We start from the raw sequence: 102,389 nt of genomic DNA on the forward strand, positions 1-102,389 counted from the left end.
GGGTTGCCATGCCCTCCTCCAGGGGATCTTCCCAACCCAGGGATCGATCCCGGGTCTCCTGCATCTTCTGCATTGCCAGCAGATACTTTACTGCCGAGCCACCATTCAAGAGATGTGCCCCATGTCAATTAGTCAGTGGCTCTTATTCACAAAACAGAAGTTGGAAAAGGTGCAAGTCGCTCTATGGAGGGGCTGAAGGATGAGTGCGGACGCTGAAGTGGAGTCAGGGCAGGGTCAGGGACCACCGCCCCAGGGGGGCTGGGTGAGACTCCCTCCTCGCACACCGGCAGCCAACTGGCCTCCAAGGCAAGCAGGTCCCCAGGCCAGGTCAAGGCGGCAGTGTGACCAGTGTCCAGGGTGACTTACAGAGGCCCCCGCAAACAACAAGCCAGCTGACTCAAAGCACACGTTTATGCAGAAATCGCCACAGCATCTTTCTGAGTCTTCTGACTTTTAAGTCCCAGACAGGTTCATCAAAGTGGGAACATTTCCATCTGTGTGTGCTCTGGCCCAGTCCCCAACAGCTCCCATTTCCTTTCTCAGAACCATTCCGCGCTCCCAAGGATGGATTTCACATTGTCACCACGTAACCCCACGGCACGCACACCCAACAGTCAGTCTCTGCCTCAGAAATTTGGAACTGGATTTCTACTGGAGGCCAGAAGTGAGCACTTTTAACTCACATGCTGCAGGGCGGCCACCCTCTGCCACGCACCCAGTGACGCTGAGAAACCCAGCCCCAGACGCAGTGGGGAGCAGAGACGAGACCACGCTCTGGGTGTTATTCTCAACAGCCAAAAAGCCAAGACCACCAGACTCCACAGACGGATGGATGAATAAACACAATGTGGCCGTCCATCGAATGGCGTGTTATTCAGCCTTAAAAAAATGAAATTCCGCCGCACTCTACAAAGTAGATGAGCTTCAGTAACGCTGTGCTAAGTGGGATAAGCAGACCCAAAGGGTCATGTTATTATGGGGCCACTTCCATGAAGGACTGGGAACAGGCAGATTCACAGAGGGTAGAATGGCGGTCACCGGGGGATGGGGAGGGCGGAGAGCTGCTCTTCATGGGTGCCGAGCTCGCATCAAGGGTGATAAAAGTCATGGATGGTGGCAATGGCCACACAACGTTGAAAGCGCACCTGAGGCCATTAAATCGTGCACTTCAGAATGTTACAAAAACAGGGTTGATGTTCCCCGAGCTCGCGTGCACGCTCAGTTGCTCAGTTGTGTCCATCACTTTATGAGCCCATGGCCTCCACCAGGCCCCTCTGTCCATGGGATTATCCCAGGAAGAACACTGGAGTGAATTGCCATTTTCTTCTCCAGGGGATCTTCCCGACCCAGGGATTGAATCCACGTCTTCTGCAGCTCCTGCATCAGCAGGTGAATTCTTTACCCCTGAGCCTCCCGGGAGATTCTTCACCCCTGAGCCTCCCGGGAGATTCTTCACCCCTGAGCCTCCTGGGAGATTCTTCACCCCTGAGCCTCCCGGGAAGCCACATGTTACACATATTTCACCTCAGTCTCAAAACAGAGCGAGACCGTGGGAGTAGAGACGGGCGATGCTGCCTGGGTTCCCAGCCGCTGTCCACTTCCTGGTCTCAGCTCCCTTAAGGCCAGGCTCTCTGGATTTCTAAGACACCCCTGAATTCTCAGAATATATGTCCCTTTTTTGCTTAAGCACACTCTCGCAGGGCTCTGTACCTGCCAACAAAAGGGTCTTAGTCAAATATCAGGGGACAGTTACTTCTGGGGGGCATCAGCCTCTGCTCAAGGTCAGCCCCCCAAAAGGCCTGTGTAACCCAAGCATCTCTTCCTGACCCAACAGAGAACCATCCTCCACACATTTATTTTAAAACTGCTTAAATTAGATCCACAGCCCTCCCTGATAGAAATTCTTTCTCCACCCTCCACCCTCCCCCCACCCCCTGCATTTTAATTCTAGTTTTCCCTTGTCAGCATTTCCCAGTTCAAATCTCCACCCAAAGTCAGCAGTCTTGGGTCCAAAAGATTCCTCGCTAATTCCAAACACCAGACCCACCCTCAGAGGATGAATGTGCCTCCGCTGAGCAGGTCCAAAGTGGTGTCGCAGGTTCTGGGACGTCTCCAACAGCCGAGTTCCCTGAAGAGCCTCTTGACCCGCGACCGCTTTGAAGACACAGTAGTCTCTTATCTCCTACAAGGGTAAGCACTCATGTGCGTGCTAAGTCACTCAGTCGTGTCTGACTCTTTGCGACCCTATGGACTGTAGCCCACCAGGCTCCTCTGTCCATGGGATTCTCCAGGCAAGAATACTGGAGCAGGTTGCCATTTCCTCCTCCAGTAGATCTTCCCAATCCAGGGGTCAAACTCCAGTCTCTTACATCTCCTGCGTTGGCAGGCGCGTTCTTTACCACTAGAGCTGCCTGAGAAGCACTCACGAGTTAAAATCACAGAAAGAACATTTGTGGATCACGCTCTGTTCTGCAGATGGTTTGCATCAGTTGGGGACATGCCAGCACCCCATGTTCCCAGAGGAATAGGATTCAGTTTCACGCTCCTTGTTTAAGACTACATAGCCAACCAGGAACTGGGCGAAATACTCTTGCATAAACCATCTTATTCAATCTCTCAAACAGCTTGAAAGGCAGATCTTATTATGCCCATTTGAAAGATGAGGAAACGGAGGCTCAGAGAAGTGAAGCAACTTGCCGAAAGTCACACACATAGAAAGGCGGGGTGCTGGAACTTCAATCTAGGCTTATTTTCATTTCCACGGCCCAGGCTCTCACCCATGAGGAGAACAGGACTGGTGCTGTGGAGGGCAGAGCAGACTAGAAGCGGGGAGTCCAGGTTCTGAGCCTGGGTTCCTCCATACTGGCTCCCCGTCCTCCTAAACCACCTGCCCACAGCCTTGAAAGGGTGGAAGGTCGAGGCCACGAGACAGGCTGGCCATTGGGGCTGCGTGGATGCCACGCCGGGGCTCCCTCTCCCAACCCCATCGTCTCCACCCAGGTTTTGAGAGCAGATTTGAGGCCAGGTGGGCTTTTCCAGGTCAGGCAGGGCGGGGGGGGGGTGGCGATGTGTCTTGAAAATGGACGTCATTTGCTCCCATTGGTTGAGAAACAAGCCTCTGGGACTCCCTGGTGATCCAGGGGTTAAGACTGCACTTCTGGGCTTCCCTAGCGGTCTCATGGTTAAGAACACACCTGGTAATGCGAGCACGGTTTGATCCCTGGTCTAGGAAGACCGCACGTGCCACGGAGCAGCCAAGCCCGTGGGCCACAACTGTGGCGCCTGTGGGCCCTAGACCCCTGAGCTCTGCGACTAGAGACACCACTGCAGTGAGAAGCCTGTGCTCTGCAGCTGGAGAGCAGCCTCTGCCCACAGCTAGAGGACGCCCGCGCCCAGCAGCAAAGACCAGTGCAGTTCAAATTAAAATTAAAAAACAAAACTCTGCACTTCCAATGCAGGCGGTATGTGTTCGGTCCCTGGTCGGGGAACTGAGATTGCACAAGCCACATAGTGGGGCCAAGAACCAGAGAGAGACAGGCCTCAACCGAGCCTGGACATTAGCGACCGCAGGTTTCACTGCCTGCCGTCCCCGTCCCAGCTTGTCCCGAGGGAGGGGACAGGGTCAGTCCTCGCCTGTCGCTCTCCCAGCCCTCCGGCCACACAGCGTTAGAGCTCCCTGCGCAGGCTCACCAACAAGACTGCCAGTGTGCACGAGGCCCGGCAGCCTGCACGGTGGAGTCTGCAATTACAGCAGCGATGGATCAAACAAGCCCAAGTTGGAATCCAGCTTCCTCAGCAAGCCGTGTGGCCCTGGGCAAGTCACCTGGCCCCTCGACTTCTGCGTGCTCGTCTGTAAAACGGCATAGTGACACTCACCCAGGAGGGCCGTCACAGGGAGTGAGTGATCTCCATTACGTAAAGCGCTCCCCGACGCGCTTAACCTCGGCCAGCCACTGATGTCTATGGACGCTGCCGTGCTCATCACCATTTTTATTGTAATGCTCCAGGAAAACCTTCCGTGGGCTAGGCTGAAACTCACCTTTGGATTATTTAAGCTTTAGTAAGCAAAGGAGTTTGTTCTGTCCAGGCGCTTGTGCAATTTGTAACTAGTAGCGTGTAAAGTGTCTGCGTTTGCTCTGATTTTATCTGCGCGCTCCACTCTGCTAGAAACTCCATGAACATAGGAGCCCGCCTGTCTGGTTTACCAGTGCCCTCAGCTGCCAGCCTAGAGCCCAGCACATCCCAGGGGTTTAAGTAACACTGAGTGAGTGAAAAATAAATGTAAGAAAACTGAGAAAGTGACCTGGAGATTATCATACTCAGTGAAGCAAGCCAGACTGAAAAAGACAAATATCGTATGACGTCACTCATATGTCGGATCTAAAAGTCGTGTCCGACTCTTTGTGACCCCATGAATCGCAGGACGCCAGGCCTCCCTGTCCATCACCAACTCCCGGAGTTCACTCAGACTCACGTCCATCGAGTCGGTGATGCCATCCAGCCATCTCATCCTCTGTCGTCCCCTTCTCCTCCTGCCCCCAATCCCTCCCAGCATCAGAGTCTTTTCCAATGAGTCAACTCTTCGCATGAGGTGGCCAAAGTGCTGGAGTTTCAGCTTCAACATCAGTCCTTCCAAAGAAATGCCAGGGCTGATCTCCTTCAGAATGGACTGGTTGGATCTCCTTGCAGTCCAAGGGACTCTCAAGAGTCTTCTCCAACACCACAGTTCAAAAGCATCAATTTTTCGGCGCTCAGCTTTCTTCACAGTCCAACTCTCACATCCATACATGACCACAGGAAAAACCATAGCCTTGACTGAGCGACTGAACTGAACTGAAAATAAAGAAAGATACACAGGAACTTGCAAAGAAGTGGACTCGCAGAAACAGAAAACGAGCTTAGAGTTACCAGAGGGGAAGAAGGGAGGGATACGTTAGGAATTTGAGGTTAATATATACACACTACTGTATATAAACTATTTAAACAAAAAGCAAGGGAGACTGTACTCAATATTTTGTAATAGCCTATAAGAGAAAAGAATATGAAAAAGAGGATGCATAAATGTGTGTGTGTGTGTGCGTATGTTAGCCGCTCAGTCGTATCTGATTTTGTACAACCCCGTGGACTGTAGCCCACCAGGCTCCTCTGTCCATGGGATTCTCCAGGCAAGAACACTGGAGTGGGTGCCATTCCCTCCTCCCTGGGATCTTCCCGACCCAGGGACCGAACCCGCGTTTCTTCCAGCCCCTGCACTGGCAGGCGGGCTCTCGTCACTGCTGCCACCTGGGAAGCCCCAGATGAGTCTTATGCGTCAGTTAAACAGACTCACTGAAAACCTCAGGTCAGTCCATTAAAGATGCACATAACAGATTGAACTTCTCCCCCTGGAGTTCAGGCTTTCAGCTGCCCCATCGACACCGACCGTCCTGAACTGACAAGAAGGCGGGAGGCTCCAGGCAGGACACAAGTGGGGAAACGTTACCTTAAGGCAGCGCTGCAAGCGTCAGAACTTAGCAGCTGGATTTGCCAAACGCCTGCCCCGCCCCCAGCACTGTGCCACAGGATTCACCCCCACAACTTATTACAGCTTTATTAGTGTATTTTCCATTTTGCAGATGAGAACATTGAGGTTCAGAAAGATCTGTGTCTCGCCCGTCGTCACACAGAGAGAAAGGCAGAGTTGGCATTGAAGCTTCTGTTTTGTTCAGTCTGGGCCTGACTTGGCAAATGTCAGCCCATCAGAGGTCCATCCCAGGCTGGGGCCTGGACAGTGGCATCCAGGTGGTGGCAGTCTGCCAGGTCAGAAAGCTGGTGGCACTGCCATTTGGGGCCATCTCTTCAACTGTCTGGGCCCAGAAAGGAGGATTCAGGAGACAGGCAAGGTAAGAGGTCCAGAGCAGGGAAACTGAAGCGGTGCCCAGGTACAGAGGGCGGGTAAGGCAAGGGGGCCACGGAAGGGCTGAGCCGCCAGGGTGCCCCCCCGGTGCCATTACAGCCTGCTTAGTGCCCACAGTGTCACACAGCGCTCAGCCCACGGGCCTGTGCCATCAGGTCACCAGGCTGCACCCAAGGCCAGGCTCCCCCGAGTCCTGAGAAGTTTAATGGCCGATTCCCTGAAAAGTGGTCCCTCCCGGCAACTCCATGCCCCAAGGCCTCGCTCTCCCCTCTGCCTCTGAAGGCCCTGGTTCTGGATGGCTGCCACAGGCTGTGTTTTCTTTCTTTCTGTCTTTCTTGCTGATGCCGCAGGACTTCTCTGGTGGCCCAGGGGCGACAAGTCTGTGCTCCCGGCGTCGGGGGCTGGGTGCGACCCCCGGTCGGGGAACCAGACCCTGCGTGCTGCAGCTGAGAGCTGGGACAGCCAGAGAGAACGATCTGATGCTGTGTCTTCAAACACCTGCACACAGGCCTCGGGATCACAGCCCACACCTGGGAGGAAGGGACGGCCAGCACAGATTAGTGACCTCTGCTGCCGAGAGAGGCTCTCAGCTGGAGCCTCGTGACACTTAGCTCCACTCTGCAGGCAAACGTCAGCCGCCGATGAAGAGAAGCTGAGACCCTTGGGGCTGCCCCGGCCCTGCCTGGGGACGTGGAGAGGCTGGGGGGCAGGAAGGAGAGACGGAGGACCAGCAAGGCCCAGCCTCCAGGGGTGAGGGGAGGGCAGGCAGGAATTTCCAGGACCCCAGTGACTCGGGGCTCCCATCTGGCAGAGCCGTGAAGGCAGGGAGGGCTTCCTCAGCCCCCACGAACGGCGATGCCCTTCGCAGCTGGAGGATGGGCTTCTCGGTATATCGTAGGTGCCCATTCCCAGGAAGGCTGGCTGTTACTGCTCCTAGCAAAGTCCCCAGTCTTTTCTCTGGACCTCAGTGTCTCCTCTGGGCCTCAGGCCTGATGCCCACCTGCAGTCCAAGATGACGCCCACACAGGGGGCCTCGGGCTAGGCCTGGGAGGGCAAGTCATTTTGTAAAAACAAGAGGTATTCTCAGCAACCTCACTCAGATCACTGGAGCCACTGGAAGGCGGTCCCAGGAGGCCTGCTCCTGGAACTCTGGGTCCAGCCACTGTGACAGCCGGCACTCAACCATCTGCACTCTCCCCGAGCCCCCAGGAGACCCGAGGGGACTCGTGACTCATGAATCTGCCTCCTTGGGCTCTTCTTGCAGGAAGCTGTCAGCGGCCACCTACTAAGGTTGGGGCTTCTCTTAACGCGTCCACCTCCCAGTGACTCTCTGAGGCAGGCGTCGTCGACATCCCCATTTTCCAGATGAGAAGACTGAAGCCCTGGGTAGTGCCTTGCCCGGAGTCAAGACAACACAATCTGTCCCCAAGGAGCTTGCAGGGGTCTTGGGAGGGGAGCGTTCCCCTAAGAAATGCAGGTGCTCCTTGGAGTCCGAGAAACCAGAGGGGGACGGAGCCCAGCCCCCTCAGTCTCACCTCTGGGGAAGCCCAAAGTCCAGACCAGGGGTGTGGTTTGTCCCAGCTCGCGACCCGCCAGGTTGCAAAGCCAGTGCCAGAGCCCCGCCTGGGGTGTGGCCCCAGGGGGCTCGTGGAGCTGGCGCAGCTGGTGAGAAGCAAGGAAAACCAGCAACAGCCTATTTGGAGTCCGTAGGGAGGGGTGTGGACACAGCTGGGGCCCCCTCGAGGGCTCCTTGCTGGGCAGTGGAGGCAGATGGTGTCCAGAGAGGCACCCTCTCCTGCCCGCTGCTAACCTGGGGATGCCAAGGGCTGCTGGGCGCCCCCTGCTGACCACCAGGAGCGTGTCCTCCCGGACCAGCACCCCAGACCCCGCCAACGGGCTTCCCCTGCTGACCAGTGACTGAGACGCTGCTCTGCCAGTGGAGGGGCCAGGGTCCAAGCCCTGTTCAGGGAATGAAGGCCTCACATACTGCGACTAAGTACTCATGCCACAGCTGGAAAAGCCCGTGTGTGGCAACTGAGATCCAGCACAGCCTAAATAAATAAATAGGGGGAAAGTTTTTTCTTTTGGCCAAGAGGCAGTGATGGGCTGCTGAGGTCAGCGCTAACCTGAGTCTGAGTTGTCCCGTTAGCGTTCCACACTCACTGTCCCAGCTTCCCATGGCCCGGGGGGATGGGGGGGTGCGGCAGGCATGGCCAGGTATCGATGCCCTCCCTGTGGAGTTGTAAACATGCCCACAAGTGCTCTGACTCCCCTCTCGTGGAGAGAGAGGGTCTGTGCCTGAATCTGGGCAGCTTTGTGCCGCCAGCAGAATGCAGCAGCAGTGACTCTGCCCCTCAGACGAGGGTGTGTGACTCAGTCCTGTTAGCTCCCACTCAGCCCTGAAGCCACCCCGTGAGACACCGGTGACCAGAGGTCTGCCACGACGTGAGGAAGCCCCAGCTGCACAACGAGGTCTGGAGTCAACAACCCAGGTCTCAGCCGGGATCAGCTGCCAGCAGACGATTCCAGCACCCTGACCTCGAGTCAGCTCAGCCTTTAGGCCCTTCAGCCGAGGCCCCAGACAGCACAGAGCAGAGACGTGCTCTCCCTGATGTACTTGTCCAAGTCCCTGAGCCTGTAAGCATCACAAAACGGTTGCATTATACCATGAAGTTTTGGGGTCTGTGTGTGTTTGGGGAAGATGAGTTCAGGGATGTTAAAGCCCTCTTAGTGGTTAAAAGTGAGGATGTCGGGAGGCTTCCCTGGGGTCCAGTGGTTAAGAATCTGCCTGCCAATGCAGGAGATGTGGGTGCGATCCCCAGTCAGGAAACAGATCCCACGTGCCTTGGAGCCCACTAAGCCAGGACACCACAGCTACCGAGCCCAAAGCTCTAGAGCCCGCGCACCCAACTGGAGGAGCCCACACACCGCAGCAAGACCCCAGCGCAGTCACAAAAACAGAATAATGAGGGTGTGCAGCCAGGCCGCCTGACATGCAGCTCCTCACCAGCTGTGCGACCTCGGACGGGACCCTTAACCTCTCTGAGCTTCTGTTCCCACTTGTGTAAAACGGAGCTGATAACAGAGGGCTGCAGAGAGGTTTCCAAAAGAAAACGCTCATGAAGCAGCTGACACCATGGGCGAACAGCACAAGTGTGGTAACGGGGACGGTTGTTACAAACGGCTCTGCAAACGGGAGGAGCCTGCCTCCAGTCTGATGGGGTAAGAAAATCCTGAGCGGGCTCATCTGGAATTCCTCAGAGAGACAATGTGTCGTGAAACCGGAAGGGGCAAGGGGATACAAGTGCACAGACAGACGGCCTTCTGATGGTAACCGGTAGGAGCCCAGGGACAGCCTTGCCTGGCCGGCCCTGTTTATGGAAGCCTGGTCTGGCCCTTGCCTTACCTCTGGGCATTCTTTCAAATGCCCCTTGGTCAACCTCTGGGGACTGTGAAAAGGGGCACACAGTCTGCTAGAAAGACAGTGAGCTTTAGAGTCCAGGGTCTGGACTCAGGCTCCGCCACCAGCCTGGAGCCCCAGGCCGGCCGTGTGGCTCCTGGAGCCGCATGCTCCATCGTGGAAATGAGGATTTGATGACACGCATTAGCAGCCTCTCACAGTGCCCGGCCTGAAGCGGGCTCTCAGTAAACAGAGCTGACTTTTCCACTCCCTGGCCTTGAAGAGCAGGAAACAATAGCTACCATTGACGACCTCGGTCCAGCCAATATTTCCGGCTCTCTCCTGCTAAGAAGAATCACTTCCTGACCCCTGGGTGCATGGGGCCCGTGAGCTGTGAGCGCCCCACGCAGTCACTTCCGGGCTGAGCGCTCCGTCACCAGCTGAGACTCCAAGTCCTGGCACCGTGCCCGGCTCAGCACCACTCAGGACGGGGACCTCAGCAGCCCAGGTCTCTGCACGGACAAGATGCGCCAAGCCCCAGCCCACGGGCCATCAACAAGTAGTGAAAAGCCGAGCTTTCTTGTTTTCAGTTGCTAGGATTTGGAGGTTGCTTGTTTTGTCTGGACCTTTTTGGCCACACTGCACAGCATGTGGGATACTGGTTCCTTTGACCAGAGATCGAACCTGTGTCCCCCGCTTTGGAAGAGCAGAGTCTTAACCACTGGGCCGCAGGAAAGTAAGTCCCCAAAGGTTGTTTCTTTACGGCAGCGCAGTTGAGCTTGTTCCAGGATCCTTGCCACGCCCGGCACTGTGCTGAGTATTTTGTGTGCATTTTATATCCACCCCCATCACCCCATCATTCCTCTGGAACACAGAAGCTTATTGTTCCCATCTCACAAAGTCAGAAACCGAGGCTCAGAGAGAGCAAGCGATTTGATCATGACAGGAACCTGTCACCGCATCACAAACCAACCCCCACTCAGCGGCTTGTAACGACAAGCCCCCGTCGTGGTCAGCTGTGGCTCTCCCAGCCGGGACCAAGCTTGATCTCAGCTAGACTCGACTTGCTCCTGCATCTGCTGTCTTCCGGTCTAGGGCAGCCTTTCTCGGGCCGCTCTCCACGGCCCGGCCTCCAGAGCACGCTGGTCTCAGGTGGGGGTTACAGAGGTCAGAGAGAGAGGACATGCAGGGGGCAAGGCCTCTTGAGACCCTGGCTCGGCAACCACGCGCCCTCACTCTGCATAGGTTAAGACAAGGAGTGTAAACCAGATCCACACCATAGGGAATCAAAGCATGGCGGCCCTCCTGGGCCAGGAATTGAATGCAGGCCTGGTACTTCAACTTTATGCCAAGCCGTCTCTAAACAGTGAAGCTGAACGCTGCTCGGCTGTGTCTGACTCTTAGCAGCCCGCCGGGCTCCTCCGTCCGTGGGATTCTCCCGGCAAGAACACTGGAGTGGGTTGCCATTCCCTTCTCCGGGGGACCTTCCGGACCCAGTGATCGAACCCAGGTCTCCTGCATTGCAGGCAGATTCTTCACCCTCTGAGCCACCAGGGCAGCCCATCTTGGCTCTAATCTCGGCTCAAGTCAAGTGCTGAACTTGAGCCTTCTCCCTTTCCAGCTCAGGCCCTCGAACAGTATTCTAAGGATCTTACCCCCTCCTAAGAGGTTGAGTGGCACAACTCAATCACACCTGTTTGCCTGGCCACCTGTGCATTTATTAGATCCCTATTGTGCCTCTCTTCTATCAAGCTCAAGGCCATTCTGGGAATTAAATTCACAGCACAAACAGCTGGGGCACACTCAAGACGTTGCAGAAATGGAAAGCAAGTCAGAGGGCGACCAAAGCCAAAGGCTTGAGGGAACCAGTTCCCAAGAGGCCAGGGATGGGCATTTATGGATCATTACCAGCTACAGAGCTTTTCTCCAAGAAGTCAGTGGTCGGCCGCTGCTGTGGCCCAGAGGGACAGCCCTGGGCGCCAGGCTTCACCAGAGGGGTCTACCCGGTGGACGGCGCCCCTGGGTGCTGAGCACTGCACTGAGCAGCAGGCACGATGGGGCTGTGTCCAGGGCTGGACGAGTCCCGGGGAGGCACTGTGCTCGCGCCTCAGGCCCTCTGCCCCATCCCTGGGTCAGCTGGTCCTGCACATGTGGATCTTCAGCAAGTGACTCCACCTCCTGGAGCCTCAGTCTTCTCATCCATAAACCGGGACGATGATGTTGCGATGAGGACTCGGTGAAATCATGTAAACCAAGGGCAGTGGAGACCACCAGCGGCCCAGGCGCTGGCCTGGGGAACGTTACCCGTGCTCTTTAACTGAAGGCTGCACAGGAGTCCGCGTGGCTTCTAACATAATAACACAGCAAGAGCAACACACACACACACACGGACACACACGGACACACACACGGACACACACGGACACACACACACACACGGACACACACACACGGACACACACACACACACGGACACACACACACACACGGACACACACACACACACACACACACACACACACACACACACACACACACACGGCATTTTCAGTCTCCCAGCTTCACTCTGAGAAACAGACCCAGAGAGTAAAGCCGCGTGCTCAGCATCACACAGCTCACTGGCGCCAGGGTGCAAAGCCAGGTCATCTGCTCCAGAATGTGGGCTTTTCCCCCACATCTGGATAAGGATGCTGCTCCGCCAGCCTGCCCTGGAAGGGAGAGAGACAACAGGACCTATCGTCCCCACCGTGTGGATGGAGAGAGAGAGGGGGGAGGTCCAGGCTCCCCCTGCCTCCCATGCTGGCTGCAGAGCTGACCCGGCCACCGCCCCCCGGCTGCCTGCTCCCGCCCCCTGGCCCCTCACAGAGAGCAGGGCCTGTTCAGGGGCTCAGGGCCGGTCAGTTTCTGTGGGGTGGGTGTGGGAGCACCTTGGAGCACCCTGGACTCCCACTCCTGCCCTGAGCTGCAGCCACGTTCAGGGAATCCAAGTTTCCAGATGCCAGCTGGCGCCCCAGCTCATACCAGGAACTCAGTAGACTCTTCCCAGGAAGAGCTGGGGTGCTGATCTTGCCCCCACCAGGAGAAACGGCTCAGGGCAAGCAGGAGGAGCCAGGAAAGTGGGTGGAACAACCTTTAATCTCGACCCACAACCAGCAACAATGGAACAGGTAAATATTGAGGCTTGATCATCATCATTATCAAGTAATAACAATAATAAAGGGAACTGAGGCAATAGTCTATAAGGGGGTACTTTAAATTATCCCCATTTTACAGATGAGGAAACTGAGGTGCAGAGAGGTGCAATCACTAGCCCACAGTCACCCGTGCACGTGCTAAATCTGACTCAGGCTCTGGGCTAAACAAGTCACGTGACCAATCTATTCAATGTTCAGAAACTTCCACGGGGCATTACTATAGCCGATTTACAGAGAGAAAATTGAGGGTCAGCTGGGTGAGTCACAAAGCCCAGGATCACACCGCTAGAAATGTCTGGACCCAGGTCCCGGCACTTAACCACAGATGAGATAACCAGGTCGTCTCAACGCCTCCCCTTTACCCCAAGGCCTTCTGAGGACAGGAAGGTCTGGGTTATTCACCCCCAAGGCTGAACCCAGCTGGGTAGAATTGTGGTACTGAGCCGCCCTCTGCTGGTTGAAATGAAAAGAACGCCGAGTGGACTGGGGATGCATCTTCCTTGCCGGGACAAAGTGGACTTTATGCACAGTCGCCTCAGAGGAAATGGCGCATTTATGAGAGTGGTAAGCAGACAGCTCAAAAGAGACACCTGCTGGGTCTGAGCAGTCCTGGAGGGCTTCCTGGAGGAGGTGATCTGCACAGAGCAATGGGGTAGCCTGATTCAGGAGGCCAAAACAATTTAGGTTTAATTGGCCAGGGCAATTGGCATAGGCCATCCTGCCCACGATTTTTTTTAAAAAGCTGAGAATGTTATCTGAGCTGTTATCTTACAGAATGATAAGGTATTAGTGAGTCCAGAAAGATGAGAACCACACATGGAAATGTACATAAGGACAGAAGAGGAATCCCAGGGCCGAGCAGGTAGAAGTAAAGCCACAAGCTTGTGGGAGGCCGTTAACCATCTGGAGAAGGAGAGGTCGTACTGGTCTATGAGCCGGGGGAGCTGGCAGCACCTTGTCATCTGGGAACTTGCTAGAAATGCAGGTTACCAAATAAGCTTCCCACCACCTCACCCCACCCACCGCAAGTGATGCCAAGATTTGAGTACCGCTGCTCTAAGCAATCCCTGAGGATGGCCAATTCCTGGCTGCATTTCTCATCCCCTTCCAAACCAGGTGAGCTCAGAGAAGGAACACTGTCTGGACAGAGTCTTGAGAACCATGTGGCTCTGTGTCATGGTTTTGTGGGTTCCTAATTTGCTGACATTTGCTGCTCAGTATTGCTGGGCAGGGCAGCTCACCCACATGCCTCCAGCAAGTGCCAGCCGCAGCAGCGCGCCCATTCTAAAGGTGAGGAGACTGTCGGGAGGTGAAGGACGGGGGTCCGCTGCGACACCGCAAGGACCGAGCCCAGCAGCTGGTCTGGAATGTGGCCTCCATCACGACACCACTGCCGCGGCCCTGACCTCAGTCTCTTTCCTCGTCTCCCCTCGGTCTCCTTGTCTTTAAAATAGCGGGGTCCCACCCCAATGGTCATAGAAGCACTCTCTGTAGCAGTCAAGAAGTGGGAACAACCGAGTGCCCATCAACAGACAATCGGTTTAAGAAGCTGCGGTGACGGCTTCCCTGCGGCGCAGACGGTAAAGCATCCGCCCGAAAGGCAGGAGACCCCGGTTTGATCCCTGGGTCGGGAAGATCCCCTGGAGCAGGGCATGGCAACCCACTCCAGAATTCTTGCCTGGAGAATCCTGTAGACAGAGGAGCCTGGCGGGCTACAGTCCATAGAGAAGCAAAGAGTCAGACATGACTGAAAGACCAACACACACATATTTACACATACACACACACACGCACGCACGCACATATATATGCATATATATACATGTATGTTAGAAGATTAGTGATAAAAAGAATGAGATGTTGCCATTTACAGCAACGTGGATAAACCCCGAGATTATCATGCTAAGTGAAGTAAGTCAGAGAAAGATGAACACCATGTGATACCACATAGGTAGAATCGAAAAATCAATACAAATGAACTTATGCACAAAACAGAGCCAGACTCACAGAGAAGACAAGCTCGTGGCAACCGAGGGGAAAGAGGTGGAGAGGGATGAACTAGGAGTGTGGACTTAACAAATACACACTTCTATACACGAAATAGAGGAGCAGCAAGGGTTTATTGAACAGCACAAGGAACCATATTCAGTATCCTGCAATGTACCTGTAATGGAAAATACTCTGAAAAGTGCATGTAAATGCATGTATATATGTAACTGAACTGCTTCGATGTACACCTGAAACCAACAGAATATTGTACATTAATCCTATTTCAGTTAAGAAACCCGGCTTTAAAAAAAAAATGACACAGTGCTGAAAAGATCTTAAATCTTATGACTCTAAAAATAATTCCTAGTACCTGGGACCTGGTAGTCACTCTAATTTTCCATTCAACAGACGTGCAGTAGAGGAGACAGAATTCCGCCATTTGCAGTATGTGCTAGAAGGGGAAATAAAGCGGGGAGGGGATGGGGTCCTCCCTGAGAAGGTGACCCCAGGCAGGGCCTGAGAGGGACGGGGGCTGCGGGGGTCTCAGGCCAGCCCACTCCAGGCGGGCAGGACCAGAGGACACAGAGCCCCGAGGGCAGGGCTTTAGCCAGCTTGGAGGGCAGCAAGGAGACTGTGCCTGGACCAGACTGAGCAAGAGGGCAGGGAGAGAAGGCCCGAGGAGCACAGAGCGACTGGTGGAAGACTCTGAGACGTGGCAGGCGTCCTGACCAGCTGCCCACCACCGTCCTCAGTCTTTAAAGGAACTTACAGCTCTACAGACTGTAGAAAATCGACAGGGATTCAAATAATTCTTATATGAAAGTGTGAACTGTGCTATTTACACTAGCCAAGACATGGAAGCAACCTCGATGTCCATGGGTAGATGAGGGCACACAGTGGAATACCGCGCGGCTGTAAGAAAGAAACACTGCCATTTGCCGCAACACAGACGCATTTAGAGGTCATCACGCTGGTGAAATAAGCCAAAGGCAAACGTCCTTCAACATCACTATGTGTGGAGTCTAAAAAACGATACGGGAAATTCCCTGGCGGCTCAGTATTTGGGACTCCATGCTTTCACGGCCGAGGGGCAGGTTCAATCCTCGGTCAGGGAGCCAAGAGCCCACAAGTCCGTGTGGTGCAGCCAGAGTAACAATGGCAGTAATAACAGTAATGACAAGGCAGATGAGCTAATTCACAGGACAGAAACACTCACAGACACAGAGAACAAACGTATGATAATCAAAGACGAGAGGGAGCAGGGAGGGACACCTCAGGCGACTGGGACTAACAGACACACCCCGCTACGTGTGAAATAAACAACGAGGCCCCTACGCAGCACAGGGAACCATGCTCAATGTGCTATGTACTCAGTATGTTGTAATAACCTACACAGGAAAACAGTCTGAAAAGAGAGTACGTGTACATACATATGAGTGGGACCATAAAGAAAGCTGAGCGCCGAAGAACTGATGCTTTTGAACTGTGGTGTTAGAGAAGACTCTTGAGAGTCCCTTGGACAGCAAGGAGATCCAACGAGTCCATCCTAAAGGAAATTAATCTGGAATAGTCATTGGAAGGACTGACGATGAAGCTGAAACTCCAATACTTTAAGGTCCACCTGATGGGAAGAGCCGACTCATTGGAAAAGACCCTGATGTCGGGAAAGATTGGGGGCAGGAGGAGAAGGGGACGACAGAGGATGAGATGGCTGGATGGCATCACCGACTTGATGGACATGGGTTTGAGCAAACTCGGGGAGACGGTGAAGGACAGGGAGGCCTGGCGTGCTGCAGCTCCCGGGGTCGCAAAGAGTCGGACACGACTTCACAACTGAAAAGCAGCAAATATATACGAATCACTTTGTTGTATACCTAAACCTAACACAACCTATAGATCGACTACATTTCGATTTTTTAATGTAAATTGTGCCCTGGGAACTCGGGTGATTGTTTCCTCTCACTCCTGGAGCTGGGGTGGGAGCGACTAGGGTTGCGTTTAACTCCTTAGGGTTTTGCCGGGTTAGTGCCACTGGGTGGGCGGATGGAGAGATAAATGTGGGATGAAGGAAGGAGGCATAGGCGCTTCCCTGCTGCTCCAGCGGCTGAGACTCCGAACTCCCGATGCGGGGGGCCCAGGTCCAATCCCCGGTCAGGGAACTGGATCCCACAGGCTACAACTCAAAGATCCCACATGCCTCAACTAAAACATGGAGCAGCCAAATAAACAAATACAATTTCTTTTAAAAGGAAAGACAGAAGGGGAGGAGGGAGAAAGAAAGCCGTGGAGGGAGAGAGAATCAGGGTCTTTCAGATCTTTAAATCCAGGATTCTCCAGAAGCAGATACTGGGCCATCCAGTCTGAGCCCAAAAGAAAAGAGCCTCACATTGATCAGCCCTGTGCTGTCGCTTCAGTCGCGGCCAACTCTCTGCGACCCCACAGACTGTACCCCCCAGGCTCCTCTGTTCCTGGGACTCTCCAGGCAAGAACAGTGGAGTGGGCTGCCATTGCCTGCCCGGGTGACCAATTCTTCAGTAGGTCTGGCTCACTTTTCTCAGTCACCATTAGTCAAGTTAAGAGAGAAGTAACCTGTTATCTCCTTGGTCCTGTTCAAAGCAACTTCCAGTCTTTCTGTGGTCACTGTGCCTCCTGCAAACCTGGGTGCGATTCCCCAACCCCATTCCAACATAGTAACATAGACCTGTTCCCTAGGGGTCTGCGGGGGCCAGGTGGGTTCCCTGGGCCGGCACTGCTAACAAAGGACAGGGAACTTAGCCGTCCAGCCTCGCTGTAAAAGCTGCCCGTGCACCTGTGTTTCCTTCATCTCCCCCGATGTTTACAAGAAAACATCCAATTTTCCAAGAACATTTGAATCAGTTCAGCACACACCACGGAGTCACTGAATGAGCGCTCAGGCTCTTTCCTAGCTCTTTGATTCTTCTTCCTGGAAAGAGGCAATGTTCTGGCCCCCACTGCGGCTTGCGCTGCATACGTGCCGGACGTTTACTTACCCTCACATCTAACACTGGGTAGAGAATCCCGACATTTGGTTTCGGTTTTACAGAGCTCAACATCACAAAGCTATTAGGAAGCCCAGCCATCACGCGCAGCATTGTTCAGTGTTAAAATGGAGAATTTGCATTTCCTGGGCAGACCAATGCCAACTATACACTCTCTGGGCACCTCTCATCCCTGGGTGCACGTGGTCCTCGCAGCTCAGAGACGTTAAGTGACTGCCCTGAAGGCACACAGCCATCTAGAGCTGGGCCAGGATCAGAACCCAGACTCCCCCTTCTTCCCCTTCCCTTTGAGGAAGTGGCCTTTTCTTCTCACTAATCAAGACATCCCGCACGTGTCATCACCTTTCACTGCGCAGAGGAGCCTGGTCATTCTCAGAATTTGCCAGCACCTCCAAGACAATGGGAAAGCAGTCTCTGGGGCCCCCTCTAGATTCAAAACACATGGCCAGCAAGTGAGCTGCAGTGTGACGATCAGAGCGATGCATCTGGTTCTGGTCACTTCCCCCTGGAGAGGCCCCACACCAGCCCCCTTCCTGCTCCCACAGCTGCAAACAATTCTTCCCAGTGACTCGGGGGTTCTCAAGTGGAGGAGGATGTGATTTTACTCTCAGGGAACAGCTGGCGAAGTCTGGAGACGAGTTCGGCCGTCGTAACTGAGAGCAGGTGCTGTTGGCGTCCAGCGGGCGGAGCCCAGAGACGCTGCTCGGTGCCTTGCAATGCACAGGACCGCCCCCACGACAAACCCTGCCGGCCCAGATGCCAGCAGTGTCTGCAAAACGCCTGCATTGGCCCTAGAATGTAAGAGCTCCTCACAGACCCGAGGAAGGGGACAAATCACAGGCGCTAAGTGGGGAGGAAAATTCTTTAGCAAAGGGCATGGCTCTGAGAGGGGGAAGCTTATCTGGGCTTATTCACAATGAGAGGCAAAAGTTCCTATGCTCTGTATCTGGAAAAGCTCTCATTCGAAAAGACACATGACCTCAGTGTGCACAGCAGTAGAAGCCAAGACATGGAAGCGATCTAAATGCCACTGATAGATGGAGAAGAGGTGAGACATACATGGTGTAATACACGCGTATAATGTGCACAGAGTGTGCCTTAGTTGCTCAGTCGTGTCCCACTCTGCGACCCCATGGACTGCGGCCCACCAGGCTCCTCTGTCCACGGGATTCTCCAGGCAGGAACACTGCAGTGGGTCGCCATTTCCTTCTCCAGATGAGGAATACGACTCAGCCATAAAGAAGGATGAAATAAATGCCATTTGCAGCACCATGGACGGACCTAGAGATTATCACACGGGGTGAAGCCAGTCAAACAGAGAGACAGACACCGTGTGATATTCCCTACGTGTGGGACCTAAAACACGACAGAAACGAACGTATTCATAAGACAGAAACAGACTCACAAACAGAAAACAAGCTTACGCTTACCAGAGGGGAAAGAGGGTGAGGGAGCAATAAATCAGCAGTCGGGATAAGCAGACACGCTGCTAACCCAGGACAGTGCTGTACGCAGGAGATAAACAGAGAGGGGCCACCCCCAGCACAGGGGGCTGTACTCACCGTCTACTACAAAGTACACCGAAGAAGAATATGTGTAACTGAATCACTCTGCTGTACACCAGAAGCTAACACATATTACACATTAATTATACTTCGATCTTTAAAAATACCCCCCAAATTCCTATGCTCACACCCAAGCCTTGGCCCGAGGGACAGAGAAGGCTACTGGACACGTCCTCCTTCACCAGTGGCTACAGACATGTCACCCCAAAAGCATGAACGTGGACCACAAGACCGGGCAGGTTGACCTTCCAGATCTTCACAGGGCCACTCACACGTCCCTGGGGCTGGGCCAGGCCTCACGTAGTCTACAAACGTGATCGACGACCAGGGCCCCGCCCCTGGGGGCTTATTCCTGCAAGATCACCACAGACACGCTTCCTACAAGATGGCTCCTCCTGTAAAAGAAAACATTTGCACAGCACCTGTTACAGAGCAGACGGGCGGATTTTATTCAGGGACTATTGCAGTACAGGGCTTCCCGGATGGCTCCGTGGTAAAGAATCCGCCTGCCAGTGCAGGAGATGCAAGAGACCTGGGTCCAATCCCTGGGTCAGGAAGATTCCCTGGAGAAAGAAATGGCAACCCACTCCAGTATTCTTGCCTGGGAAATCTCATGGACAGAGGAGCCTGGTGGGCTACTGTCCACGGGGTCACAAAAGTGTTAGACATGACTTAGTGACTAAGAGAGGGAGAAATCTCCCAACTGTCAGCTCAGAATACAACCAGGAGAAGTGGGAACGTATAGCCAAGGAGCAGGGGTGGGGGTCTGAGGATAGCAAATTCCTAAGAAGGAACAGCAGCTCTTGGGGGGGATTCAGAACTATAAAGAAAAAACACACTGTTGTTCTCACTTACACCCCCAACCACACACACAATACTCTGAACACTTCTGCACTCTGTCACCAAATGTGGGGGGTGTGTGTTGGGAGTGGGAGGCAGGATCCCAAACCACACAGTTCTCCAACACCAGCTTCATGCCCGCCAGTTCAACTCCATCCTGACGCTGGCCACCTTGAATTTGCATCAGATCCCACAGGTTAAGGCTCGGTCCCACAAGCTACTCACACACACTTCAGACACTCATTGAAGTCCAGGTTGCTGTCTGTGCTTCTGACCCATAGACTAGAGATCAGAGATTACCATGACCCCTCCTTGGGTTTGATGTAACTGGCAAGAATGGCTCACAGAACTCAGGAAAACACTTTATTTACTAGATGCCTGATTTATTATTTGTTGTTACTTAGATGCTCCGTTGTGTCTGACTCTTTGTGACCCCATGGACTGCAGCACGCCAGGCTTCCCTGTCCATCACCAACTCCTGGAGCCTGATGATTTATTATAAAAGGATACCAGTCAGGAATAGCCCAGTGGAAGAGATGCAGAAAGCAAGATATGTGAGGAGGGGGCACCATGATTCCAGCACGTTCCTGTGTTCACCAACCCAGAGGCTCTCTGAACCTCACCCTCTCAGGTTTTCATGGAGGCGTCATGACATACACATGATTGATTCCACCACTGGCCACTGCTAACTGAACTCAGTCTCCTGAACTGCTCCCCTTCCGGTATATAGGAGGGAAGTTGAGAGGTAGGCTTAAAATTTCCAACCTTTTAATCTTAGTTGGTGTCCCTGGCAACCAGCCCCCATCCTTAGGGGCTTTCCAAAAGTCACCTTATTAACATCAAGTCAGGTATGGGTTGAAAGGAGCTCGTTATGAGCAACAAAAGACATCCATCACCTTTATCCATCTGGTGGTGGTTTAGTCACTCAGTCGTGTCTGACTCTTGAGACCCCATAGGCTATAGCCCACCAGGCTCCTCTGTCCGTGGGATTCTCCAGGCAAGAGTACTGGAGTGGGTTGCATTTCCTTCTCCAGGGTTTATTCCTCTGGAGCTATTCAATATTTCAGGAACTAAGTAACAAAAGTAAATGTTATAACAAAAGATGCCCCCTATGGCTCTTTTATAAGAAATGACAAGGGTTTTAGAGCTCCATGCCAGAAACAGGAGAAAAGCCTAATGTATATTTGTTATTATAAATCACAGTATGACACAGACCTGGCAGGATTCCTGCTGAAGGCAGGTCAGGGTGATCTGACATCAGCAGGAAGAGGTGGAGGAGAAGGAACCCAGTCAGATGTCGAGGGCGACCAAACATCAGGGGGAGATCCTGGCGGAACTAACTTGGCAGGATTCTTGAGAAAGCAGGACAAGCAGAGGCGGACACGGAAGCCCAAAGCCAGAGCCCCCTCGAGAAGACAATTCAGAGGAACCCGCGCAGAGTTTGGCCAAGGAGAGAACCTTTGTCAACACTAAACGGATCTAAAATGACAAAGACCCGAACCCAGCGCGAGGGAAGATGAGCAAAAGACAAAGAAGATCCAGGGACGGTCCAGGTGTGAGACAGCTGGCTTCCTGGAGGAGGTGGCAGGAAGGGGGCTGGGGCGCAAGGGCACCGGATCAGGAGTCGGAGTCCCTCACCCCGAGGTGCCAGGCGGCTGTGAGGGGTCATCTTAGCTTCTCAGCTCTCTGATGACCTCATGAGCTTTGCCATGAAGTGAAACGGCAAAGTGTTAGAGGCCGGGAACCTTTTCCATCATAAAAAGTGCAATGACAATCTGGGTATAGGAAAGAGGCTCTGCTCAGCAATCAGGAACCAAGGTCTTGTCCCTAGCTTCACCATCAGCTCACTGGGTGACCTGAGACCAGGAACCTCCCACCTCTGGGCTCCACTTTTTTCCTTGTAAAACTCGAGCATCAGATGGGCAGAACTTTGAGAAGCTTTCCAACGCTATTATCTGAGGTTTTATTCCTTTGAAGCTCCTACGTAATTTCAAGGCTTTAAATAGTGTGCCTACGCCGAAGCTATGACTCATATGTTTATACCTCTGAGCCTCTCCCCAACCCCGGACTCTGAAAGCCAACTGCCTGCTCAAACTCTCTACTTGGTGTCCAACAGCATCTCACGCCAGCAGGTCCCAAACTGAGCCCCCGGGAGGGCCCCGTCTTCCAATCTGCTCCCCTTACCCCCGACTTCAACCTGCTTCCACTGGGTGGGTCTCCCCCTCCCCGCTGATGACAATCACTCCGTGTTTCCAGCGACATCCTTCTGTTCTTCCCCCGCACCCTGCAGTCGATGAGCCCAAACGGCGTCACCTTCCAACGGCATCTCCACGCGACCTGCTCTCACCGCCTTCCCTGTGCACGGCCCTCCCTTCGATTTCACGTCGGTCTCCTAACTGATCTCCCTGCGACCCCCGTGATCTTCTGTCTCTCAGTCGTGTCCGATCTGAGTGCTCCTCTGTGCCTCCAACTCAGTGCCCCACGGACCACAGCCCGCCAGGCTCCCTGCACTTCACTTCTCCCAGAGTTTGCTCAGATTCATGTCCACTGAGTCAGTCGGTGATGGCATCCAACATCTCATCCTGTTGCCCTCCTCTCCTCCTGCCTTCAATCTTTCCCAGCATCAGGGTCTTTTCTAATGAGTCAGCTCTTTGGAAAGGTGGCCAAAGTATTGGAGCTTCAGCATCAGTCCTTCCAATGAATATTCAGGGTTGATTTCCTTTAGGATGGACTGGATGGATCTCTTTGCAGTGTAAGGGACTCTCAAGAGTCTTCTCCAACACCACAGTTCAAAAGCATCAATTCTTCAGCGCTCAGCTTTATTTACAGTCCAACTCTCACATCCTGCTGGAAAAACCATAGCTTTGACTATATGGACCTTTGTCAGCCCTCCCTCAACATAGCAAAGGGATCCACTTGAAAGATAAGAGAAGTGTGTCCCTCTTCGGCTCAGTGCTCTCCAGGAGCTGCCCTGCCATTCAGAGTACACGCCAAAGCCCTAGATGACCTACCTGCATCTCTCGGGCTTCCCTAGAGGCTCAGACGGATAAGAATCCGCCTGCAATGCAGGAAGTCCGGGTTGGATCCCTGGGTCGGGAAGATCCCCTGGAGAAGGGGATGGCTACCCACTCCAGTCTTCTTGCCTGGAGAATCCCATGGACAGAGGAGCCTGGTGGGCTGCAGTAGATAAGAGCCCCCTCTCGGGCCCTGGAAGGGGGGTCCCCCTTCCTGCAACAACACCAGCCTCCTTGACTGGGGATGCTCAACACGGGAGCGTGCACCTACCTCAGGACCTTGGAGCCTCCTTCTCCCTTCTCCCTGTTTCCCACAGGCATCCTCCTGTTTCCTGGCTAGCTCCATAGCCAGGGTGTCTCCTTCCCAGTGAGACCGTCCCTGCACAGCCCCGTTTGCAATTATAAACCTTCCCACACGGCACTCTTTCTCCCCTCCCACTAACTGGCATCGTTCCCTCAATCAGGTCACAAGTCACATCTTTACCTTGTTTACTATTGATGTTTGGTCATTAAGTCATATCCGACTCTCTGTGACCCTATGGACCGTAGCCCGCCAGGCTCCTCTGTCCACGGGATTTTCCAGGCAAGAATACTGAGGTGGGGTGCCATTTCCTTCTCCAGAGGGATCTTCCTGACCCAGGGATCAAACCCATGCGTCCTGCAATTGGCAGGCTTTGGCAGGTGGATTCTTTACCGCTCAGCCACCAGGGAAGCCCTGCATACTGCCCAGCTGCCCACGACGCACGGAAGCCCGCGGAGGACAGGGTCTGTTTCTGCACTGCCTACTATTGCGCCCTTGGTGCCAGAACAGCGTGGGGCTTGCGTCCAATAAACGAGGCCAAAGGAATTCTTCCAACAGGTGGAGCTTTGGAAGAAGGGAAGGAAAGCATCGTAGGGAAGGAAACGTTCCCTTTCTTCCCTCCGAGGTTCTTTGGCTGGTCTAATAATTAAACTGACGTAAGACAGATGAACGGGAGAAAGACAAATTTAATTTCGTACATACAGGAGCTCAGAAAAGTATGAGACTCAAAACAGTGACAAGAGCAGGACGCCTCTATGCCTTTAGACAAAGAGACAACTTGTGAAGGACAAGACACAGAAGCCTGGGCTCGGGCTGGGAAATCGGTGAGGAAGTACCAAGGTTCGCTTATGCACGCGGGCTCAGTCACTTCAGTCGTGTCCGACTCCGTGCGGCCCTGTGGACTGTAGCCCACCAGGCTTTTCTGTCCATGGGATTCTCCAGGCAAGAAGACTGGGGTGGGAGGCCGTGCCCTCTTCCAGGGGATCTTCCCAACCTGCATTGCAGGCAGATGCGCTGCTGCTCAGCCAGCAGACAAGTCCAGCAAGATTTCCTTATACCGCCTTCTCGGCCCTGAATTCCCTCCTGTGCTAAGATGCCACCATCGACCCTCCTCGTAGAGGGGGCATACTCCATCTGGGAGGCTTATTTCCTGCTTTCCGGAGACCAGGAAAGGCAGAGTGTCCTTCTTGCACTGGCCGTTTCTCAAGTAAGTTTAGTTCAAGATAATCAATATGCCAAAATGGCGTATTTTGGGGGTAGGATATTCCGCTCCCCTTCAGAAGATCAAGTTAATTCTCAGATATTCACCTTAACTCTGAACATTGCTTACATTTCAATTTTGCGTTCCACCGTCCCCTCCCCATCTCTACCTCCCAACTTCCCCCCAAATAATTTACACATAGGGCCGCCTGCTCTGCTATTTGTGGAAATACTCCTGGGCCGGGGCACATAAATGTCCTGAGTGAATCAGGCGAGCCTCCCCCTCCTGGTAGAGGTCACTGTTAAAGACAAATGGTTCGCCTGCCTCACTCTGCTCCTTGGCTATAAATCCACTCCTGAAACCACCTCCCCTCCCCTCCCAGCCCATCTGCGATGCATTCAGGCGGGTTGTCTCTCTCCATATTGCAATAGTCTCTCCCCTATTGCCGTCATTGTTTCTAATAGTCATTTATTTGCCCGCTCCAGCATCTTCACGGCGGCATTTGGGTCTAGTTCCCTGACCGGGGACGGAACCTGGGCCCCTGCACTGGCAGCAGGGACTCGTAGCCACTGGACCCCCGGGGACGTCCCTCCTGCGATCGTTTTCATTCATCCTCCTCACAGTTTTTAACCGTGTCCGGGGCAGTCCCTCTTCTCTTCAGCCGCGTGCATTGCCGTGGCCAGGCCTTACACACGCGTTCCTGACGGGCTGGGCTCCGGGCCTCCTCCAGGCACCTTCCCCTTACACACGCGTTCCTGACGGGCTGGGCTCCGGGCCTCCCCCAGGCACCTTCCCCTTACACACGCGTTCCTGACGGGCTGGGCTCCGGGCCTCCTCCAGGCACCTTCCCCTTACACACACGTTCCTGACGGGCTGGGCTCCGGGCCTCCTCCAGGCACCTTCCCCTTACACACGCGTTCCTGATGGGCTGGGCTCCGGGCCTCCTCCAGGCACCTTCCCCTTGGCAGGAAAGCCCTCTGCTGCGCTGTTTCCGTAGCTCTCGTTAGCCTCTCTCTCCTTACCTGGGTCCCCACTCTGAAACCAGGCAGCTCGGTGAAGGTTAATGCTGGGGGACCCTCGCCCCAGGACCCTGGAGGACAAGCGCTGAGCCACCCAGGTGTTTGGCCAGGCGTCTGGCAAGAGTCCTCCTCCAGGCGCATGAGGGAGAGGAGGGACCAAAGGGAACTTCTGGAGTGACTGGCACGGTCCATACCTCGACAAGGAGACCTACATTGTCATATGCATTTGTCAGAACCGATCAGACTGGTAGCGGGCAGTGCGAAGAGGGTATTCGTGTGTCCTTGCGGATGGTCGGGGGCCTCCCCGGGGGCTCAGACAGTCAAGAAGCCACCTGCCATGCAGGAGACCCACGTTTGATCCCTGGGTCGGGAAGTTCCCCTGGAGAAGGGAACGGCTCCCCACTCCAGTAATCTTGATTGGAGAATTTCATGGACAGAGGAACCTGGTGGCTCAGTCCACGGATCACAGAGAGTTGGACACAACAGCCACTGACAAACAGATGATCCACGCTGTTTACACTGGAAGCCAACACGACAGAGTAAAGCAATTATCCTCCAATTAAAGATTTTAAAACCTGATCAGACTGTGCCTCAGCACCAACGCCTTTCACTGCAGGTAGACGTCCCCTTGGTGGAGAGAGTCTTAAGGAAAAAAGCAGGGGAGGGAGGGAAGGATTCCATTCGAGGAAGAGAGGGATGGGAGAGCAAAGGCTTAATCTCCCAGCTGGCCTGAATGAACTGGAAGGTAGAAAAAGCAGTTTCCAAAAAATGCTGAAACTGCTCTTAAAAAGAGAGAGCAGGTGTAAAATTCACACATGGGGCCTGTTTTTTCCACCATCCTGAACGTGTGGAGATTGTGGCCAAGCCTACAAATACGTGTGAGGAGCCGGCCGTCTCAGCCTTTGTCCGGAGTCGGCCCCGGGGAGGGAGGAGCCGTCCCTAGTGGAGTCAGGAGGACCCGCGGTTCTCAGCGGGAGCAGCCAAATCCCGAAGGCCCCCATCCCAGCTCCAGGCTGAGATCAGCACTCAGGTCTGCCCAGAATGAACAGCCAGTGTTGGGACGTCCCCACTGGTCCAGTGATCCCTCGCGATTTGGGGGACGAGGGTTAGATCCCTGGTCAGGGAACAAAGATGTCACATAGCAACCTAAGCCCGCCAGCCATGACTACTGAAGCCCGGCGTTCTCAGGCCCGCCCACCACAACTGGAGAGTCCTTGGGCCACAAGGAAAGATCCTGCAAGATGCAAGGGAGATCCTGAGTGAGGCGGCTAAGACCTAAGGCAGCCAAATAAATAAATAGATTAATATATATACACACATATACACACACAAAACTGGAGAGTATTATACAACTACAGAGTGGCTGGGAAGAGGCAAGGCTTTAGACTCAGCCAAGAGGTCAGGGGTCAGGATCAGCCAAAGGTTAGCTACAGGTGCTGCGGAGGGCCTAGGGTCACGTCCTAGCTCCGCCCAGGGTCACGGATGCTGCTCTGAGAGAGGACCTCCCTGCTTCAGGAAAAGGAAATGGCCACCCACTCCAGTTTTCCTGCTTGGAGAATCCTGTGGACAGAGGAGCCTAGTGGGTTGCTGTCCATGGGGTCGCACAGAGTCGGACACGACCGAAGCGACTTAGCATGCATGCATGCATTGGAGAAGGATATGGCAACCCACTCCAGTGTTCTTGCCTGGAGAATCCTAGGGACAGAGGAGCCTGGTGGGCTGCCGTCTATGGGGTTGCAGAGTCGGACACGACTGATGCGACTTAGCAGCAGCAGCAGCAGCTCCCTGCTTCTCAGTTTCATCCTCTGTAAAATGGGGATGATGATGAAAATAGCTCCCACCTCATAATCCTTCCCATCAGGTTGTAGACCCTCTTGGCTGGATGGATACTCATTCAGCGGCCACAGGGACCAGTGGGTGGGAGGGAAGGACATCCGAAAGCAGAGGCACATACAATCTCATCACCCTTCCAGCAGAAGCCCCGCTCTCAGCTTGCATGCCTCCAGAACGGAGGGAAGGACATCCGAAAGCAGAGGCACATACAATCTCATCACCCTTCCAGCAGAAGCCCCGCTCTCAGCTTGCATGCCTCCAGAAAGGAGGGAAGGACATCCGAAAGCAGAGGCACATGCAATCTCATCACCCTTCCAGCAGAAGCCCCGCTCTCAGCTTGCATGCCTCCAGGACAGGAAGCTCACCACCCAAGCTCAGCCTTCCCTTCCTGGAGGCTGGCTGTTGGACTCTGGGGAGTCCTGCCCTCTCTGGACCGCACCGGGCCAGGTGGCCACAGGCCCAGCTCTGCAGCAGGATGATCTTATGGCACAGGGAGCAGAAACACAGAATTATATAAAATTACTCCCACATATGAGGCTTCCCAGCTGGCACACGGTGGTAAAGAATCCTCCTGCCAATGCAAGAGATGCAAGAGATTTGAGTTTGATACCTGGGTCAGGAAGAAAATGGCAACCCACTCCAGTACTCTTGCCTGGGAAATTCCAGGGACAGAGGAGCCTGGCGGGCCACAGCCATGGGATTGCAGAGTCAGACACAACTGAGCTCGCACGTGTGCGCACGCATATATCCATGTAAGGATACACGCATACACACATACAGCGTCCCTGGCGGGGCAGAGCGTAAAGAATCCGCCTGCAAAGTGGGAGACCCCGGTTCGATCCCTGGGTTGAGAAGGAACCCCTGGAGGAGGGCATGGCAACCCACTGCAGTATTCTTGCCTGGAGAATCCCATAGACAGAGGAGCCTGGCGGGCTACAGTCCATGGGGTCGCAAAGAGTCGGACACGACTGAGCGACTTCGCAGACGCACATACATATAGTACACAAAACTTAGCCCAGCGCCCGGTGCTGCTCGCCCCGGACTAGTTCCCGTCATTATCAGCATTATCTCTGCCTTACCAAACGTGAGCTTACCTTAATCAATCCACCTCTCTGAGCTTCCGTCTCCTGGAAGGAACAACGCCTTATTCCAATAAAATAATGTGTGCAAAGTACTCAACATTTCCTAGAAAAAGCACAAGAAAAGGTAGCTTTAATTATGATGATTTCTCAAAACAGCTGCCCTTTGTTTGCCAGCTTTCTTCTGGGCCCCTGATCCATCTGTGTTTAGCATTTAGATCCCTCCTGGGCAGGAACTAAATTGCTTTCTGAGGGCCCAGCCCCGGAGCAATGAGAATTTGAGGTTTAGCCACTGCTCCTTGATCTGTTCTTACAGGTCATCACCACAACAAAATCAGCCAAAATGGCTGTCTTTAAGTTTTTAAAAATAAAGGCCTTCAGAGGGAAAACATTACAGTAAGAAGCTAAGGTAGGGGAGTTCCACGGATAAAGAGAACCAGGAAAGACTTTCTCGACACCAGAGAACCCATTTTGGCCGAGGCCATTCCCCAGTGCTAGCCCAGGAGCCCATCCCAGTAATTAGAGCGCTTACGGGAGAAAATGCAGAAATGAGGGAGGAGAAGGCCAGAAACAATAGGGCAGCCTCGGGGCGGTCGGTTCCTCCAGGGATTTACACAGGAACAGGACTTTTTTTTTTTTACCTCACCAAGCAGCTTGTTAGATGCTATTTCCCCAACCGGGGATCAGAGGCAATCCCCCTGCAGCGGAGGAGGGGACTCCACCGGACCACCGGGGAAAGCTCACATAAGGATACACGACCGAGCTCTGCAGGAGCCGTGGCCCCACCAGGTAGAGGATGCGAGTTCAACCCACTGAGCCTGGACTCTGTCGACCTTTGCCCCAGTTCTGTGCTGAATTCTCTACTCAAGCCCTCTCACACCTCAGCATCTACCCTTAGCTTAAAACGTCCCCAAATTTGCTGTTTGGGGAGACCCTGCTTTGGGAGAGATCCCCAGGGTTCTTCCTATTTGCTCTGAGGAATAAATCCTTCTTCCTCCCGATTTTTGGCTTGGTTGTGTCTATTGGCTCAGCACCCACCAAGAGGTGGGCCCAGCTGTTAGGTATCTTTGCCTGGCTGAGTCACTAGCTGGCTGGGCAGGGGAGGCAGAGCAGCAGAGAGACACAGCCTGTGGGTTTCTGAGTGTGAAGTCAGGGGCTTTCTGTGCCACAAATGGGGTTCGCAGTGCTTCGAGGGAGAACTGTGGAAAGGCACCACCATGGAGAGGCCCGAGCGAGGCCCTGGGTCTGCAGCTGGTTCGTTAAAGTAAGTCCCACAGATGCAAGTCAAATCATGATACTGCACACCTTAAACTTACCCAGTGCCGTGTGTCAATCAGGAAATGAAGTGAAAGTCACTCAGTCACGTCCGACTCTGTGGCTTATAGTCCATGGAATTCTCCAGGCCAGAATACTGGAGTGGGTAGCCCTTCTCCAGGGGATCTTCACAACCCAGGGATCGAACCCAGGTCTCCCGCACTACAGGCAGATTCTTTACCAGCTGAGCCACAAGGCAAGCCCAAGAACACTGGAGTGGGTAGCCTATCCCTTCCCCAGCAGATCTTCCCGATTCAGGAATTGAACCGAGGTCTCCTGCATTGCAGGCGGAGTCTTTACCAACTGAGTTATCAGGGAAGCCCATGTAGGTCAATTACATCTCCATAAAATGAAGGAAAAAGTTTCATCGTTCACAGGTCTGGAAAATGTCTTCAATTAAGTCCACTGAGTCTGGTCTCAGGCCATGCCAAGTTCATGATCTTTTTTTTTCCCCTGTTTTTGGTTGCACTGCCTGGCATGTGGGATCTTAGTTCCCTGACCAGGGGTCAGGAACGACTGAGTCGCCTGCAAGGGGAGCGTGGAGTCTTAACCACCGGAAACCCCTTCGATCTTTCATCACCTTCAGCGTGCTAGAGCCCCCTGCCGTGAAATACAGCAATTCTGTTGTTCTTCTTTTAAAGTACAGCTGACTTACAATAGCAGTTGCCCTGATGGTTCCCAGAAAGTGCTGCTGTAAATGGAAACACATTTACAGAGAGATGGCTCATCGGACCGTCTTTCTCCCCCTTCTTTGCTTCAGTGATCTCTGTATCGTTTTCATATTTTAAAATGACTTTTTTTTTTTTGTCCATCACGTCCACTTATGTGAGAGTCCTAGAGTAGTCAAAGCCGCGGAGACAGAATGCAGAAGGAAGGTGGCCCGAGGCGGGCGTTGCTGTTTCACGGGTTTGCAGCTTCAGTTTGGGAAGACGCGGAAGCTGGGGAGATGGATGGTGGTGCAGGTTACAGGACGATGTGAACGTACCCGACGCTGCTGCACTGAACACTTCAAAACGGTTAAAGCGGGCAACTCCTTAGCTGTCGAATGGTTAGGACTCCCCACTCTCATTTCCGAGGAGGGCCTGGGTTCAATCCCTGGTTGGGAAACCAAGATCCCACAAGCGGCTCGTTGAGGCCCAGAAAAACAAAACACTTCTAAAAAAATAAAATGATTAAAATGGTCAATGTTATGTTTTATGTATGTGTATAACCACCATCTAGGACTTCTAACTGAGAAACACCGTCCTGGGGTGAAGCCCACGGTGGCTGTGACGGCGGAACGGACCCCCGCAAGCTCCCATCCTGAACAACCGGTAACTACGCAGAGCAGCTGCAGCGGCAGTTTGCAGGACTGAACCACAGGCAGCACAAAGACAGGAGGGAAAATCACAAGAGGAGCCCCTGCCCTTCACCACTTCCCTTCTTCCTGGCGACAGTTGCCCAAACACCACACAGCAGCTGGAACCCAGGCGGAGCCCCAAGGGCCTGCCTTTGGGCAGCAGAAATGTCTGGAAGCGCCAGAGGGGCATTCTCCCTGGCCAAGCCTCCGATCTCGGTGCCTCAGCTTCCTCATCTGTGACAGCGAGATAAAAAGACCATCGACTTCATAAGACCATTATGAGGCTTAAATAACCAAGTTAAAATATGCAGAAGCATCAAAACCTTTATACGGCGTGTGCTAAGGGCAACATGTCTACCCTTTCAGTCCAGTCGCTCAGTCGTGTCCGACTCTTTGCAACCCCATGGACTGCAGCACGCCAGGCCTCCCTGTCCATCACCAACTCTCGGAGTTTACTCAAACTCATGTCCATTGAGTCGGTGATGCCATCCAACCATCTCATCCTCTGTCGTCCCCTTCTCCTCCTGCCTTCAATCTTTGCCAGAATCAGGGTCTTTTCCAATGAGTCAGTTCTTCACATCAGGTAGACAAAGTATTGCAGCTTCAGCTTCAGCATCACTCCTTCCAATGAATATTCAGGACTGATCTCCTTTAGGATGGACTGGTTGGATCTCCTTGCAGTCCAAGGGACTCTCAAGAGTCTCCTTCAACACCACAGTTCAAAAGCATCAATTCTTCAGCACTCAGCTTTCTTTATGGTCCAACTCACATCCATACATGACCACTGGAAATAGCATAGCTTTGACTAGACGGACCTCTGTTGGCAAAGTAACGTCTCTGCTTTTTAATATGTTGTCTAGATTGGTCATAACTTTCCTTCCAAGGAGTAAGTGTCTTTTAATTTCATGGCTGTAATCACCATCTGCAGGGATTTTGGAGAACAAGAAAATAAAGTCTGTCACTATTTCCACTGTTTCCCCATCTATTTGCCATGAAGTGATGGGACCGGATGCCATGATCTTCATTTTCTGAATGTTGAGTTTTAAGCCAGCTTTTTCACTCTCCTCTTTCACTTTCATCAAGAGGCTCTTTAGTTCCTCTTTGCTTTCTGCCATAAGGGTGGTGTCATCTGCATATCTAAGGTTATTGATATTTCTCCCGGCAATCCTGATTCCAGCTTATGCTTCCTCCAGCCCAGGGTATCTCATGATGTACTCTGCATATAAGTTAAATAAGCAGGGTGACAATATACAGCCTTGATGAACTCCTTCCAGATTTGGAGCCAGTCCATTGTTCCATGTCTGGTTCTAACTGTTGCTTCCTGACCTGCATGCAGGTTTCTCAGGAGGCAGGCCAGGTGGTCCAGTATTCCCTTTACATTTTCAGTGAAGATATGCTAAGTATGCGGAGTGTTTGGTGTTCGGAATTTAAAATCATCTACCAGTGATGACGGGGGCTTTCCAGGTGGCACCAGTGGTAAAGCACTCGCCTGACAATGCAGGAGACTTGGATTAGATCCCTGGGTAGGGGAGGAGGGCATGGCCAGCCACTCCAGTCCTCTTGCCTGGAGAGTCCCGTGGGCAGAGGGGCCTGGCAGCTCCAGTCCACGGGTCACAGAGAGTCGGACACGGCGGGGGGACTGAGCTCACACTCAGTGATGACGCCAGGAACGCGTGCTGCTCTGGCAGGGTCTGCAGCATCCTTGTTCTTTCGGGGAGCAGTCTGCACCAGGAGCCTTAAAAATAGGCATGCCCTCTGCCCCAGTAATTCTCCTTCTGGGAATAAGCCTGAAACAATAATCCTAAGTGCCAACAAGCTCTGTGATTTTGTTTAGTCACTGATTCAGAACTTGTTTTTAACACATGCTTGAAATGGTTTGGGAAGGAGCCGTTCTCTAGTGCAAGGCGTAGTAAGGATTGAAGGAAGTCTGTGTTTCAGATTGAGGTTCTTATTTCAGTTTGACTCCTAAGACGGGGAGGTTTCCCAGGCTTCTCTGAGTCTGAGCAGAGCTGCTGACCAGAACTCCGATGTCCCCGCCCCTGGTGCTGGCCTTACGTGTACCCCCTGGAGGAACCTAGGGAGCCCTCTCGCAGGCGGGTGTTTTGCCTGAAGCACCCTCCTTGGCCCCTGGCACGGCCAGGCCGGCAGGTGGAAAGCTGGGAATGCCCCCAGCCCGTGGTACCCTGGGTTGAGGGCCGTGCCCAGCAAAGCAAGTTTGACCTGGGCGCCTCTCCAAAGGCTTCTCCTCTTCACTTTCACGCCCAAACCCACGGTTCTCCAGGTTCCCAGGACCCAGGGTGTCCTGGGCTGAGCTGGGTGGGAGGAAGGCAGTGGTTTCGGGAAGCTGATTGGCTGCAGAGGAGGTGGCAAGCCAGGACCCAGGGTCCGGAGGGTGGGGGACTCCCGGGGATGCAGTGCCCCTGGGGGACTCTCCTGGGAGGTTTCACCAGGGCCTCAGGAGGAGGCCAAGGTGCGGGGTCCCAGCCCCGGGACCGCCAGGGAAGTCCCTCTGCTGAAACTGTTGTGCGACTTCTGAGAACTCCGTTCAGCTCTCTGAGCATCAGAAAAACAGCAGTGGGGACGATAATAAGACCTGCTCCTCGGACTGTTCTGAAGATGATGTCACAGAATTTGTGAAGCACCTGATGGGGTTTTGAAACTTTTGGACACACACGTGAGAAATTGCTCATTATTTTCCAGAAGCAGTAGAGTGTGCGGTAGAGATCACTGACGCGGAACCAGTGGGACCTGTGTCCTGATCCCGCATTACTAGATGCTTAACTTCGGAGTACTCACGTGACCTCTCTGGGCACTCTGTAAAGCAAGGTTGGTAACAATAGCACTGAGTCACAAGGGCTGTTGTGAGTAATACATGGAAAAATATTTACAGGAGAAAACAAGGCCTGTTCTGTCATCGTCATCACCAAGGTCACCATCATTACTGGTAAATCAGAGAAGGCTTCCGGAAAAGCGTAACCCCAGAAGGCTGGAAAGGAGTTTAAAGGACTCAGGATGGCCCTGAGCACAGGACAAGCACCTAAGAAGTATTCTGCAGAACGTGGCGGGGAGGCGGTGGCAGGAAGGCATAGACCCAGCTTCTAGAGACAGCCTGGGGTCCAGGAGTGAGATGGGTCAGTCTTGTGTTTGAATCTGTATTGGGTTCTCCAGAGAGTCAGAACCAGCAGGACATACAGACATAAAACACAGAGATTCATTGTACACAATTGGCTCATCTGCTTCTGGAGGCTGAGCAGGCCTATGACCCGCCGTCTGCAGGCTGGAGGCTCACGAAAGCAGGTGGATAGTGTCAGGTTTGATCCCTGGGTCGGGAAGATCCCCTGGGGGAGGAAATGGCAACCAGTGCAGTATCCTTGCCTGGAGAATCCCATGGACAGAGGGGCCTGGCGGGCTACAGTCCTTGGGGGTCACAGAGAGTCGGACACGACCGAGTGACCAACGAGCCCAAAGGCCTGAGTGGGTGTGAGTCTGAAGTGGTAGCCACAGAGGCGGAAGGAGCCGGGCGGTCCCCACTCCTGCAGAGAGAGCCATTGGCCCTTTTGTTCTGTTCAGCCCTCGAGGGTCTGGATGGCAGCCGTTCACCAGGCCGAGGCGGCTCTTCACGCTCTATCAGTTCAAAGGCTCACCTTTTCCAGAAACAAGCTCCCAACCACACCGGCTATCTGCGCGCCCCTGAGCCCAGTGGGCTGACACACAAAACTAACCGTCACAGGCTCCTGGCTCTGCCTCCCACCGGCTGTGAGGATTTTCCCAGCCTCAGTCTCCTGGCAGGAAAGCAGGGTCCCGACAACACCGCCCTGCAGGCCGGGAGTCTGTGCAACGAGCGTGATGGGGACTTTGTAGGGGACAGTCACTGTGAAAGCGCCGTTAAGAGTTCAACCGAGTAAATCTGAAGACCTGGCTTTAGTCAAGGATCCCTACATGGTGCAGCAGCTCACCCACCATCTGGAAGGCCACTCGGGGGAGCAGACAAATACTAGGCTTTTACGGGAAGAAGGGCGAGCAAGGGAGCTGCTGACGCCAGCAGAGGAAGAGCAGGGTTTCATTTCAGGCCAGGATGGCTTCCTGGGTGGAGGGGGGAGTGGCGGGGATTTTATCACGGAGATGCCTCTTCCCCTGGGGGATGGCGAGGTCCCACAGGACAGATGACCTCAGAGGTGCTGACCGGAACATTCCAGGGTGGTGGATGAAGGTTACATTTCTGGGAAAGGTTGAAACTGCAGCTTGACCAGGTAGGAAGTCTTGGTCTGGTACCACGGGCTTTATTTAGTATCAGCGATGCCACTTTGGACCTGGAGCTTTCTCCGTGACAGGCTCTTTGGGGAAACGGCAGCGCTGTGCCCACTCCTTAGAGCTGCTCGCCCCCTCCCCAGCCCCGGGACACAACATCTGTCACCCACCTCCTCATCCCTCTCCCTGAGTGCTCTCCCATCTCCTCCAACATTGGCATTAATCTCAAGTTTCTCTCTGCAGTTGGGGTTGGCAAACTTTGTTTTGCAAAGGCCCAGATTGTAAATATTTTTGGCTTTTTGAGCAAAGAGGCACCCTTGGGGACCCTATGTGGATACTCATATAATGAGGGAAAATAGACTTTCACAAATGCTTTAGCGTTGGTTTACAAATTCTTAAGTAATAATTGAATAGAATTTTTTAAACACAGATCTACCAATGAACAGAAAAAAATCCTTTAGGGAAGGGGATAACATCTTGCTTACCTGGGGTTCAAACGAAGAACCGGTTCTCAACTCCCAGAGTTAAGAACTTCTTGGCTTGAATTGGTCTGAGTGCTTCTCCTCTTTCTGAAGGTCTTGGACCGTTTCCCACCAACTCCTTCCTGTCACTTGTGATTGGCTGGATCATGTTGCAAAGAGAACCGCCAGGGCTGTTATCCAGGCTCCGCTGTCCTGACTAGCTTTGTCCTCTTGGGCATTGCTCACCTGCCCAGTATTTACTGAGTGACTACTAGGTTCTGGAAGCTGTGCTTAGACCTGCGGACCCAGCAGCCAGCAAGGCGGGCCTGAGCCCTCCCTCTCCAAGCTTCTGGCCTAGTGGACAGAAAAGTCAACGTGACCTTTCTGAGCCTCAGCTTTCCTGTCTATAAATGGGCATAATAATCTGTGACAAACGCCCTCACCAGATGGTTGAGAACCGAGACAGAAGACTGACTTGCAAACTTGAAAGCATCCTACTGTTGTAAACAGGGGCCTTCCGAGTTTATGGTTTTTAGCTGCCTTTTATTGGCAGAAATCAAGAGACTTTGACAAGCAACCTTCAAGATCTCAATGCAGTTGGTAGGGATGGCAGAGAAGGAATGGGAGAGACATCAGTTACCAGGGGGATCTGGACCGTTCCTGATGTGAGGCTAACCCTGGAGCATCCCATGTATTTGGGGAGAGGGGGTGCAGAGGGAAGTGGTCCCGCACGCCCCTGCGGCCTCTGTAAATGCTCTTGCCTCAATTGGGGCCTCACTGTACAGTCGCTAAGTCGTGTCCGACTCCCTGCGACCGCGGGGACTGCAGCACGCCAGGTTTCCCCGCCCTTCATGTCTCCCGGGCTTTGCTTTGAGCCGGTGATGCTATCTAACCATCTCATCCTCGGTTGCCTGCTTCACCTCTTGCCCTGAGTGGCTGGAATTCTCTCCAGCTTGAAAGAGCCGGTGGGTGGAGGCAAGTATTTAAATTCTCACTGTGAAGCCCCGCCCCAGTCCTCCGGACTGGTCTCCTCCCTTGATCTCCTCCCTTGATCTCCTTCCGCCCCCGCAGCTAAATTACCCGCTCTTAACTGCTCTTCTCCTGGGGGCTGCCCGCCTCTTGCCCCAGGCCAGGGATGTCGTTTGTCCCACAAATGAACCTCCAGGCAGAGAACAAGCTTTTCTCGGGAGAGAAGCCCCAGACAGTGAGAAAGGGGACCCAGCAGAGGCCAGGAACCCAGGAATCCCTTTTCCTGCTGAACTTTAGGCATGACCCAAGACTTATTAGCTTAGAACTAACTAATCAGATACTTAAGAGTCATGGGAACATTGGCATTTTCTTGTTTAATCGTTTTCAAATTATTTTAGCAGTGCAATCTTTTCTTCAAACAAAATCCTGCAGGGATCACAAATAAAGACAGGAGGTGGTGGAGTGTTACGGTTTTTTAAAATCCACGCTGGAAAGGGTAGGCATAAAATCAACTTCAATTTTAAAAAAGGTTAGAAAAAAGGTATAACTTTCAACAAATAATGCTGAAGCCATGAACTTGACCTAAATCACACACCTAATATAAAAACGTGCAAACATTTTGCTGTACAGAAATGAACACAAATGTTGTACATTGTAAATCAACTATACTTCAATACAAAACTAAATTTTAAAAAGCATGCAAAGATTAACTCCAAATGGATTACAGACTTAAAGGGAAAGCATTAAACTATAAAACCTTTAGAAGAAGCATAGGTGACTGTCTTTCACACCCAGGACTAAGGTCCTCAGCAAAATCCATGAAAAAAAAAAATTGAAAAAAAAAAAAAGAAAAAAAAAATTGATAAACTGGACTTCATCAAAATGAGAAAATATTTGTAAACCACAGACCTCACAAAGGACTTATAGGTGGGGCAGGGGGGGAAGCCTCTCAAAACTCAAGAGAAAAAAATCCAATTTGAAAATGGGCAAGAGACGTTTCTGGGTTTTGTTTGTTTTTCTTTTTGGCTGTGCAGGAGTTTAGTTTTCAACCTGGGGATCGAATCTGGGCCTTCATCGAAGTCCTGACAACTGGATCTCAGGGAATTCCCAAAAGACGGAACTGAAGAGGGCTTACAAACGGCAAACAAGCATGAAAGTGCGGTTGGCATAACCAGCGATTCAGGTCAGATCAGTCGCTCAGTCGTGCGGTTAGGGAAAAGTAGATGAAGACTCCCGTGGGACGTCACTACCTCTTCCTTCTAGCACAGCTAAAATAAGATCGTTTTCAATTTAGAAAAAAAGATGGTGACAACAAATGCTGGTGAGGGTGTGGAGAAAGCGCTCATACATTGCTAGTCGGAGCGTAAAATGGGGCAGTCACTCGGGAAAACTAACCCTAAAAAAAAACCCAAAATACTCTTACCTTCAGTTCCGTTCAGTCGCTCAGTCGTGTCCGACTCTTCAAGACCCCATGAATCGCAGCACACCAGGCCTCCCTGTCCATCACCAACTCCCGGAGTTCACCCAGACTCACGTCCATCGAGTCAGTGGTGCCATCCAGCCATCTCATCCTCTGTCGTCCCCTTCTCCTCCTGCCCCCAATCCCTCCCAGCATCAGAGTCTTTTCCAATGAATCAATTCTTCGCATGAGGTGGCCAAAGTACTGGAGTTTCAGCTTCAGCATCAGTCCTTCCAAAGAAATCCCAGGGCTGATCTCCTTCAGAATGGACTCTTACCTTACGATGCAGCAATTACACTCCCAGGCATTTATCCCAGAGAAACAAAAACTTACGTCTACACAAAAACCTTTATACAAATGTTTACAGCACTTTTATTTGTAATAGCTCAAAACTGGCAATCAGCAAATTGTCCTTTATTTGGCTGAATGGGGCATCTGTACCACGGAGCACAACCTGTTAAAAAAGAGGAACAGACCACTGATGTGCAGAGCGGTTTGAGTGAAATCTCAAGGGAGCGCACTGAGTAAAAAAGTCAGCCTTAAAAGTGTATGATTCCACTTACTGGGCAGAAGGTTTGCTCGGGGTTTTCTGTAAGATCTTTCGGAAAATACGTAACCTCTTGAAAGAACCAAATTATGCAGGTGGAGAACAGATCAGGCAGGGCTGGCAGGTAGGCGGGATGTGGGTGTGGCTAAAAAGGTTAACAGGGGGGATCTTTCGGTTGTGAGGCAGTTTCCTATCTTGATGGCTGTGGTGGTTACACAACTCTACCCGTGGATACAAGCAGGCACGGACTATACAATATGTGTAAGTAACCATGTCAGTTCCCTGGTTTTGATACCTATCACAGTTGTGTAAGATGTAACCATCAGGGGGAACTGGGTGAACGGTTCACAGGCCCACTCTATCCTATTTGGCAACTTCCTGTGAAGCTGTCATGATTTCACAATGAAAAGCAAATACATAAATGTGTGCTCAGTCGCTTTAGTCGCGTCCGACTCTGTGCGACCCCATGGACTGTAGCCCACCAGGCTCCTCTGTGCGTGGGATTCTCCAGGCAAGAACACTGGAGTGGGTTGCCATTTCCTTCTCCAGGGGATCTTTCCGACCCAGGGATCGAACCGGTGTCTCTTACGTCTCCTGCACTGGGCAGGCAGGTTCTGTCCTGGGAAGCTATAAAGATTGATTTCACAATAGAAAGCAAACACATACATACATACCCAGGCTCAGGGGTCACTCAGAATTGAGTTTAAATCCCGCTGCACTGCTGGCTCGCTGTGTGACCTCAGGCAGGTTGCATCGCCTCTGGGCTTCATGTCTCCCTCTGTAACACGGAACCATCTCAGGAGTTTGTACGGGTTAACTGCACTTCTGTGAAGTACCCGGTACTTAACAAGGACCCAACTGGTGTTGTTGTTGTTATAAAAAGGAATCTGCCCTGACTGGGCTTCCCTGCTGCATCACGGTAAGAATCCGCCTGCAATGCAAGAGACACAGGTCCAACCCCTGGGTCAGGAAGATTTCCTGGAGGAGGAAACAGCAACCCATGCAGTGTTCTTGCCTGGAGAGGCCCAGGGACAGCGGAGCCTGGCGGGCTTCAGTCCATGGAGTCGCAAAGAGTCACTAAACCACGCCGTGCCCTGACTGGAGCGGGGCTGGGGGTGCAGGGCTCGCCCCTGGCTCTTGGAGACTCAAACCGCGGGCTCCCAGCCCCTGGCCCTGGGCTCCTCCCCCGGGCCTCCTCCGCGGCCCCGCCCACCCACACACCCGGGACACTCACTCTGCGGGCATCCTGAGCACGGACTGTGAAGCAACAGGATCCCAGTGACGCGCGGGCCAGAGTCTGGCCTCACACTTCCTCTTTCTCGAGGATGCCCTCTGGGCCAGTCTCTGGGCTCAAGGCCTGGACGCCTGAGAACCCCAGGAATAGGCTCAGTCTCATCACCCTGGTTTTACCCATGAGATAACTGAGATCCAGGGGAGTATAGTCAGGGGCCCAGGGTCACGGTACAAGTCGGGCTCTGTGGATCTTGGGCTCCCCTCCTAAGGTCTAGGAAAATAGCAAGCCGACAGCATTTGCCAGCGCCATCCTAAGACTAGGTCACTTAGGCCACCAAATGTGGCTCCATGGTAGCTTCTGTGTCATCACTCCCACTGGGAGAGGAGAAAAGCGAGGCACAGAGAGGTTATTTAACTTGTCCGAGATCACACAGCCATTGGCAGAGCTGGGATTTGAACCCAGAGCAGCCACTTCCGAAGTCTGAGCGCTCCACCTCCTCCCACACTGTCTCTCACCCCGTGCAACCCCTACTCCCTCTTGGGGTCACCTGTGCTCACTGCTGCCCTGTGGGTCACCGGCAATCCCTTTCCGGCCAGACTGGTCACCCAGAGGTCCCCAGAGCCCTGACTTAGACACAGAGAGCTGGGGGATGATGGCGTGGAAGAAGACCGTACATGTGTCCAGCCAAACTCCTTCCTTCCCTCCAAGGCAGGGAAAGGTCACCAGCCTACGACTCGGCAACTTAACGAGGTTTGGCAAGAAGTGCACTCTTTTGAAAAACGTGCACGTAATGATAGTTATTTAAACCACCCAGGAGATAAAAAGTCATGAGTGGTTTAGGTGTCGGGGTGGCTCCTGGTGGGGACTGGGGAGTCGACGCAGTGTCCACCCTCCAGCCTGGACTCCAGACAGCTCTCCTCCCCTGGCTCTTATTCCTTTCATTTGCTCATTCCTCAAAGGAGGGGGCTAGACTCCAGCTGGAAAAGGCTTCTCTTCTGATGGACACAAGAAGGATGCTCTTTCCCACATGCACACAAGACTCGGCAGGCTGGGCACAGCCTCCTCCAGGCCGGCTTCCTGCTCCTAAACCCCATAATCAGGCTGGCGCTCGATGACGGGCTGCACACCTAGTCACACATTCAAAGCCAAGAAGTGCTTCGTGGCTCAGGGCCAGACTGCGTGATCCCACGTGTTCACTCAAATGAGCCTGCATTCTTGTCCGCTACCAGAGTCCCCTTTCACAGAGGATTGTTCTAGATCGTCAGAGTCTGGTCCATCATAGACCTGAGACCATAAGAGCTGGGAGAGGTGTCAGAGCAGCAGATCTCCGGGTCTCTCAGGCCAAGGTTGTATCTGAACCATCTTCCCCATTTTTGCAAGATCTATGTAACACCTGGGGGCTTACCCAGTGGCTCAGCAGTCAAGAATCCACCTACAATGAGGGTTCGACCCCTGGCTCGGGAAGATCCCCTGGAGGAGGAAATGGCAACCCACTCCAGTATTCTTGCCTGGAGAATCCCACAGACAGAGGAGCCTGGAGGGCTACAGTCCATGGGTTGCACAGAATTGGACACGACTAAGCACCTGACCACACACACAGGCACAGTAACGCCTGATTAAATCTCTCTTTAAATAAGCACCTCCTCATGTTCAACCTGGTTTTAGAAAAGGCAGAGGAACCAGAGATCAAATTGCCAACATCCGCTGGATCATGGAAAAAGCAAGAGAGTTCCAGAAAAACATCTATTTCTGCTTTATTGACTATGCCAAAGCCTTTGACTCTGTGGATCACAATAAACTGTGGAAAATTCTGAAAGAGATGGGAATACCAGACCGCCTGACCTGCCTCTTGAGAAATCTGTATGCAGGTCAGGAAGCAACAGTTAGAACTGGACATGGAACAACAGACTGGTTCCAAATAGGAAAAGGAGTTCGTCAAGGCTGTATATTGTCACTGTGCTTATTTAACTTATATGCAGAGTACATCATGAGAAACGCTGGACTGGAAGAAACACAAGCTGGAATCAAGATTGCCAGGAGAAATATCAATAACCTCAGATATGCAGATGACACCATCCTTATGGCAGAAAGTGAAGAGGAACTCAAAAGCCTCTTGATGAAAGTGAAAGTGGAGAGTGAAAAAGTTGGCTTAAAGCTCAACATTCAGAAAACGAAGATCATGGCATCCAGTCCTATCACTTCATGGGAAATAGATGGGGAAACAGTGGAAACAGTGTCAGACTTTGTTTTTTGGGGCTCCAAGATCACTGCAGATGGTGATTGCAGCCATGAAATTAAAAGACGCTTACTCCTTGGATGGAAAGTTATGACCAACCTAGATAGCATATTCAAAAGCAGAGACATTACTTTGCCAACAAAGGTCCGTCTAGTCAAGGCTATGGTTCTTCCTGTGGTCATGTATGGCTGTGAGAGTTGGACTGTGAAGAAGGCTGAGTGCCGAAGAATTGATGCTTTTGAACTGTGGTGTTGGAGAAGACTCTTGAGAGTCCCTTGGACTGCAAGGAGATCCAACCAGTCCATTTGAAGGAGATCAGCCCTGGGATTTCTTTGGAAGGAATGATGCTAAAGCTGAAACTCCAGTACTTTGGCCACCTCATGTGAAGAGTTGACTCATTGGAAAAGACTCTGATGCTGGGAGGGATTGGGGGCAGGAGGAGAAGGGGACGACAGAGGATGAGATGGCTGGATGGCATCACTGACTCGATGGACGTCAGTCTGGGTGAACTCTGGGAGTTGGTGATGGACAGGGAGGCCTGGCATGCTGTGATTCATGGGGTCGAAGAGAGTCGGACACGACTGAGCGACTGAACTGAACTGAACTTAAACTGAAATGAATCATTTCGAAAAGGAATCATTTATTACTGGAAGCTTGGACTAAGTTGCTAGTTAAACACACATGTACAGATTTCTAATATGCACTGAAATAAACGGGCAACAACTGGAATTTTAAAAATGTCCATCAGTGTCCCAGCCAGAACCCCTCTGGGTGCAGAGCCACGGTGCCTTCGTGAGCTGTGCGTTCACAGACCACGTCCGCGGTGTGTGTCTGTGGAGTATGTCCACAGGCTCGTCCACGGAGCCCAGACCCATCCCTCTGTTTTGCAGTGAGGATACCTGGGGTCCAGGAGGGTTGCCCGCAGCCCAGGCCCGACACCACTGAGGCAGTTTCTGAGAAGAGGCCCAGGTCTCAGGGTTGAAGGGCGGTGAGGGGTGGCATCAAGGATGTGGCTTTCAGAATCGCAGAGTCCCAGCCTCCACATCAGGAGTTGTCCGCTGAGCAGCCTGAGCCTGAGCTGCAGTTCGCCTCGTGCCTGTTACAGAGATAACGGCTGCAGCTCCAGGGCGCATCCCACAGGCACCTTGAGAGCACCTGGTCTGCAGTCACCCTCTGCTCCTCCACTTTGCCCAGAGGAGCAGACTGCACTCCTGCCCCAGGGCCTCTGCACAAGCAGCTCCTACTGCCTGAGCCGCAGAGTGAAGAGAGGAAGCTCAGGCTTGTGGCCCCCGCCTTGGTCCTGGCAGCTGGGGGTCCAGGGAGAGACCTGCTCTAAGGCCATGATAGGGAGGTGACACCGAACTGACCAGGCTGGTGACAGTCCTGGTCTGAGGCGGGAGCAGCACACAGCAGGCCCTCGGCCCACACTGAAGGCGAGCCGCCCGTGCAGTCCACTCCCCAGGAGCAGCACAGCCCGGGGTAGAGGCTGGGCTCCGGCAGCACCCAGCCCGGAGTCACCGCTGGCTGCGTGTAAGAGATTATCTTCCAAGATGCAGCCTCTGCTTGAGATCTGTGTGCTACTGCTGCCCATTCCAAAGACGGCCCTCCTGGTTCCAGCCTCTGAGCGTAAGTGCGGTGTTCCCGGTGGTCCAGTTGTTAGGCCTTGGCGCTTTCACTGCTGAGGCTTCTATCCCTGGTGGGAGCCCAAGTGAGAGCCCTGTAGAGATAGCAAGATAAGAAATTAAGAAGGGGTCATAATTAATAGAAGGGGTCTAAAATTAATAGGAAGAAGATTGGGATCCCCAGTGGCTAGTGAGTAAACAATCCGCCTGAAACGCAGGAGACAAAGGAGACATGGGTTCTATTCCCTGGGTTGGGAAGATCCCCTGGAGAAGGAAATGGCAACCCACTCCAGCGTTCTTACCTGGAGAATCCCATGGACAGAGGAGCCTGGGGGGCTACAGTCCATGGGGTCACAAAGAGCCCAACATGACTGAGCGCACAAGCTCATTATGCATTAGGAAGAGGAGGTACTTAAGGAAACGAAGGAGGGGGCTTCCCTGGGGGTCTAGTGGTTAAGAATCCACTTGCTAACGCAGGGGACACGGGTTCGATCCCTCGTCTGGGAAGATCCCACCTGCTGCGGAACAGCTAAGCCTGCGACCCACACCACTGAAGCCTGTACTCCCCAAGAGAAGCCACTGCAGTGAGAGGCCTAGGCCCCAGCTAGAGAGAGCCCAGCACAGCTGAAAATCAAAGAAATAGACAAAGACGGTGCTCGGCTTAAACAAACAAGGTCCTACTGTGCAGTACGGAGACTGTAGTAAATATCCCATCAGTTCAGTTCAGTCGCTCAGTCGTGTCCGACTCTTTGCGACCCCATGAATCGCAGCACGCCAGGCCTCCCTGTCCATCACCAACTCCCGGAGTTCACTCAGACTCACATCCATCGAGTCAGTGACGCCATCCAGCCATCTCATCCTCTGTCGTCCCCGTCTCCTCCTGCCCCCAATCCCTCCCAGCATCAGAGTCTTTTCCAATGAGTCAACTCTTCACATGAGGTGGCCAAAGTACTGGAGTTTCAGCTTTAGCATCATTCCTTCCAAAGAAATCCCAGGGCTGATCTCCTTCAAATGGACTGGTTGGATCTCCTTGCAGTCCAAGGGACTCTCAAGAGTCTTCTCCAACACCACAGTTCAAAAGCATCAATTCTTCGGCACTCAGCCTTCTTCACAGTCCAACTCTCACAGCCATACATGACCACAGGAAAAACCATAGCCTTGACTAGACGGACCTTTGTTGGCAAAGTAATGTCTCTGCTTTTGAATATGCTATCTAGGTTGGTCATAACTTTCCATCCAAGGAGTAAACGTCTTTTAATTTCATGGCTGCAGTCACCATCTGCAGTGATCTTGGAGCCCAAAAAAATAAATTCTGACACTGTTTCCACTGTTCCCCCATCTATTTCCCATGAAGTGGTGGGACCGGATGCCATGATATTCGTTTTCTGAATGTTAAGCTTTAAGCCAGCTTTTTCACTCTCCTCTTTCACTTTCATCAAGAGGCTTTTGAGTTCCTCTTCACTTTCTGCCATAAGGGTGGTGTCATCTGCATATCTGAGGTTATTGATATTTCTCCTGGCAATCTTGATTCCAGCTTGTGTTTCTTCCAGCCCAGCGTTTCTCATGATGTACTCTGCATAGAAGTTAAATAAGCAGGGTGACAATATACAGCCTTGACATACTCCTTTTCCTATTTGGAACCAGTCTGTTGTTCCATGTCCAGTTCTAACTGTTGCTTCCTGACCTGCATACAAATTTCTCAAGAGGCAGATCAGGTGGTCTGGTATTCCCATCTCTTTCAGAATTTTCCACAGTTTATTGTGATCCACACAGTCAAAGGCTTTGCGTAGTCAACAAAGCAGAAATAGATGTTTTTCCGGAACTCTCTTGCTTTTTCCGTGATCCAGCGGATGTTGGCAATTTGATCTCTGGTTCCTCTGCCTTTTCTAAAACCAGCTTGAACATCAGGAAGTTCACGGTTGCAGCAGCCCTCACAAACTCATACAAGGACCTGCAATAGGAGCCAGGCTGCACTAATGTTACAAAGATTAAACAAGCTTTTTTCTGCTTAGAACCATCTCTGGCACATAGGTGTTCAACAAATGCCCGGGCTTGGTTCAGTTTGAGACCTGTTCGCCCTAGAGGCTCAGCGGTAAAGAATCTGCCTGCAATGCGGGAGACATGGGTTCAACCCCAGGGCTGGGGAAATGGCAACCCACTCCAGTGTTCTTGCCTGGGATACCCCACGGACAGAGAAGCCTGACAGGCTGCGGTCCGTGGGGTCACAGAGAGTCGGACACAACTTAGTGACTGAACGGCAGCACCTACACGCTGCCCTCTGGCCGACGGCGTCCACCCAGCGAGGGCGAAAATCGGGCAGTCAGGCAGCTGGCTCATGGGGTCCCCGTCGGCTTGCTTCGGTCATTTTCCAAAGGGTTTTTACAGTTCGGGATGACATGACGTGACCTGAAATGCAGTGGTTCCAGCCGGCAGGGCCACCTGACATTCATCAGGCTGAACACCTTCTGCTGTATCACGAACCTTCCAGGCACATGACCCAGTTCTGCAGCTGATCCCCTGATTTATCTTGGCCATTCAAACTGTCTTTTGAGCTCACCAGAAAGTCACCTGGCTTCTTGGCTCCGTTACTGCAGACGCAGGTGAACATCTGTGAGGCCTGCAAATGTTCATTCTTTTGCCTCTTCCTCTAATCTCAAAGCCGTATATCCATCCTGCCCATGGCCAGGGCAAAATGGAATCTCTGCAGTAGACGGCTTTTATTTGCAAGCTTGGATAAGGGATAGTCTTAAACAATGACTGGAGAGCTATTGATTAGAGACCAGTTCTGCCAACTGGGGTTCTGTCACAGGCTGGGAATGCGCCATGAATTGTAAGCATCGTTGCAGAGGCAGAGAAGGGAGCGACTGGAAGATATAAACAACATACAGACATTGATGCAACTGATTTTGGTCTTGTTTTTCCTGGATCTGAAAAATCAGACTGGACTCCCAAGGTGTACCTGGTTCCATTCAAATTTCTCCTGGAGTCTCTGACATGAAAGCAGGGACAGTGCTCAGGTGAAGGCTAACTTCTTCCTTGAGGTGCTGTAAGATCGTGACCCCCTCAAACCCTCAGGAAGAAAAGCGGGTGTACTGGCTGCAGGTGCTGGACAGAGCAGAGGCCCAGCCAGTACTACCTGAGTGCCCTTCAGTCTTAGTGTTCCTTAGCCAGCATGGAGTCTCGATGACTAGCATTCTATACTCTACTAATAGACTAGAGCATAGGGCATAGCTGGAGAAGGGAATAGCAACCCACTCCAGTGTTCTTGCCTAAAGAATCCCATGGACAGAGGGGCCCGGCGGGCTACAATCCATGGGGTCGCAAAGAGTTGGACACGACTCTGTGACTAAGACCCACGCGCTATGAAAGTGAAAGTGAAGTCGCTCAGTCGTGTCCAACTCTTTGCAACCCTATGGACTGTAGCCTATCAGGCTCCTCCATCCATGGGATTTTCCAGGCAAGAGTGCTGGAGTGGATTGCCATTTCCTTCTCCAGGGGATCTTCCCGACCCAGGAACCGAACCCCGGTCTCCCTCATTGCAGGCAGATGCTTACCGTCTGAGCCACCAGGGAAGCCCCAAGACCCACGCGCTACAGAGCACAGGGATGGCAGCTGGGCTCTCAGCGGACTGCTCTGTTTATTTACGTGTTTGTTTGGCTGCGCCGGGTCTATGCTGTGGCGAGCAGGATCGTCAGCCTTCGTTGTGACAAGCAGGATCTTTGGTTGCTGCATGTGGGATCTGTTTCCCTGACAGGGGATCAAACCCAGGCCCCCTACGTGGGGAGCATGGAGTCTTAGCCTCTGCACCACTAGGGAAGTCCCTGGAAATAGACTGAATAGCTTCTGCAGGGCACAGACAGGGAGGCTTTCCTTGAGGAAGGTGACATGACTTCAGGTAGCACTTTTCATACTTTAAGATGCATACAAATCGCCTGGGGGATCTTAATAGGAATGCAGGTTCAGAGTCGGTAGGGCTGAGGCCTGAGATTCTGTTTCTAACAAACGTCCAAGTGATGCAGCTGCTGCTGGGCCAGGGACCACACCGAGCGTCTACCAAACTGATTCAGGAGGACTGAGTTCTTCCTGACTCTCCTCCCAGCCTGCTGTGTGGTCTCAGGTACTCTCAGTGCCTCTCTCGGCTTTGGTTCTTCATCTGGATATGACATAGGTCAACAAACATACATGGGTGGCTGACTACATGCCAGGCTGCCCTGGGTGGTTGCTGGAGAAACAAAGACGAATGAATCATAAGACTAGTCCAGGAGAGGCTTACAGACTGGGGAGCTTAAAGATCCAACGATAACATTTAAACCCCTTTGGATTCTAAAATTTCATGACTTAATGGTAGAAAAGGCTTAAAAGATCTTCCCTTCCTAAAAAACATCTTTCCAAACAGTATGACAGGGACCCACCACCAACCATTGTCCTCAGAATTAGGGAACATTTAATCTAGAAGTAACACCCCATCAGTTTAGCCCAGACCCTTTCTTGCCATTTTACTGATGGGGAAAACTAGAGAATAGAGGCAGAAAGCGCTGGGTCCAGGGCAAATTGCTGGGTTCCAGGCTGTTTCATTTGTCTGTTTTTCCACCACATCGCACGTGGTTGGGGAGCTCAACTCCGGGTCCGGGGTTGGTCCCACTCCCGTGGCAGAAGTCTCCACCGTTGGACTGCCGGGAAAGTCCTCCAGTCACACTTTCAAAGGTAGTGTTCTCTAATCAAAATAAAATAGGAAGAACCACAAAATTTTATAAAGGTCATTTAAACCTTTATAAAGGCCACACTGAAAAGATGAAAAAGAAATACTACATTTACCTAAAGGTCAAAAATGTTATCATTCCAACATGGGATCGATACAATAAAATCAGTGATGATCGATTCCGTACTCCTTTATGCTGCCCTGAGACTTGGAAACCCAGGGTGAGCACACCAACGGTAAACCTCATTTGCACTGGTCACATTTCCAGCATGCTCCCCATGTTGGATGGTGAAGATGCAAGGTGTATTTCCTTCTCCAGAGCATCTTCCCAACCCAGGGATGGAACCCAGGTCTCCCGCATTGCGGGCAGACGCTTTACCATCTGAGCCACCAGGGAAGCCCTATATTATCTTAGCCTAACCCAGAGAAGGCAATGGCACCCCACTCCAGTACTCTTGCCTGGAAAATCCCATGGACGGAGGAGCCTGTTAGGCTGCAGTCCATGGGGTTGCTAGGAGTCGGACACGACTGAGCGACTTCACTTTCACTTTTCACTTTCATGCATTGGAGAAGGAAATGGCAACCCACTCCAGTGTTCTTGCCTGGAGAATCCCAGGGAATGGGGAGCCTAGTGGGCTGCCGTCTCTGGGGTCGCACAGAGTTGGACACGACTGAAGCGACTTAGCAGCAGCAGCAGCAACCCAACTGCACAGAGACCAATTTTTCAGTGGGCAGTAGCATCATTACCTAACCCATATCAGTGATCATTTTTTTTTATAGATACTGGACCAGAAAGTTAATCTTCCAACAGGAGGTGTAGCCTCCTGTGGCCGAGTTGAATAGCATTCCGTCTTTGGGAGGGGCCTTAATCGGAGACTACTCTCACTTGAGTATGACTGTATGAACACTCGGGGAGGCAGCCTTGGGTCCTGGTGATGGCGGGCTGGAAGGCAGAACCCACACATCTGAGGTTCTGTGCTTGCAGTGCCTACAATGCAGTGCCAGCCACCCAGCAAGTGCCTGAGAAACCTTAGCCACCTTCTCTCCTTTCTCCTCTTCCAGTTTTGCACCAAGCTGGTCTGTTCCCGGAGAAGAGGCTCCATTCAAGTGAGATCCAATCAGAGCCCATCTCGGAGGTGGAAGTGTCATTTCCAGCCTGTCTGGTAGGTGCGTCTCCCTGGGTGACATTCGTTACATAAGCCGCAGCACGGCACACCTAAGTGATGAATGTCGGCCGCACACCCATTTGGAAAGCCACACCGGCTTCCCCTGGGAGAACACTGGTGTGGAACTGAGGCATGTAGTTGCAAACATTAATTCTGCCATCTGACAAGTAGGGCCAGTCTCGGGTGTTCTACCCGAAGCGCTTTTCTATGGCAGCACAACCTCAAGAAAAACCAGTTTCAGGGGCACCACACCTAGGATCGTATGATGCAATCTGATATGAGCGTCTCATTGCATCAGTGTTTCTGACGCCGTGTCTTTCAAGCCGGCAAAAAGCTTTATAATGGAGAAATAGAAAAAAGAAAAAGACTCGCTGGCTGACATCTAAAGGTCCTGTCTGTACGGCTCCTAACTGGCCACACAGGGTGTTGGGCGGATAACCACCCACCCACCCACCGCAGCCTGACAAGCATTGGCATGCCATTTCCTGGAGGGGTCTTGATGGCATATTCAGGCAAAATTCTTGTCTGGTTGGCTCTGCTTATGTTTTGTATCAAAATATCAAGGTTTAATCTCCTAAATCTTTTTAAAGGCACAACTATTAAGAAGAGGCTTTCAAAGGGTGTTTCTACAGCCTGTCTTGACCTTTCTGAAAATCTCTGAAATGCACCAGCTGATTTCTTATTTCCCAAGTTCTTTTACATAAACGGCCTTGGCCCCCTGGACACACAGACTTTCGAGTCTGATCAAATGCTTTAGGTTTAGGCCTCTTGCTTTTTCTGTCTTCCTTTAAGCATTTGTTGCTGCCTGAGTCCTGCTTCTTGTAATAATGGTTAAGAAATGAATCAACTGCAAAGAATCCTGGTAGTCTAGCCATCTTCAGCAAGTTGCCTAAAAGAGAAATTTCCTTGTGCAGAACGCTTAAGGAAAAAGAAATCAGGTAAAAATCGTTGTAGGAGGCTGAGTGATGTTGGAATAAAGATGTGGAAAGGCGGACCAGGAGGAAAGTCAGCCTTTCTCCTCCGGTTCCCAGACTGAGGTAACAAGATCTTCCAGCAAAAGGCAACCCTTAACGTGGCAAACAGGCTCTACACGAGCTAGCACTTGCCTGTCTCTTCAGCTCAAACCACACTGTTCTTCTCTACCAACCCTGTAAGTGCTCCTGGTGGCTCAGATGGTAAGGAATCCCCCTGCAATGCAGGAGAGCTGAGTTTGATCCCTGGGTTGGAAAGATCCCCTGGAGAAGGGAATGGCAACCCAGTCCTTGAGGATTTTATGGACAGAGGAGCCTGGCAGGCTACAGTCCATGTGGTCGCAAAGAGCTGGACTCGACAGAGTGAGTGACACACACACCAATCCCATGGGATACCTAGAAAGCAGGTCTCTCAAGGTCCCTAGACTTTTAAAAAACATTTATTTATTGTGGCATGGGGGATCTAGTTCCCTGACCAGGGATCGAACCTGGGCCCTCTGCATTGGGAACGATGAGTCTCAGCTACTATCCCAGGGAAGCCCCAAGGTCCCTAGGCTTTTGTGTGAATTGTTCCCTCCATTAAAGCTCAACATTCAGAAAACGAAGATCATGGCATCCGGTCCCACCACTTCATGGGAAATAGATGGGGAAACAGTGGAAACAGTGTCAGACTTTATTTTTCTGGGCTCCAAAATCACTGCAGATGGTGACTGCAGCCATGAAATTAAAAGACACTTACTCCTTGGAAGGAACGTTATGACCAACCTAGATAGCATATTCAAAAGCAGAGACATTACTTTGCCAACAAAGGTCCGTCTAGTCAAGGCTATGGTTTTTCCTGTGGTCATGTATGGCTGTGAGAGTTGGACTGTGAAGAAGGCTGAGTGCCGAAGAATTGATGCTTTTGAACTGTGGTGTTGGAGAAGACTCTTGAGAGTCCCTTGGACTGCAAGGAGATCCAACCAGTCCATTTGAAGGAGATCAGCCCTGGGATTTCTTTGGAAGGAATGATGCTAAAGCTGAAACTCCAGTACTTTGGCCACCTCATGTGAAGAGTTGACTCATTGGAAAAGACTCTGATGCTGGGAGGGATTGGGGGCAGGAGGAGAAGGGGACGACAGAGGATGAGATGGCTGGATGGCATCGCTGACTCCATGGATGTGAGTCTGAGTGAACTCCGGGAGTTGGTGATGGACAGGGAGGCCTGGCATGCTGCGATTCATGGGGTCGCAAAGAGTCGGATACGACTGAGCGACTGATCTGATCTGATCTGTTCCCTCCATCCGCCCTGGAAGTCTTCCTACCCCAGTTCATCTGGTGAGTCTTACCCACCTGTCAGTAACTCGGCTCAGATGATCTTTCTACAGGGATGCCCGTCCCTGACCCAGAATAGGATGGATTCCCTTGCCAGGGCAGTCCTACATAAGTATCACTTTGCAATGCTTATAGAAAGAAAGTGAAAGTGAAGTCGCTCAGTCGAGTCCGACTCTTTGCGACCCCATGGACGGTAGCCTGCCAGGCTCCTCTGTCCCTGGGATTGCAATGCTTATGGAGGGAGAAAAAAGCTGTCCTCCACCTGGTCCCTGGCTGGGTTTGAAAATTTTGCTGACAAAGACAGATCAACAGGAAGAAAAGCATTACAGACTTATTTTAACCTAAGTTTTAGGTGACACAGGAGACTTCATAAGGAAGTGAAGTCCCAGAGAAACAGCTGTGTACTTTACTGCGAGGTGTGATGACGAGCGGACAGTCTAGAGGACCGGGAGAGGGGGACCAGCGTGAGGTTAGGTGTAGCACACTGGAGGCAATTTAGCAAGTCTTGTTTATCAAGATTCTTTCGAGTTTCCCTTCGTCTTCAGAGATAAGGATGTTCCTGTCGTCCTGGAATGTGAAGGGCATCTCTCACCTGAGGGATTTATGATTGGTTTTTGGGAAGAAGGTCAGCATGACCTTCTGATTCCTTCTGTTTTCTCAAAATCTTTTCTTCAGTTTATTGGTGGCATAATTTGGGATAGCGCGTCCTGAACCACATCACACACTTGGAAGAACTCGTTTAATCTTTCCCGTTACACTGTGCATTCCACTAGGGCAGAAGCCTAGTTCTCAACCTTTGCACCTAGCACTGCGCGTCTTGCATGTACGGGGGCCTCAGTAAGTACTGGTCTCTAAGTGAAAATTTTCCATCAGGAATTCCAGTGCCTCCCTGGCCTCCAAATTTATTACTCTTTAATTCGCTAATACAGGAAACATGTATGTATGTAACTCGACCGTGTTAACAGCATCTTGCTATAGTGGGGCACGTTCACAGGCAAGTAAAACACACAACTTCTCTCGGCGCTGGAGACAATTATTCAAATTGTATTCATCTTTCATTCCAATCACTCAATTAGGGCACGTCCCTTGTTGGCAGATTCGTAAGAAAAGTAACTGTTTTCCAGCGAGTGTCCTCAGGTGACCTGTCTAGACGTGCCCGGGAAAAACAGTCCAACACTCGCCTAACCCCCAAAGTAATGTCTGATGCGCGGGGCACGTGGCACCGCCCACGAAACGCGCAGAGGGGAGCGGTGCCTGCCGGCGGGGCGCCGGGCGCAGGCTCCGGTGGGCCGCGCTGCCCCGGGACCGCAGCGAGGGCCAGGCCGCCGGGTCCGCCGGCCGGCAGGGGGCGCGCGCGCCCCGGGCCCCGCGCCGCCCGCCCTGCCGCGCTCGCTTGCCGCCCGGCCGCACATGTGTTTCTGTTTTGTGTTGTAGCATTTGTTCTGGAAGCTCGTATTTACATTTTAAGTGTATCTGGTGAGTGGGCTGGAGCCCTCGTCTGGGCCGGGGAGAAAAAAAAGCCCTTCGGTTCGTCTTTTAGCCTCGCCTCTTCCTTTTTCTGTCCGGTTTCTCATTACTCTGAGCAGGTAGGGGCTGAAAATGAAATCGACAGCGATCAGTTTGTGGGGTCTGGGAAAGTTTGTTGGGTTTTTTTTTTTTTTCCTCTTTTTTTTTTTTAAAGAGGAGAAATGGTAAAAAAAAAAAATGGGGAAGGGGGATGGGGGAATTGAATGAATAAAAAGGGGAAGGAAGGCGGATCCACGTGGTTTAATCGGAGACAGACAGAGATCCCATTGTTCAAAATCAATAAAAAAAAAAAAAAAAAAGGGCAGACAGGGCTGAGGCGCGGGGACGCTGGGGAAGGTAGCGGCGGAGCCGGCCACTCGGCAGCTGGGATCGGGGGACCGGCCGAGCCGCACGCTCGGGGAGGGGCTGGGAGACAGGAGAACACCATTAAAGTTATTATTTTTCGTGTCTGCGAGCAGGTGTTTGGGGCTGGGGGCCGGCTTTATTCGCGCCGCTCCTCACTTCTCCGCGGGGGACAGCCCCCCCACCCCGAGGGGTTCGGCTCCTTAGGGCCGGAGGTCGGAACCCCCTGGCTGGAGCAGAATTGGGGATTCAGGCGGGCGGTGAAGAGAAGCGCATTTGAGTGGGCTTGGGGAGGGGGTCGCGGAGACAAAAGCAGCAGGTGGGGCCGCCAGAGAGGGGTAAGCTCCTTCACCCCCCAGGTGCCGAAAGGGGACCTCTGAAGTGCCCCGAAGCCTTCTGTAATGAAAACCTGGTGGACCAGAGACTCCCTTTTTCTCTCCCATTACTTTTTTGGGCACCGGGCTGCAATTAGGATGCGATGTGGGCAAAGCTAACTTGAGGATGGGCCTTGGGGGCTTCCCATTTATTTGTTCTTTGCTTGAGCGGATTGCAGTCGGAGACCTGGGCTCCCGTGCGGGATTCCCCGGAGGCGGCGCGATTTCCTCCGGGCTCGCCCCCTCTCCGCCCGCCCCGTGGCCGCCACTTCGGGGCGGGCAGGGGAGGAAGTGGAGGCCGCGGGCTCGGCTGGCTCCCCTCCCCCCGCGCGCTTTATAACCCGTCCATTGTGCGCCGCTGCCCCGTGTCTCCTCCAGCGCGACCATGCCCAGGAAGAAGGCGGCGGCGGCCTGGGAGGAGCCGAGCTCGGGCAACGGCACGGCCCGTGCGGGGCCCAGGAAGCGCGGCGGCCCGGCCGGCAGGAAGCGCGAGCGGCCGGAGCGCTGCAGCAGCAGCAGCGGCGGGGGCAGCAGCGGCGACGAGGACGGCCTGGAGCTCGACGGGGCCCCCGGCGGGGGAAAGCGCGCGGCGCGGCCCGCGGCGACCAAGGCTGGCGGCGCGGCCGCGGTCATCACCGAGCCCGAGCACACCAAGGAGCGCGTCGTGAGTGCGGGGCCGAGCCGGGGGGCGGCGGGCGGGGGCCGCGGCGCGTCACCGCGCGTCCCGGCCGGGGGCGGCGGGGCCGGCGCAGGCCGCGGGCTGAATCATCGCCGCCGCCGCCGCCGCGCAACAAAAGGGCGCGGGCCGGGGCCTACCCGACCGCGCGGCCGTTGGCCGTTGGGGCGCGCGCCCCGGGCCGGCGGGGGAGGGGCGGCCGGAGCCCGCCCGCGGGGGTCAGGGCCCCGCCCCCGGCGCCGCGCCCGCGGACGCCCTCCGCCTCCCCCGCGCGCCGGGAAGGGGACTTCTGCAAGTTGTCTCCGGCCGGAGGCGCGCGCGGGGCGCGGAGGCGCGCGCCCTCGGCCGTCCCCGGGCCCCCGCGGCCGCCGGGCAGCCCGGGTGCTGCGGGGGGGGTCCCGTCTGCGCTCCCGGGGCGCGGCGATCCTCGCCGGGGCTTTGAGGTTCCCGCCGCCTCGGCTCCGGCGCTCCGGGGGGGCGGGGCCTGACGGCCTCGGCGCATGCCCCGTGCGGCTCCGCGCGGTCTCGCGCCGGCGGGGGTGGCGGGCTCCGGGGCCCGGCGCGAGGGCGCATGCTCTGGAGAGCCCTCCCCCTCCCCGAGGTCGGGAAGAGGTCCCCCCCCCCGCCCCCCCCAGAGGTGTCTGAGCTTTGTTCGTCGCTTGTGGTCATGGTCAGAGGGCCCGGGCGCTCCGTGTGGGCTCTGCACAGGGTTCTCCTCCACCTCCCGTGGCCTGAATGGGCTTTAATTTGCTCGTTAGAGTTGGATCTTCCAATCTTAGTTAAGGTTGTGACCAGTCCATGTGCCTGCAAAACCTTGCAGAGCCATAGATCTTAATCTGGTGTCAGGGGGACATGTGTTTAGGGAGAGGGCCAAAGCTTTCAGCAGATGCTCAGATAACTCCAAATAGTGCGAACTTGCACTTGGGCTATAGAGTCACGGTCTGGAGGAATCCTTTTCTCAGTCCCAACCAGCGTGATTTTCCCCAGGGAAGCTCAGGCAGTATTTAAATGGTTAACAACCGTGCCCTTCTAGGTCCACTTTATAGGTGAGGAAATTGGGGCACAGAGTCTGAGGGCCTGACCCAAGATCACATGGAGCTAGATTTCCACTGGGCTCAGGCTTTTTTTCTCCTGATGTCATCCTTAACACCTCTGCAGATTGTGAAGAGACGCTCTGTAAGTGCCATCTCGTCAGAAGGGTCAGTGTGTTGGATGGTGGAGGAGGGTGATGAAATGTGTCACCTCGGCTTGGGGACCAGCCCAGGCCAATGTGTTGAGAAAAGGAGCACAGGGACAAGCATGACCCTCTGTGCGGGACTCTGGACATTTTTTCCCTCCAGCCCGGAGGGAGCGGAAGCGAAGGGCCAGTGCTTCCAGTGGAAACAGTGGGCGTTTCAGAGCAGTGAGTTTAATTATCCCGAAGTAGGGGATTCTTACCCTGCTGCTGAGACTGACCCCAGGAGGCAGTCATGGGGAGAGCATGTGCAGTGAGCTGGCCAGCACCCCGTCCTCGGCTCAGGGCACGCAAGAGACTGAGGGTCCGACGAGGGATACTCCTCAGTGTTTCATAGCTCAGCCTTTAAGTTCCTTTTAGCATCAGTTGGTCCAAGGTCAAGGCCAGGGCCAGGCTGCCCCCATTGCATTCCCAGTGCCTTGCCATACGTGGGCACTGCCCCTCTCTTGGGTGTGTTCCTGGACTCCAGGGCAAGCACCCAGGAAGCAGCCCTGGGAATCCTGTCTGCTTCTGCAGGCTAGCGACCGTCCTCAGCTCGTTTCAGAAAGAGGCTTTTTACTGAGATTTTCACAAGCCTCGCTGCCTTCCAGGACTTTTGGAAAGAGGTTTGCGTGAGGGCAGCTGCCAGGAGTTGTCTGAAGCCATGCTGCCTTCAGTTAACAAAGCTGCAGATGTTGGGTTTGTGAAAGATAAACCCCAAATACTAATATGGTTGAGGGACGGAGTCACCTTGAGGAGAAGCTGTGTGTATAAAACATTCTTAGCATTTCAGTCTCGGAAAATGCTCTCTCCGAGGACCTCAGGTTTCTATGTGGTTGTATCAGATGAGCATTCTCCGATCCTCAAGTGTCGGTGCAGCCTGAATTCCCTGTGAACTTCACAACCCTGTAGGTAAAGTGAGCAGCCTTGGGTGACTCCTGGAAGACAGCTGAGTGTCGCCAGCTGTCCAGGTCTTTGTAGTTCGTCCCGCGTTGGGTTGCTCAGGTTTTGTGGACCCTGAGACAACTCTGCCTCATCTGAAAGGACCAGATAGATGCAGCTGAAAACTGAGCTTGGAGCCTGTTTCAGTTGATAGCCCACTAGGGAGCTGCTGCTGGCCTGTCTCTGAATGGTCTTCCCTCTGCCGGGAGCGGCAGCTTTCTAAATGGATGTATGTTCACGGCTGACTCTCAGTCTTGTAAACACGCTTCTTGCACAAGGGCGGTAAACGTCGTGTTGGACCAGAAACCCCACTCTGTTGACTGAAGAAGTTCAGTACGTGTGTCTGCCGTGGCGTTCTTCCGCGGCCCACAAAATCTCACCCATCCTGGTGGGAGACTGTTCGCCCAGCTTTTCTGCCACGTGATCTATAGGCACTGGCAGCATGGCTGCTGATGGCAGCTACAAACCAGTTTCGGCCCCACGGTGAAGGCCGGTTACACCTGGGCGGCCCGGGACCCTCTGGGGCTCACAGCCCTGGCAGCCGTCCTTGGGGTGCCCTGCGTGGAGCCCTTCCACGTCTGGGGTCCCCCACGAGTGTGCAGGTTCAGCTCTGTGGCAAAGAGGAACCTGGGCTGTGATCTTTAAGGGATGTTAGAGGAGTTCCAGTCCTTACTTGAATCTATTATTTCATGTCATGTGAAGGGAAGAATGGAATAATAAAGAAATAAGGATAGGCAGCCTACAGCAGAGAGTTAGGTAGATAATACAACATTTCGTGTGAATGTTGTGTTAACCCTAACCATGAATGTTGTATTCATGGGCCATGAGGCCCATGGCATTAAAAACCCAGACGGGTACCGCTCACCCTCCTTCCAGGACCACTGACCCTGGAGGAGACACAGCTGACCAGTTCACCAAGGATTCTCACAGAGCATCTTGTGTTCCCCCGAAGGCTTGGGGGTTTGTGTAAATGCTCAGCTGGCTCAGTGGCCACTCATGCAGCTGCTGGCACCTCCAGGGCACGGGAGACACTTCTGCCCAGGGTGATGGCGCTAGTTCTGGAGGACTGCAGGTCCTACAGCAGCTGCCAGCGCCGTGGCCTGTTAGTGTGTCGAGCGGACCGTGGTATGGAGCGGTTTACCGGTCTCTGCCCGCCTAGGGGGTCATGGGCAATTCCGGTCTCTTCTGTCCACTGTTCTGGCCTGATAGCTCATTCCATGGTGCTTAGGTTCATCCCGAGTCTCTGCTGCCCCTCCACGCGGACCTGAGAAACAGTGGAGAGCAAGTTGGTAATGAAGGCAGAGACCCGGGGCTGCTGCATCCACGGGGGCTTGATGGTCTCTGATGCTGTTGGTCTCCTGCAGTAGACCTGCAATGTTCCAGCCAGGGCTGCCGGTTAAACAAAGAAGGAGAGATAACTGGGGGAAACTCGGCTCCCGTTCAAGTAATCGGAGTCTGGCTGCTGTGGGGTGGACTACCCCAGCTAAGGTCATTCTCTGAATAATTGAAATGTGGCAGAGTCGCTCTGCAGCCCTGGCTGCTTCGTGGCCCTTTGCACGCAGACGGCAGATGGACTGCCTGCCTCCAGCCCCTGCACGTGGCCAGGCCAGCGAGCACGATGGGATTGGGGCGGGGGGTGCCTGTGACGTCAGGTTAGGTCACAGAGTTCCCCAAGAAGTGGAATCCGGCCCCCCGCCCCCACCACATACACGCTGGGCTGCCAGGACGCCTTGCCAGGGCGGTCAGCTCATAGGGTTAGATGACTGGAGTTGCAGCTGTTTGGTTTGTTTCTTCTCAAAGCCTTCCAAGAACTTCTCTAAACTGAAGGAAAACCCCTTCTTTGCCTTTAACGCCCTGGGACGATGATGGCGTGGAGGATGAGAGCAGAACAGGAAGTAACTGCTCCCCTGGCCTGCGTGGAGCCGAGTGGAGACTCAGAAGTGATTCTGACAAACAGTTGGCCTTAATGAGTGTACCGGGCCGATCTCAGAGTGAATCCAAGGCGGGACTGGACAGTAGCCTCTTGAAGCGGCACGTGCTCCCCCGACGGTGGGCGCCTGGCCCTCAGGACAGAGGTGTGCTGGCCCACAGCCCCTGGCTCTGGGCCAGGAGCGAGGACAGGCCCGCCCAGCCCGCCCGCCCTTCCTCCCTGCTGTGGAGCCCTGGACCCAGGGTGCTGCTGTGGCCAGGAGCGCCCAGGGAGGGTGGGGAGGCGCCGGGCCCCAGGGTACAGGTGCACATGTGGCTCGCCGCGCTCATGTTGGGAAGGTGCCGCCTTGGCCCCGAGGACAGTGGCTTTAACGCGCTCCCTGCGTACCGTGGCAGGCCTCTTGCAGACACCTGTGTGGCAATCTGCAGAGCCGAGAGGGCGAATGTCATTTGGCTGCTTTTGCAGTATTTAGCCAAAGAGATCTTAAAGAGAAATCAAAGGATAACGCCGAGCCTGGGCTCGACTGGTGAGTTGCTGGGCGCTCACCAGTTTCCACTGGGAAAGCGATGGCTGTGCCAGGCCCCTCTGTCTGCTGTGCAGGCCTCTGGGGGCAAGCATTCATGTTGCATTATTACTGTTATCTTGGTTGCTGCTGTCGTTGGACAGGTGTGGGAAGTTAGAAGCAGCACTGCAAGCTAATTTTCCCCCCTCTCTCTCTCTCTCTAGAAACTTGAAGGGTCTAAGTGCAAAGGGCAGCTTCTGATTTTTGGGGCGACCAACTGGGACTTGATTGGTCGAAAAGAAGTGCCTAAACAACAAGGTGAGAACCGCGTCTAGAGCCGGAGGCGCTCACCACCCCGGTGCTCCCCGTGTGCGTCACCGCCCGGGTGCTCCCCGCGTGCGTGTCCAGCGTGGTTCTGCCCGAGTGCTCCCTGCGTGCGTCACCGCCCGAGTGCTCCCTGCGTGCGTGTCCAGCGTGGTTCTGCCCGAGTGCTCCCCGCGTGCGTGTCCAGCGTGGTTCCGCCCGAGTGCTCCCCGTGTGCATGTGTCCAGCGTGGTGCCGCCCGAGTGCTCCCCGCGTGCGTGTCCAGCGTGGTTCCGCCCGAGTGCTCCCCGCGTGCGTGTGTCCAGCGTGGTTCCGCCCGAGTGCTCCCCGCGTGCGTGTCCAGTGTGGTTCCGCCCAAGTTCTCCCCGTGTGCGTGTGTCCAGCGTGGTTCTGGTGTGCCTAAACAACAAGGTATGAACCGTGTCTGGAACTGGAAGGCACTGTCACCGACCGAGTGCTCCCCGCGTGCGTGTGTCCAGTGTGGTTCTGATGGCCGCCGCCAGGTAGGTGCTGTTTACAGAGGCGCTCAGAGAGGCCACATGATTGGCCCAGGCCACACAGCCACTCTGTGATGGGACTGGGTTTGAACCCAGGTCTTCAGCAGGACTCTCACTTGGGCACAACTCTGGTTTTGATAATTCTGTTGAGATAAAAATATAAATATTAGCCTCAGATAAGCATTGATACTTTTTTCCCGTTTTTCTTTCCATGTCACTTGGCTTCATTAAAACGGAGAGGCTGGTGCTGTGGAATGTCAAAGTGTCCTCAACATGGGTCGCATGTCAAATGTCAAACTTGATACACATTTCAGAAGAGCTCATGTTTCTTTGCAAACTGCCAAATGGTTGCAGAAACGGGTTTGACAGAATAAGGAATAATCTGGAGTTGGGAGTGGAAAGGTCCCAAGAAGTATCTTGGTCCCCAAATGGTTTTTGAAAGGTGGTGTCTTTCCTTGGGATGAATACCAGCCCGTCCAAGAGGAGTGCGGCTGGCGCTTTGCCATGTCTTATGGCTTCTTGATTTCACTTGGAAAGATTCCCAAAGTACTTTCCAGCATTGCCCAGTGAACAAATATTTGCACGCTGACACTCCCTGGGGCCTCAGGGCAGGCATTGGAGATCATCTTAGTCCATGAAAACAGCAGGCGGGGGCTTTGGTGACTCAGGGTCCAGCTGAGTTAGAAATGGGTTTGAGCCACTTCCCTCTTGGGGCCAGCGCCCAGCCTTCAGGACCCAGCTGTCTGGGCCCGAGCTGCCTGGTGGCTGGTGGCACCTGGCGCCTCTCCCGGGGCGTGACAGCATCAGTCCCCCTGCCAGCTCCTGTGCAGGTGCTGCATTTTCTCGAAGCTGCTCTGTAAATGAGAGGCCTGTGTTTGCGACTAGAGACGCTCGGGGCCCTGAGTAGGAAGTAGATTCCAGAGGGGAGCCCTTGGCAGAGCAGGGCAGCGTCTGGTTTGGGAATAGCGCCCTGCTCGGCCTCGCTCTAAGAGTGCCTTTTTGTCTTCTCCCAGGCCTACCTTTGCTTCCCAAATGTTTCTCCCTCTGAATGAAACAAAGAAAATTTTTAAGTGTTGGCGTGTCTTTCGGCTGCCATGAACTTTCCAGTGGACATGAAGGGAAGGGAGGGGGAAATAGGTTTCCCACCTGTGCCAAACCTCAAGGGAAGGAGGGTCTCACCGCCTGCCCCAGCCTCCCCCCAGCAAAGCGGCCTCCCGTCCAGAGCCCATCTGCCCTCGGGTACGCATCGCTGGGCCTCAGACAGGCAGCTGCTTCCTCCCTTTTCAAGACGGCACAGGGATGGCGTGCTCCCCGACTCGGCCCAGGCCCGGGCATTAGTGAGCTCCAGCCTGGCCCGCTTGCCTGGACCGCTGCATTGCCTTTCATTGGGAGGCCCTGAGAACTCCTGCCTCTCACGAACTGATGACATCTTGGCCTCTGACATTTGTGGAGCTCAGCCAGAGAAGACGCTCTGGCAAATCAGACCTTCCACCAACCGTGAGGGTCCGTTTAGGGCCATTGGGTCGGCCGTGGTGCCCCGGCCCTGTGTGTTGTCCACAGACATGGTGCCCAGCACTCACGCCACCGTGATGAGCCGCCCTCAGCACAGGCGTGAAGGCTGTTGTTTCCAATGTGCTTTTCCCAGGAAGTTGCTGGGTCTCCTCTCACCTTCTAGTAGTAGAGCAGTGTTTGCAGGTGGAGAAGCCCAGGGGGTCCTGAGTCGTGCTGGAGAACTTCTCACTGTTGTGGGACCCTGCCCGTGTGACTCCCCTGGAGAAGGAAACGGCAACCCACTGCAGTGTTTCTTTTCTGGAAAATCCCATGGATAGGAGCCTGGCGGGCTGTAGCCCGCAGGGTCACAGTCAGACTGAGCACACACACGCCACATGCTGTGGAAGTGAAAGCTGGTTGCAGTCATGTCCAACTCCCTGCAGCTTCGCGGACTGCAGCCTGCCCCTGCCCCTCTGTCCACGGATTCCCCAGGCACGAGTACCGGGTGGGCTGCCCCGCGCCCGAGGCCCCGTGTGAGTGCATGAGAGGCTGGCCTGGCGCCCTCTGCTGGCGGGGCGCTCGGCGCGGGGACTGACTGGGCCCGCGAACAGACTCCCCCTGGAGCCAGGTGCACGACGGCCAAGTCGACCTTTCAGTCAGTTCCTGCCTCCAGGTCAGTCTGACACGGTTGGTTTGGCAGCAGCTAGAAGAAGATGGCAACCCACTCGAGTGTTCTTGCCTGGAGAATCCAAGGGACGGCGGAGCCTGGTGGGCTGCCGTCCATGGGGTCGCTAAGAGTCGGATACGACTGAGCGACTTCACTGTCACTTTTAACTTTCATGCATTGGAGAAGGAAATGGCAACCCACTCCAGTGTTCTTGCCTGGAGAATCCCAGGGACGGGGGAGCCGGGTGGGCTGCCGTCCATGGGGTCGCACAGAGTCGGACACGACTGAAGCGATGCAGCAGCAGCAGCAGTATTTCATGAAAGTCACCACAGGCCTAGAAACGAGCTCGCTTTTCTGTCTGAGCGCCTCCAGTTGAGAGAATTAGGCCAGAAGTTGGCCACACCCTGTCCACTAGGAAGGCGAAGTGGGGCTGTGAAGGGGGCCTTGTGCCTGGAGCAGCACGTGGGGCGCGCTCAGGGCAGGAAGCAGGGAGGTGAAGGAGGCTCAGTCCGCGCTGGCGCGGAAGGGCCGAGCTGGAAGGGGCCTGTGGGCAGGGAGGGCCTCCCAGCGCAGGCTGCGGGGTGGGCGGGGCCTTCGGGGCCTCCCCGGACGGGAGGGAGACGCGGGTCTGCAAGCCCCGGGCTGCGGGAGGAGGGCGCTTGTCTTCGGTCGGCAGCAGCGTCCCGGGCGAGGCAGGGCCAGAGACGCGAGCCGTGTCCTGACGGCCGCCCTGGAGCCCCCGAGGGGGTATTGGAGGGGGAGGGGGTGGTGACCCAAGGGCGGCTCTCCCATCAGTTGAGCTCTGGGGGTGTTTGACGCGCGGTCCTTTGCTCCCCGCAGCTGCTTACCGCAACCTGGGTCAGAACCTGTGGGGGCCCCACAGGTATGGGTGCCTGTCGGGGGTCCGGGTGCGGACGGTGGTTTCGGGGTCGTGCGCCGCGCACAGCCTCCTCATCACCACGGAAGGGAAGCTGTGGAGCTGGGGTAAGTACCTGGGGTCGCGGTAACTCACGGAGGGGGTCGCCGGGGGGCTCGCGTCCTCCGTCCCCTGGGTGAAGACCCTCAGCTGCCCCTGCTCCTGTGTGTCCTCTTCCCGACGCCCAGCCAGCCTGCCCCCAGAGCAGGCCACTGGTCTCTGCCCTCCTGCCCCCGCTTTCTCGGAATCCTCTTCTTTAAGCAGCCCTCTCCCGAACGTTCTGCCTGAACCTGCAGCTTTCTGAGATCGAGGGGCCTAGAACTGAATCCTGTTTTATTTTAGGCTTGCGGTCCCCCCCAGCACCCAGCACAGTATGACGTAGACCTCTGTTCCTGCCACTTTAAATGCCACCAGCTTTTACATCCGCCACGCGGTGACACAGCCCGAGTCTCTGCTGGGCTGTTCCGCAGTTTCTTATTCCGTTTGCCCAGAGAGTTGAGTTAACTCTCTTGAAGTCATCTGCTATCACTGCTACTGGCCTCCCTGGCCTGGGTGCGGGGGGAGCTGTCCCTGGGTCTTCACCTCCCTCATTTCAGGGTCCCCTGCAGGGGGCTTCCGTGCCAAGTGCCGGATCCCTCTTGCAGATCCTTCGTGCAGGCTCTGGCTGAGGCTCTGTCTCCTCCACGCCCTCTGCTGGCTCTGGGACTCTTCTTTCCGCGGGGGGTGTTGGCATTGATCCTCACCCTTTGTTTCTGGCCCTTTGGCTAGCTTTGAGTCCATATGACTGCATTTTTATTTTGGGCTGTTTGAACCATTTTTTGCAATTTCATGAGCGGCTGTACCAAAGTCCAAATACATTAACATCTGTTGTCTTCCCTGCACTCTGCTAATTTTGTGATTCTGTTGGAAAAAAGCTAAGCAGCGTGTCTGGCCCAAATTTAAACTTTGTAGTTTCTTGGTGACACAGTGGCACTGCACGATTGCCATTCTCTCCCGGGGGTACCGAGGTCTCTCCCCCAGCGCCCTCCTCCCGGGGGGCACCGAGGTCTCTCTCCCCCAGCGCCCTCCGGGGGGCACCGAGGTCTCTCCCCCAGCGCCCTCCTCCCGGGGGGCACCGAGGTCTCTCCCCCAGCGCCCTCCTCCTGCTCACTGTCCCCAGCTCTGGGTGCAGCCTTATGTGTCGGGGTCCCCAACGTCAGGTGTCTTTATTTCTCATCTTTCTGCTGAATTTCACTCGTCGTGTTTCTGAAAATGTGCCCTCTCTTGACCCTGTGGGCAGAGAAGGACTGTAAAAGCTGTGCATCTGACCTGGCCCCAGAGCCCAGCCGTGTCCCGTGAGCACGCTTGTCACTGTGGGGCGGGGCAGGGCCGGGGGGACAAGCTACAGGGGGTGTCCCGAGGCCTGGGAAGGTCCCGGGCCCAGTCCAGCGCCCGGGAGCATTGGTGCAGGGCCCCGGAACTCACGAGGTCTGCACGTGCCGGCCACCCGGGCCCCTCGTGTTTGTAGAGGAATTGCGCCCCGGTGTGTTCCCGCCTTTCAGTGAACTTGGGCAGTTTCCACTTGACCTGGTGTCCCTCTGCCCTCCTGGAGCCTGTGATCAGAGCCCGAGGATGGTTTTCCTCTCGTAGTGGCAGCCAGTCACCCCTTCTTGAGCCCCGTCCAGGCCAGTTGGGGCTCGCCTTTGTGGCTTTCCTCGCCCTCTTTCATGACTGCAAGGTCAGAGTTCATTGTTGGGAAAGGATATGGAAACCTCCCACGGTTTCCAAATTGCCTGGCTTTCTGGCCCCATAAAATCTCCCAAAATGTTTATTTACAAGTGTGGTTCTTAGAGAGACCTGGGAGAGGCCCACCAAGCTGTTTAGATTTGGAACTACTGTGACCTGAGTTGAAAACTTAGGGAAGGTGAAGGGCAGGCCAGCCTTCTGGTCCACCCAGCCCTCCCTGTTCCCTTGGAGCTGAAAGGCTCTGTTAGGGGCTGGATGTGGGTGTTGTGCTCAGTCATGGGAGACTTTATGACCCCAGGGACTGTAGCCCGCCAGGTTCTTCTGTCCATGGGATTTTAAAGGCAAGAATACTGGAGTGGGTTGCTATGCCCTCCTCCAGGGAATCTTCTCAACCCAGGGATCGATCCTGTGTCTCCTGAATTAGCAGGCGGATTCTTCACCACTGTGCCACCTGGGAAGCCCTGGGGGCTGTGCAGTGCAGGGGGCGGGGGCTGTGCAGTGCAGGGGGCCGGGCAGGGCCCAGCCTCCTGGAGCCTTCCTGCCCCGAGTCCATGCCAGCACAGCCAGCCAGAGGCGGAGGTGGACCCGTGTCCAGGAGAGCCTGTGTTCAGAGCTCTGTGTTCTGACCTTGGGCCCTTGCTGGGGTTCACATGGCTCAGGGTCCTGTGAAGGCTGACCAGCAGGAGGTGGGGTTGGAGAGGAGAGAAGTGCGGGGTCTATGGTAGATGCCCGGAGCACTGCGGGAGTCAGACTCCTGTGAGGCAGGTGTTACTGTCTTAAAATACCTTGGAGTGGAGCGGAAGAAGGGATTGGCGTCTGGCAGGAACGGGGAGAAGCGAGAGCTGTGAGTTTCCATGAGCTTGTCTGCTCGTGTGTGACGTCCTGGCTGAACCTGCTTTATATCATTTCCCTGGAGGACAGAGCTGACGAAAATGCCAGGATGGGTCCTAGCCCTGCCCCAGAAAAGAGGGTCAGAGCAGGTGAGGTGGTGGCTGGCGGCTGCCCGCAGAGGTGACTCTAGGGACAGCTCTGCACATCTTACCTGGTCACCCAACCCAACCTCACCCGGCAGCCTTGAAAGGCTGGCATCGCCTGCAGAGCTGGGCTTGCTGTCACCCGGCTCTCAGCTGTAGGTTTGGAGGGCGCCTTTTGGGAGACCCCGACTCGCCCTGCAGCTGCTCTGGCTGCCCTGTCTCCTCCTCCCCACTGTATCTGTCCTGCTCCTGACCCACAGGGCGAAATGAGAAGGGGCAGCTGGGCCATGGCGATACCAAGAGAGTTGAAGCCCCCAGACTCGTCGAGGGGCTCAGCCACGAGGTGATCGTGTCTGCGGCGTGTGGGAGGAACCACACCTTGGCCTTGACAGGTAAGGAAGGGCCACTTCCCTCCAAATGGGGTCAGAGGCCAAATAGTCCAGCTGGGTTGGGGGTGGTGCTGCCCCTTTGACTCACTGTCACGGTCATAAGGATGCCCAGGGAGCCTGGTGGGCAGCTTCTCAAGGCATCATGAGCCACACCCACGGGTGTCAGTGGCCAAAGCTATGGGAGGGTCTGTGCCGGGCAGTGGTTCTGCTCTGAGGTGTCTATCCCACCCCCTTGTGGGAAATTGTCTCACTTGCGTTCTTCCTGGCAAAGGAGCTATTTTTCTGATTTTAGAGTCTTTGATTCTCAGTCTTGTTCAGGGTCCTCAGCATTGTTTTCCCTTTGCTAACGATGTCGTTCTCTCCTTCCAGAAACGGGCTCCGTGTTTGCCTTTGGAGAGAACAAGATGGGGCAGCTGGGCCTCGGCAACCAGACCGACGCCGTCCCCAGCCCCGCGCAGGTGCTGCCCGCGCCCCGCCTTCAGGGCCTTTGCTTCTCTTTGTTTCGGGCGTGGGTTTTCGAGGGGAAGATCAGGCATCTCTCCCCCTTGTTTGAGTTGCTGGCTCCTTTCTAAAAGCAAGGTCTCGATGCTTTTGAGTGGATCGGGTTTAATAGACAGCCACAGTTGAAGAACGCCCTAGAAACAGTTTTTTATTCTGACTGGAAATAATTTGTTCCAGGGGCCTGTTTGAAGCCTGTTCTGCTTTTCAGTGAGAATTATTCCATGGATGTGATTTGTCTTTGTCTGAAAATACTTTTGAGTTTTGACCTCATAACAAGTGACTTGCCAGGTGCTCAGCACACAAATAGGTTAGGCCATCTCTTGTTCCTGAAAAACTCTGGAGTCAGCTGGGGGCTGGGATTTATACCTAAATATTGAACTTCTGCCATAAGGCAGCAGGAGGCTTGTTAGTATCTTTGAGGGGAGGGACTTTGACGTCTTAGTCTTAAAAAGAGACCTTGGACAAACAGACCTGTCGTTCGGAGGATTTTTGAAATGTTTTGTCAGCCATTTGCTCTGCAGTGGGATGAGATGGTTTCAGAGTGAGCCGGGCAGGGTCAGAGTCCGAGGCTCAGCGCCCCCTCCCAGTCTCATCGCCTTTCCCCACGATTTCCTGCAGTGCTGACACTCCTCGCCCCCTGGTTCCTCCAGTCTGGCTTCCCCAGGCTGATTAGTTTGCAATAGAGAGTCTTAAGCGCTTTGTCAGATTTGTGTCCAAACCCCATGTTAAATTAGTCAGGGCCTTTGCTGTCTTCTACTTCCTAATTTCAAACCGTTACATTTCCTATTCACACTTTCAATTAAGGCTAATTAGCAAGCAGCTTTTACGGTAGTAAAAAAGAGTGTAAACCAGTTCATTTTACTGGTTAGTAGTAATGCTTATGAAAGCTTTTCTTTTAGTCGCCTAACATCCGAGGTGGTGAGTGGAGGGAAATCTGTGGACTAAATGTGATTATAGCTTCTGTTTTCTTGTACCCTCTTGCCCACACCCCCAGTCAGTTGAATTCAGCGTTCACTGGGCACTAGAAGGTGTGAGGCACGATGTTAGACATTTTGAGGGTTAGAGAGGCCCAGCGGCATGGTTTGCCCATCTGCGAACGGATTCTGTACTGCGTGTGTTTTTTTACATATGTGCAAAGCCTTGCCTTCAGCGTTGTGGCATTGTGGAGTCCATTAGAAATCCTTAGTAGCCTAGTAATTGTTTCACACCAACCTGTGGAGACTTTATCAGTCTTTAAAAAAAAAATATGTCTGCAAGTCTGCTGTCTTTTCTTTTCAGATAATGTACAACGGCCAGCCAATTACCAAGATGGCCTGTGGGGCTGAATTCAGTATGATAATGGACTGCAAAGGAAACCTCTATTCCTTTGGGTGCCCTGAATATGGTCAGCTGGGTATGCAAGTACATTTTTAAAAAGCTCTGTAATATAACTGTATGTTTAGAACCAGCAGTCAGCGCGGGGCTGCACACACATGGTAGAGATGTGGGTAATTGATCGCAGATAATGGCCTTGATCCATTACGTGGATGTCCCGTTTGTGGAGCAGCTGTCGTAACTCAGGGGCTGCGGAGTCTGACGGGGACTTGCCTTAATGAAAGTCAGGGCGTGAGTCTGTCCAAGGATTTTTTTCTCATTTGGGAATTCATTTTTGTATAAAAGGATTTCAAGTTTTGCTTTTCTTTTCCTTATCAATTTTTAATCAAACCTCTGTTCATTCATTTTCATGTTTAAAGATTTGCCTTTATCAAAAGTGAGGAACTTATACAAGAGTAAGGTTGTTTGGAGCGCCCTGGCCTGGGCCACTGTTTCAGGTATACGGAAGAGCCAAAGTCATTTCAAAGTAGGATTCCCTTCCGGATTTTCACCCCTAAACAGAAGGGATGAAGCTGACTCGCATTTCACCGAGTAGAAAAGTCAAACGCAGAAGGAGCCGGCAGTGAGTGGCGGGCCTCCGTGCTCGCTCCCCGGCGCCTCCCAGCCCCGCGCGCGCGGGCGGCGCGGGCGCCCCCTGCTGGCCGCGCGGCCCGCGCGCAGGCTCCGCGCCCGGCCGGCCTGGGCTGCCGGGCTCCGCGTCCCCGGGCGCGCGGATGCGAGGCGGCATAAATAGACTCGGAACAGCGCCTTTGTGAAACTAAATATACCTTAGTCAGAAGTGAGAGAGCAGGAACAGCCCCGTGCACACGCCTCTTGGTTGCCAGGGAGTTGCCAGAGCCTGCCGGAGAAACCTTCTCCGTGGCCGTGGGTGCCGGTGCTGGCCGGCGAGGCGCCGGAAGTGAGCCTCCGGCCTGCCTCCGGGACCGCCGCCTGGCTCCGCTGGGCAGCCCGCTCTCGGGCGGCCGGCGGGCAGCTGCTCCCTCGGGGACGCGAGGCGCCCTTGGCGACGGCGATGGCGGCTGCCGCTGAAACGTCAGCGAGTCCCGGGCGCCCGCCCCCGCTGCGGCGCGGATGCCTAGACGCCCGGGCTTGGTACCCTCGCCGGAGGGGCCCTGCGGGACTGGCCTCGTGTGTGTCTGGAGCCCGTTAGTCCTAACTGCCCAGCTTGCTGGAGAACAAGCCCTCAGGCCCGTTGTCTGAACCCACGGTGGTCTCGGGGAGTTAGAGCTTGAGTTCCGCGCTGTGCACGCGCCCCCGCGACAGACTTCCTGGGTCAGCGCAGCAGAGACGACAGCGTGCCTGGTTCTGACAGCCACTCTAGTATGTGGGGTCGCTGGGGACGGGTTGGCCTTTCTGGCCCGTGGAGGCCCCCGGAGGCCCCAGCGTGGGCACGGAGCAGACCAGCCTGTGGGTATGAGAGCCTCCCGCGTGTCTGGCCCCAGCCCAGCCTTAGCCACGCAGACAGGGGTTTTCACAAATCTCCCTGTTAGGGACCGTGCCCTTGGGTGTTTCTTATTCTGATTTCTGTTCATTTTTTAAAGTAACTGCTTTCAACCCACAATATCAATTCCATGCCCTGGACATGCCTCAGATAGGAGGATGCTACCTTGGCTGACCCAAGTCCCCGTGAGGCCCGGCTAGACTGGACAGGTGCCCTGCGCTCTGGTCCCTGCTGACTGATAGCTACCTCTGTGGTCACTGCAGGACACAACTCGGACGGCAAGTTCATTGCCCGGGCGCAGCGGATAGAGTATGACTGTGAGCTAGTGCCCCGGCGTGTGGCCATCTTCATCGAGAAGACAAAAGACGGCCAGATCTTGCCCGTCCCGAATGTGGTGGTGCGGGATGTGGCCTGCGGCGCTAACCACACGGTAAGGCTTCAGTGCTTCTCACCTCAGTGGAGACCCTGGGCTTTGCAAAGCAAATAATGGCCCCTGGCCGCCTGGAGGGCGCACACCCTCGGATGTCTGGGGGCATCATTTTCACCTGCCAGCTTCTGCATGGCGTCCACAGACGGGGCTGAGTGGACTGACTGTAGCTTGGGGTCAAACCCTTCAAACAGAAGGGTTTTCTGTTTCTATCTTTTGTCTTCTGTCTTTCCAGGTTGATGGTATCTCAGGGTGTTGAATGGGTTCAGGCACTGAGGGTGTTTACTTACAGGTCAATTCGGATCAAGGCGATGAAACGTGTGTGTGTGCATCTTTTTATCTCAGTTGCCTGCAAATGGCTGAGCGTCGGACTTGGGGCTCGTCTTCCTTGTCCTGCTGAGCGTTGAGGAACGGGTCAGTCTCTGTATGTGGGCAGCTGGCTGCGTGACCTCAGGACTGGGCGGTCTCAGTCCCTTCACGTCCAGTGCTGCTTCTCGCACAGTGTGTCAGAAGAAGCAGATCGTACTTACGCCTCACCTCAAATCATGTTTATGGGCTCTACATTTACACGATCCAAACGCCAGACGTCAAGGAGACGGGAGAGAGGAAGATGGATTTTTAATTGCAGTGTGGCTGGGTGATCGCGTTGTGCTTGTTCATGCTTTCCAGCAGAGGGGTCGTACGCGTTCCGTGTTCTTTTCCGTATTCCTCCCCATGAGGGTTTGCTACAGGACACCGGGTGTAGTTCCCTGCGCTGCAGCAGGACCTTTCTGGCTGTCTCCTTGGTGTGTGTCTGCTAACCCAGACTGGGAATTTACTCCCCTGCCCCCCACTTCCCCTGTGGTCGCCGTGAGTTTGCTCTCTTGGTCTGTCAGCCTGCTTCTGTTTCATAAATGAGCTGCTTTTCGTTGTGTTCTGGACCACTGATGCCCTGTGGCTTTCCCTTCCTGACTTGGTCTCACTTCCTGTGATGGCCTCCAGGCCCCTCCGGCCACTGCAGACGACAGTCCTGCTTTGATGCTGAGTCGTAGTCCGTAGCATTTGTATCTTTTTTTCCAGAAGAGGAATTGGTGTTTTAATTTTAAAATTTTTTTAACTTATTTAATCTTACACTGGAGTGTAGCCGGTTAACAGTGTTCTGTTCATCTCAGGGGCATTCTCCCCTAAACTCCCCTCCCGTCCAGGCTGCCACGCAAACACCTCGTTTACCCATTCATCTTCCGTGTAGTCCATTCAGCTTCTGTGTTGTCCATTCGTCTTCCGTGTTGTCCATCCAGCTTCCGTGTTGTCCATCCAGCTTCCGCGTCTTGCCTGTTGTAAGGAATGCTATGGTGAACGTTGGGGTGCACGTGAAGATGGGTTAAATTGTGACTTGTCACCACGCGCACTGCGCCTTGGCCAGGTGGACATCAGCTGTGTGATGTGAACCCGCCTGAAGAAGGATGCAAGGTGGGCAGGGCTCTTCCTCGGGGCTCTGTCTGCAGTTGAGTCAGGGCTGAAAGAGGAAGTGGAGTGCGGCGGCCTGCTCTTAGAGACATCACTGAAATGGGGAAAGGGGAAGGCTTACACCTTGAATAGCCGTGTCTTAGGGACATCACTGAAATGGGGAAGGGGAAGGCTCACACCTTAAATAGCCGTGTCTTAGGAACGGCCGAGGAAGCAGTAGGCGTCCTGGCTGTGCCCCCTGCTGCTGGCGGGCCCCTCCCCTGTCCGAGGCAGGCAGGGGTCGCCTCGCTGTGTCTGCCCTGGGCCCTCGGCCACGGCCGCAGACTCGCAGAGCAGCAGCCCCCTGTGCGTCCCATCCCAGCGCTGTGCTTTGTCCCTCCTGCAGCTGGTCCTGGACTCCCAGAAGCGGGTCTTCTCCTGGGGCTTCGGAGGCTACGGCCGGCTGGGCCATGCCGAGCAGAAGGACGAGATGGTCCCTCGACTGGTGAAGCTGTTCGACTTCCCGGGGCGTGGGGCGTCCCAGATCTACGCTGGCTACACCTGCTCCTTCGCCGTCAGTGAAGTAGGTCAGTGATTCCTTGTCTGGGCCTTGGGAGGATGGCGTCCAGAGTCCCGGTTTCCCTGCCTGGCTGCGTGCTCTACTGGGGAGACCAGTGGCCATGGCCTCTGCCGTGTTTGAGACCAGGGACCTGATTTCGTCAACCGCCCAGGCTCTTTGGCCAAAGCTCTCTGTGGTCCCTCGTGCCTCGCGGGTCCCCTTCCTCTCCTTTTCTCGTCGATGCTGCTGAGATGAGGAGGCGCTCAGCTCCTGAGATGACGCGGGTCATCTCAGCGGACCTTGCGGGTCCCCTTCCTCTCCTTCTCTCGTCGATGCTGCTGAGATGAGGAGGCGCTCAGCTCCTGGGATGATGCGAGTCATCTCAGCGGACCTCGCGGGTCCCCTTCCTCTCCTTCTCTCGTCGATGCTGCTGAGATGAGGAGGCGCTCAGCTCCTGAGATGACGCAGGTCATCTCAGCGGACCTCACGGGTCCCCTTCCTCTCCTCCTCTCCTCTGATGCTGCTGAGATGAGGAGGCGCTCAGCTCCTGAGATGACGTGGGTCATCTCAGCGGACCTCGCGGGTCCCCTTCCTCTCCTCCTCTCCTCTGATGCTGCTGAGATGAGGAGGCGCTCAGCTCCTGGGATGACGGTGACAGTGGGCGTGTTTCTCTTTCCCAGGTGGTCTGTTTTTCTGGGGGGCCACCAACACGTCCCGGGAGTCCACCATGTACCCGAAGGCCGTGCAGGACCTCTGTGGCTGGAGAATCCGGAGCCTAGCTTGTGGGTACGTGACCGTATCTCCCGTAAGCGGGACGTCTGCCCCTGCCTTGGGCATGTTGGACACACACAGGAGGTGCCCTGTTCCTAGAGGGCTCCACTCTTCCACTGGGGTGTCAGGTGCCCCGAATTCCAGAGTCTGGACGGGAGGGACTCTGCTCAGAGCAAGGGGCGTTGGGAGGTCCTTGGACAGGTGACTCCCTTTCCTGCCGCTGCAGAAAGTCACTGAGGGTTTCACTTTTCAAAGTTGATGTGCTCTATCCATGGTGCAGGTTCAAAATCCTGTTTAGTTAGGACATTTTAAGTTACTGTGATACAGTGGGACTGAGAAAGTGATTTTAAGTCGGTGGTTTTCTGTTTATTTTGAGGGTACTTGTTGAGCTATGTAGCACTTCTCGGGGAGGAGTTTGGTGATGTCCGTCACCTGCCAGGTTTGGGGGAGGTGGCTCTGTGGTGGTTGGGTCGGTGTGGCTATAATCTGAAACCTGTGGCCCCACCCAGGTTCCTGTCCAGCAGGTTCCACCCCTTTGGAATGAGCTCTTCATCCTGGTTTGGGGTGTCTTCCTTTTCCCAGTGTGTTTGTTGCTCTGAAAGTGACCTCCTGCCCTAAGGGCCCAAGGACTAAGAGTGGGCATGGGGGGGGAGATGGGGGCCCGTGTTTCCAGGCGCTGAGGGCTTCTCCTGTTTGGGTCTGCTCCAGATAGCGGGCTTCAGGAGGCGCTCCCTGGCCCCATGCTGTGCTGGCGCAGATGGAGGCTTGGTGGGGCCAGCTGGGTTTATGCTGATAGTTTCGCGCCCTTCAGGGAGCCCACGAAAGCGCATGGGGCCGCTGGGTGGTGGGGTGCAGGGCTGGGCTGCTGGACGCCGGGCTGACGGCTGCACCCGTTTGCAGGAAGAGCAGCATCATCGTGGCTGCGGACGAGAGCACGATCAGCTGGGGCCCCTCGCCGACCTTCGGGGAGCTGGTAAGCTGGCCCCTGCCTGAGGGGCAGAGCCCCGCTTGGGCTCCTGAGCCGCCTCCTGAAAATGCGCAGAAAGGAGGTGTGTGCGTGTGTGGGTCTGTGTCCTTGTAGCATGCAGGTCTGAGGTCGCTTCAGCTTTCAAAGATCAGGTGCTTTTTTGAAAGTCCTTTTTGGCCACATTGTTAGTGGAAACTGGGAAGTTCCAGGTCCTATTTCCCCTCACATTGTGTAAACGGTACTTGTGGGATGACGCGATAGGAGAGAGGCTGGTTGCTCTTCGCTCTCCCCAAGAGGGTTTCAAGCTACAGGATCAGCGTGTCCTCCTAAACCGTGGGCCCAGCGGTGACCATGTATCCAGTCTTCCTGGTTTCCAGCCTCTGAGGTCATTTGGGGACATTGTTCCCTCATTTTTCCCAATAAGTTTGTCTGTGTTCCTGCTTTTAACCTCAGTTACTGGACTGATTAACCTTCCCCACACGCTTGGTCTTCTCACCCAGAGCTTCTGGGCGTGATGAGTTCCGAACTTTCAACGTCTTCATCAAGAACAGCTGGGCCGGGGCTCACCCTGACGCCTGCCTGTCCTCGTGGTTTGATCATCAGCCTGGCTCTTGTGTTTCCTGCTGGAAACGAGGCCTGTTTCCTGTCCCCCTGCCATGGGTGTGGGGCAATGGGGTGCTTCTCGACCCCTGTGCCATCTCCAGGGCCGGTGGCCTTGAACATGCTGGAACCTTGAAAGCGATGAGAACCTGGCCAGTCTTTACGGGCCGTTCTCAGAGATGTCCCTAGCATCTGTCAGAAATAGACTCTGAGTATCGATTTGGAGACTTGGAGGGAACAAGGTGGACTTTGGGGGCAGCCTCTCAGAGCTGAGGAGCCCGTGTGGCCCTTGGCTGGTGGCGGAGGAAGCTGGCCCTCCGTGGGGGCCCTTGTTGGAGCTGGGCTGGAAGGCCTTCACACCGTAGCACGTATTCTGTGCCCCCCCTGCTCCTCCATCCCCAGGCCCGGGCTGCCCCTCCGTCCCATGTCCTGGAGTCCCTGCTGATCGTGGACACAGGTGGGGAAGGGGACAGCCAGCACGTGCGGCCTAGGAGCCCTGGGGGCTGAGGCCGCCTTTCCCCCGGGCTCACCGTGCTGCCGTCTGGGGACTCTCCCCAGAAGGCAGCAGAAACCCTACAGCTCACGTGTTTAGCACCTCGGTCCTGGGGTTAGGACAGGGCACCTGCTGGCGCCTGGGGGTGCCCGTTGCTGCCCAGGTCTGGCCTCGGGTCTGAGACGGCGGGCCTTAGCCACAGAGGCCCTGGGTCCATGGGAGGCCCAGGCAGGCTGCCTTGGTGCCCACTTTCCGGCCGGTGTGCACGAGCATCCCTCTCTTTGCCTCACCAGGGCTACGGGGACCACAAGCCAAAGTCTTCCACAGCAGCTCAGGAGGTGAAGACGCTTGACGGCATCTTCACAGAGCAAGTGAGTGGGGAGCCCTGGGGAGCAGGGAGAGAAGGTGGCCCAGGCCGTGCTCGTCTGCCTTTGCCCTCCGCACGCTGCCTGGTCTCGCCTGCCGTGTCCCTGTGCACCACTCTGGGGCTTTCTGGTGGGCGACCAGGCTGGCACAGAGGCGAGCCGCACTCACCCTGAGGGCCACCGGCCATGCCCAGCACAGCCAGTTCGCTCCAGTGTGGGCGCCTGCTCCTGTCTGCATCTTGCCTTCCCCCGAGGCTGTGGGGCAGGTGGCGGGGTGAGGCCCCTGCGGGCGCCAGCCCTTGTCACTGAGACGCGAGGGGCTTGTCCTTCCCACGAGGCAGGGCTGTGGTTCAGAGGGGCAGAGGGAGCCGCTGGCCTCTGCTGGCCGTCGGTGTCCAGGCCTGCTGGGGGCCCAGACGGTTGGAGGCGGTCTCGCCGACACTGGGGGTCCTCAGTCGGGGCCTTTTTGAGCTTTCCAAGGTGCTTCCGCTTTGACCTCTGTGCTGACCCCTGGCCAGCCTAGCTTCCCAGTGTCCCACGGTCAGCCTTGAGCTTGTCAACCCCAAACTCAGTGCGTGGCTGACGCGCCCTTGCCCACCCGGTGCCCGTGTCCCCCCAGGTGGCCATGGGCTACTCACACTCCTTGGTGATTGCAAGAGACGAAAGTGAGGCGGAGAAGGAGAAGATCAGGAAACTGCCAGAGTACAACCCCCGGACCCTCTGACGCCCCGGAGCCCCCACTCCACACCTCTCGCGGCAGCTGGCATGTCCACTTGCACTGGGACGGGAAGTCAAGCGAGGAATTTCAGAAGCAAAAGTTGACCGAAGGTGCATTTCTGTTAGACTCCCTGAGGCTCCGTTTTATAAGTGATTCAACGCCAACTACCTTTTCTGTATGCTTTCCAAAGTGGGTTTTTTTTCCCCCTCCTCAATGTTTAATTAAAATATTTGCTCATAGTTGACTTACCATTCCTACGAAAGAGGCAGAAACTTTGAGCAATCTAGGCTTTTTTTTTTAGGCCCCCCCCCTCCCCCACCCTGTACACTTCTCAAAAACACCCCTTTCCATCGTGGTGAGCATTGTGAGCCCAGCGGGTGCCGCCTGGCACAGGTCTCCACGTGCTCAGAAAACACATCAGCCGTGGGGGGCAGCCCGGTTCCCGCGGTCCCCGCCGCCTTCCTGCTTCTCCTTCTAGACTGGCCGCGTGCGCTCTGCTCTTCCCCCGGCCGCCTGTAAGCCCGTTGCCTTTTGGCTGTGACATTAATAGAACCTGCCGTTTCCCCCCCGGTGGGGGCTCGTGGGTCTGTGTTTAGCCATTTATATCTACTTTAGGTGTCAGAGAAGTCCAAGTGAAAACCAGGTGATCATGGAACCAGTGGGGACTTGGGGGTGGACAGACGTGGTTCCAGAGCCGGGGTCGCCTCGCCAGTGCCTGCCGTCGGCAGCTGACCAGCAGGACAGTGCGTTCTGGAGTCCCCGCGGAGGAGGCTCATCCTCTGTGTCCCGGCCTTTATCGCCTTCGTGTTTCTGTGTTTATCCCGAGCCCCTGGCTGGATCCTGCTGGAACAGCCCAGTCTGTTTACGAGGCCCGGGTTCCTGCTCCATGAACCCAACTCTCTAGTCACATTTGCTTGGCTGTGCTACCAAATAGTTGGGATCGTGGAAGAAGTCCCCTTCCCCGAGTCAGCGCAGAGGCTGCGACCAGCTCCCCACAAGTGCCCTGCGCACCAGCATGTCCCTGGCGCTGCCTGAATTACGAGGTGCCTTTCCCGGAACCCTCCTCTTGCTCGGACCCGAGAGAGGCGGCGGCTGTGGCCAGGTTCTTGGTTTCGAGAGGGTCTGGACTGGTTTGGGTGCTTTAAAATAGCCGTTTAGGTCAGTGGTGCTTGCGGGGAGACGGGAGAGAGGTGCAGTGTGAGATTGGGTGGAAGGGAAAGTTCAATATTGGTCTTTTTTATTGTTTTTTTTCTTTGCTTTGCTCTTGTTACCATTTTTGTCTCGATGTTAAAATGCCAAAAATGACTAGTCGTTGCTTTTCCTCTTCTCTTCCCTCCCACCCCATCGCTCCTGACGGTGGCTCCCTCCTCCACGGGGATGTGGTCGCTCCTGTCCTGGCCAGTCCTGAGGCCTCGTGGCAGGAGGCCGGCCTGCACCTTTGCTAAGGTTTAGTCTGACTTCACGCTCGTCTCTGCTGTCTGTGTTTATAGTCCAGGGGAGAAGCTTCTGCAACTCCAGAGCTTCTGCTAAACTAACCTGATTGGTCCAAATCACCCTCTAACCACCATCTCTGACTCAAGCCTCCCCGCGTAGAGCCCCTCAGTTTCCCCCGACAGAGCTCTTCCTGAAGCGGGCCTGGCGCCCGCGCTCCTGGACAGTGTGCGGCTCCCTGGGGCTGTGCGCCCACCCGGGTCCTGGCCCCTTGCCGGGGCTGGAGCAGGAAAGGGACGTCCCCTCCACATGAGGCTGCCCTGTTCTCTCCCAGTCACTGCTTGGAGCTCAGAATTGTAAAATGAACTTCCTAACTGGGAAAACCCTTTAGAACAGGGAACTGGGAGACAACTTGGCCCAGGGAGCGGGTGCGGCTCAGGAAGGAGACGTCGCGGAGCCTGGGCGTGAGGGGGAGCCCAGGAGGAGGAGGTGGTCCGGCTGAGGTGCCTGGTTTAGTGCTGTAACTGTCTTTTTTATATATATATTTCTCGGAGTAAACATTTTAAATAAACGGCATCGTTGTTTGCTCTGTTTCGGCTTCTGCATTTTTTTTTCAGTGGAACAAGGAAGAGCACAGAAGTGCTTCCCAATGTGCCCCGCCGCCCCCTCCACCGCAGTCCCTGGAGGCTCCCTGTGACCCTCAGGGAGGCTTCAGGCCCCATTGGCCCAACTCAGCTGGCTAAGGGTGAGGCGGGGGAAGCTTCCTCGCCCCGCCTGCCTCCCCCGCCCTTCATAGGGAGCCCTGCAGATCCCCACCTGGCAGTGTGGCGAGCTGCCCACCAGGGGGCACCCTGTGGACTCTGTTCTGCCTGAGTTGACAGCTTCTCCAAGCCACCCGCCTTCCAACACCTTCCCTGAGATGCCAGCTGCTTTCTGTACTCAGATCAGCCCCTCCTGTCGGCCCCACCCCACTCCCAGTGTCTGGACTGCTTGGAGCTTCCAGGGGGCAGGGCAGGAGCAGCTGTGGTTAAACCTCAGCATCTTCGTGCTGTGGACACAGGAGTGGGCCCTTCTCTCCTGGACATTTCAGGCTTCCTAGGGACTGAGGCACAGCTTGCCCTTTAGAGGCTATACCTGCCCACCCAGGAGACTGGAGCCTGTCCTTGCTGAAGCCCCCTGTCCACAAGGCCCAGGGTCAGTTCCTTAGGACTGGCCCCCAGCAGCTCCCACCTGGCCAAAGGGGAGCCCTCTCCCTTCTCCCAGCCTAGAGTCTCACGTGCGGTTCAAGCATCAAGATCCACTGGGGAAGATGACCGTGACCCGAGCCGAGCCACTTCCTGCTCCAGGCAGCTCCGAGGCAGCCTGACCCCGGGTGTCCCAGCTGTTTCACTTTCCGTCCTGAGCGGTTAGTCCCTGTCCCCACCACCCCCCGCCCCAAACAAGGAGGTCACGGCCAAGGTGCAGTCAGAACAGCTAGGACTTTACTGGGCCTTCAGTAACTTCTCCACTGAAGGCCGTTTCCAAGCTTTCCCCAGGGGCTCAGGCTGCCAGCGCTGCCACCACTGAGCAACGGGGAGCTGGAGACGCATAGGGAGAGGAAGGGGGCCCCTGAGCAGAGCACGAATCACGCTGTCGGGGGGCGACAGCAGGCCTTGCATGCTGCGCAGGGCGGGGCGGGGCTGGCGGCGCTCACGTGGTCTACGGGACCATGCCCCACCACTTGAAGGCAAAGGGCACCCGGCGGATGTTGGCACAGGAGCAGAAGTCTCCGATTTCGGTCAGGTAGCAGTCGAAGTCATCGATGAAGGTGCACTGGAAGCCCAGCGGCTCCAGCAGCTGGCAGATCCGCTCCTCCAGGCAGCAGGTGCCGTTGATCCGGGGCCCGAAGGGCTTGGGGATGCCCAGGTTCAAGCCCATCACGACCATCTCCAGCTGTCGGGGGGGCGGTTAGGTGGGTCAGGCCTGGACAGGGGCCAGAGCCGTGGAGGAAAAGCCCCCCAGTTCTCTAGGCTTCAAGGAAGACCACGGGGTTCAATGCAGGGAAAACGCAGCTGCGTCTGCGGTTGGGCTAGGAAAGACGAGCACAGCGCACCCTTCCCCGAGCCTGTGCTCAGGCAGGCGTCGCTCATCCCTCTGAGCAAACCTCCCCACTCCGCTGAACCCTCCAGTGACTCCTGCATTTCTCAGTAGCAAGACCAGATCCTGCCCGGCCGGGGCCCAGCTTCGCAGCTTCCCCGGCCCCCTGTACTGCATTTCTCCTGCCTGGACGTTCAGTCGCGTTTGTGTCCCCTCGCCTGCCTCTGCTGGGATGCTCTCTACCCCTGGTTTCGTCACTGGACTTCTGTCCACTTCACACTCCAGCGTCTCTTCCTCAAACACAGCTTCTCCCACCATTACCCACACCTCCCTTCTCCCGGGGCCAGGAAAGTCTCCTATATTCCACGCCCAGAGGGCCTCCCTGGTTTTGTAAAAAGAACCACTAGTGATTGAATGCAGGTCCTGCGTCCCCAGGGCTTAGAGTTTAAGAAATTGACAGGTGTCTCAGGTCGTTTTAGGCGCCTCCATCAGGAGTCACAGTGGTAAGAGAAAGGTCAGGTGTAGACCACGGTTGGAAGAGGCTTGGCCTAGCAGAGGTCTCTCATAATACCCACACTGCCAAATGCCCCATTCCTGTTCTAAATCGGAGGGTGCTGCAGATGCACGAAGACCCCACGAGAGAAACTGTCTGGTCTTGTGGCCAGCAGATGGGCCCCGCTCACCTGCTCCCTGCAGGGGTCTCCCCTAACGGGGGGGCCGCCCCTTCCTCTCAGGCACCCCTGTCTGCGGGCCCCCTCCTCTAGTCTAGCCCTGAGGCCAGCCAGCCCACAGCCCTCACCAGGTCGGGGAAGTAGGGCCGGGCATAGAGCTTCTTGGTCTGCTCGCTGGGGGGGGCGTTGGCGATGTGCTCCAGGCAGAAGAGCTGTGGGACGGGGATGATGTCCTCCTCCTGCAGGCCCAGCTCCCTCTTGAGGATGCCGCGGTTCAGATGGATACACTTCTGCGGGGGATGGGGGCAGGAAGGGAGGGCGCTCAGGCGCAGCCCCGAGGAGCTGGCCTCCTTGGCAGTGACTGTGGGCAGGGGCCCGGCCCTCTGCAGCGGGGCTCAGCGCAGACGCCTGGTCTCTCAGGCCAGGATCTGCCAGCTCGTCAGCACTGGGCCGGCTCCTAGTCCCAATTCCATGGTAACGTGGGGGCCCCCTGGGCTTTGATCCTGGCTAGAGTGGGGGACCTGGGCGAGGGCAAAAGCGGTCCTCAGGTCGTTGTCAGGGAGACGGACACCAGCAGTGGACTGCCGGGCACGTCCCTCCCCAGACCAGCTAATACCCAACGCCTGAGCCACCTCCCAGGTTTATGACAAAGGGCTCACGACCCTACGCCCAGGGTGCGTGTCACAAGGACTCAGGGGCGCTGTTTGGACCCCCACCTGGCTGCTGCCCACCCTGCAGTGCCCAGAAGCTTCCCCTGCTTCCAAGGTCACAGCGCAGTGCATGCCTTGGCTGGGAGCCCTGAGGACTCAGTGGGGCAAGCAGCATTGTGCTAACGGGTGACCTTGGGCCTGTCCTTGCCCTTCAGGCCCCAGCTTCCCCATAGGAGGTTGTTTTACTTTCTGGGACATCCGCTTCTCACAGCTCGTGATTCGCGTTTTCAAAGATTTGAGGTGCCGGGCAGTTTCATCCAGGAAGAGTCGAGAAGGCCCCGGGGTGCTCTGGAGCTCAGAGCTTCCTGGAGAAGCTGGGGGTGCTGAGAGAGCCCCGACTTTGGTCCAACACTAGCTGACTTGGGCCACCCTGGGGTTCAGACCAGTCTCCCAGCTCACTGGCATCAGCTCTGAGCCTCGCCATCGCGTGGACAAGGCAAGGTCACTTCATAGGGTCCCTGTGAGGACTAGAGTCGGGTGTTGTGCGTGATGCTCGGTCAGTTACCACTGTGCAGTTGGGGACCCGTTGCTGAGGTGGTCCTTGCCTTCCCTCGCCTTTTGGAGCAGGTCCCCCCACCATCCTTGGTCCGTACCTCTGCATAGTCATTCTGCTTCCTCATCTTCTCGTCAGCCAGAAGCTGGTTGATGGTAATGGCCTCCCTCCCTGTAGGAAGGAGGAGAGGGCAGGCAGGCTGGGCGTCAGGGGTGGGCACCGTGGTCCAGGGCTGGGCAGACTCCTGTCCTGGGGACAGCTCACTAGTCAGGCTGCCATGCCAGCCAGGGGCTGTGGCGGGTGGCCTGACTCGTCTCCAGGGGCCCACTCTAGGTCAAATGTCACAGCTGGAGACCCAGTGGGGTCCGTCAAAGGCCAAGGAGGACGCCCACCGCCACAGCCGGCCCCTCCGTCCCTGGCTGGAGTGGGGGAGCCTGCCACAGGCTGTGAGGCAGGCAGTCTGGGCCAGGTTAGTGGCGCCGTCAGCCCGCGCCCGCCTGGGCGCCCCCTGCCTCCCGACCTGGCTGCCTGCCGCCTGTGGTCTTGACCGCGTTATTCAACGTTGTTCTTCAGTTGCCCAGTTCTGCCATCAACTGAGACGACAGGGTCACTGGTGTGTGATAGGCAGTTCGTGCTCAAGGTCGCCTGCGCAAGTCCTCGGACAGTGAGATCCTGAGCCCCACCCCAAAGACTGGTCTGAAGTTCTGCGTTTCTAGCAGACTCCCAGTTGGAGCGCTAAAGCTGCCGTCCTCAGGCCACACTGAACGACAGCAGCACCCCACTCCCCTTCCGGGTCCCCAAAAGGCAGAGGCCCCAGTCCGCCCACTTCGTCCTCCTGAAGGGCGACCAGAGACCCGAAGTCCCCACGCCCAGATACGTAATCCGGCGTTCCCAGGGAGGTCCAGACGCTGGCGTTGGTAGCATCTGGTTTGTCCCCCTGGAGCACGCGCCGCCCGTGTGTTAAGCTCCCCGCTGCATATATCCTAGCAGCCTCTTAGCTGCCCCAGGGTTTCTGGCTGATCTGCCCTAACACCACCAGAATTACCCTGAAAGGGAACACGACGTTCCAAGATGGCGTGTTTTATGCTCCCATGCTTCTTGAGGACCCCTTCCATCAGGAGGGACAGAGCGGAGGTGGCCGTCTGGAAAGGACACAGGGGCCCGAGGGGCTCCCTTACCGTTAGAAAGGAGCTGGTCCTTCCTAAGCCCTTCAAAGAGCATCGCATCTCCATAGCCCTCCTTCTGCCTCTCCTTGAACAGTTTGTAGCAGGAGCTGGGGCTGGCCAGGAGCAGCCGGAAGTCCTGGGGAACAGAGGAGGAGGAAGCTTGCAGGAGTCTTCGGAAGAGGGCGGGAGACATCCCCGCCTGCCCCCGACACAGACCTTTTTGCCCTCCACCTTGTACTGTGCGGGGATGAAGCGCATGAACTCGCAGGCATGGCCGGTCATCAGCCAGTCGGAGAAGAGCTCCACCGGGGCCTGGACTTGCTGGGCACGGAGGAAGTCCTGGAGGCTCCGACTCACGTTCCGGGAGTCCTTGCTAAAGGGAAGGTGGAAAGAATAGCCCCGGGGGTGGTGTGGCCCAGGTTGGCGGCCAACTGCTCCCTGAGAGCCAGGCAACCTTCAGGTAATACGGTGCGCTAACCATTGGCCAGGCCGTGGCGGGGGACGGTGGTTATTAAGAATCCCTTACTACTGCACAGCGCAGGGCACAACATTGGACATCCTGCGATAAGCCGTAATGGAGAAGAATATGAACACGTGTATGTATAACTGAGTCGCTTTGTACAGCAGAAATTAAGACATTGTGAGTCAACTACACCTCCATAAAAATTGAAATTCTTTACTCTGGCTCCACTCAGGACTGAGCCAAGGGATTCTAGATAAAGACTGAGCCCCAGGACGCAAGTATTTCCTGGCTCTATAACAGATGAACAGCCACCAAGAAATCTAGCCACACCGTCTGTGGCAGTACATCCCGTTGGGTCAACAGGCCGACCAAATGTGATGTGCTTCCTTTGAAACCCTGGAAATCGCCACTCGGAATGAGCGGTTCGTCTGCCTTTCTCCCGCCAGTCTCCTACATGAGGACTCAGGGGGCCTGACTTGATGGGTTAAGGCCCAGAGCAGATGACCCGTTGAGTCCCCTGGGAATCAGGTGGATCCAGGCGAACTCTGAGGGTCCCTCCCCTTGGTTTTAAGGCAGCCACCACCTGGCCTCCTGCCTCACCTGGGGTAAAAGCTGCTGCCAATGAGGACCCTGCCCAGAGGGTACTCTCTTCCTTGGGCCTTCACAGGGGGGGACACCATCAGTTTCCCAACGACATCTATGCTGGCCACCGTGTGGTCCTGGGTGTGCAGAGTCAGGTAGCCAACCCCAGGGCTCTGGAAGGAGACCCGGCCGGGGTGGCCGTCAGGAGACAGGGGCTTCAGGCCTCCGTCTTACCCATTCCAGACTCCTGGTAGAGTCCCAACGCCTCCCCCAGGCACCACCAGGGCCCTCTCCCCGGCACCCATCGCTTCCCGGCAGGCACCAGACCCGAGAAGGCGGACCAAGTTCAGATCAGTCAAATCGAGCCCCCACCAGTGAGTATTTCATGGGGAAATCGTCAAGCTTGGCGACCCGAGGGGTGTCCAGGACCAAGGAGACAGTCTTGTGGGGAGCCTGGGTATAGCAGAAAGCCATTTCATCCTGGAGGAGACAGGGAGATGGGGGGTGAGTTTCTCTCGCTCCATCAGCTCCTTTCCCAATGCTCCCTCTACCCGGGCCCCCTCTGGGTCCAGAGAGACTCCCCCTGGCTTCCTGCAAACTCCTGCTCCACCCTCAAAACCCTGCTCAGGCATTCCCCTGCCTTGGGGGCTTTCCCTGACCAGTCGCCCTGATGAGTCATCCAAGATTCTTCCTCCTCTCGTCTCCCTAGTCCATGAACAGACCTCGCTGGCTTTATTTCCAAAATCTGTTCCCAGCGGACTCCTCTCTGGGACTGTTCAGGTGAAGCCACCTGGGGTTGACGGCCTCTTGCCTGTATGACTGCAAGACCCTCCAATCAGCGTCTCTTCTGTTCTTGTCCCTTCCTAAGGTTGGCTCTATTTCTCAACCAGAGGGTCTCTTCAAAACCTAAGTCAAGGACTTCCCTGCTGGCCCAGTGGTTAAAAGACTCCACGCTTCCCCTGCAGGGGCACAATCAGGGAACTAAGACCCCACGTGCTGTGCAGCACAGCCAAAAAGAAAGTTTTAAAACCCTAAGTCAGAGTATTCAACTCCCCTGATTCATATCTTTCCGTGTCACCTTGCTTGGGATTGGTTTCTCCCCTTCCTTAACTTGGCTTAATATTTCCCCAATAAATAAAACTCGGCTCTTAGCTCTGACGACTGTTGGGTCTGGTCTGGCCACACCAGCTCTTCTGTTCCACACGGGGTGGATGTCAGCTGTTTCTGTGCCCGAGGGCCTCCTACTTCCAGCCCACCCCCACCGCAACCTTTGCACAGCCAGCCCCTGCCTCCTCAGCTTGAGGATCGTCGTGAGCACCCACAGCCCCGAGGCTGATCTAGGAACTCATCCGATCGTCTCGCTTTCCCGCTCTCACAGCACTTAGAGTTCTGCTGAGGTGAGATCGGGGCAGAGGTCGGTATTCTTTCATCTCTGCCACATAGAGCGGGGCTCGTTTGTGAGCAGAGAACCGGGCCTCAAAAGGCTGGGCTCGACACTTCGTGCTCAGCCAGGGCTGAGCTGGACCCTGTAGCTGGAGATGTCAGGTCCTCGGAAACCTGGGGCTTAGGGCTGTGTGTCCTCTGGTCCCGAACATGAACATTCCGGAAGGGGAGGAGGCTGGACCCTAAGCTTTACCCTTAGTGGCTAGGGCTTGGGCAGGTCGTTTCATCTCGGCCCCCGCTGAGCACAGGGCCGTCCCTGGCTTAGCTCCGCCAGGGGGCTGAGTGAAGCTGGCGGGGCCTGCTGTGTGTCGCTCCTGGGCCCGCCCCCGCCCCTCGCCACAGGGCTGTTACCTGGAGCCACCGGCCCAGGCGGTTGGGGTCCTCGTAGACGGACGCCACCTGGCTGTTGCTCCTCTCGCTCAGCTCCGTCACCGTGCTCACGAAGCCCTGGACCTGCAGCTCTCTGCCACGGGAGACGCGCCGGTCTGGGGAGGCCGCCAAACTCTCCCACCTGCCGTGACCTCTCAGTTCCAGAGGAAAGGGGTGCCCCTGCCCTCGAGGGGGGCAGAGTGCTGTCCCCCCGCTCATGGAGCCCCGGCTAGCACGCCCAGGGTGTGCCCGCCCCAGCCTCACTCTGCCCAGCCCACGGCGAAGTCAGATCAAGAGTTACTACCGTCAGTCTCTGCTCTGGGGTCCTAGGACCGGCTCGTCCCTGCCCTGCAGTCCCTTCCGCCCGCTGCCCAGCAGTCTGGGAACTGCCTCAGTCTACCCAGGGGTGGTCTCTTCTCTCCCCACAGAGGCTGCGTTTTTTCCCTCGAGAAGCCGAGTTCCCCCTTGGGATGGCCCTGCGGCTGTCATATTCACAAGGGGGTCGGGTCTGGGTGCTGAGCCCCGAGGCCTTATCTGCCCCTGGGGCTTTGCCCCAGGCTGACAGGCCCACAGCGTGCCCCCGTTCAGTGCTGGAGAGAAATGAAGATGTTTGAGGCGGACACTGAGACCACCCCATTCTACAAACAGGTCCTCATGAACTGAAGGCCAGCACGGTCACCCTTGGGAAGTGTAAACAATTTGGAGTCTACTCCAGATCCAAAACTTGAATTGCTCTTCCATGCTCGTGTTCCAAATGAACCTATTTCTCAGCTCTACACAGACAAGACTACAGGGAACGGAGCAGCTTGATAAGGTCTGGGACGTCTGAGGTGCGTGCTGGGGGGGAGATGCAGCCCCAGGCTCGCACACCATCTGTGGCAAGGCTGGGTCAAGCCATGCCTGAATACCTCCCCCACGGGCGAGTCTTCAGATCAGAGTTTCAGCAGATGCCTCCTGTGAGTGAACTTCTGTCTTCAGATACAGAAGGCAAAGACACACCCGGAACCTGGATATCAGTTGTCAGAATACCTCAAGCTCTGCCCTCCTCCCTTCTCATTTCTGAAGCCTGGCTTTCCTCAGCAGACCCTACTCCCCTATCAGCCCCTTCCACGGCAGAGCTGTTTCTATCCTATCCCTCCACTGGGTTTGGAGGAGGGACGGAGGTCCTTGCCATAAGATGCTACATCCAGGCCACCGGACCTCTTCCGATCCTGGACTTGACAAGGTCTTATCTCTGCCCTCCCATCCCGGTGGTCTCCCCAGCTCCAAGACCAGCCGTCCCGCTCCACCACCTCCATCTTCCCCTCACTCGGTCTGCTCCCTGGGTCCGCAGCTCGACCTCACCGGGATGCCTGGCTCTCAACCGCTTTTATCCCATCGGCCCATGTCTTCGCCTTTCTCCATATCCTGCGTCGAGTCTGTGATGCCCCATAACAATCACATGCTCGTCCTTCTCCTTGGGCTTATCTGCCTGGAAAAACCCCCACCCTGGTTGGATTTAGTTCTGTATTTATTCTTCTCTAGAACTCTTTACTGAAAACAGTTGGGGAAACCCCACACTGGCAAGTCTCTAAGGTGGCAACTTCACCAGGTCCTTGGCGCCAGGCAGCCTCTCACCTCTGACACTTCCTCCCATCAGTGCGTCCCGCTTTCCCTCCTAGAAAGTGGGTGGGCTGGCAATTTAAGGCCATGTGACTTGTCTGCTCTTTGCCCCATTAAGTTTTCCTTTCTCCGCTGGATCTTATCCATTACCATTATTTTTTGCTTCCCTTAAAAAAAAAAAAAAAAAAAGACAGCCTTCCTGGGACTTCCCTGGTGGTCTTGTGGCTAAGACTCCATGGTCCCAATGCAGGGGCCCTGAATTCAATCCCTGGTCAGGAACTAGATCCCACATGCCATAACTAGAACCCGGCACAACCAAATTAAAAAAAAAACCCAGTGTTTGAGGGTCTGTTGCAGCCTCAGAGGCTACAACCTAAGCACGCCCAGCCCTGTCCACCTCGCCTGTCGTCCTCCCCGCCCCCTCTCCCCACTGTCTCCTGGTAGCTCATGCCTCCTTGCTGGAACAGTCCCAGCCTTACCCTCTGTCCCTTTATTAATACCTGGCTTTATAGCCCTCGATCCTATGGGGAACTCTGCTGTTTGCCTCTTAGTAAGAGCAGGCGGGGACCGTCGTGGTCACTGCTGCAGCCCTTCTTTAAGTATCCAAACAAGCCCTGGATGACCGTCTCGGGGGGGAGGAGTTCACCTTCCTGGTGGGAGGTCTAGTCGCCCTTTCCCGCCCTGCCGCAGACATAGCAGTTACGGAAGCGGCCCGGCCCGGCCGCCGGGGTCTCCTACCTGCACAGGTACACCTCTAACGGCATCTGGGTGCTGGGGACAAAGATGCAGGGGGCCACCCGGAACAGCACTGTGTCCTTGCACAGCACGGCCTCTGGGACCAGCTGCAGTGCGAGACGAGGTCCCGCTTACACCGCGCTGCGATGGAAGACCTGGCTCCCGCCCACCCTCCCCCGAGGCCTCTAGCTGTTCAGCTCAGCACACCCACCCCGGCCCCACCGTGCCCCCATCTTCTGCCCGGCTGTGTGAGGTCTCCTTCCTCCACAGTCCCTGCCCCGAGGGCTGCTTGGCTACTAGCGGGGTCGTACCGGGTCTTGAGACTCTTCCACCAGCGAGGCCGAGAAGGAGATCAAGCCCGAGAAGCTGGCGGATGGAAACTCTAAGGCTTCAACGTAGAAGGTTTCCCTCAAGGTGCCCTTCACTTCATCCCACTGGGGCGCCAAGGTGTAGGCGTGCTGCTCAGGCCCCAGAATCAACTCGAAGGTCATAGAACCATCATCTAGAAGGAAAGGAGGGCAGACCACACCCGATGTCACGTTCCTCGGGTCAGAAGCCAGGCTGGGAGCCCCGGGCTGGCTGTGCCCCTAGGTTCCTGGCGTTTGGGGCTTAATGAATAGTTAGATGTTTGTTCATCAGTGAGGGCCAATTGCTCTTTAAAGAGCTGCCGGGGGCTGGGACTCAGAAAAACACCTGCCTTCAGGAAGTGAAGGCTCATGGTGGTTCTATGCTTTGACCCACTTGGGAAGAGTGTTATAAGTCTTCAAGGTGAAAGACTGTTCAGAGACAGGCTTGGGAGCCTCATCCAGTACAAGCCAGGGCCCAGGCCCGGGCCACCAGCCTCTTGCTCTGGGTTGTAACAGCGATCACCGAGCAGGGCTGTGGCTCCCAGGCAGACGGGCTCCAGGCGGCTCAGAAGAGCCTCGTCACAGGCACTAGGGGTGCCGGTGCAGGCTTGGCCAGGGTGTGCGGCGGCCCAGCCGGCCACCCCAGCGCTGGGGACGCATGCTCACGGCCCCTGCTCCCTTCTGCCTGCGGGGCTCCTCGCTGGCCCGGGCCCGGCCGTGATGGAATGAGACTGCCCCATGTCCCCTGCTCCCGTCTGCCTGCGGGGCTCCTCGCTGGCCCGGCCTGGCCGTGAAGGGGTGAGGCTCCCCCACATCCCCTGCTCCCGTCTGCCTGCAGGGCTGGGGTGTGGCCACCCGCCCCTGGGTCTTTCCCCTCTGCTGGGGCCTTCTCTCACATCTAGAAGCATAGCCGATTTCCCCGTGGGCTTCCCTATAAACTGGCCACTAAGTGGGGGGTTGGGCTCACTGGCATCCTCGCCCCTTTGGGGGCAGGTGCTTAACGACCATCCGCGTCACACAGAAAAAGCAGCCGGGGACTTCCCTGGCGTCCAGGTGGTTAAGCATCCACCTTGCAAGGTAGGGGATGCCGGCCCAGTCCTCAGTCAAGTGATTAAGACCCCACATGCTGCGGAGCAGCTAAGTCCACATGCCACAACTCCTGAGCACTTGTGCCCCAGCCCCCACGCACCACAGCAAGAGCGCCTGCGAGATCAGCAAAGACCCAGGAAGGCCAAATTAAAACAAAAATAAGGCGGCAGCAGGACCAGCCACAGCGGTTACCTTCGCCTGGAGGCCCTTCCTGCTCTCGTCCGCCCGGGCCTGGCCCTGCTCAGCCTGGCTCCCCCGTGCCCTCCCCACCTCCATCCCAAGCCCCTGCTCGGTCCTGCTCTTGTCCGCCCGGGCCTGGCCCTGCTCAGCCTGGCTTCCCCTGTGCCCTCCCCACCTCCATCCCAAGCCCCTGCTCGGTGCTTGGCTTTCTGTCCATCTGCCCTGGGCTTTGGGAGCAGGCAACACGCTTATCCTTCTAGAGCTGGTGCCCCAGGGCACAGAGTAGGCACTTCCTTGAACCGTGCGGCTTTCTCCTACCTTCCATGGACCACTGGCCTAGAGGTGGGGCAGATGCCCTCTGATCTTCGATGGCACTTCTAGACCACCTCTTCATTCCTCAGGACTCCCACTCCTCTGACGGGCATGCTCTCAGATAATGCCACCTGCCGCCTTCCCCCCCGTACCCGACTACCCCTCACCATCCTCCGTGGGCTGTTCCAGCAACGGCTGTCTCTACCCCTAGCATGGTGGGAACCATCTCCACCAGAGACCAGACCCTCCAGTCCACTTCTGCGACCTTATTTCAATGAACTCGAGGTCTGCACCGCCTTGGACGCCGGCGTCAAGGCTCACAGCTCAGACGCCCCCTGCAAAACAGAGCTGGCACCTTCTTCAGTCTTCTCGGCTCCCCACACTCTCATCCCAGCCTCAGACCTTTCTACGGGCCCATTTCCAGCCCCCGCCTTCACTGCCCTTGGTGTTCCCTTGTCTTCCAAGACCCGTTACCCCCACGCCCCCGCACACACTGCCAGCTGCCCACCGAGACCTCAGACCCTGGCATTCAAGCCACTGGAGAAACCGCCACCCTGCAACCTCTGAGGCCGTGATCAGTCAGAGCTGCCTCACAGCACGTGTAAACACTGTTCTGTGTCCACTAACTCGTGCACTTCCTGTATTCAGAGTACTGATTACTCATTCCTGTAACTTCTCCTAAATCCACGTCCCACCTCCATTGGGGGGTCCCGTCTGCACACGGATGTGCTGTGTTCCGCCACGTTTAGATCCAGCCCCCACCCCGCTGCCCGGCTGTGCCAGCCCTCAGCCAGTTACTGCCGCCATACACGTCCCTCTACGGTAGGTCCCTTCCGTGGCCTGTGTCCACTCGGCTTGCCTGTTTCACTGGCTTTTTGGCCACGCTGCATGACTCGCGGGTTCTTAGTTCCCCAAGCAGGGACTGAACCCGGGCCACTGCAGTGAAAGCTCCAAGTCCTAACGACTGGGCCACCAGGAAACTCTACTCGGACTGTGTCTCCACTGTTCTTCTCAAGGGCGTAATGACCGGCTCCGAGGACCGAGACTTTCCTGTTGACTTGGCATCATCGTCTCCCAACCACATCGGCTATCGTCAGTGGCGGCTTTCACAGCAGCGGCTCTGTTTCTAGAACCACGTGGGGTTGGGGGGCGGCAGCCAGAGGGCCTCAGGGACACACGTCCGGCTGCAACAGACCCTGAGCTGCTGCCCTAGGTCCCTAGCAACCTGACAGGAACCCTGCCCTGGGCGGCGATGGCCACAACCTGCCCTGACATGCTCACACTCACTCACTCTGTGGCCGGTAGACTCTTGCCTTCTCCGACTCTTCCTTGGAGGTGTGGAGAACCACCCGGTAATTCTTTGTAATGCAGCTGGGCCCCTGAACTTTCAGCACCATCTGGGACAAACTCTTTACTTCTGAACAAGAGAGAAGGTAAAGGTTTAGGGGCTTCTGGAGGCCAGAGCCCCAGGGGTGGAGGGGGCAGTAGGGCTGGGGTTCGGGGGCTTGTGTTAACACTGGAGCTCCAAAGACCCCTGACCTCCTGCCCTGGCCCAGGCCCGCGTCACTGTCTCTGCCACTCGCCTCCCACATGGCCACAGGCAGCTTGCCGTCCTGGGGGCCTACTCCAGTGAGGCTGGCAGTTACCCTTTCCGTTGTAAGGGGCAGATGGGTCCCCACAAACTCCTAGATCAGGGCCTGGCACATCAGCCCAGCCGGGGTTCCCCTCCAGCTTTGGTGTGAACCAGGACACCCCATCCTACAGCTGAGACTTGGGATCTACATCCTGATCACAGATCAGGACCAGATCTAAGAGGGCTTTTGTCAGGACACTCAGGGTCCTGCCCCCAGGCTACAAGTGGGTTTTCAGGAAGTGTCTGGCCTACGCCTTGTAGGTCCTTGTTTAGTCCTCAAGCCCCCACGATGTCCTTTGTATGACCCCCGTTTTACAGGTGGGGAGACAAAACCAGGAAAGTTCACATACTCAAGTTCATGGCCAGGAAGTAACAGCAGTTTGTTTTCTGACATCGGAGCCTGTGTTCTTGCCTCGGGCCCCTTCCTGCCCAGTTACCGGCTCGATCCATTGACAAGAGGCCCAGAGCAGGGAGTCAGCTTGGAGTCTGGTTTGCTGCAGGGTGGGGCGGAGCCCAGGGAGGGGAGGGCTGATGGGCCTCGGTCAGAGGCCCGTTCTCACCTTCAGAGGAGAACACCTTGCTCTTGTTCACGGGCTGGCCTGAGACAGAAGGGCTGCAGTTCACAAGCAGGATGGCACCCCAGCCACCAGGGCCCCAGACCCAGGTTTTCTGTAAAGAAGACAGGAACACTTGTTCAGGCCAAAGCCAGGTGCATCCTCAGCTTTAAAGATACTGCTCCACCTCAGGGCAGAGTCAAGCCTTCCTCCAGGGTGAACTCTTCATCAGAGTCAACTCAAAGAGCCTACAAAATGGGACAGTAGCATCAGGTAAGAGCGCTGGGAGGAGGGCGAAGATTTAGGTAGGTTACTAGTTTCCAACCTTGGCTCAGGGTCCCAGGAGGTAAGGTTTGAGGAAAGTGTAACTCACTCAGTTGTGTCCGACTCTTTGCAACCCCATGCACTGTAGCCCAGCAGGCTCCTCTGTTCATGGGATTTCCTGGCAGAAATACTGGAGTGGATTGCCATTTCCTCCTCCAGAGGATCTTCCTGACCCAGGGATCAAACCTGTGTTTCCTGGGTCTCCTGTAGTGTAGGTGGGTTCCTTACTGGCTGAGTCATAGGGGAAGCCCCTGTGGGTTTGAGGAGACATGTTCCATCTGAGGAGAGAGCTGACCCTCTGGCCTACCTGGCTACATGACCAGGCTAGGATGGGAGCCTAGTGACACCTAATTACTGACATTTTAATTTTTTGAAAGTGTTAGAAATTGATGCCACCCGTTCTGATTTGTATTGATGCTTTTGAACTGTGGTGTTGGAGAAGACTCTTGAGAGTCCCTGGGACTGCAAGGAGATCCAACCAGTCCATCCTAAAGGAAATCCGTCCTGGATATTCGTTGGAAGGACTGATGCTGAAGTTGAAACTCCAAAACTTTGGCCACCTGAAGAGCTGACTCATTTGAAAAGACTCTGATGCTGGAAAAGATTGAGGGCAGGAGGAGAAGGGGACGACAGAGGATGAGATGGTTGGATGGCATCAGAGACTCAAGGGACATGAGTGAGTAAACTCAGAGTTGGTGATGGACAGGGAGGCCTGGCGTGCTGCAGTCCATGGTGTCGCAGAGAGTCGGACACGACTGAGCGACTGAACTGAATTTGACTTAAGAGACACTAAGACCTCCCTAGCATTGCAGTGGCTAAGTCTCCATGCTCCCAAAGCAGGGGGCCTGGGTTTAATCCCTGGTTCGGGAACTAGATCCCACATGTTGCAGCTAAGACCTGGCCCAGCCAAATATATATGTGTGTGTGTGTATATATATATTTTATAGAGACACTGTGGACACAGGACTTCCCGGCAGTCCAACAGTTGGGACTTCACCTTTCCCTGCAGGAGTGTGGGTTCAGTCCCTGACTGGAGAGCCAAGATCCTGTATGCCGTCACAGCAAAAGAAACCAAAGCATTAAAAACCGAGAAGTAATATGACAAATTCAATAAAGACTTTAAAAATGCTCATTAAAAAATAAATCTTAAAAAAAAAAGAACTACAGAGGCCACAATGGGCCTGTGGGCCAGGCCTGGCCGAGTCTGCGCTTGCTTCCAGCCTCACCTTAGCCTGTTTGTCGGCCGCCTCAAAGCGCCCGCTGCGGTAGATGTCCACGTCCAGGGAGAGCTCTGCAACAGAGGGGACGCGGTCTCAGCCACTGAGGCCTGCGGACGCAGCCTCTGAGCTGAGGGCAAGGACCCTCCGGGTGGCCTCCGGCTGGTGGTAGGGTCCTTCAGCCTTTGGGGCAGGCTGCTGGCTTAGAAGACCGTTCTTCAGAGACAGACGGCGTCTCGTGAGCCAGCCTGGAGGGTCCCAGGCATCCGTGGGTCTCTCCCAACCTCCCGGGGGCCCACAGAACAGGGGCACTGTGGTCATGATGCCGTTTGTGCCTCTTGGCTGCTTCCCCGGTGATGCCTACTTGGAAGGCCCACCTCCCTAGACATCAGGAACACTCTTGGCGCTGAGTCACAGCCAGGGCTCAGTATGTGGGAATTCCAAGCCCCTTTAGGGCTGAGGATCTAGCCTGCTGCCAAGTATCACCATAGAGGCTCCTCCTGGGTCTTTATTTCCCACCTCCCGCACCCTCCTCCAACCCTACTGATTACCATGTGGCTTTACCCCAGCTCATAGCTCTTGACATCTAGGGTGCTCTCTCTCAGCTGGAATGTCAGGGCCAAGGGAACAGCCCTCCTCTGCTGCCGCCCACTCAGTGAGGCCTGTTGCCAACCAAGTACCGTTCTAGGTTCTCGGGATCCGGCAGCACACAGACAGGCCCTGTCTGCTTTGATCTTAGGGATGCATGCGTGTGCCCAGGCACACACCACAGTGGCAAGGGGTGAAGAAACAAAAGGCACGTCATGTCCGATGGTGACACGCTGCAGGAACAAGGGGACAGCGGGGTGTCTCAGAGTCAGATCAGAGAAGCCTCCTAAGTGTGAGCAGAGGCCTGCAGGAGACAAGTGACCCGTCTTAGAATCTGGGGTAAAAGCTGTTAGGATAAGCAGCGCACGGGGGCAAGTTCCAAGATCAGAGGCCAGAGTACCTAGAACAGGATGAGCAAAGTAAGAGAAAGAGGGGTCAGAGGGAGCCTGGAGCCAGGCTGGGTAGGTTGCGTGGGCAGTGATGATGCCAGCTTTAACCTGAGCATGGGCAAGCAGGAGCAGGCTCTGATTGGATGAAATGTTAGACAGCCTTCTAAAGAGGGGGCCTCTCTAGGGGCCGAACTGAGACTGGACCTGCAGAAGATCAAGGACGGAGCGGGGAACCCCCTTGAGGACCTCGCCGAGGGCTGATCAGTGACCTGGGCAGAGGTGACCGGGCTTAGGCCAGGCTCAGAGCTTCAGAAGCGGCGGGTGGCTGGACCTGAGCTAGACTTGAGGTAACCCGGCAAGATTCACAATCAACTCGGGGAAGAGAATTCAGGGTGAACCCAAGGGCTTGGCCCTGACCAGCTGCAAGGACGGAGCTACCATCGAGCCGCACGCCAGGACTATTAGGAAAGAGACGTCTGGGGTAGGGGGAGTCAGCCCAGTGTCATTCGGTGTGAGACTTTGCTCAGACACTCAAGGGGCTACGCTGGCCAGTAGGCCTCCGAGTTTATGGGAGACGCTGGGCTAGGGGGTTTTGAGTCACCCACGGGCTGCCCGAGCCTGCAGCACTCCACCAGGCGGGTTGGGGGCGTGGGTGTGGCCAACGAAGGATCTGGAACCGGAATCTGGGGAGGAAAGGGCAGCCGTGGAGGAGGAGATCTGGGCACAGGGGCTCTGTAGTGTTCCAGGTGAGACGGCTCCAGAGAGGACCGCCAGGGTCACGAATGCTGCAGAAAGGCCCAGAGGGAGGAGAGTGGGCCACCGAGGCGAGGACAGGAGAGGCTGTTCTGGTACCTGGGGCGGAGGGCATCTGGTCTGAGCAGGCTCAAGGGAAGGTGAGGAAGGTGAGGAAGAGCTAAGGATGCAGAGAGGCAGGGGGCAGAGTTTGAAGACACCATGGAATTAGGTCTAAAAGCAGACATTATAGCTAGTTCCTTAAGAGAACAGGCATCACAACTTGTTTATATTAAGGGAATAGTTTGCTCTGGAACAATCTAAAAAAGGGCAGGGACTTCCCTGGCAGTCCAGTGATACAGAACTCTTCTGCCAGTGCAGGGGACACAGGTTCGATCCTCGGTCCCAGAGGATCCACATGCCGCGGGACCACTGAGCTCCGTGGGCCACAGCTACCGAGCCTGAGCTCCAGAGCCGGTGCTCAGCAACAGGAGACGCGCTGCCGTGAGACGCCCGAGCCCCGCAGCTGGGGAGCAGCCTCTGCTCCCGCAGCCATAGAAAGCCCCGGCACAGCAACGAAGATCCGCAGCAGCCCAAAATACAAACAAAAGTTTTTTTGAAAGAATACAGTGGAGGGCAGGAGGGGAGGTGGCTTGCTCCAACAGTAAGAGCTGCTGAAGGAATACTCTTGAATGAGGGAGAGTTTGTCATCGCTAAGATCAGCTTGGGACCAGACATCACCGACTATTAAGAGAAGCGGCCGTAGGGCCCTGACACAGGTGGCTGGGGGACGTGAACACGAGGGGTCCTGACGGCCTGTGTTCTGCTTAGAGAGCGAGTGAGGCTGGCAGAGCAGCGGCTGAGCTTTGAGGGAAGCGGGCACCGAATGAGCCCACAGGGGCGTCTCGTTACAGGGAGAGTCCCCGCCATTCCCCCTGGGCCGGGGGACACTCACCAATGCCTGTGAGGTGGAGCACAGCTGTGGCCATGGGGGCATCCTCGTCGGGCTGGTGGTAGAAGATCATGACCTGTGGAGACCCCCCAGGACCCCCGGAGCATTAGTGGACGGGCCAGGGACAGGGCCCCGTACCCGGCTCCGGCCGTTTGCCTTCGGTCTCACGTCACAGCTTCTGAGCTTCCAGTGTCTCCCGGGAGCCAGCACAGGGTGACTGGGCTGTTAAAACCCCCGGTGTAATGCGCCACGACCCTCCACCAAGCCCTTCCACACCAAGGCCTCACCACTGCCCGTCCAGGCGGGCTCTAACCACAGGACAGAGAAATCAGGACTAAACTATTAGCCAGTAAAAGGGGTGGAACCGGATTTATGATCTGGGCTGTGCAGCTCTAGAGGTCAAGCTTTAAGTTGCCCTCCATGTCCTGCCCGCTACACCACCCCTCCTAGGACCCCATAAGATGGGCCGTGAGGATGTGGGGCCTCTGACGGGCCAAGCTGCCCAGAAAGAGGCTGCTGGGGGTAGGGGGTGCCTGTCCTGGGTCTCACAGCGACCTCTGCTTGCAGAGGAGTCTTCATACTTTCGAGAAAGCTCTGGCCTTGACCACAGGCCTTCATCAGGAAGCACAGAACCAGCTGTTAGCTGGAGTCCAGGGTAAGCATCTCAGTCCTGGTGCTGCTGAGGCGGAGCCCTGAGCAGAGGCGCTTCTCAGGCGCCCTGGGCTCAGCTGGGCCACATCACAGCCTCAGTCCTTATCTGAGACGCTCGATAAGTGTCCTACCTGTCTCTTGGGCTTCCCTGTGGCTCAGCTGGTAAAGAATCTGCCTGCAGTGTGGGAGACCTGGCTTCAATTCCTGGGTTGGGAAGATGTCCTGGAGAAGGGAAAGGCTACCCACTCCAGTATTCTGGCCTGGAGAATCCCATGGACTGTATTGTCCATGGGGCTGCAAAGAGTCAGACATGACTGAGCCACTTTTTCACCTGCCTCTTGGGGAGTCACCTGCCCTGGGCACGGGTGTAGAGGGTGCTGTGTACTCCCTCTCAGTCATCCCAGCTTAGCCCCCTGCTGACTATCCTCTGGAACGTTCTGGCAACAAGAGCCCCTGGGTCCTAAACATGCTTCCCTCAGCTGTGCTGGCTCAGCCTCACACGGGAGTCACCTGGGAGCTATGAGGCCCAGGGGATGGTTTGGTTGGCAGGGGCCGAGGCCTGGGCATCGGGTGATTTTAATTACTCAGCCACCACTAACCGCTCAGATTTAGCTGAGCCCATCGTTCGAGCTGAGAGTCCACCTCTCTGCCACGGGCCCCATCAGGGCGGCATCCTGCCCAGAGGATGGGCTCGGGCTCGGATCCTGGGTCTGCCCCCTTAGGCTGGGGCTCCGTTTCCTCACACATGAACAGAGGGAACGCCGACCTCGGGAAACATGACCTGGTAATCGGACCTGTGGTAGCTCTTAAGTTTCATCAAGAGGCTCCATGTCTGCGAGACCAGCCTGAGCCAAAAAGCCTGAGTCCTACTGCTGAAACCTTTTAGGCCAGACTTTAAAAAAGCTAATTTGGAAGCTAGTGCGGTGGTCAGAAGCACGAATGCAGGAGACAGACACACTTGAGCTTGAATCCCTGCTCGGCCAGCTACTGGCTTGGGCAGGGTGCTTCCCTGACTCTGTGCCTCAGTTTCTTCGTCTGTAAAATGGGGTCAAAGGGTGATTGCAAGCACTGAATGTGATCAAAGCATTTGGCTCTGAATTTTTCAGACTCGGAGCTCAGGAAACCCCAGCTGTCAGGAGGGAGCCCCCAGGGCTTTTGTTAGCGCCTCCTGGGAGAGCTGCCCTCACCTCCCCCCACCCCAAGGCCTACCTTGCCCTCATCTTCGGCGAAGTTGGGGGACGTCATCGCCACCAGCACGTCCGTGGGGCGCGACAGGGGCCAGCGGGGCGCGGCCGACTTCTCCCTGCTCTCCACCGGGTCTGCGCCGCAGACGCGGACCACGACCCCCAGAGACGCGTCCACGGAGAAGGACTCGCACGCCCGCGGGGCACACCTGGGGGCGGGCGAGCAGACAGAGCTTGGCGCACAGGAGCCCCGCCTTCTCGTCCCGGAGCCCAGCTGAGGGGGTGCCCCCCGCCTCTCCGCTGCTGAGGCCCTCCAACTCACAGTCAAGGCACTTTTGGGTCCTAACATGTCAGCCTTCCCCTCACCACGCCCTGCTCCCAGGACCCCTGTGCAGGCCTGAGACAAGCTGCAGCCCAGACCCCACCTCCCGCGGATGCTCTGGAAGTTCCCAAGCGACATCTTATTCATGAACGCCCACCTTCCAAGGAGGGGAGGGCCCCCTGTCTGAGCCACGAGGGCTCCCTACGGGGGAGAAGCAAGGCCCGGCAGGTCTGTGCCATGACCAGGGGGAGGCAGGGGCCTTGAGAGTCACCTCCCATGGCAGCTCCAGCTCACAGGAGCCTCCTTCATCAGTCCGCACAGCCTCCTCAGGGGTCACCCTCACCCCATTTCATGGGGAAGGGGACCGAGAGAGGGCAGGGCACGTGCCTCCAAGGCCCCACAGCCTAGGAGCAGTAGAAACAGGACTGGGAGGCCCTAACAACCCAAACTCGGCTCCTTGAGATGGAGCAGGACAGCGGGGTAGGTTACAGAGCGTGCAGTTAACCCCCGACTCCCGTGTAAGCCAAGGGAGGCCCAGGCAAGGAGCAGTTAACCCCCGACTCCCGCATAAGCCAAGGGCGCCCCAGGCAAAGAGCCTCGCCAGCCTCCCCGCCCGGACCCGCTCCCAGCTCCTCACCCGCTGATGTCTAAGAAGATCTCCATGCCCAGCACACACACAGCGTGGGTTGGGCTGTCCAGGGACAGAGGGACGATGTTCCGGAAGGCCATGGCACAGCCCTCTGGGCTGACTACCCCCACCCGGCACGGTAACCTCTGACAACCCAGGGGTTGCTCCCACCGCCCGCCCCTCTTATGGGCCAGGGCCCTCCCCCTTGCTAAGGAGGCTGTAGCAGCTGCTGGAGGTTTGCTGGGAGGAGAAGTGCTGCTGAGGAGCAGCTGGGGTCAGAGCCCGGGCAGCACCAATTCATTAAGCAGCTAATGCCTGCAGACGTGCAGGGGCTGGGGCTGGCTGCCTGGAGCTCTGGCCTCCAGCTGGAAAGCTGGTGCCTGGGATTGGTCAACCTGGCCTTGGCGCTGGAGGCTTAACTAAGCTGGGAGCTGTCAGGAGCAAGGATCTGTAGGGGGTGCATGGGGCCCTGGTCAGGAGAGGGGCACGGGGCATCCCCTCTAGACTTTGGGGCCTCCATCCTACGGTGTGGGCTTCCTGGAAAGTGGTAATTGATGGACCAGTGGTTCCCAGGGCTCTGATGGCTGCAAAACTGACTAGGGGGTGGCTCCTGTTAAAGCTGCAAACTCCTGGGGTGTGGTCCAGGCAGCTGCGCCCCTCCCCAGGTGATTAGGGGGCTCCTTGAGCACAGCTGTGTCAACAGCTCCCAGCAGGGGGCAGGCAGGGATTGGTGGAAAGAGCGGACGAAGGACCCCAGCTGCACAAGGTCGCCAGCAGCTCCGCATCTCTGCTGAGTTCACTGAGCCAAGAAATGAGAACACCTGCTCTAGCCCACAGGGCTCACCAGCGAAGTTTAAGACTGTTTTAAGGGTGGGTTAATCCAGTACTTTGGCCACCTCATGCGAAGAGTTGACTCATTGGAAAAGACCCTGATGCTGGGAGGGATTGGGGGCAGGAGGAGAAGGGGACGACAGAGGATGAGATGGCTGGACAGCATCACCGACTCGATGGACGTGAGTCTGAGTGAACTCCGGGAGTTGGCGATAGACAGGGAGGCCTGGCGTGCTGTGATTCATGGGGTCGCAAAGAGTCGGACGCGACTGAGCGACTGAACTGAACTGATGGTTATTCTTGAATACATATGACAGTCATATGGGTCCAAGTTCAAAAGGGGGCTTGCAACAGTTCCCCTCCTCCTGTCTCTCCCATTAGTTCCCTAATGTGGATGCAGCCAGTGGCATCGGATTCTAAATCTTTCCAAACAGATGTTACAGGTCACGAAGCCAACAGAGCCTATGTCCGCCCCTCCCTTCACTTTTATACTGCTCAGTGTTCCATACCTTGCTACATTCACTTCACAGTATAACTCAGAAGTTCTTCACATCATGTACGTATGAGGTGTGTGAAAAAGCACCCCCGATCCTTTTTCAGGGCTGTGTAGTATTCCGAGTAAGTCTCATCATTAACAGACATTTGTTTTCAATCTTTTGCCCTGGCACGTGATGCTGTGATGATTAAGCCACATATAACAGCCTGGAGGGACATAAATTGGGTACCGTGTGAAGGTCACTCAGTGAGCCAGGCTTGGTGAATTTGAGATTAAAAGAAAAACCTTTGCTGGAGGTTTCAAGTTTGCAGTGTAACTGTCAGGGGTGGCTTTGTTCTGGGGGCTCTTGCAGGCAGAGGGTGGCCAGGAAAACTCTAAAATTTTAGCCCCTCAGATAGGAGGCACCGGCCATGTGTAAGCTCACACCCCAAGTGACTCACTCACACCCAGCCATCTGCTCATACACGTCAGCCAGAGGCTGGCTGGTGGGTGGGGCGGCCTGACTAGGGAGGGCTCGAGAGGGCTGGGCTCAGGGCTCAGGGCTCTGGAGCAGAACAGCTCGGGAGCTCGGTCCCTCCCACCCGGGGGCAGCCCTGCCTTGTGTGGGGCTCCGAGTATGGTTGTGGGGGGGCCCTCGGCCTGGTGCACAGAGACATCTCAGGCGCAAGAGGGGCTTGGCTGTGTCTAGCGCAGGTCCTACTCCCCCTCTAGGGGATGCTTATTCGCCACTGACTCCCCAGCACCCACAAAAGGGAGGGGCCTGGACACAGTAGGTGCTCAATACACTCTTGTGGCCTCAAATGACTAAATGACCCCCACTCCCCTCCCCATGCCGGGCCGAAATAACCCAGTGGGCTTCCCCAGGTCTCCCAATGAAGCGAGGTGTTTGTGACCTTAAAACAGCTCTGCATGGATCTCTACACTTCCACGCATGCTCATCCCATGTAGGAAGTCCTGCCTCAGCCCCGCAGTGACATTTCCGCATCACTCTGAGGTGGTCAAGTCCCAGTGTCCCTGGCGGACACCGTAGTATTTGGGGCGGAGGCACTAACTCCCCACCTGCTGCAGGCGACGGCTTCTGGCTGCTCGAAGCAAGTCCCCTCCTAAAATCGTCTGCTGCCAGTTCCTGAGGTCATCATCACCCCGCCTTGGGGGCAGCTACACCCACCGTGGGGAGACAACGGGCAGGCTGCTTGTCTCAATTCAGGACAACTCTGAGGACCCAGCCCCAGAGCGTCCCGGGGGGGTTTCCCAAACCTTCAGTGGCCGCTGCTTCCCAGCTCATTATCTCCTGCTGCCCCGCCCTCATACCCTCCCAGGTGTGGTTCCTAAGAGCACCCCCACAGCCCCCCAAAAACCTCCTGCGAGGAAGCCTTCATCTCAGAATCTGTTTCCAGGAACCAGACACAAAACAGTCACCAATCTCAATTCAGATGTTTGAAAGTTGCTGTGCTGTGCTCAGTCGTGACTGTCTAGTCAAAGCTGTGGTTTTTCCAGTAATTTGATGTGAGAGTTAGACCATAAAGAAGGCTGCTGCTGCTGCTAAGTCACGTCAGTTGTGTCCGACTCTGTGCGACCCCATAGACAGCAGCCCACCAGGCTCCCCCATCCCTGAGATTCTCAAGGTGAGAACACTGGAGTGGGTTGCCATTGCCTTCTCCAATGCGTGAAAGTGAAAAGTGAAAGTGAAGATGCTCAGTTGTGTCTGACTCTTAGCAACCCCATGGACTGCAGCCTACCAGGCTCCTCTGTCCATGGGATTTCCCAGGCAAGAGTACTGGAGTGGGGTGCCATTGCCTTCTCCAAAAGAAGGCTGAGCTCTGAAGAATTGATGTTTTCCAACTATGGTACTGGAAAAGACTCTTGAGAGTCCCTTGGACTGCAAGGAGATCAAACCAGTTAATCCTACAGGAAATCAACCTTGACTATTCATTGGAAGGACTGATGCTAAAGCTGAAGCTCCAATACTCTGGCCACTTGATTCGAAGAGCAGACTCATTGGAAAACATGCTGATGCTGGGAAAGACTGAAGACAGGAGGAGAAGGGGACAACAGAGGATGAGATGGTTGGGTGGCATCACCGACTCGAGGGACATGAGTTTGAGTAAGCTCCAGGAGATGGTGAAGGACAGGGAAATCTGGTGTGGTGCAGTCCGTGG

General features: G+C 55.3%; 2 protein-coding genes and 1 long non-coding RNA gene across 5 annotated transcripts; 1 reads left to right on the forward strand and 2 right to left on the reverse strand.

The window, feature by feature from the left end:
- Positions 1-28,296: 28,296 nt before the first annotated feature.
- LOC139178956 (uncharacterized) lies at positions 28,297-39,845 on the reverse strand. Its single transcript, XR_011563390.1, has 4 exons — positions 39,363-39,845; positions 35,738-38,595; positions 29,668-30,820; positions 28,297-28,457 (listed from the first exon to the last, which is right to left on the reverse strand). It is a non-coding gene; the product is annotated as an uncharacterized lncRNA (long non-coding RNA).
- Positions 39,846-53,345: 13,500 nt separating this feature from the next.
- RCC2 (regulator of chromosome condensation 2) lies at positions 53,346-78,082 on the forward strand. Of its 3 annotated transcripts, none has more exons than XM_070778059.1 (13): positions 53,347-53,516; positions 54,552-54,837; positions 59,661-59,754; positions 63,256-63,399; positions 66,291-66,422; positions 66,789-66,877; positions 68,199-68,313; positions 69,999-70,165; positions 71,994-72,174; positions 72,827-72,932; positions 73,818-73,890; positions 75,271-75,348; positions 75,962-78,082. In XM_070778059.1, exons 2-13 carry the CDS (start codon positions 54,559-54,561, stop codon positions 76,064-76,066), a joined length of 1,563 nt encoding a protein of 520 aa, XP_070634160.1. In that variant the 5' UTR covers positions 53,347-53,516; positions 54,552-54,558; the 3' UTR covers positions 76,067-78,082. The 3 variants fall into 3 exon arrangements, with proteins under 3 accessions (XP_070634170.1, XP_070634160.1, XP_070634166.1); XM_070778065.1 differs by having other exon boundaries at positions 53,387-53,406; XM_070778069.1 differs by lacking the exon at positions 63,256-63,399 and having other exon boundaries at positions 53,346-53,516.
- An 868-nt stretch (positions 78,083-78,950) lies between these two features.
- On the reverse strand, positions 78,951-99,119 carry PADI6 (peptidyl arginine deiminase 6). The gene is made up of 16 exons (XM_019984758.2): positions 98,913-99,119; positions 97,979-98,162; positions 96,122-96,194; positions 93,467-93,531; positions 91,923-92,031; positions 91,021-91,146; positions 88,113-88,303; positions 87,805-87,908; positions 85,447-85,558; positions 84,025-84,132; positions 83,671-83,825; positions 82,824-82,980; positions 82,620-82,743; positions 81,542-81,612; positions 80,367-80,528; positions 78,951-79,423 (listed from the first exon to the last, which is right to left on the reverse strand). The coding sequence occupies exons 1-16, from the start codon at positions 99,002-99,004 to the stop codon at positions 79,190-79,192; spliced, it is 2,067 nt and encodes a 688-aa protein (XP_019840317.2). The 5' UTR covers positions 99,005-99,119; the 3' UTR covers positions 78,951-79,189.
- Positions 99,120-102,389: the final 3,270 nt, after the last annotated feature.

Source organism: Bos indicus, chromosome 2 (assembly GCF_029378745.1).
Source record: "Bos indicus isolate NIAB-ARS_2022 breed Sahiwal x Tharparkar chromosome 2, NIAB-ARS_B.indTharparkar_mat_pri_1.0, whole genome shotgun sequence".
NCBI lineage: Eukaryota > Metazoa > Chordata > Mammalia > Artiodactyla > Bovidae > Bos > Bos indicus.

What these genes read in the sequence shown, in the direction of transcription:
- PADI6 (XM_019984758.2), bottom strand. Translation starts at nt 99,004, where the DNA reads ATGGCCTTCCGGAACATCGTCCCTCTGTCCCTGGACAGCCCAACCCAC. An exon ending in GCTCCACCTCACAGGCATTG is followed by an intron (nt 93,532 to 96,121) that starts GTGAGTGTCCCC and finishes CCTCTGTTGCAG; the next exon opens with AGCTCTCCCTGGACGTGGAC. An exon ending in CAAGGTGTTCTCCTCTGAAG is followed by an intron (nt 91,147 to 91,922) that starts GTGAGAACGGGC and finishes TCTCTTGTTCAG; the next exon opens with AAGTAAAGAGTTTGTCCCAG.
- RCC2 (XM_070778059.1), top strand. Translation starts at nt 54,559, where the DNA reads ATGCCCAGGAAGAAGGCGGCGGCGGCCTGGGAGGAGCCGAGCTCGGGC. An exon ending in CCTGCGGCGCTAACCACACG is followed by an intron (nt 70,166 to 71,993) that starts GTAAGGCTTCAG and finishes TCCCTCCTGCAG; the next exon opens with CTGGTCCTGGACTCCCAGAA. An exon ending in ATCCGGAGCCTAGCTTGTGG is followed by an intron (nt 72,933 to 73,817) that starts GTACGTGACCGT and finishes ACCCGTTTGCAG; the next exon opens with GAAGAGCAGCATCATCGTGG.